Source organism: Coturnix japonica, chromosome 3 (assembly GCF_001577835.2).
Source record: "Coturnix japonica isolate 7356 chromosome 3, Coturnix japonica 2.1, whole genome shotgun sequence".
NCBI lineage: Eukaryota > Metazoa > Chordata > Aves > Galliformes > Phasianidae > Coturnix > Coturnix japonica.
The window spans coordinates 16,167,917-16,312,095 of NC_029518.1; the positions used below are offsets into that span (position 1 = coordinate 16,167,917).

The following is a 144,179-nucleotide window of genomic DNA, read 5'->3' on the forward strand; positions in this document are numbered from 1 at the left end:
CATTCCTCTAGACACTTATCTCCCCAAAGTGATATTTCCTGGGAATCAGTGGGGAAGGAATGAAAACAGAAGAAATACAGCTAAGCCTGAGCACTTAAGACCTGAACGCTGAACGTTAATGCTGTGTAAATCAGGGTGAATTCCACTTTCATCAAGGGAGTCACGCCAGTGATGCGCTGTCAGTGAGAGGAGGCTCAGGTGCATGCCCTCTTAGTTTGATTTCCTTCATTCCCTTCTACAAAAAGGGGCCAGGTTCCTGCAAATAGCTACACTTGGCTTTTGGGATATCTCAGGTCTCAGAACAGAGACAAGAGGAGAAACACTTTGCCAAGTATACAAAAGTTTCAGAATTCAGACTTAGTCCCTTCAGATAGAAATTGCAGTCACTGGCAAATACTGACTCAGAACTACTTGAAAGAAACTTGGAAATCACGTGCTCTTGGATCCAATTAACTGTAATGCAGACCTCCTTTCTATTCACAGAATATTCCTTTACTCATGTACAAGTAAGTACAGTTCCTTTCTGAAACCCACTGCATCCAAAAAATAGTAAGACGGGCTATCTGTAGTAAGAAATAAGTGATGAGGAGTGAAGCTGGGGGAGGGAGTAACACAGGGCCACAGACACAGAACAAAATACCATGTTGGAGGAAGCCATCTCACAGTGAATACAACCAGCTGGGTGTCTGGATGCTTTGTAAAATTTTATTGTGTAATGCACAGATGATGAGCACAGCTGCAAAGCATCAGGAGTGTTTATCATGATCTCCCAGAGCGTTCTGGGTGTGTTCCCCTTTGACACTATTTATGTAGGCTTAACCTAAGCTGATTTCAATGGAGACATCAAAATTGTTTCAAGGTGCATCCTATTATACACAGGATAAGTTTGTGGCTTAAGGTTTCTCTCCACTGTCTTCTGTGGTATTTATCAGTATGAAGAGGACAACTGAATGAAGAAGTAGCTGATAGCATCTAGCTAACCGGCTGCTGTTGCTGGAGCAAATAAAAGACATTTTTGGCACTCACACAAGTATTAAAAGGGGGATTAAACAGATTTTTGGGATGGAATTCAGGCTGAACAATCTGTAATCCATCCTTCTGTGCCTCAACATTGCAATGGTCTTCAAGCAATGGGCCTGAATCTTCCCAGCATTACTTATTTTACCTGAATATGGGTCTTTTCCAGCACTGGGGCAGTGTAGGAATAGCACAGCTGAGAATCAATGTCCTCATGAAGGGTGCTTCATCTACTCGTGCTCCCAGTATTTCATACGTGATCACATGAGACCATAGCATAAGACCAGGCTCTGAGCAACCTCATCTAGCTTTAGGTGTGCCTGCTCACTGCAGAGGAGTTAGACCTGACTGACCTTCAAGGGTCCCTCCCAACTCAAATGACTCTGTGATTCTGTGATCACCCCCCAATGCAATCAGAACATTTACAGGCATCAACATCATCACAACTGTGCCACAGGACACTTACACTTAAATTTAGAGTAGTAGACAAAGGAATAACCTGTTCCCAACTCCATCAGATATCTGGTTGTAAGACATATTTTTGTAAAAAGAACTTTTTATCTTTAAGTAAGTTTTCTCTGCATTTTATACTTCCTGATTTTGACAGGCAGTGAAAGCATCAAAATACTCCCAAGGAAGCTGGTGTTGTAAGTTCCGGCTGGTGACAGGAGCAGAGAAAGAAAGCAAGAATGTTGGGCAAGAATGGGTACCAGCAGTTACTTGTCTGAATAACAGTTTAAAATTAGGGATTCGGTACGTTACTTAGGAAAGATCAAATTGAATGACACTATTATTAAAAAGCTAAAAAAAAAAAAACAAAAAAAAAACACAAAAGAGGTTATAAATTTAAGATACGTTTCTGAATTTAAAAAAAAATAAATAGATCATGGCATTAATCCATTCTTTCCCACACTAATACACTTGTGACAACTTTACATGTTCTGCATTATGCATTGCCAAGCAACTCTTTGCCAGTTGTGGCTGATAACTACAAAACCCCATAGCACTGTTAGAGCTGCAGCATCAGGCTTTAAAAATTAGGGAGCAGTGGGCGAGACACCAGTTGTAATCACCAGTCCAGCCTAACTACCATTCAGAAAGAACTGGCTAAACTGAGATTTGGTGAGAGAATTTCCCCTCTGAGATTCACAGAGCAGAAGCCTTTCCTACAAATAGTTTGTTAGTCAGATTTAAGTAATACCTTCTAGATGCAACTTCCCGCTTAGTCCTCAGAAGTGACCTCTCCCTGGGCTTAGAAATGGGAAGCTTCTTCCTCATCCTTCCAGGGCTGTCCACAGAAGGCATTTGGATTATCTTCCTCCTGAAAATGGCCCCATTTGAAGGAAAAACCCATATTGCCTTCCAAATATAATTCCAGCTCACTGCCACTGCTGCAAATCCAAGGGTGGCAATGGACTCCAGAGCAGATCATCACCTCTCATAGCTGTCTGCATTCAGTGCAATAAAAAGCTAATGAGAGTCCCTAGCTTTGCACAAGGCTGCACCTTGAGCACTGTGCTCAGTTTTGGGCCCCTCACTACAGGAAAGACATCAATATTGGTGATAGGTGGATGGTTGACGTCAATGATCTTAGAGATCTTCTCCAACCTTAGCGATTCTATACTGTGGTAACTATTATTTTATATTTCTCTCCTTGCAGAGTTGTTTTTACAAAAAGTCAGATATTCCCTGGACCTGAGCAATTCTTATCACAAATCAGATTCAGCATTTATTTGAATGTCTATCATTTGCAGTGAGGAGGTTTTATTCATAGTAGTCCTGACATTTGTATTTGGAAATCAGTTCTGCTCTGAGAAATGCCTGTGCCAACATTCAGCCAGGAGGGAACTTTATAGTCACGTTATCAGCTCTGCAAACAGGAGATTAAGCAAGAGCTGCTGAAGTGGTAACAGATCTTTAACTCCATTGGAATCAGTCGCTCTCACCTCTCTGCTGTTGCTCTGCAATATTTATCACTCAGATGAGCTGGCTCTCCCTGTATACCTGCCCATGGAGGAGAACAACCGCCTTGTATTATTTGTAAAACAGCTCTGTCTTGAAACATGATAGTGCATGAACCTGACCTGATAATTTATGAACTCACAGCTAAGCAAGAAACCGTTGCTCCGTAGCCTAGGGAAAATGTGCTGTAACACGTTAAATCTCTTTTTTTAAATGTAAAATCACATGGCCATCCAGGTTTGTGGCTTTCTTAAATGTGGTTGTGCTCAGAGACACGACTGTAAAAATGACACACTTTCACTCAATGGATCTGCTGTCTTCTGCAGGAAATTTGAGGCAGATATGTTTCATTTACAGACAAAAATAATACCTTGTTTTTGTATTTTCTACTCTGCTTGCAGCATAGAAGCTGTGCAGCCCTGAGAAAAGCAGCCAGCCCTCCTCTAGTTCACGCACCATCAACAGCACTGGTAATTAGCTCTAACCGCTGGGTTTTGATTGCCTGTGCAAAGAGATCAGTTCAACTGTTGTATCCGGGGCTAAATCCACAGACCAGCTGGCTAGAGAAACTGGGCCACATTTTCCACTGATATGCAATGTATTTAGCTGCAGCTGGGAACTCAAGCTCCTATCTCCAACTCTTGCACACCAGCCTCATTGAGCTGCAAATCAAGAACCAGCAGTATCTTTGAGATGGATCCGATGGGCACATGATGGGATGGACAACCTACCCAGGGCCCCAGGCAGTGCTGCCCAGCTGTGAGTACTCCCACATCTGCCCTGCATTCAACTATTTTTAGAAGGGTTTGGCCAACAGGTGGGCTGTGCTGCTGGTGCCATTCATCTGGTCCTGGGATGTTTTGTTTACAGGGAAAAAGCAAGTCCAAATGAAATTATCCCTTCAAACGATTTCCCCATGATGCGATCTCTCAGAGCCAAATAGATGCCATGTTGTCACCCAACAATCCAGCTGTTTGTGTGCAGGCCTGGAAATAAGCACACTGAAAGCAGACAGTAAAGCTTTCAAGCCCATCTGTTCTTCACTGCAAAAGATGATGAAGCTGCAATTGCCTCATATTTTCCAACTCAAACAAAGCAGGAAGTTTCTATCCTGATGGCCAGAATTGCAGGAAGGGCATTTCTGCGTGAAAATACATATTTGATGCAAGCAAATATATTCTGCACATGGTATTTTGCATAGAGAATGCTGCAAGCTGAATCCACACAGCTGAGAATCAGAATCCCTTCCACAAAGTCGAGAAGTGGTGTCAATGTTTGCCAAGTGCTTTTACAAACTATGAAAGATGTTGCAATTTCTGTGTAAGTCTACGCCTGCATGGATCAACTGGGCTTTGATCAATCCCTACATTGACATCCTCTACAAAGCGTTCAATCTGTAACAAAATTTTTCACTTTCTGGTGATTTTATGCAGCATTTAACATGGAAAGCAGCTGTCTGAGGTAGCTAGCTCCACTTGTCCCCAGTATTTCATGATGACAAATGGGATGTATTTCCATCACTTATCGTAAGATCAACAGTGCAGCTAAGCAAGCTTATTTATTGTCAGCCAGGGGATGGATGGTCTTAAGTGCCTTCCTTAATAGGGGCAATACCCTAACAAAGGCACTACCCACAGATCCAAGTATTCATCTTCAACTTTTGCCCGTGAGCAATTACATGTAAAATGAGTCTGTTCTCACTGATCCAGCAATATAATTATAACTATTTTTAATTTCTTTCTTAGCCAGCACAAGTTGGTGCTACTTTCCTCCCTCAAAGTGCAAACCTGGATAGGGATCCCATGGCCTTCCTTGTTGCACAGGATCTACACAACCAGCACAGCTCTTCCATACCCCATCTCTAAGCTTGTGTGCGAGGTGCATGCAGGGAGAGCCTCACCCCATGCCCCTTGCTAAGGGCTCCCTGGGTGCTTCCTGCCATATCCTACAAGCGCAGCATTAGCGGTGCTCACACTGATAAGCCGCGACCCAGCACTGTTTGTACTTCTCAGTCACCTTTATTTGTTTAAGAGGCCAGACAAGGCAAACACTTGTGATGCCTTGTTTATCCTGTGGCTTTCACTGGAGCATATTAAACTCATCATTACTTCATATAAGCTAGAGATAGGCATTTTTTTGCTGGCAAGTGTTGACAGTAAGTAACAGACACTCTGCCACAAGGTAACATGTTTATATACTGGTGCGAATGCCTGGTGGATTTTATCCCTGTAAAGCTATCACAGATAAAGAAGCTACTATCAGATAAGTGACTATAATAAATGGCCACAATTAGTGCTCTGCTGATGAGTCTACTCGGTGGTCTCTCTGCTGCATCTTGGACAAACCCCAGGCTAGCTTGCTTAACATAAATGGAGACCCTTTAAAATAACATCATCCCCATCCCCCACTTTGATTTCTGGGAGCATTTCACCATAATACTGCTGTTAACTGAAATGAAGTTTCCCAGTATTTATCTTCAGAGAACATAAGGACGGCAAAACCAAACCAGACATGAAATAAATGTACCCATTTCCCCCTCCATACACATATACGCCAAGCTCCCCAGCACTCAGAAATCTGTGACTTGCAGCTACCAGAGAACTGGGGAACTACAATAAGCAAGGGGGCCCAATCAGCACTGAGCTCCATGTCCTCCTGCTATCCTGTTGGTAAAGATGATCACATTTAGGCCACAGTCAGGGGTGCGGTGGCGAGAAAAGCCTCTGCATCAGCGGCAGTCTAATTCCCTTTCTCCTCATTAGCAGCCCTTGTTTGTAAGGCAAGCTTGTGTTGCTTCATGAAGTGTTATACTAGTCACTGCTTTCAAGGCATCTCTGTTGACCTCCAGCCAGATCTCATTAAAGCCAGGACTCAGAAATGAGAGCCAATGATTTAAGCCCTTCTGCTGAAAAGGTCTTTAAAAGACATTTATACCCACACAGTCTAGTCATTTATAGAATGACATGTATTTACAATGGGCGACTTTTACATATAAATATGTGTGTATATATACACATCCTCACATGTATATACATATGCGTATATATAGATCTATGAAAGCACTGAAAGATTTCTGACATACTTCCACAACCATTAAAATAACAATAATAGAAAAACTCAATAGGGCTGGGTGTAAAATACAGGATGTAATCCCCAAGTTATTTTTCATCTGGAACTACAAATTCTGTTTGCATAATGTCAGAATGGCACCATCCAGTATGGCTGAAGATGTCTCCCGATCCATCTTCTACACCCTCCCAAAACATGGTAACTTCTTCAGAACTGTAGTGGAAAAAGTTCTGGCATAAAAGCATGCTGCTACTGGCATTTACACTAATGCTGATTTAATATTTCCTAATTATAGTTTTAGGAGAAACCGCATTGAACAGTAGAGGACCCTCCCACATACACACTCCACCCCAGGAATGAGGTCCTTGTGTGAGGTAGGATTTATGATGGCCCTCTGCATTCCCATTGCCAGAATATCTCATAAACTCAGAATAGTCACACAGGCATCAGCCTGTTTACCTTTGCACGAGCTTAAAGCCGATTTATTTGACCTCTGGAAAATAGGATAATACTTTTTGTTGAAAATACCATGGAGTCCAGATTAAAGGAAGAGCACCAAGTAGTTTAAGCTCCAAGTTTGAGCTGCCTTTTATTGGTATAATTTGAAGCCAGTGTAATTTGGCCAAAAAGCAGTATGGAGCAGCTGCCCATTTATGCACGTGGTTGTGTCAAGTTGTGCAATGGTCTGCATGAACACTTGTGCAAATGTTAAACCTTGGTGTTCCTTTGAGGAAAAGAGACTATAGTGAGATAACATAATTAATAAGCTCTAGTTTGGGTGGTGTTTTACGACACCACAAATCTACATAAGACTTTGCACTGGAAGGCACAACTGTTTCAGTGTAACTCTACTGATAAGCACTTCCTTAGAGAGAGCAGAGACTTGGCATGTGCAGAACAAAGAATTCCCCACCACCAATTTGTCCATGTACGTCACCATTTCTTGTTTTGTATTTATGAGTGGGTTGTACCCACAAGAAAGATCTCCTTGCATTGTTCACAGATTTATTTTTTTTTTAAATGTTTCTTTAAGTCGTTGCTACACCAAGCTCATTGCATTGCTTCTGGTCAGCATAGAGTACGATTAATTCACTGTATCACAAGTCACAAACACAAAAATCCAGCTCCTCTGCCAAGAGTTTCCAAGTAATCCAGTTAAAAAAAATAAATAAATAAAAATCAATAGCTTTAGTGTTTCCCACAACCATTCACAAAAATCCACACATTCAAAAGCAAGTATATAGGAGAAAAAATAAATAAATAAATAAATTTCCTCCTCCCTGCATGGCCTAGAGGTGGGTTGTATTCCAATAGACATGGAAAGTTAATGGAAAGACCATTAGTTTCACTGTACCAATTTCAGCTGAGACAACCAAGTGACAGATACTTATCTAAGTTCACAAACACATTTAACTCCTTCAGTTCTATTGCCAGCCTGCAAGTGCTTTAAATAGATCTATTTATGTGAATGGATTGATTCTATTGCAGTGAGATTTTAAACACTAAAAAAGACTAATCTGTAGGGGAGTGATGTGCTGAGGGAAGGGAAGAAGGGTTACTCAGAGAAATAAAATGCAGGTAAGCCAAACAGATGCTGCATAGAAAATACCTTGAGGCAGAAGTGGCTGTTGAGTGCCACCACAGGATATTGTCAGCTATGGATTCACAATAGGAGTTTAATGCTTATGTGGGTCATTTCAAACCCTCATGCTTCCATGGAGAAAAACTACTTTTGTGGTCAGGAATATAGCTCACTCTTAAGTGAAGGCAGAAACCAAGGCTTAAGTGACCCATTTATGCCCTGCCATATCTTCCTCATCCACAAAAACTAAATACTTTGATGTACTCACACTATCTTCTACTCACCATTTCTACTGGCATTACTATATCCCATAGTTTCATAGGAGTCATTTGTTATAAAACATTTTCCTGAAAATCTGAAACCACAGCAACATCACTGAGTTTTAGATTGCAAAGATATGATTTCTAGCACTCCAGTGTTTTCTGTTTCCTCATTGATGGAAAACTGGATATTTATAGGAATTCAAGTGAGACAGTAATACAAGAAAAGAAAAAAAAGAACTTCTCAAGCAACAGCATGAAAAGCTTTACTTTTCACATCTCCTTCCCTTCTTTTTGTCATGCTACTTTGTATATGAGTATTTCTGAGTCAGCTTTCTGCAAAGCTATGTTTTAGTAAATTAAATGGCTATTAAATACAGCTTAAGAAATTAAAATAGCTATTGCATTCCTCCAAAATACCTCCTTAAATCACAGTTCAGGAAAACATTATTCACCTTAATGGAGAGCCACTGTAATGAAGCAAGAAGCAACTTGGAAGCAAGAACAGCTAAGACGGGAAGACATGGTTCAGGTTTCCCCTCATATTTTCTTAGGAAGCAAAACTATCTTTATACAAGAAACTCACACAGTTTCAGACCAGTCTACACAATTTTAGACTGAACTTGTTTCGACCTCTCTTCCTTTTATATTGCAAAAATAGGAAAAAAGTATGTTTGACAAAGGCGCATATCATAAAATTAAGACCACTAAGATCATCTAGGCCAACCATCAACCTATCACTACATAGAACCATATCATAAGGATCATAAAGGCAAGAAAAGACCATTAAAACACAAAGAATTATATTAATGCCAACAACTGGATTCACTTCTTAGCAGGCTCCCTGCACCCAGACCTATTTCATGGAGCTTATTGGAAATCACTGCAACCTTCTCAAAATTGTAGTCCAGGCTGATCCTTAAGCTGATTCACATACACCATAAAATTTGATGATATAACCTACTGCCTGAGTACAATGATGGTACTGCTTAATAGTTCACCATATTCTCACGCTTCATAAGTTGGCAGTTAGAGAACTCACTGCCATCATAGAACAGTTTGTGTTGGAAGGGACCTTTAAGACCATTTAGTTCCAACTCCCCTACTACAGGCAGGGTCACCTCCCTCTAGACTAGGCTGCTCACAGCCCCATCCAGCCTGGCCTTGGATGCCTCCAGGGAGGGGCATTCACAGTCTCTGTGTCTGACCACCCTCACAGTGAAGAATTTTATCCTGATGTCATAATGTCATCTCTTCCAGTCAAAAGCCATTCCCCTCATCCTGTCACTATATGCCCTTATAAAATGTCACTCTCCAGCTTTCCTTTGAGCCACCATCAGGCACTGGAAGGCAGCTATCAGGTCTCCCTGAAGCCTTCTCTTTTCTGGGCTGAAAATCCCCAGTTCTCTCAACCAGCCTGTTCTCATAAGAGAGGTGCTCCAGATCCGATCATCTTTGTGGCCCTCCTCTGGATCCTCTCCAACAACTTAGTGCCATTCTTGTGTTGGGAGCCCCAAAACTGAAGTTGAAAGAGATGTGTCCTTTCCACACACATGCCAGGCTAACAGCAGGAGATAGAGTGCCCATTTCTCAGAACCAGTCTGGGTTAATCTGTTCTGTCAGCCCTGATTCTCAGTTTTATACCCAGAAGTGTCTAAATTCAGCTAAAAATCCAAACAGATCACAAATACCACTGCATTTGCACAACAAGCATCTGCAATATTTTTTTTTTTGCTGTGCCCCAGAAGCTTCCCACATTAAAAAGAAATCCCAAAGATTGCCTTTCTAAGTCTGATGCTTGGTGGCTGATTTATTAGCTTTTCTGTTTTCATCAACATGTTCAAGTTGTTAAAACCCATCCTGTTAAGCCTAATGTGTCTGGTATTCATCTTCACCTCAGTACCATCTGCAATAACAAGCACCAGACCCCTGCTCTATGGCTGTAATGTCTCCCTAAGAATATCCTCCAGCAAAAAATAGAAAAAGGATGAGCCTGCCTCCAGCTCAGAGCAACCCTTCTGTCCTGTTTTCCTTGACAATCACAGTAAGCTGTTGCGTTGCCTGTGCTTTTGTTATCAAATAGAGAGGGTGAAGGAGTTCCTCTTTTTTAATGAGTTTGCAACATAGCAAGTAACAGAGGCTTTTCCTGTTCCTGTGGGAAGTATCTGTTTTCTTTATTGCTGCAATACCAAAGTTAAGCTGCAAACACAGGGTAAACAAAGCATTCTAAAAATATTCCCTCTGATGCAGTTTTGAATGTTCAATGACATTTCGTTGCATTTCAGACCTTTTTTCCATTTATTTCACCTCTCTCCTTGGAAACACCCCCATGCTGACAATGATCATACAGTCTGAGTGTCTTGAGTCAAAAAGCACCTAGAAGCCCACTCAGCCCAACCCCCAGCTGTTGGCAGGGCTGCCCCCTCACCAGCTGAGGCTGAAAAAGGCTCCATCCCACCTGGTCTTGAGTGCTCCCATGGGTAGGGAACCTACAGCTTCTCTAAGCAACCTGTGCCAGTGTTTCACTGACCTGTGAGTGAAGGATTTGCACTCTCCCAGCAACTGGCTGTCTCTCCTTGAACAAAGTTTTCTCCAGATATCTAGTACTTGCAAAAGCACTGCCCATCTCAACTTCCCATTTCACATGGGACCTGTAAGCATCTACTCATATCAAACACTATGCATATGTTCAGCTCAGTAGCAAGCTGAACAACCACTTTCAAATCAGAAAACTGAAGGCGCTTTTCCTATTTGTGGATATTCTGCCAAGAGAAAGAGGAACTCCAATCACAGAAAGTATTATGTTGTAAGTAGTTCTGCATACAGGTCCATTAGCAGCAAACACATTGAAGGAAGTAATAATTGTGGTAAATTTATTGACAGAGCAGGAAAATCCCTTCGTATCACTTCTCTCATTTGCTTCACTTTTTGCATTGTTCTACATATACACACAACCTTACTTTGGCTAACTTGGTGGTCTTCAGCTGCTTTAATACCTTTGTTGCCCTTTTCTATCTTTAATTACTCTGAGTGGGAAAAGTATGTTAATACTTAATAGATGACTGAAAGGCTTCAGGTGTGTGAGAAATCACGTGCTTACCTCAGTGGAGCTCCACAGCTGCTGAGAGCCTATAGGAGATTAGGGAAAGAAAGAGTGGAAATTACTACTTAACTGCCTTGGAAAGCTGTTTTTTTAAACACAGATTTCTGATCTCATCAGTGTGAAGTCTACACCTACTACAATGTAGTGTGGATAGATTCATTCCCTAAGAATCATTTGCAGTAAATATGAGTCTAAACAAACACAGGTGATTTGGCTGCTCTGTAATTTTAACACACTGGAGTGTAGCTAGAAGCATGCATTGCAGAGTGGGCTTGGCCACACAGAAAACTGGTTAAAATGCAACACAGAAGAGTTATAGACAATTAAGAACACATAAAATAGACTAGAACTCAGTGGGTAGAAGCCTGCTTCCCAAAAATGTTACTTTGGCATAGGAGTATTTCATCCCCAAAACAACAGGGGCCTAGGCTGTGCAGTCTGAATCAGGACAGACACGTTGATGGATGTATAGTTAACAAAATACAGTTGGAAAGAGTACAGTAGTGAGAAAGTAAAGGAACAGAGAAAGAATGCTCACCTGTATCCAGAGATATAGGTTCACAATCAAAAGCTCCACAAAGGAGGGATTTCCAGAAAGAGAGCCCTCCCTGCTGGCAGTCAGCCCTTAAATGGGGGTCTAGGAGAGGTGCAGCCAGGCTCCACCCCTTCTGGTTACACAGCTGAATTGCCTTCACCTGTGCTCCCATGGCTGATTCAGTGCTTGCCTCAGGTGATCAATCAGGGGTCCAGGCTGTGCCTCAACAGTTCCCACATAGTGGATAACATTGGTAACAGGACTGAGAGCAAAGCGGGCTTTTGAGCACTTTGAGATCCAATGAAGAATACAAGATGGAAGACAAACATATAATTATTATTGTTGTTATATGCAATATTACAACACCAGTGTCGTTGTGAGTGAATCGGCAGATGGCAAATGCCTTTTGGTGAAGGCAGAGGCAGAATAATCCAGCTGGTAGAAAGGAGTGAAGCTAATGATGATGTGCTAAATGAACCAGCCATTCAGCTAGCAGGTCAGGAAAAAACATTTGAGAGCCATTGTGGAAAAAACATGGAAAACATTAGCCCAATTCAGAATAGCAGCAAAAATAGAAGCTAAAGAAGTGGTGGTGTTCCTGTATGGAGATTTTGGTGGATCCCACCAGACACCATGCCAGCCATCTTCACTGGATGGGATTCTCTGTTCCCAAGCCCGGCCTACCCAAAGGGGTGGACTAGGTTTCCTCCATGAGCACATCTTGGGGGCAGCAGGACTTGGGGCTGAGGCTGTGAGGGAAGGTAACCATGAGGGGATCCAAAAGTTCATTCTAACAGCATGATGGGGATTAATTGTGCAGCATGCAAAGGGTGCGTGCCAGGGTTTCATTCATTATAGTGTGGTCACTCAGGCTCTAGCTGGCCACCTCATCTCCCCTCTCCACTTCCCAGTCAGCCTTTCTGACCAGGCCCAAACCATTAGCACAGAGCTGGTTGGCTTTTGTTTGCTTTTTTCCTGATCCCTTTTTTTTTCCAAGTAGGCTCCCCTGCTAAAGTGTAAGAGTGCTTTGCTCCTTTTAAAACAGAAAGGTCTAAGCCCAGTCATCCACTAGCGACTCCTTTGCAGCCAGTTAGCTCACAAAAATAAGCAAACCCAGGGAAGGAGTCAGAGCCTAAGCCCTTTACGTGAGATTGATTGCAAAGTTGGTGGCAACATGACAGGCTGATTTGTGGTGGCTCCTCATAGCTTGCTTGAACTGTAAACCTCAGGCCCATTTATTTATTGTACAGCGGCCAGCTCGTCCCTCATGCCCGGGAGCACTCAGCCCTGAGCAGGGATGCATTCATGCAGGGACAGTTGTGCCCTTCCCAGCCCCAGGCTGTGGTGTGGGGACCTGGAGCCCTCCATGAGGCCGGTTTCCCTCTGCTGTGCTCCTTCCCACTGATAGCCAGAGCAGCTGTTTCTTCCTCTTCGGTAGCTCAGAGATTGCCAGAAAGCCGGAGGGGCCCACCAGCTCCTTTCCGTGCTTGGATCTAGGTCTGGATCTGCGTTATATTTTCTTGAAACAGTAGTCGCATAGCGGGTCCCTCCACCTTCCACACAAATGTGATTTAATGTCTTCCTGGGGAGCGGTGAGCTCATCTGCTTTAACGCGAAATCGTAAGAAGGATTGGCTCCCTGCTTATTAATGTAATCACTTTAGACTACTTGATATGTCCTGTATACAGCTCATGGGGTAGAGTTTTATAGCACATTACTGCACCTCCATATAAGTCTAAACTGGTCATAAAACATAATCACTTACTGAAAAACATATATATGTTAATGCTGCTACAACTAGAGCATACAGTGATTTTCATAGCAACGAGTAAACAGGGCATTGGCAGAAGACTTATTTCTTTGCCCTGAAAAATACAGATCAAATGGAAAGCCATGTACCCATCCTCCATCTCTTTGTCACCTTCACCCCCAAAGCACCCACAGGCTGTGAGAGGAGATGTCGTGTTGGTGGTACCACAAGCTGCCAACTCAGTCCCTCAGCTCACGGCGGCATACTCATTGCACAACCCCAGCATCAGCCTTGGAAACACTTCTGCCATTCATCTTGGAAGCATTAGGCCTTGAAGAAAAAGAATGGCTCTGGGAAGGGGGACCACACCAGCCCCACCAACATTTTAGTTGTTCTCTCTGCATATAGTTGAGCAGCATCAAGGCAGACTGATGCTGAGTAAAGCTTATCTAGACACAAAATTAGATCAGGTTAAAAAGACTACTGTATTTCTGCTCTCTTCTGTTTATATGGCTCATATCAACACAGTATTTTAGTACGTGATGGCTATTTATGTATTTAACAGTTGTTGAACAGCTGTGCAAAGCACTGTCTGGATATTTTTATTTTAGTTTAAAAGTGAGTCAATATACAGTTATGTGTATTGTATGATTTAAGAGCAACCTAAATGACCCAAATTTAAACTGAAATAAGTACACATCCAAGCCTTTTGGTAAGGTTTATTTTTATTAGTTTAAAATCACACCTTAATTTAAACCATACCCGCATCCTGAGTCCAGTCTCCCCTGATATTTAAATAGCCCTTTTCTCCCACCGCACCTAATGGAAGGAAACTGAGGTTCAGGGCTGTGGGGCAGCTGGCTGTTCTGAGAGAAGGGTGTGAGCACCAGGTCTCTCTCAGATCCCAGTCCCTGCCCCAGCCCTTTCCTCCAGCATCAGCCCCAACCCCTCCATCTCAGTGCAGCTGTGCCACAAGTGGAAAACAGGGCTGAGTATGCACTGGTGGGAAAAATTAAGTGCTTTGCAGGTGGGGGGTGAGCACAGAGGCTGGGTGTCCTGAGCATCCTGGCCACAAGCCCATCACCCCCTGGCTAAAGGCAGCCAGCAGGTTTTTGAAGGGAGTTTGTCAGCTCCCAGTGAGGGAATTAAAAATTATCTGCCCAATGAAAATGACTTTGTCCTTCTCAAGTACTCTCACATGAGTGAATATAATATACCATGACATTCAGGGAAGGAAAGAGTATTCCTCCTCCACTTTCTGTTGGTTTAAACATCTGTTTTTGTTCGGGGTTTTGGTTGGTTATTTGGATTGTTGGGCTTTTTCAGGCTGAGGGTGGCCAAGTAAAAAAGCCACTGTTTTATTTCCAGTGTCAATTTTTAATAGTAAGCTCAGCATGACACAGATAATCAGGGAAAACAGGCAGCGAGACAGCTCTGGGTGAGGGATGTGGGGGGAAATGACCACCTGATAACACTGCAGTAAATTGTTGCTTAATATTAATTATACCATGTTGCTAGAAGACTCTCAGAGAGAGCATGATGACAGCAGCAGTGGGATTTTGTGGTGGGTGGGCAGTGAAGAGGGTGGTTATTTCATACTACAGTGAGCAATCAAATGTTGATTGGACCTGGCACTGGGGGAACTGTTTCCAAGTGAGAGCAGAGACTCTTTGGGCCTGTGGTAGATGGCTTACATAGCAAGAAACAAGCACATTCTCCTACCAAAGGGATATGACAGGTTTTCAGATGCAGAAGGTGGAAGCCCAGGACTTCTAACACCAACCCACATTGTTGGTAGCCTTGAGATGAGCTACTTTGCTGGTCTGCTTTCAGGTTCAGGGCTGCCCTGGGCCTACAGAGATGGCCAGAGCCTCCTCTCTAACACTGCTTTGTGTCTGTATGAGACGTTCCACAGATAAGCATTCTCTTTTCTTCTCCAACCTTCTAGGGCTTTCTGTTTCTCTGTGCCCTTGGAAAACACTCAAGAGTTGTGGTTTTCTTCTACTCAAACCTTACATTTTGGGTATGTTGTTGTTCATCGTGTTCATCACTTTCATCATTACATCCTCTTGGACATGCCCACAAACCTCTCCCCACCAGATCCAGGCAGCTAAAGACCTTCCTTCTTTGAAGCAGGCTCTTCACACCCACCTAAACCAGACAAGACTCCATCTCCCAGCTTCCATCCCTTGACCGTAGCAGATGACAGCAGGTGTTAAAATAAAGAGCTGCAGACTAGCAAGAGAGATCTGAAGGATTTTCATCAGTAAAAGACAAAACCCAAAACTACTTACATAGATCCACCTTGCTGATAGCCAGGAGGTCTTTCCTTCGTTTGAATACAGCATCCTACACAGAACCCTTAGCAGCAGGACAGCTTTATAAACACTAGCGGGATAATTTCCAGCAGGGCTAAAGTAGAAACAAGTTTGCCAGAGCTGGAAAAATGAATCTGTCATCACAAGACCAGTATTTGCAAGTGTTCAAGTTTAGCTTATGATATTGTTTGTCTTGGCTTCAAGTCTATCACGTCTAATGAATACTTCGTATTTCAGAGGCATAGAAGTGTAGGAGTGTGATCTTCCATTGAGATTTCAACAGCCACCTGTTTTGGAAGCTTCTCACACAGCCCATCTTGCTGTGCACATGTAAGAAATGGAATGATCTCCACTGTTTCAACAGGTGGCTTTGGGCTGCGATGTGCTCAGTGTGCTATTTTCTTGCCATCTTGGAGCAGGGAATCTCTGTGAGCAGTATGAGATAAGCCGTCGTGTGGTAACATCAACAGCTCAATCCAGAAATCAAAGTTATGAGAAGATGATATCAGGTGACAAGACTAAGTGCAAGGTGCTGTTGTATTTGGGTTGGGGCAACCCTAGGTATGTATACTGACTGGGAGAAGAACTCCATTAGAGTAGCCCTGCAGAGAAGGACTTGAGGATCTTGATGGATAAGAAAGTCAACAGTATCTTGGGATGCACCAGAAGAAAGGTAGCAGCAGGGTGAGGGAGGTTGTTCCCCTCTACTCTGTCCTCATGAGGTCCTAGCTGTAGTACTACATCCAGGCCTGGGGCCTCCAGCACAAAAAAAGACATGGAGTTGTTGGAGCAGGTCCAGAGGAGACTGCAAAGATGATCAAAGGGGGCTGGAGCACCTCTCATGCAAAGACAGGCTGAGGAGGCTTGGCTTGTTCAGCCTGGAGAAGAGAAGGCTCTGGGGAGACCTCATTGTGACCTTCCAGTACTTGAGGGGAGCTTATAAACAGGAGGGATAACAAGTTTTAACATGGGCAGGTAGTGACAGGACAAGAGGGACAGCTGGGGGTTGGAGCTGAGTGGGCTCCAAGGTCCCCTCCAACCCAGAACATTCTATGATTCTATGATTCTCTGATTCTACAAAATTCTATGAAACCCACTCTGAAAACAAAACAAAACTAAACAAGCACTCAAGCATGGAATATATACGCATTTTTAAGCTGTGTTTCCTGGTAGTTAGAAAAAGTTTGCCCTAAAATTTACAATAAAAGGTGAGTACATGCTACTTTACCATCCCTAAATTTCTCAGCTAACACTGAGGAATATGAAGTTGAGGTTGTTACCTTCAATCAACCCCCACTATCCTCTTAGGTGTATCATATAGATCTTCACATTTCAAGGGACAAAACAAAGCTGAAAATAATAATAATAGATCCTAGAAATATTTGTTTCCTGCAGGTGCTTTGTACCTTTTAGCAGAGCAGCCCCGTAATTGTCACTGAGTAGCACCAAGCACCGAGCCCCTGGAGCCTGTTGTTGCACACAGCTGGTCAGCACCGAGGCAAAAGCTTTTGCTACACTAGGGACAAGCTTAGGAGAGCCAGAGCTGAAAATAATTCCACATTCCAGTGCAATAGCAGATTAAATAATTGCTCCAGAAAAAGTGTAACAAGATACCTCAAAGAATATTTTAGGAAGCTGCTTTAAGTAACAAAATAAAAAGGCAACCATGGGTGAAAAATGCCCATTTGGCCTTTCTTTCCTACAGGGAGAAATGGAGGCTCTCTTTGCCTCATTTTTCTGATTACTATTCCACACCAACCTTTTACACGGTGTCATTCAAGGAATCTCACCTACTGTGTCTTGTGTAAATTGCCTTTAAAATAATTTATCATGCCAAACTTTATAAAAAATAAAAATTGATTAAGCCAAAACAGTGTTTTCCCCAGTGAGCTCAGTGCTATTGCTTTTACTTTTTTTTGCTCTGTTTCTTCTTCTACCAGCTGCATATTGCTGCAGCCCACCCCCAGCCCGGGTCTGAGATGGCAAAGCAGGGCCTAGCCTAAGATGGTGGACCAGGTCTTGGAATAAGATGGTGGTGTGGGGCCTGGGCTAAGATGGTAGACCAGGTCTTGGACTAAGATGGTGGACCAGGGCCTGGGCTAAGATGGTGGAGCAGTACCTGGGACTGTGTTGGAGTCTGGCACTGAGAGCTATGTGCAGAAGTCCATGGGCACTTACTGAGCCCCAGGCTGGGCTCACAGCTTCAGCAGCAATGCTCCAGTCAGCACAGGGAGCCCCCTACTCACCCTGACCCAAATGTTCATGGATGGATGAACATTTCATATCATGGATGAACAATCCATGATACTTATCCATGTGTTGCCAGCTGTGGCCCAGCAGAGGGTCCTCTGAGCTGCACCCAGTAAGACATGGAAAACCCTAAACCAGCACCCTGCAAATGTGAATGGGGTCAGTGTGAGGGGACAGGCTGCAGAGTTCTCTCTCTCCCCTTGCTTATCCCTGGGCCAGGCCTGAGCAGTCAGAGCGCTGCAGTAAAACACACTGAGTAAACACACAGAGCCGGCATCGCTAACCACTGCTCCAGGAGGAAATCCATGCAATGAAAAAGTCATCAGCATGGCTTTTTTTATTTTTTACTTTTTTTTTTTTATCCATTCCTCTCATTCCTCAGATTGAATTTCTTTCCGTGCCTTTCTTTCAGCCCCCCCTCACAAGGCTGTTTCCTTTAGAGCTGCAATATTGGCCACCAGCAAGGAAGAAAGAGCTGATAAATGATGATGCACCGCTCTCATTATTCTGTAGTTTTCTCTGGGTGGGTTTGGACAGGTCCCGAATGCAAAGAATTAGCTGAGCAGGTAGAGGGAAGGATACAAAGTGAAATTCAAGAGGCTAGAGAGCTGCATTTCTTTGGAGGTCCAGCTCTCCCTTCCACCCAAAGGCAGGAAGAAGTGCTGCTCCTGCAGCAGAGAGAGCTTCAGGGAGTCTGGGGGGGGAGTTCCATCAAAGGAGTTATTTTCCCATAGACCAGGGCTGAGCAAACCTTAATGGCTTTGTCCCGATTGAAGAATAAATCAGCTATTCATTTATGAGCCAAAGTGCATCTAGCAACTTCCAGTGTTCTGTGAGGAGCAGCGTTTGTGCCCTTTTTGCTTGGTTCTGACCAAAGACTTTTGCAGATGAGCTGAATATTCCTTACAAAACCTCACTGGCTGAGGCTTAATCAATATATATATAAAAAGGCTGGCCATGTGTTTCCAGCACATACGTACACGCAGAGATCCACATGTACTGGAGATAAAGTTAAGTGTAAGCACATGGCGCTTGCGTGGAGGAGCCAAGGAACCATGTGAAGATTGTTAGTGCTGGGGGAGCCTGCATGGGGCGAGCAGAGGGGCTGGAGCATGGGGTTGATGTGTGGGAATGGTGTATGGGGTGGGGATGGTATTTGGGACTGGTGTATGGGGATCTGCACGCAGCACTGGCACATCCCATTAGCTGGACCTCTTCTGAGCAGCTCCGGGTCACCCTGTTTGTTTCAATAGCAGCCAGCCTTGTAAAAGCAGGCTGAGTTATTTGCCTGTGCAGCTCTCCAGGCGCTGAAATATATGGGCTGCATTTAAGAAGCTGAACCCCGCTGTGCCTTAGGCTGTGTGTGCACCGTTTGGGCAGAAGGTATAAATTGTAAAATAAGATGACAATATTAGCATCTTCCCTCAGCTTCCCCTCGCCGAAAGAAAATCACAGAGGGAACACTATTCAAGCATTTCCTTTATGCTCGTAAGTTAATCAAGGAGCATCGGGGAATGAGACAGTTTTATGGCTTTCCAGGAAAATGCGATGCAACTCTCAGCCTCTGAGTGGTTTTACAGTTACCTCCGCAAAGCGAGGCAAACAGAACGAAACAACAAGTAACTAAAAATCCGCTCTCGGAGGCTGGTGGGAGGGAAATAACGTGCTCGGGACCTCCGAGCTGGCCGCCTGGAGACGGATGGAACGAGAATGAAAGCTCGGAGCGGTGTGCGAGGGGAAAGTGCTCAACGTGTTGAGCCCGGAATGTACGGAAACGGAATGAAAATAGAATACAAACTGGAGAAAGTGGAATAAAAACGAAATGTAAAAAGAATCGTTTCAAAAACAAAAGTAAAAGAAATTAGAAAATAAACAAATAATAATCGTAATAAGTCCCGGCTGTTTCGAAGCCGGCCAGCTCTGGACACTGTGCCCCTGGCAGACGCTGCCCTGTGCATCCCTCATGCAGGCAGGGCTTTGTCGATCCCCGAGCATCCCGGGAGGGTCCCGCGGTGCCCCCTCTGTGTCTCCGTGCCCCGGGGAGGAGCGGGGGCTCTGGGCTCTGCAGCTCCTCGCTCCGCTCCCCGCCTGCTCCGAGGTTTTAGGGCCGAACGAGTTCACAGTTTACTCGCAGTAAAACGTCAATATCGCGCTAATGGCCGCGGAGAAAGGGCTCTTCGCAGGGATCCTCATAAAAGCCCTTTATTTGGTATCCAGCGTTTTCTCGCAATCAATAAAGTCGACCGTTATCTCCCGGCACATTTCGCGGGGAGGTTTATTGCCTGCGGGGCGGCTTAGGGCTGAGACAGGAGTGCACCATACAAGGAAGGGACTCCCGATCGCCTCGAATCCGAGGCTCGGATTCATAAAATAGAGCCATCCATTACGCTGCCGATATCTGGAGCCAGCAAACGTACACAGACCGTAAATCGCCGCCGGCGGGGAGCGGGCCGGGCGCGGGGCTCCGCCCGCCGCATTCCTCCCCGCTTCGGGCGGGGGGCGCGGGGGTCCCGGCCCATCCGTCAGCGCCGCGATGACTCCGCGATGCGGCAAATGGGTCCTGTAACGAGGCGGCGGCTGACAAGGCGGCGCGGTTATCCTGTCCGGATGATGCATAATATTAGGATTAGGGCTTAGATCATCGCATGCTTTTAAAATCATCACCGCTAACTGGAGGGGAATTGAGAGGGGGGGACGAGGGGGGGCGGAAGGGGGAAAGTCCTGGGGGCTGCAGGGGGCAAAAGTTTCCGTGTGGATAATGGTTATAGATGGAGGGATTTACGGCGAAGGGTGTGCACACAAATAAACGCATCTGCTGCGGCCAGCATGGGGGGAGACGAGCCACCCGTACTTCCCATTCGCATCCCATCACTGCTATCCCATCACCCCTCCACTACCCCATCTCATCATCTTCACTTTATGACCTCCATCCCACCAACCCCATCCCACCACTCTCATTTCATCTACACTCTCCACCATCTCCATCCCTTCATCCCCAAACCATTGCCTCAATTCCATCACCCCCATCCCATCACCTCATCCCATCCCATAACTTCCACCCCCATCCCCACTCTCATCCATCAGCCCCATCATGCCCATCCCATCACTCCCTCTACCGTCCCATCCCATCACGTCCACCTCCTGACCCCCACCCCACTATCCTCATCCCATCACCACCACCGATTCTCCACCACTCCCATCCCATCACCCCCAAATCAACATCCCCATCCCACCATCCCCAGACTTACTTCCATACCATCCCCGCACAATCCTCACTCCATCACCCTCACACCCATCCCATCGCTTCCATCCCCTTCCCACCACTCTCATCCCATCAGTCCCATCACCCCCTCCACGATCCCCTGTATCATCCCATCAGTCCCATCACTCCCAATCCAGCACCCCATCCCCACCCCGGGTAACCTCTTCCCCGCAGTGCCCGTCCCATCTCGGGCTGCCCCCTCGGTTCCGGCCGCCGGGAGCCGCTATGGACAGCGTGGGCCGGGAGAGACAGCCATGGGAGTGGGAACGGCGATGGCTGAAACCCTTGATTTGGGGTTTGCCCGGAGGCTGGGGGTGGAGGAGGGTGGCCCGGGTTTTTTAAGGCAAGCAGAAATTTGATTATAGCGTACGGCAGCGCTCTGTGATTTGAGGCTAGCGGATTTCATTAACTGCTGTCGTTTGAGTCCCGGAAAACCCGGGCAGGGCCGCAGGGCCGGGGACGAAGGTGACCCCGAGGGCGGACAGCGAACGGGGGCTCCGGGCGTGGCGCCGGCGGCTCCAGGCTGCGGCGGTTGCGGAGCGGTGCGGCTCCGGGCACGGCTCGGACTGGCCGCGCTGCGGAGGCTCCGCCGGGACCCGGCACCCCTCGCTCGGCCCACGCCCGGCCCCTCCACCTGCTCCGGCGGAGAGCTGAGGAGGTTCCCAGTTCGGCTGTCGGTTCGGTCCGAGTTTGGGGTCCGGCTGCCGGGCGAGCGCCGGGGCCGAAGCACAGCCCGCCCCGTCGGGGCTCCTAGCTCGGCTGCGGGAGCGGTACCGGCTCTAATTGCAGCCAACGAATGTCACCGGCAGAAGGAAAAACAAAAACTGTCTCCAAAGATCTCGGAGCAGATTTTGGCAAGGGTCCTAAAGACACCAATTAGCAAAGGCTAAACCCATTAATGAAGTGGCGGCTCTCTGGTTTCAGCCAGGTGGCGCGGATCAGAGCGGCCGTATCTGCCGAGCAGAGCTGCGCTCCCCTCCAGCCGAGACCTCACAGCGAACCTCCACATCAATAACGCTCTTAATGGAGCTCATTAGGGCCTGGGCCGAGAGAGCGGGGGGCAGCGCACGGGGTGTTCAGGGGGACCCTCACCGCCGTCTCTGAGCGGAGTGGAACTTGGGGCTCCCACCTCTGCGAAGGGACTGGGGAGGGGGGAGTATCTCCTCCTCGTCAGGGAAAAGGGGAAGATAAAATAAGAAAAGGAAAAAGGAAAAGGAAAGCTCGGGCCGAGGTCCTCGCGGATGTTGTGCCGGTGGAGGTGGGCTGTGACGGGAGCCCTCGGATTTTTCCCCTCGGAGGCTCTCCGGGTCCGCAGCCGGGAATGCGCACAGCCAGCGCCGCGCCTGAGTTATAGCCGAGGGTTCGCTTTATTTGAGTTCGCTGCTGTTTATTTAAGAAAGTGAATAAAGGTTTTGTGTAAACAGCCATTATTCCCGATGAGCGCCCCGCAGCCGTGAGGAGGGGGCGGTTTTGCAGCGGGGCTGCGGCAGGAGCTGACATTTGGGGCTCGCAGTTTGTCTCGCCGACGCCAGGCAGTCCCGAGGCGAGGGCTGCAGCAAAAGCGCCGCGTGTGAGCGCGAAGAGGCGATGCCGAGAGGAGCAGGGCCTGAAAACAATTATTTTTTAAGACATCAGGAGAAGACCGACCTTAAATAAAACGCAAATATTTTCCTAAGGAGTGCGGAGGGAGGAGAACGAGGGGTTCGATGCCTCTGGGCCGGGGGGCCGCGGGCGGGGACCCCTCTCGCCCTTCCACTAAATTGCTTGTTCTAAACATTGCATCTCTTTCTCTCTCTCCCTCTTTTGTTTTTGTTTTTGTTTTTTTTCTCTCGTTAACGTGCCCATTCCCATTCCCGAAGCTTCCTCAAAGCCTTTTCGGAGCAGAGAGAGCTTTCAGGGAAGAAATCGGGAGAGAAGAACAGAATCTCGTTGCGCATCGTAATGGGGGTGGAATGAGAGCTCATTGCAAAGCTGCTCCCGAGCCGCAGCCAGAGGGACTCGAAGCGCCGAACGCGGCCGCGCATCAGAAGCTGTGCCCAGGGGTCGAGCGGCCCAAAGCCGCCCGCGGTCCCGTCGTTCTTCGGTTCCCCTCCACGAAGGACGACGACCCTCCGTTCAACCATCCCTGCTCTGCCCCACGGCCCGAAATCACAGAATCAGTCACAGAATCATAGAATATCCCCACCTTACAGAGCCCTCCCGGCCGACCTTGGCCCTAACCATTGTATGCTCCGAATTTGGGGTGGGTCGTGGAAGGGTGCTGGGAGAAAACCCGCCTCGAGCCCGAGTGCTGGGGACGTTGGAGAGCAGGATCCGCGGGGCGATGCTCGGCGCTCCGCCTTTAGAGGCGACCACCACCTCCCGAATCCGCTCGTGTTGGCTCAGCTGCGAGAAATAAAGCAAACAAAAAGAGACCCCCGGGATTGCTGGGACCTTTCTCCGGCTGGGTGCAGCACTGCATTACGGATGTCTCACGGGCTGTCACACTCCCGACGCTCCCCTCACCGTTATCCCAGCAACTGAGCTCCCTCCCCACTTAGGATGGCCGCAGTCGCCCTGCTTTCCCCAGCTCCGCTCGTGGCTTTGTCCACCTGCCCGAGGTCGCGCACAGCCGGGCCACGCGGAGTTTGATGTTTTAATTTCTTCCTTTCTCCTCTGGAGAGGAACATCGTTATTCTCCCGGCGGCCGCCCCAAAACCGGAGCGATGAGGGGAGATTATTGGCCCGTCCGTTTGGATACGGGCATCGCACGGCGCCGCTTTCCTGAGGCCGGAGGCGAAGAGCAGCTGTCCCCTACGAACCCCCCGTAAAGCCATCAGGGACACCCTATGCACAACCCCTTCCCTGACGCACAGAGATCCGATGGGAACGTCACCGCAGGCGCTGCGCGCATCCACGGGCGCAGCGGCACGGTTGAAAGTAGCTTTGCGCACCGTAGCTCTGCGCTCTCGTTTGCGCCTTGTTACCTCTCCCCTCCCATCCCGTCCCACCGCAGCCCCCTCGGCTCGCACTTTGCCCTGCCTCAGTTTTCCCTAAAATGAATTTTGCCGACGGACACTCGGAAGTTGCGCTGCCTCCTCTGCGCGCTCTGCTCCCGTGACGTCATACCGCGCTTCCAGGGCCACGCAGCGGCAGCGTGACGTCACAGGGCGCTGCCACCTCAACCCCCCTCTAAGGCAGCTCCCCCCCCAACTCCCAGATGCGGTTCGTCTGTCTGGACGATCCTGTACCGAAACCCAAATCGTCCCCACGATATCCACGTCCGTAGGTGCGCGCCGTCGGAGCTGCGAACGGAATCGGAGACTTTCTCGCCCGAGAGCAATTTTGCGTAATGAAATCCGGTTGTTGTCACCACCTCCGCTCGCGGAGGAAGGGGAAAAGAAGGCTTAAAAAAGGCGAAGATGGGGAGTTGAAGGCGAGGAGCAGCCCCGCGGCCTCAGCCCGGCCAACAGACGTGGACGTGGTTACAAACCATAGCAAACATTTTATTTACAGGAGATAGATAGATAGATTTCTATATTTTGTCAGTGCAGTATTTCTCGGTCGGATTATTCGAAGCAACACGTTGCAACCCAGGAGGACGTCGGCGAAAATACTTCACATTGTAAATTGTTCGGGGGGGGGGGGGGGGGGGGGGGGATTTCGGAGCTCAGTCCCTCGCTCGGATTTTCCCAGAGAAGGCGGGGGCGGGATAATAAAATTAAGAAATAATAATAATTAAAACAACAACAAAAAGACCTCAGGGGGGAAAAAAAAAGACAACGAGAAGTCCCGCTCTCTGTCCCGCGGCCGGGCCGCGTTCTCTCCTCCCGGGGCAGCATTGGAGCTGCAGCTCCCCCCCCCCTACGGCCGCTCCCCTCCGTGCCGAGCCGTGCCGTGCCGGCCCGCGGCGGGGAGAAGGCGTTCAGTCGGCGCGGAGCTCTGACGGCGTCGGGGCCGCCCCGTCTATAGCCCCTCGGGGCTGGCGGCTGCGGGCGGCGGGGAGGGGAGGCCGGGGCTGGAGGAGGGCCTGCAGCCCCCGGCCTGGGGCTGGCTCTGCTCGGCGCCCTCAGTCCTTTCCGTGTCGCTGGGAGCCATGTCGAGAGAGTCGGGGTCGCTGCTGTCGCTGTCGCCGTCGCCGTCGGAGCGGCTGGGGCTGCGTTCGGGCTCCCCCGCGGCGGCGGGCGGCTGGACGGCCCTGGGGGCCGAGGGTTCGGGTTCGGGAGGCGGCTCCTTGTCCTTCTGGGCCTGGGCTTCCTTGGAGTGCCGCCACTTCATCCGGCGGTTCTGGAACCACACCTTCACCTGCGGCCGCGCCGCCCTCAGACGGGCTCACGGGACCGCGCAACACACGCGCAAAAACCGCGCAAAAACCGCAACGTGGGGACGTATGGGGAACTATGCTCATCTTCCTCATCCTCATCCCCAGCCTTATCCTCATCTGCCCCCACCTTTACATCACGAGGATGATTTTGTTATTATTTATGGCTTTCTTTTTCCATTACTGTTTGCACGTTTTAATAACCACTGCCGGGTTTGGATATATATATATTTCCCAGCCTTTTCCTTTTGTTTCGTTTGTTTGCCTTTTGTTTTGTTGTGGGTTTTTGTTATTGGTGTTCGGGGGGGTTGTTTTTTATTTTTTTCCTCTCCTTCTCCTCCTTCTTCCTGGAAACTCAGGCCCTTGCTCAACAAACCGCAGCGTTATACAACACCGCGGGCCCTTAACAGCGAAATCATCTCTGAGAGGCATTTAATGGCTCCGTTTGAGGCAGAGCTTTCGCTTCCCTTCACTCAAGGATTTCACAACGAGGGGGAGGAAGAGATTTAGAGGGGAAATAACAAAGAAAAAACGGGGAAGGGGCATTAAAGTCACTACTCTTCCTCGGAGCTAAGTGCTCGGCTCGGCAAAACGTGCGGGGCCTCAGAGGAGAAGCGAAGGGAAAACGCTCTTCGGTTCCCTCCCCGCCCTTGCTACCACCCCCCTCACCCCCCCGAGCGCAGCAGGGAGCCGTCACCCCGTACCTGGGCGTCCGTGAGCCCCAGCATCGCGGCCAGCTGCTTGCGGTCCGGTTTGGTGACGTACTTCTGGATTTCAAAGCGCTTCTCCAACCCTTTCCTCTGCAGGTTGGAAAAAACGGCCCTGGACCACGAGCGCTTCCTCTTGTAGGTCTGAGGCAGCGTGTCCTTGGTCAGCACCGCGTACGGCCCTGTGGGGACAGACGTACGGACACGGGGCGGCCCCGTTAGGGTTCGCGCAGGGACGGAGCCCGCAGCCCGCAGCCCACAGCCCGGCGCAAAATGGCCCTGGCTGCCGTTGGGGGTTTCCTGCTGCCGTCGGGGGGCTGCCCCAAGCGCTTTCCACTCCCCCCCCACCCCATCTCTCCGGGCTCTCCCTACGGGACGGGGCGAAGCTGGATCGGGCCCTAAGGCGCTCGTCCTCCCCCCATGGGGCATCCCAAACCCGAGCCTCGCAAAGAAAAGAATCAAATAATCACTATATAATTATTGAAAAAATAATAATGACCATCTCCAGCGTTTACAAACGCGAGTCCCTGCGGGCCCGGTGCCACGGGGGGAGCGAGATGTACCTGGAAAAGTGTCCTGAAACTGGTGCTGAACTGAGCTCCTTGGGGCCGTGTTTAGGGGCCCCAGAAGGGCAGAGGCCTCGTTAATGGGCTCTAGAGACGCGAAGAACTGGCCGGCGGACGGCTGCAAGGCGGGGAGGTGAACCCCGGCCTGGCGGCTGGTACTTAATAGCGAGGTGAGATCTGCGAGCACAGAACAAGGAGAGCGCGGTTACGGCGCGGTCGGGCCCCGACGGAGCGAACGGAGCCCCGCGGCCCCGCCGTGCGCTCCCTCCTTCGGGCTGCGGGGGAGAGGCCGCGGCCCTGCCCGCTTCAGCTTCGCTACATTGAGGCTATCGCTATTTCCAAGGGGGGGTGCCGCCGCGCGGGGTGCCTGGGGAGAGCCCTCGTTCTCCGCTTTTCTTAGTGTAAAGCCGCGGGGACGGGGAAAACAACGCAGCGCCGAGCACGCAAAGAGGACGCGGCGATTTCTCTACCTCTCAGCGTGTTGCCTTCCTTCACTTTGGGGTCAAACTCCGCCGACAAAATGCGGTCGATGCCGAATTTCAGGTCCTTGCTGGCGGGCGCCGGCGCTGAGCCGCCCGTGTGGCCCCCGGGTCCCCGCGCCGGGGTTCCCCCTCCTCCGCCCGGTGCCGCCGCCGCCGCCGCCGCCGCGTGGTTGCGGTGCTGCGGGGTGCGGTGGTGGTGCGGGGGGTGGAAGGCGGCGGAGAGCGGCGAGAGGCGAGGAGGGAACGCGGCGGCGGCGGCCCCGGAGGGAGCGTCGGGGGCCACGACGGGCGTCGGCCGCAGCGGGGAGGCGGCGGCGTGGAAGGGGCCGCCGGGGAGGATGGAGCCGAGCGCGGCCGCGGCGGCAGCGGGCAGCCCGGGAGCGGCGTCGGCGGGTCCGGCCGCCGCCTCTCCGCCGGCGTGCAGGATGTCGGCGATGCAGAAGGACGGCTTCTTGGCCGCCTCCAGCGGGAAGCAGCCGCCGGCCGCCGGCCCCGCCGCCGAGCAGTACGCCGCTGACCAGAGGCTGAAGTTGGAGGCGTAGAAGGGGGCCAGGCCGGCCGTGTACATCCTGCCGGCGGCGGCGGGGCTGCGAGCCCGGGGAGCGGCTCAGCTGCCGGGAGAGCGGAGCGGGGCTGCCCGCCGGCCCGCGGGCATGGGGAAGGATGGCGGGGGGCTTGCCGGAGGGACAGGGGGAAATAAAGTAAAATTTAAAGGGAAAAAAAAGAAAAAAAAAAAAGAAAAAAAAAAAGGGAAGAAGTCCCCAAAAGTCGCGGCGAGAGGCAGAGAGCGAGCGGCGAGAGCGGGACAGCAGCGGCGCAAAGAAAACAAAACAAACCCCCTTCCTCGCGCCGGGGAAAAAATGCACCCCTCCCTCCCCAAACTTTCTCTGGCAGCGGTTCCCGGCCCCGCCGCAGCCCTCGATCCCGCCGCCCCCCGCCCGCCCGCGCCCAATCCGCTCTCCGCGGGGCCGGGACGCACCGCCCGCCGACACGCCCCGCGCTGCCGGGCCGGGATGGGCCGCTCCGGGCCGCGCTGAGCCGCGCTGGGCCGTGCTGGGCCACGCAAGGTGTGTCCCGAGCCCCCACCCGCGGTAACACGCGGCACGGTGGTGCCCGGTGACAGCCGCAGCCTCACAGTGACACACGGACCGGGACCGTGCGGGAGGCAGGGGCTGCGCCTCGCTGGCATCTCCGTGTGTAGGACTTGAGGGGGCACTCGGCTGCTGCTCGGGCACCGTTTCCACCTCGAGCCCCATTCGTAATTAAGGAAAAATTGGCAGCCGAACGGCGCCTGTTTTGTTCTTTTAGGACATTGCCGCAAAATTCACTCGCTGGAATATTGGGAAGGCAAAGCCGTCAGTGTGTGCCGTGCTGATATACAGCGTCCACATCTATCCCGAGCTGGTGCTGGGGAGACAATAGAAATAAAAATAGAAATAGAAACGGGCATAAAAATAGAATTGACAACAATAACAATACGACTAAAAATAGAAATAGAGATAGACATTTAAACACAAATAGCGATGAAAATACAAATGGGATACATTAAAAGAGCACTTTTTTTGTCGTCGTTTCCACAAACGGAGACGCTGTGAGCAGGTCTGGAGTCGAACGGTTGCGGATTTGCTTTGGTTTTGTTTCGAAAACATTATTATTAGTTTTGAAAATAGCATTCGAAATTCGGCTCCTTCCCCAGGGCCTGACGGCAGAACGGTCCCGTCGCGCAGGTACGGGGCTGCAGCGCTTTGTGCTCGAGGCCGAGTGCGCTCCCGGAGCGGGTGACATCGCTCCCACGGGTACGGCTTTGGTTTGCGCTGCTTTTATGAGCGCCGTTGAAATGAAAACGATAATAACCACTGCCGAGCCGCGTCCGAAAGCGAGGGGAAAGCAAGACCGGCTCGGCTCTGAGCTTCTTCCATATCCCCCTTCCCCGCATCCCCCCGCGATGTCGACCCCGTGGCGGCTCCGCCGCTGTCGCTCCGGCCCAAACGAGTCTGCGCCCAGCCTTGGGTCCAGCGCCCCGCTCGGGCCGTGCCCCCCACCGCTGTGCCCGGCGGCAACGAACACCGCCACCCCCACCCCGTCCCCTCGCGGAGGGGGGGGGGGGATATTCAGTCATCGCGGCACCGACACCGGGACCGCGTTTGTATCGGCAGCAAAGGCGGATGGCTGCTGCTGGTCGGTTGTTTTCCCACTTTTAATCCCGGATCCCGCAGCAGTGCCCGCTGCCCCCGGGGCGAGCAGCTTTGCGCGGCCGCGCAGCCCGTGCGCAGCGGTGCCCGAAGGCTGCAGGAAGCGCGGGGCTCGGCTGCAGCCCGGGTCATCTCCTGTTTTTTTCGAGAGGTTCCAACTCGGACTAAATGAGCGGATGTGCCTGCGAGATTTGTCCTAAAATAGAAGCGGCTTCAGTATTTTAGGATACAGCAGAAATCCTTATTTCTTCCGGAGAAAAACTTCATAATGAGCGCGAGCACTTCCCTTTTCAATATTTGTGCAACTTTATCTCGACCAGCAAGTTGCTTTGGTGACGCAAATCCGCCCTTGTGTATTGCAACTACAAAAATAAATGCGAGGAAATCAATTCCCTTCTAGCAATGAAAACACAAATATACAGCTGCGACTTTCCCCTTTAATCTCGCTTTCCGAGGGACTCGAGAAGGAGGCGAATGGACTGGAGATGATGTGCTTTTTTTTTTTCTCTTTTTTTTTTTTTTTTTTTTTTCCCCTGTCGGAATGGAGTCCCGAAGGACTTTCCTTATTGCTATTATTTTTTATTATTATTATTTTTTCCCTCGATGCCGAGCGAGGAGGAGGTGGAGAAGAACCTCCCGAACTCCTCTCGCCTACAGCCGGGCGCACCCCGCACCACCGCCGCTGCTCCTCGGTTCCTCTCCCTACTCGGAGCAGCCAGCGATGGGCCGAGCCCCCCGCACCCCCTCCCCAAACAGCTGCCCGGGGCCGGGCCTCTCTCCTCCGCCCCGCGTCCCACACCGGCTCTCCCTCTCTTTTTTAGACTTAAACACATCTTTTTCTGTTCTGTCCATACCTACGGACAGAAACGCAGAGATGCTGCTATACGGCAAACCCGCTTTCTCTAGGGGAGTTCATTTTGCGATCGTTTCGCACGGCCCCTCGGATCTCCGTGGTGCAGAGCAGCCCGAGCACCCCCGGCCCCCCCAGCCCACGGCCGCGCTCTGCCGCCACCTGCCGAGAGCACAGCGCTGGGGCTGCGCGCTGCTCCGCCACGGCACCGAGTATTTCTTTCTACCTTCTTCTCTTTCTGTCTTTCTTTTTCCTTCTTTCTTTCTTCCTTGCTCTCTTTCCCTCTTCCTTTCCTCATTCGTTTCTTTATTTTCTTTCTTCCTTTGCTTTTTCCTTCCGTAATTCCTTCCTCCCTCCCTCCCTTTTTTATTCTTTTCTTCTTTCCTTTCTTCATTTCTTTCCCTTCCCTTCCCTTCCCTTCCCTTCCCTTCCCTTCCCTTCCCTTCCTTCCCCCTTTTTTTCTATCTATCTTCCCTTTCATTCTCCATTCTTTATTTTTCATGAAATCCTGCAGCTACATCAATCCTATTATTAAAAAACATCAGGGTTATAACTAGGCTCCCCACAGCCCTGGGAAAGGAAGCTGAGTGCTGCAGGACAGCTGGGTCAAGATGGTCCCTTCCTCAGGGTTTCCTTGCAGTTGGATCAGGCAGTTCTGCTCTGCGTGCTGGCCTTCACAAAGCCCATTTTCAGCCATTTGGAGCTGTGATCCCGTGGTGCTGCAGGGTTTGCATTTAAGCTGCTCCAAATCGAACCATCAGCCTCCCAGATTTTCTCCAACCCTGCCTGCTGCCTCCCCCAGGGGTGTCAACATGGAGAGGATTAACTCCACCTGGAAGAAACACTTTTCTACCATCATTCCCCGAACTCTCTGCTTTGGCATTGCAGACTCCATGGGTTACCCCACCTGTGTACCGCCTGAAGATTGTCCCTGGGATTTTCCAGGCCACACAAGCTGAGAGGCCTGCAGAGAGCCCCTGCAATTAGCCCCGGCAGCTGATGAGAGCTGACATGGCAGCAGTGCTGCCCTGTTGTGCTGTGCTCCTGCACAGCTGCTGGGATGCACACACCCAGCTTGCTTTAATGGAGCAATTACCTCTCCTAGAGCAGGGGATTTTCCAATGGTTTCATTGGGATAACTCCACCTATATCCCCCATACTCATCTGGTTTACACAGTAATGCCTCCTAATGTGGCCCCTGCAGTAGCAGCACCTTAAAGGTGCGATGCTTAAAGGGCATCCAGGATTGAAGGAGGAGACACTAAGGGGTGTGTAAGAGAACACTGAGTGAGAAACAATCTACAGCTTCTTGCCAGCAGCAGTCAGAAATGAAGGAACACTGGAAATAGAGCTATCAGAATGCAGGTGTATCTTTAGCACAGGCAGCCCATACGTGAATCCAAGATTCTGGAAGAAAATCACCTTGTAAAACTAATTTTATCTGAGAGTAATTACTGGTTTTCTTCCAGTCCTCCTTCCATGCTCTGAGTGGACTTAAACACAGCAAACTCCAGCCTGGTGGGCTATGAAACCTTCAGCTTAAAAGCTTCCTTGTTAGGAGCACATCTCTGCAGAATGGTGCCATCGCAGCCCTTAAAGAACCCTAATAGGACCCAACTGCCCAGAGAAGATGTGTCCTCTCCCTGGGCACTGCCCACTTGCTCAGTGCCTTGTGTGATGCAAACATGGTCAGTGGGCATGGCCATGCATGGGGAGGTCATTTCCCACAGTCTTTTGCATCTAGGTATCAGGGGGCTGGATGCCCTTCACTTTACATCTAAACAGTTATAAAAGGGCACTTTGATTTTACTCGTGCCAGAGCACATCACCACAAGTTGTTGGCTATCTGTCCTGCAGCAGTGAATTCCAAAGGTTCAGTAATGGCAGCGTCTGCACTCAGTCTTCTTCTCACTGTGCTGTCCCATTCCTCAGCTCCCCAAGGCACTCATTCATCCTGAAACTGCAAAACAGAGAGGAAAATAGAAGAGGCATCCAGTTTTCCCTCTCATTTGTCACCATTACTAACCCACATGTTTTTACCCTTGACCCTAGATGTATAGAACTTTTCCACGCCAAGAAGTTCTTCTTTCCCAGCTCAGCAGCTCTCCTTCACCCCAGCCCTGCCTGAGCACTCTGTGAGCACCAACACGCATCCCTTCAGCCCAACCCCACACAACACAGCAGTGAAAGCAACACTGTGCTGCAAGCGTTTCCGAATGCTAACGGAGCAGCACCCTCTAGTGCAAAAAACCCATAAAATCTGCAAAAGCAGCAAAGCTCAGGGTCAGCTGCTGGGCTGGGATCAGCCACAGGGCTTTCCCCTTCCATACTCTGAAGCTGCCTCAGGTTTCCTCATCTTGGAGCACCTCACTGTGCTTTGCACACCCATTGGATGCTGGATGTTACCCAGCTCCCTGGCTTCTCTTTCATTCATAGCCATTTCTATGGGTTCTACCACTTTTTGGTTGAACATTAGGAGAAATTTGTTCTCAGGAAGAGCGGTGAAGCTGCCCAGGGAGGTGATGTAGTCACCATCCCTGAAGAGGTTCAAGAACCATGGAGGTGTGGCACTGATGGACGTGGCCTAGAGAGGTCACAGGCATGGGCTGGCAGTTGGGCTAGATGATCTTATTTGTCTTTCAAACCTTGATGATTAGATGATTTTCAGGTCAGGGAACAAGAAGGACCTCATGGGCCCACCCCATTGCACAGAGTGGGTGTGAAGGGTGCTGGGTGCAGATGAAGAATTGAGGCAGTGGGGCTGTTCCATACCCCACATCCCAGTGACCCAATACGCAAGGCAGGAGTTCATGCAAATGTGGAGCTCCCTTCTCACACTCTAAAAATAACACTGAGTAAGCAGCGGGCTGAGATTTCCTAAGAATTAAAAATAAACATACCTGCTTAACCAGAGGTGGAAAAGTTGCCTAAAGTTTCAAGGCCGGAGCATCCTTTCCTTGAGAGCTGGGACTGCGGGAAAGGGAACTAATCCCCATGGGCAATGCAGAGGCCGGGGGCCAACACATGCCCATGGTCCCACTCCTTGGACTGGAACATCTGGATGTCCACCTCTTTTCCATACCACATCTGGATACAGCTTCTGGGAGGGGTGGGGAAGGCGGTGGCTCATGATAGTTGTGTCAAAACCCAAAACTTGCAGTGCTGGAGAGAAGGAACAGCTCTCAGACTCCTCAGTCCCTGTGCTGTATTTTACCATTCTCTTCAAATGAAGCAAACATTGTTATTTCCCCTCAGGTGCTTCTGGTGCAAGAGTCTTTCATTGAAAAACTGCTCTTCAATGCTAATGGGAATTATGCTCCTAGCATGATTTATATTAATAAGGCATGTGCAGTTCCTTCGTACACACAGACCCAGATGGGAAATGGGATTTTTTTTGGGTTCTTCCACACGGCATGTGATGAAGTGCTCTGAGCACACAATTTAACAAGCCATTCTCCTCCAGCCTTACAGATGAAAAATAGTCCGTTGTGTCAACTCCTCAGATGCCTATTTTTACACCTTCTGTTTGTTCTTGGTTTGACGTTGTTAATCACAGTCCCACCAAAGCCCTATTGTTCAGCTCTTCAAGAAGAATGTTGTTATATTGACTGTTTGTGCGTCAGCCCAGCTCTCTCTGGAGCTGCACTTGGATGAAATTAGATAATTTCCATTAGCAGAACATGCATTATTGGTCCCCAATGCCAAATTGAAAAGAGAGCCAAGATTACTATTTCTGGCCATGTTCACCTCAGGAAGGAACCTTCTCAGCTTTAATGGGATTTTGCTATTGTTGGTTGCCTTCTGTTTGACACCGTGCCAGCAGGGTTAAAAATTGTTTAGAAAGCTGCATGAAATATAATAGAGCCCGAGCCATTTGCTGCAGCACATTCCAGCGTGATGTTTATTTGGGGGAAAAAAAAAAAAAAAAAAAAAAAAAAAAAAAAAAAAATTTAAAAAAAAAAGGAAAAAAAAAATATTATTGTCCTTGGCAGAAAAAAAATCCCAGTAAGGTGGCTCTCAGAACGTACGCTTCTCGTTGCCGCTGTGTTTTCAAATGTCTCTGCCAGCGTTGGCACGTTACGTACAGCGGTGATAAATCTAATGGTATTTATAATGACCGACACGACTTGTGGAAGGGGACTGCAGGCACAGGCGGCATCATCGTGACAGGAAAATAAGCCAAGGGATCCCAGAGAAAAAGGTCGAGACCCACATTTGTCAGTACAATGTGTGTCTCCATCCCCCGCCGCTCAGCCTTCCCATCTGTAAAATGGGCCCAAGCGCACATTACCACCACCCAAAGGAATCTGGCGCTGCTGGGGTCTCTGCACCGCCAAGGGAGTGGCCTTCATCCCTGTGCTCCTCCCTGCACCTGGGAGGTACTTCTTGGGCGTCAAGCCTGAGAGTGGAGCTGGTGGAGCAAATTCTTGCCCCTGAGCTCCCCCAGGCCTACTACTGCTCCATATAGTACCGTTTTGTTCCACAAATGCTGTCTTAAAACAATTATTAATGAAAGCAGAGTTGACTTTGGAGCGAAAGTTTCCGGTTATTTGGCATTTCCAAAGCGTGAGCTATCTAGGGGTAGTGAAATGCGGTACATTTTTTGGATGAGGTCAGGATCCAAAACACATTTTCCTTTCAGGCTCCCTTGGAGTTCAGAGCCAGACCCACCTTTACTGGACCCTTGTCTATTCAAGCCCATAAGAAGCTGAGCAAATAGAAAAGACACCCATCTTTAGGAAAATAAATACAGCCAGAGATCTTCAAAGCCTTCGGACAAGGATCTTCCCACTATGCAGGCGCTATCATCGGGCTGTAAGCTGGAGCACTCTTTGTTTAAATTATCCCATTGTTTGTTTCTATTTTAACCCACAAACATTGACTGACTGCAGATCCTTGGCTTCAACCAGCTGCCCAATAACTGGATATATGACAGACGCCAGCCCACATGCTTCCTCTGCATGAAGCTGCTACCTGCCCTGCCTGAAGACACTCCACCACCAACAGCAGCCCACAGAAGCACATGTGTCCCCTAGCTCCTACGCTTACTGCCCCATGCTCACTACCAGCCTCACAGACAGCCTCTCAGGTCACATCAGGGTGAGCTCATTGGGTTCAGATGGCTCTCAGGTCCCTCTTTTGCCCGCTGCTCCAATAGTACCCAGCCCACAACAAGCTCCGGAGCTGACTCAACACGGGAAACATTCTGAAACCGGAGGTGGGACAGAAAATAATCAGTGTTTACAAGGCTGGGGGAGCTCATCTGCACCCGGCCCGTCTCCTCACATGAAGCATTTGTCTTCCCCGCGACCTTTCTCCATTTTTTTTTTTTTCCCTTTTCATGCTGTGAAACGTTCATTGTCTCCCGCTAAGGAGAGTTTGATAAGGATCTTGCTGAGAGAGGCTTTTAGGAAAACCCATTGCTCCAAAGAGGAACAAACCATTGTGGAGACAGCACTTCAAAGTCAGAGCAGTATCTTGTTTTTCTGCAGCAAATAAATAAATAAAATGAAGATGAACAATGTGTTTCCATTTACGCGGGAGTGTGGGAAAATCCAGGTCTCATTGGACTGGAGGCAGAGCAGCAGATGCTGACTAAGAGACTGGAAATTGTGGACAGCAATTGAAGGAATTTGGGGTGAATGATGCCATGGAGTGGGGCAGTGCTGTTGGCCTCAGACCTGCTCCTTTGGGCTCAGCTGGATTCACATGAGCAGACACGTGGCCTCAGTCAGACACATCAGTCTGACGGCAGCGAGGGTTGGTCCAGCAAAAGCCCCATCCATCAGTGATGATGGTGGGATGCTGATGCTGATGCTGCAGCCCCATCCAGTGCCCTGAGCTCAGCCCAGCCACCAGCTGCTCAGGGTGGGACACCCCAGCAAGCCTTTAACACTTTGATTTATGGATAATTACCCTGTGGCTTATTTCTCAGCTGGTGAGGAAGGGAGAAAAGATCAGGAGAGATCCCATCCTTTGGTGCTGTGGGACTTGGTGCTGTTTTAATAACAACAACAAAATACTGAAGGGGAAAAAAAAAAAAACCCACACACAAAAAAAATCTGCAGTGTGTCAGCATGTTTTTAAGCCTGGTGGGAAAAAAAAGACCTTCTGGTCCCAGTGGTATCAGCAAAGACTGCATCCATTGGGCTCTAGTTCTTAAAAAGAAAATCAGAGTCACACAGTGAGCGCTCAGCTCAGCTCACGGTTGGGGGTGGGGGGGAAGGCAGCCCAGCCCCTTGCCTCATTACAGTCCCTCCAAAATTAATACCTCTGCAGAGCTGCGTTCTCTAATGAGGCACGCGCTACTGGCCCAGGAGGAGAGAGGAGAGGAAGAGACATTTAGCTTCTGTCTCATTCCAAAACTGCTAAATTCAGCCCTGCACTTGCTACAGAGAAGAACGAGACATCAGACTCCACCTGGCAAGATAATTGTTCCCCTAGTCATCAAAGGCTGGAAAATGGGTGTCTACACTTCAGGAATTTCTCTAAATAGGTGATGACAGTTACAGCTTTATTCACTTTTCCACTATTTTAGGATTTAAGTGAGCCTCTCAGTCCACACTGCACTACCCAAAGAAAGGCTGTGGTGCAAAGGGGGGAGCAGGCAGAGCCCTCCACACCTGGTGGGAAGGGGTGCTGGGTGCACACACATATGTACGTACATTGGATGGGGCCCTGGGCAGCCTGAGCAAGTGGGCAGCCCTGTCCATGGCAGGGAGCTGGGACTGGCTGGGCTTTAAGGTCCCTTCCAACAGAAACCATTCTACAGTTCTATGATTCTATGATATCTACACAGGGAGAAAAAGAGCCCCTGGCCTTTCCAGGCAACACTCACTCACCTCTTCCCAGACCACACTCATAAGACTTAGGATCAGCTGTAATGCTGCCTTCAGTTGGATGACTCAGATTCCCCTGACACGGTACAATTTAGAGGCTCATTCCTTAAGTTCAGCCTCACTGCTGGTGTGTTGATTCAGCCCAGGCACAAGCAAGGATTCCTCCCGCTTATCCACCACAAGCACTTACCCTGAGAACATCACATTTTTCAGGAAAACTGGAAGGTGTCCATATTCAGTGTTGCTGAGAGCAAAACCTTGCACCTTTACAAGCAGTTCCCAAGGTCAGACATTTCCACAGCATCTCTGTGGGTGAGAAAGAGATGGCTTTAATCACTGCCCCTCACAACTGGGCCAGGCTAAAGGACTGTTTTGTGGCTGAGATGAAGGCCTCATTTCCAACAGAAATCAGCGATATTTGCTGTGAACTACATCGTTCAGTGGGGTCCCATCCTAAAGAGATCTCAGTGGGACCCTCAACGGTCCCTCAAATTTTCTGAAGCATCAGCCCCTTTGAGAGTCACAATACGAACAGCACAAAAAGGAACCAGACAGAACGATGGATACTTAAAAATAAGGGAATAAAACAAAGACCGGTAGAGATCTTGCATTTGTTTTTGCTTTGCATATCACCCGCACTCACAGACATAGGATGGAGTCCCCTAGAGCTGGGATCCAGAGCAACACACCCAGGAATGAGCCTGATGAGAACTCACTTAAGATCCATCTCAACAGGCACACTACAATCCTTCTATTCACAACCAGTCCTCCAAAGTTAAACACACATTTAAAAATAAATAGGGTCTGGGTCATGCACAGGAACAACTTGCTGCTTCTCTCTTTTTTTTCTTTATTTCTTAAATTATTATTATTATTTTAAATCAGTGAAACATCCTTAAAGAGGCCCCACTGAACAAGCACAGTTCATTTATTTTTCTTGGAAGCTTTCAGTGTCCTTAACTCCTTTTAGACACATGAGAGGTGAATGATAAAGTCAAAGCCATTATCTCTGTACAGAATATCTCTGCTGGCTGTGAGCCACGCAGAGAGGAAAAGCAAAATGCAATAAAACCCACAGGAGCCATTGTGTGCAAGCAGGCCTGCGGTGAGCTGCTGGGAAGCCTGGCTGGGTTGAGGAGAGGTCTCTGGTTGGGGATGGGAGGTGAGGCAGGGTGCAGAATGGAGCATCCAGAAATAAAGGCATATAAATGTGAGAAATCCAGCCCTCATATGGAAAGGTGCCACAAATTCAACTCTACTTGCCCCGTGCCAGCAAGCTTTCCCCTCCTGTCCACCATTCCTCAGAGAGCAGGAAATCCACACTGCCATTTGCTCATCGTAGAACTCACGGGTTTGAAATAAAAATCTATTTACTAAGAAAGAAAAAGGAAATAGAAACAAAAATGTGGTGATAGAGGCTGTGTGATACACCCACTCAATGTTGTGTCCTTCAGCCCAGGTGTCTATAAGGTTATATTTCAGAAATGAGTCCCGTTATCTGGCTCAATTCTTTCTGGGGTGCCATGTCACTGCAAGACTTGCTTTTCAAGGCCCAGGACAGTGTTTTGGGCAGCAATATCGGGTATGTTTCCAGCCATCTGGTGTCTACTTCCACTCACATAAACACACGGCATTTGCCATGGCAAGCTTGTGGGTTACTGATATAAACACACTGCCCACCGACCAAAAGCCCACCAACAACACAACATCTCACCACTCATCCACCAGTGGCCGCCCCAGTCAACTCCCCACACCTTCATGGCCTTGGGTTCTTGGTTTCCCTGGGTACCATTGCAGCCATTGCAGCTGGCTCAGCCATCCCACTGACAGCTGGCACAAAGCAGGACCAAACACATGGCAACTTGCTGGCCCCATCCTTACAGAACACCAGGCAAAGATACACCTGGGAAGGTCATATTTTGTTATCATTGCATCAGCAGAAATTACTCAGTGTCCTGAAAACGAAGTGATTTACAGGCCTAAATGATTTAATTCAACTGTGGAATTAATTTGTCTGCAAGAGAAATATGAGATACAGACTACTGAGCTACCACTACATATCGCTCCTCCATCTTCCTCAGGACAGACACCAGTAAGGCAGCTAATGGGACAGCGGGAATCACCCAGGGTTATACAGGATACACCTACAGAAGCTTCTACCAAAAAAACCGCCTTACTTGCTCATTTCCTTTTAAAAAGCGACTTGTGCAGTGCAGCAAATTGTCTCTACACCTGATTCCATCAGAGAAAGGTTTGAAATTGCCACTGTGAACCCATATAGCCCATATATCTCACATACCAGCTGACTGAGGCTTTGGAATCACCCTGCTGGACTTACTAAAACAAAACAAAAAAGCCAGCAAAAGAAGCCAGAAAGAACATTTACGTCACAAGTCACATCTGCTCCTGTAATTGCTTTCCTGCTGGCTCTTTGCAGTGCAGAAGAAAGCCTGCCAGAGCTGGTATCCAACAATGCAGCACGACTCACCTCCCTGAAAGCTTTGAGCTTTCTGCAAGGGGAAAACGTGGTGCACAGCTGAGCCACGGTGTGCTGCTGCAAGGACAGAGAAAATCAAGCACTTGGCTTGCAGCGTGTGCTTACAGATGGCTTCCAGTGGAGGAATGCTTGGAAACCTCACCGGTCAGCTCCCTGTGTGTGTGCACAGCCATGTATGCAGAGCACCCAGGCCACTGCCAGGCATTGCAGGAGAGGGATGCTCCTGTGACTCTTGCACTGCTGGCTTCTGGAGGCTTAACAATGAGACACACATCACCAAAATGTGAACTGCCCAACAGCGACGGCAATACCACGTGCCTGCAGGACAACAGCATGGCTGCCAGGACTTGTTTAAATGTAGGTCACTTGGAAGGCACATAAAGTCCATCAGGAGGCAGAAAAAAGGAATAAAAGTGGAACGTTCAAGTCATCTCAGAAGAAAATTCACAGTATACAAAAACTGGGCAAGAAGGGGTGGTGCTTCTTTTCACCTACAAGTGCCAAAATCTTGGATGACACAAAGCTACTTTGTGCTACAAACCCCAGGTTGGCTCATTCCTTTGCCTTCTCCAGCACAGAAGGAACACAATGCAGGGTCTATTCACTGCCTCACCAGAGCAGAAACGTACCTACAAGTGCAGCAATTTTTTTTCTCCTTCCCTACTCAGCAGGCACTACTCATGTTCCATATATATATATTCCTTTGGGTAGCATTTGGTCACAGTGGTGGTGGGCTTCCATTGCCTTTGCCAACTTCCATCATCGCAGCAGTGCACTGGATCCACATTCCAAGCCTTTCCCAGTGCTGGATGGAGTGGTGGCATTGCTGCTGTGTCTCCTGCGGGGAGAAGGTTTTGGCCACGTCTCCACATCAGCTGTTGGGAGCGGGCGGCGGTGACTTTCCCAAGCAGCTGGAAAAAGCATCTGCCAGGAGCACTGCATCCAAGCATTCAGAGTGACTTTTAGCACCAGGTCTTCAGGGAGCGATTTCTGTCAAGCCCAGAGCATCGGTCCCATTTCATTCATCTTAATTTTCTGCCTTTACTTCAAGCAAATCTAAAAATTATTCCAGAACTATTGTTGAACGGACATATGATAAATCAGATGCTGAGAGGGGAGAGCACTGCTGTTCCCTGAGCCAAACACATTCAGTATATCCTGGATGAAGCTGGTGATCATCAGGACAAGCGTTACTTTTCAGCTTTACTCAGGCCTGAAGGCAGTGGATGGTGAGAGGGCCTCCATCTGGAGTCGCTTTATGGCACTGGGACAGTTCTACTCCAGCAACAGTCACTGCCTGCTAATATAAAAATACTTAGGAGAAAAAGCAGTACATTTTATTAGGTTGGTAGAAGGAAAAAAAAGGGGGAGGGGAAAAAAAAGCTCTATTCAAGACATCCATTAAATTTTATGAATATCTCCAAAGAGATTTATTTTTACAACAACACTGAAGCAGTGGAATAAAACCCAAATTTCTTGACACTCACAATTATGATTTGTCACCAATGTCTGCAGCCAAGCTCTGCTCACTTTGTCCCATGAATGGCCCCTTTGAAGGCCAGAGCCGCGTTCTATGTAGTGGGATGTCCCCATGGATGACATGTGGGACACCTGGGTTCAAGTTTTGGTGCTGCCGATGGCTCCCTGCATCATCCTCTCTGTCATTGTCCATGCTTCTTTGTATTGCTAACATAATAAGCCTTTTTTTCTCAGTGTTAGTAAGCTGACCACCTGAATGCCCATCTTTTTAAAACCCTGCTCAATTCTCAGCCTTTACTATCACCTCAGCCCAAGCACATGTTGGACAAAAGTGCTTCCTCTAACCTGTTTCAAATTTGCCACTCTTTAATTTGGTTGAATGCCCCTTTGTTCCAATCCATTTTCCCTGGGTTATTTATTAATTTGGTTCCTCTCTTAAAAACCTAAATGTTAAAGAAGAAAAAACAAATAAAAGAAAAGCTCCCCAGGAAATTGTTCTAATAATAATAATAGATTATTATACTTCATGGTGTGGCCTTGTTGCAAAGACAAAATAACATGAAACGACTTGAGCACCACTGAGCCACCAGGACTGTGGTTGAAGCAGAGCCCTGTGTGGTGTGGGCATCCCAGAGGTGGCACAAACAAGGCAATCCTCAGGGCTGCAGCTCCCTGCTGGGTTTTACAGACAAAGAAGGGTGAGTGACACCCACTGCAGAAGGAACAGGGTACTGAATGACTCAGATGTACCACAACAGTGTCCCCTGGAACAGGGGCACAGCGGGGATGGCAGGAACTCATCCTTGCTGAGGCAGATGGCTGGGCTCCCAGCACTGCTCCCAGAGCCAGCAACCCAAGTCCCCAGGGATGCCACGTGCTGTGCGTGGGAACTTGGGGACATTCATATTTAAGGGAGGACGATTTTTCATCTGGCTGTTGCATCTCTCTGCTTCCATCTCCAAAGAGAAGCTCCACATGCAATCAGCAAAACCACCACAGCCCTAGGAATCGTCTCTTCCAAACTGCCCACGGATGCTTCCAGCTCCAGAGGCATGGAGCACCCAGGTGCCATGACTCCACATCCCCTTCTCCCAGATGAACAAGGATTCCTTAGAGGTAGGCTTGCAAGCGGGAGCAGGCTGAGCCCATCCCCTGTGTCTGACTGCCCTCTATCCGACAGAGCAGGACGTACAGCAGCAGCTCGCTGCTGCCAAACTCATCCCTGCCCTCAGAAACCAATGCCTTCTATTATGAAAATAAATAAATAAAATGAAAAGAAACGTGTCCAGCCCTTAGGACATACCCTGTCTAGTTTCTCAAGACTCATGCCACAGTGCCCTAAGTAAGGAAAATGTGTCATTGTGAATGTTTATAACATCTGATTTCATGTTATGCAGCTTCTCTCAGCCATAAACCAGAACAAATACTCCAAGATTTATTACATCCTTCCCTCCAGGGCTTTAAGCAATTGTGCTTGATTAACTCCATAGCTAAACAGCACCAAGCAGAAGCACGGCAGTTTTGCATCCAGGATTCCTAAGAAGCAGACTGTTTTCTATGAGGATTTAGGCCTAAAACCAGAGAGACGAGCCTTTAAATATGTTGGCTGCTCCAAACGTAGTGCATCCTATTTATTTCCATGGAAACTACAACAGATACAAAAAGCACAATAACACTGTTTGATAGAGCAAATTCTTGGCTACAAAACACTAGTTTTCAACATAATCACCACCATTAGCTATGCATTTTTACTAGTGATGAGCAAAAGCTTGCATGCTGTGTTTGTAAAACCTGCATCAGCTGATGCGACCAGTGTCACTGTCAAAAGGCACCACCCACTTTTTATGTTTACACATTCAGCAGGTGTCAATGAATGTCAATGGGAGTCATTTTTTCCATATGCAGGAATCTAATTCTACTGCTTTGCTTCATATTCACTTCCATGTCAGACGCCATTGTGTCAGACTGCCTCTGTGCTGACATCTGTTCCACAGCAACAACACATAATGGAATATTGGTGGGAAAGTTCAGCCTCTCCTGTTGTAACACCAATATCCACCTCTCACATTGCGGGCTAACACAGTAAAATAGGAGGCATTACTTTTGGAGCAGCCCTCATACTTAGCACTCTTTATAGAAGTAAATACCTGTTTCTCTTTATCAGCTCATATCCCAGACAGGACAAACATTCCTAAAGTTGCCTTACTGGGGGGTCATTTTAAGTGACAGAGACATTTCTTCAGTACCATTTTTAACCAAAGTGAGACCCTCTGGGGTGTTTCTCCTGTGAGCATCTCTTTGGTCAGCACAGTATCTCCTACAAGCAGAGTGAAGGAACTCTGCTCAAGCTCCACATAAGAACAGCCAGATTTGACCCAGTTCTGCTGCCTTTCCAGTTGCACAAAAGACTTCTGAAAGAATACAATGAAAGGTGCAAGGCAGGAGGCAAAGCTGTCTGTGGCACAGGGTTCATGAATTCACAGGAGCAAAAGCAGAAAGGAGCGCTTCCACACATCAGCTTTGAAGAGCAATCAGAAACTGCAAGCCTACTTCATGTCATCTCCGCAGGGGCTGCCTCATCAGCTAACTACAATGCACAGAATTTATTGCAAATTAAACTGTTTGCTGTACGAGCCAATTTGCAAGGACTGTCATTCTCACAGTGCTTTTTTTTTTTTTTTTTACTGCTTATATATTTTTTAAAGTATTAAAAACCCATCAAAACAATATTAATTGAATGCTCCCTTTGCCCTTCTGTATCCTCAAAGACATTTACACATCTTTGAGTAATAGAGAAAAACGACCGGGATTGTTTGCATCTGAGGGGTCATTACAGCTCCGCAATACCCTCTGGAAAACACACATTAACAGTGTTTTGACAATAATGTATTTGAAGCCTCGCTAGAAAAAACCACGCCAGGGTATAGACTAGCGCCTCAATTGGTTTGAAATATAGTCCAGCATTTGTCTTGGCTGCATTAACAAGGTCTGTTTTACCAATACATTTATATTTATGATGAGTTAGGGCAGATTATAGCTGTTAAAATTTGTCCTCCTGACATGAAAACACTACTTTGTCATTAATACATTTTGGAGTATAAACTATGATGTCAGGTCAATGTAAAGGGTAAAAACTTTCCTAAAGTATGCACACATCATTTTTTTAAATTTTTTTTTTAAAGCTATTGAGCCTAATGGAATAACAAAGGTCATAATAACAAACCATTACAGCTTTGGTCTTGGCAACTAAGTCCACAGAAGAATCCTCCAAGAAACAATCATCATTTCTCCAATGTTATGGCATTAGGACGACAGGAATGGTTCACAAATGAGTCATGTGAGCCCAGAAACGCAGTAGCTATGTGAAAGCTGAGCAATCAATTATTCATTTGTTTACCAAGAGCTTTCTCAGCTGACATTAACCAGAACTTCTTAAAAAGAACTTTACAGCTGTCCTTGGATGTCCCATGAGGCTGTGCTCAGGGGCAGATTGCTTAATTTCTCAGTAAACAATCTGGTATTTTTATTGAAATAACCAACAACGTATGAACTAATTAACTGGGTTCAACTCGAGACCCGACAGGTGTCAAAATAGCAGAGACCCGGGGCTGGAGTGGTGATAAGATGGGACACGGGGCGGGGAAAGGGCATCCAAGCAGTAAAAAACAGCTCTTGCTCAGAGCTCAGTACATGACATCCCGAAAGCCCAGTAAGCTTTTCTGCACACGGCTTACTGAGGATACACATACACATTTAGTCATGTTAATATATTAATACATTCAAATACTCAGCTCTAATGGATTAAACTACACTTTTTCTTATATTGTAGTGATTGGCTACCCCAGGTCCTAATGAAGCATTGAGCCAAAATCTTCTTTAACCACAAATTAATGACTTAACAAGGCGCTAAGTATCACATCATCTCCTTTTAATCTATGCTCTTTTAGCTTTTTTTATGTTTGAAAGATTCATCCAAATGAGGGAAAAACACCGTGCAAAAGGGACAGAGAAAACCTGGATGTAAATACAGTATCAAAATAAGTAATTGTGGAGATGAAGAGATTTTGGTTTTTCCACAACTACTGAGCAAGCCAAAGTCCCTAAAGTAATGTTTTGATGTTGATTTAGCACTTCTTAACAGACTTTATCTATGTGCTCTGAGCATGTTTATTAAACCTATTGTCCCTCCTCCATGGCTTATAAAAACAGTGGATGAATGTCAGCAAACCCAGCACTTGGTGGGAGAAGAGTTGGGCTTGCACTGGTGCCAGGGAATGGCTTGGAAGGGACTGGGGGCTCCTCCTTCACTTCTGCAGCTGATTATATCTAACAGTCCTGACAGTTCAGAAAGTTTATTGCTACATGCAGTTCCATCTCCTTCACAAGGAAAGCACAGAGCAACTCACCATGTCACAGGTGAAACACAAGAGGGCTGCACGGGGTCACCTCTAAACAGAAGTCTCATTCATTTGACCCCACTGCTCACCTCCAAACAACTATGCTAATCCCATAATCTGAAGATTGCCTACCCCTGTGCTCCTGCTATCCCACCTATGTACTTCCACTAACAGACCAAGAAATAACCATTAACACAGCAAAATGCAACTGCATCAACTTTCCTGCACTGGCTGCTGCAAAGAGAGAATTATGGAGAACAGGGAAATCCTGATTGCCATCACTCAGATACCACCATAGCATACACAGACAAAACACATTAACCACCTTCCCACTACATTTTGTTCTATTAGCATGGGTCTTTCTCAAGATACTCAACCATTTGACAAAAAAGCCTGTGAAGAAGGCATCTAGTCAACGGAGGTCTGGATAGACTTACCTCTAAAAGCCACCATCTCTTCTTCCAAGTGTGTGAATTTGCCATCTGATAATTTTCTTTCGGTGGCTACGTTTATGAGTTTAGGGATGGAGGTGCACAAAATACATAAAACAAAGTCCAGGAGCTGATCATAACCAAACCCCATAACATAGAGTCACATACATCTAGGCTCCTTAAAAATAAACAAATAAACCCGATCTAAGCAAAGTCTTTAGCACTTCAGTTGATTTGAACTCTTCAGTATGAATTGTGCTGTAAATAAACACACTCATTGGAAGCACTGCTCGTTTGCTCAAGTTCCGAGTGCTTGTTCTGATGACAGAATGAAGCAGCCACGAGCATGAAGGGCTATTGCTCACAGCAGCTGGAACTGTCCCAAGCTCATGTGTCCCCAAACACGCCTGCTGCTTTTGTTATCCAAAAAACAGTCCCATCTGAGACAGACAGTAGGACACTGGATAGAAAATTGACCATACATATTCATTCTTTACAGTAATAATGACTGGACAAAATTATTTCTAATACACTTCTGATATGTTAATGGAACCCAGTTGTACTACACTAACATAACTATAGCAGCATGAAAAGTTGCTGACTCCACTTTCTATTGCCCAAAAACTCTGACTGGGAAAAATGAAAATCCAATTTTTATTTCTTTCACCTTCCAACACCCAGCATTAAACTTTCATACTTTCAAAGTGCTCTTCTCCATCAGCTTGTGTTTTAGTCACATTGGTCTGCTTGACAAAATACAGTACCAAAGAGCTGCCCTGCACGTCATATTCTGTCAACTTCCCCACTCTGCTGGTCAGATAAAACACATGCTCTAAAATAACTTTATATTCATTTCATGACCATTTTTCTAGTAGGAAGAGTAAACTCATGCTGTAAACACAGCTAGCAAAGCTTCAAGACTGAACATCAGTCACCTGGTGACAAGAGAGGAAAGAATAAATAAAACTTGGCAAGTCATTAAGATCTGGGTAGGGATAATACTTTTCCAGAGGTTCATGCAACACAACTCTAATCAGAAGGGAATGTGGCAGTTGTTTCAGAAATGCTCTGAAATAAGGGAAGTACATGAATTAAACCCCTGAAGGCCTGGTTTTCTTTCTATTGGAAACAATGACAACTTCCATTGATATACGGGTCAGCCAGTTCCACAGTAAAGCAATTTCCCTGCAGACATCAAGAAAGATCCCACCCAAAATCCCTATTGAAAGAGCTGGGCTTCCACCTACCCAGCAAGGGTGGCAACGCTACCCAAAACATCCATCCAAGAGGGATCTGAGCTCCAGTCATAGCCATAAAGTCCTAACAGGTGAGCAACAGTGACTCTATTCCAACGTAGTTTTAAAGAGTATTTATATTTTATCACTGATTTAAGATCTTAAGACTTGTATTTATTTAAAAAAGCAGAAGCATTGTCAAACAGCCGACAATAAGAATAAAATGTGGCTTTACTTCATTGAACATCTGGAAAAACATAAGGGTAGGAGAACAGTTTGCTGACAACTGTAGAGCTAGCACAGATTTAGGACACAGTGTTGCCAAATGCAAAGCCTCTCCAGGCAAGAGTGAAAGATGCTCAGCTGGATCTGTCCTCAGGGATGCAGCAAAGGACACCGGTCCCGCAAATTAATGATTCCCTTTCCTGGAAACCCAGGCTTTGTTACATTTATGGTGACTTAAACATCATACAGAGTTTTAAGATCAGATAGAGAGTTCAAGCTGAATTCATTCACCCGGGAAAAGTTTATGAGTTCTGCAAGACGGTTGAAAGCAGGTAGAATTCAGCTGGTTTGCAACAAAACCCTTTACAGACACATCCAAGTCCCCCACAGCAGACCATGCTGGCATTTTGTGGATGTTGGCTTCAGCAAAACAGGCCTTACAGCAAAATCTCTACTTTGCCAGCACTGCATTTGTACATAAACAGCATATTAACAAAAGCAGAGATGTTCCTTTGTGGAAAGTTAATCACTAAAACTTTAAACAGCTCACAGTAAAAAAAAAAACAAACAGCTCTGAAGAGTAAGCAGTCAGGCTTAAGGTCACAAATCTCTGCAGTGGTGTTCAAATAAATGATATCAAAGAAAGGAGAAAGGCAAAGAACATGCACAGCACACTGAGATCACAAGCGAAATCCTACCCACCTTATTCAAGTGAAATGCTTCAGTTTCAGGTCTGGCTCTTGGGTACGTGAGATAATGGATGGACTTCCTAGGGTTAACACACCTTTCAATGTAACAGTTTGAAGACATTACCTAGATCCCAGTGACTAAGGCACAGAGCAGACAAAAGCAGAGCTACTGAAACGTGGAATGTCTCTGGAACCATAGAAAACACAAACAAATGAGTCACTCTAAAAGCAACTTCCAGCAAAAACAGAGGGTGAAAATGTACCATATTGTGCTGTGAGTTCTGACAAGTATAAATGAAAGCAGCAATGAAACCACACATTTGCTGTGCTCTCTAAAGATGTTAGACTAATTCAGTTTTCCATCGTGTCAACAGATAACATATGCCTTAGTATTACGGTTCCTTTTGCTTTTGGTTCTGTCTTTTTTCCAGAAGCAGGAAGAAGAGTTGTGATGTGATCAGACTGACAGCACCAACAGTTTCAAGCAGCTCACCTGTGTGAAACCTTCAGGTGCTTGTTGTCACTTCTCCTGGCATGGCTTTGGTCCGCACTCAACTGCATACACCCCAAAGCACAGGCTGCTGTTAGCAATGCTGCTGGCAGGGCCCAGACTGGTTCTGGCCATAGATGCAACCAAATTGAAAATAACCATGTACAACACTTCATTTGGGACAGATTAGTAAAGAGGATTTTGGTCAGTTATTTATGTTTTTGGCACTGCTGAATGCCAAGGTTTTAACTTCAATCTAAGTACAGCCAGCCATGTCACCCCACTGCCTGAGAGCCAAACGATCCACTGGATGGAGAGCCAATGCAAGTCTAGGAAAGATGTTCAACCTAAAGAAAAGATGACTGAATACCCAGAAACTCTAAGGGACATGCCATTGTATGACAAAGTGCACTTAAAATGTAATGGGAGGATGGAGGCGCAACATGTAGAGAAAGCTTCCTATAAGGTCCCTTATAAACCAAATTGTTTTCCAGTTACTAAGACAGAAGAATGAACGACAAAAATAAGCAAAGAAAAATAAAGTGAAGAAAAATAAAAGCTTTGTTCTGAAGCTTCAAAAGCTAATTATCACAAGGAGACAACTTCATCCAGGACTGGGACAAGCTGTACTAATGTCACATCTTGCTGTACTTTACTGATGCCAGTAAGTTTTCAGTCCCAGAGATGTATCAAAAGTGATGCCTTCATCTTCAGTGGAGATCTGCCAGGGGAGGAAAAAAAATCCTTGCAGGCATCTATAATAGGTTGTGGTGAGAATGAAACAAGAATAGCAAGCCAGGGAACCTTCACATTTTTGCAGGAATGAAGCTTCCAGTCCCTTACAGAAGTTAAATGTCATTCAAAAGCATTTTCTCATGGGAAAAAGTAAGCAATCAGGGATGGAAATAAAATGGAAATTATTGCTATCTTGCCAGCTTGAGATGCCTTCAGATATTTGTTTGGGGCAGGGAAACCTGGCAAAAGCAAAGTATGCAAACCATGCTACTTGGATATTGAAGTTTCCTTTACACATTCAATGATAAACGTGTATACATAGAAGCATATACACGCTGACACACACACTGTGAACAGCTGAATACATGAAGGGTTTAAGAATGAAGGAAATGCAATGTCCATATTATATTGTCCCCCAAAGAAAGTGAGAAAGGATTTTCTGGGGGAGGAGGGAGAGGAAATAAACCCAAACCAAACCAGTTCTCTGATGCCTATTAGGAATACTGTATCAGCTTTTTTAGAATACAATGAGTACAACTGCAGTTGCATCCAGACTCACCTGGGCCTGCTTCCCCCTGTTTTCATTTCATGCATCTTGAGGTCTTCCAATCCAGTCTGAAATGCAATCTGACAGCTCCCTCTAGCTAATTAGATAAAATACACCGGCCTCTCCTGCTTGGATTAATGGTAGATATATTAAACAGTAACTGTGGGAAGACCCTTCGGAAAGGGCATGCCAGATACATTTACTTTATCCAAATGTACACCACTTAAAAAGGCCAAACAATCCCAAGGGGATGAGGGAGGGCAGAAATTATGTGATATTAGTGAATAGGTTTAAATATAGTCTTTCTTCAAAACTAGCTGGCATCAACTGTATTTATTTACATAGAAAGTTCACTGGGGTAGGATCAGCTATTTTTGAGTTGCAGAAAGGTCAGAGGAATGCAAGACAAGCATTGGCATTCAAAGGACCACGGAAGATGATCATGTAAGTACACTCACCTTGACAGAACATCTTAGGAAAACACAATTTCAGTAAAAAGATGCTGGTATCTGTCTCTGTTACAGTTACATGTAGTGAATAAACAAATCCATTTGTTGATCAGTAATACAACTTTTCTGTGACTCGGAGCTGAGGCACTGGAAGGTTTTTTTTCACAATAAACAAATGAAAGAACTGCTCCTCCAGAACAGATCCTCCCTGATGGGAAAGCACTGGCATCCTGCTGAGCAGATGGAGGGACCCTGCAACTCCTCTGGCTGAAGAAAAGACTGATACAAGTGTGTTGGTGGTGAGCTTTTCTTTCCTGTTGGTTGTTTCCCCAGTGGAATGACTGGAAGTTTTTGTTGCTGTTGGTTGTTTTGGGGAGGACAGGGAGACACTTTTGGTCTGCAAGAAAGAAAGTATGTAGACGTAGTAGCCCTCAGCTCTGCATCTGCCCAGGGCAGGGAATTTCTTAAAGACCTTAAAATGAGAATGAGACAATGTAAGTTTCTAGTAGAAACTAGAATTGAACACTGTGGCAATCCTTTCTTCACACACCTTTGCTACTTGGGAGTAGCAAATGCCAAGAATCTCTTTCCTTCTCATACAAAGTGAAGCAGTGCCTCTGGAGGGCTTTTTCCCCCTCCTTAAGATGCAAAAACATAGCTCTTTCTGTTTTTCAGGGCAAGTTTTGACTTACAATGCACCCCCCTCAAATCCTAAGCAACTAGGATATTTCTGCCAGCAAGGACTGTTCTTCACACTCACAGTTGCACAAGAACTACACTGGCCCAAGAAATGATTTAAAACAAGACTTGGCTTCCTATTTAGGGCATTTCCTATTTCACATCTCATGTATTCACATCACTGTACTACACTTTCCTACTTTCAGAATTTTCCCTGCTTTTTATGTCTGTGGAGAAAAGATGGTGGACTGTTAAGTATCTTTTTTCATCATCTTGATCATAAGAGCTGTGAAGTTGAGGTAAAGGACCACTTACGCCCAATGATTCTGCTCTCTTATATGTATGGCTTCCTCTGGTTAACTGGATACTTTCCCAAACTTAAGCAGGAAAATAAACAAAAAAATTAAACAAACTCTCCTTAATTACATGCAAAGTTGAGTAAACAGCAGCAGAAGTTAAATGTCAAAAAGGAAAACAAAGAAAAACGATTAACAAGTTTTAATCCTTAAAACAGTCAGGATTCAATAGAATTTTGTACTACAGCTCTTTTCTTTATCGTTAGAAAAACCATTAACATCTTAAAGTGCACAATTACAAAAATATCATCATGTTTTGCAGTCAATTTCCAAAACAGCTCTTGTGAATTCAAATACAATTCCTAAAGTTACAGCAGTTCAGCATTTACAAGAACATATTTATATTACAACGTTCATTAGTCACCCTCTTCAGCTCCCCACATAACAGATTTAAACATCATTTGTCAAATCTGTAATACTCAGGGCACACTCAGTTTAGCATTCTAACCAAACTCTCTAAGGGGCTTTGAGAGGGATAAATCAGGTTTTTAGATCTATAGCATTTTCCTAACAGGAACAGAGATGCAGTTTTTCATTGGGAAGACTATCTCACTTGAAAACTAGTCTAATCAATGACAGCACAAAATGAAACACAATCTATGTCACTCCATGCGTGATGTAACTCCTAAAGTGGTGCTCAAATAACAACAAAAAAGTACACTTGGCCAAAGGCAAAATTTCAGCTCGTTCATTCCACTTCTTTGACTTAATGAACAAACACACTTCACTAATTGCTTTGGCAGGCCAGCAGGCAGCCTCTGCTTAATAGCACTAACAGGAATTCCATTACGCTTCAGCCTCTAATATTCAGGATTTTTAACAAACACTATTTTAAAGTGATCCTCAGGACTATCCTGCATTTAAAAGCAGACACTTCTCCATCACTTCCTCCTACTAGTTGCCGCGTTAGGCATAACTACGTACCAATACATGATGTGCAGACCTAGCTGAGTACTTGTCCATCACAGGAAAACCAAGTACTGATGCAACACTCAGCCAATAAAGGCTACTTGGAGCAATTCGGAGCTCACAAATAACAGAAGACTACCTTCCCCATATGCTTGCCAGGTACATTCATTTGAATTTACTCAAAGGCATGAGGGTTCTTCATCTTAGAGGTCTGAGCTGTGAACACGCAACAAAATTCCAGTTTCATATTCACAGCAGAATACAAAGAATCCAAACACAAAACTGAATCATTACTTGTCCTTCATATTTAATTACTCCTCTTTTTGGCTAGTTCAACAGCCCTTCCAGATCTAGCAATTCATAACAAAGCATCGGACAGCCAAGCATTCAAAAGATGACAGGCTTGGATTTTTTCACAATGACCTGGATTTTCTCATTTTCACGACTAAGTTACATTTAAAGAAAAAAAAAAAATTACTGATACCATCCAGAGTTCATTCCCTCTGCATCACATCCCTGTCAGTTCTGTGCAGTATAAAACATAAAAGATTGTACGGTTATCAGCTTCACACAAATTCCTGGCATTTGTCTAGAGCAGGGAGGTAAGAACTAAATGAATAACGGATAAGGGTAGAAGTTCTTCATAGGCACTGAATGTATCTACTACATGAAGCAAAGTCCTTGAAAATTAGTTTGGATACCGATGCTAGGCTCCACATAAAACTTCAGGAGGTGTGATACCCACAGTAGTGCTGCGAAGTTTATCCTGTCATAGACTTCCTTCTACAACACCCTTCAGAAAACTAAAGACTTGGTTGCTACACGCACGCTGTTTGATAATAAGATCTAAAATGATTGACAGTTTATAGCTTCAAAAGAAACCCTTCACCTTACAAAGAAGTATAGCATTGAAAACATTGCAAGGAATAAGAAAAAACGTATGAATTTGCATCAGTGACTGTGTTTACAGATAAGCAACTTATGTATCCAAGTGAAAAGTCATCTTCTGATAAAAATGCTTGCCATTACTCGATCATCTTGTACACAGGGTCTCCAACCTGAATGGTTCCAATTTTGTCAACAGCAAATAATCTTCCAAGGAGAGGGCTGGATTTGTATATGTGTCGCTCTGATGGATCACACAGGCGGTAACTGCAAAGAGAGAACGCTTCCTTAGAAGCAGTGGAGAGGACATAGGATGCTTGGACCACCACACTAGACTACAAACTAAACAAGCACTATAAATAAGAGAACTAAGCACTTCAGACAGAGAGAGAGAACCTGACTGCACTCACACATTCTTACATATACCACATACGCAGAAGCTACATTAAAAAAGAAATGCTAAAGCTCCAAAATCAAACCTTTAAAATTCCTGAAGAATCTGCCATACCGAGCATTCATACTGGCACCAATGAAAGCAGCAGTGAATGTAAAGTTTGCAAGAAAGAAGAGAGAACTTCCTGAATTTTCTTACCACACAGTATTGCGTGAAGTGGAATGGAGGCCAATGAACACAGATCTTTGCATTGTGTTATTACATCCCACACATACTTAAAACCACTCTAAAAACAACAGCCTAGCACATGTTGGCATCTAGCCTAAATCTAATCACACAGCCTGAAACACATTGGTATTTTCACAACCTTTTCAATGTTTCCAGAGGCTCCTTCCTGTCCAGGACTCCAGTGTCTGGGTTAACAGTTGTTAAAATACACCTGCAATGACAAACAGCACCAAATTCATTAACATTTATTTATTTTTTACTATAAATCTTTATACATCTATGTAAAGTAACACTCTCAAATGTTTACCTTCCACAGCACACAGTCCCTTTCATCTCCACGTCACCAATAAGAATGTCCTCCCAGTTGTCCTAAGGAAAGGTTTATACACAGATTAGACACAACCAATCCCAGCAGTCACCCCTTGAACAGGCAGTTACCACTCCAGATGATCACCTTTAAAAGCACGCATCCCCATGACTGAAAGCACACAGATACATTTCAATATGTGAATATTCACCCTATTTCTACCAACTGCCATCTATTCCTGGGATTGCTGTACGTATTAAAGTCTAATATCACATATGCGCCATGTTAATTTGGGGCTGTGATATCGGGTCTTTGGTGGGTGTGCCCAGGCAAAAGGCTGTGTACTACATAAACCAGGTCCCATACACGGTCAAAAACCTATTTACAAAAAAAATATGGCTGTTGACTAAGTTTTTAATTGGTGCTTCGACCTTGTTATGGTGCCTATTATCAACCCTAGCAGGGTACAGTTTACCTCCTACTCAAAGCTGGTGGACTGTTGAATCTCCGCTTCTTAGGCTCCACATGACCTTTTATCCAGGAACATGAACTTTCCCAAGGGAACAGTTCTGCTGAGGCATTTGAATTAATTGCTGAAAGCCCTGAATTTACTGACAGGTACCAATTTCATCACTAGATACCTTCAGAAACAGTGCTTTTAGGACCACCAGAATGCAGTCAGAGATGTAGTGATGGTACTGCAGAATGACAAGGGCCAGTCTGACTTTTGTGCCAAAGGCTATAAAACACTGCATTCACAATTTTGCAAATTGTTAAGGTATATCAACAATCTGATCAATTACAGCATGCACAACTTTCTTTACTTCACACCTAAAGGCAAGCTTTAATAGTAAACTGTCACTTAAATACACTGATGTCATCCTTTGCTACGTTAATTAAGTGTTCACAGACCTGTCACCTCCCCTCAGTGTTTCACATGGATTCCAGTGCACAACGGCCGTATATCTCTGGAATACAGCTGTGCATCACAGAATAGCTGCTTTCCTCATCCATGTTGACACCACATCTCAAGGAAATTGAGTTTAAGAAACATTTAAGATCCATTTTACCTCCTCAAAAGCACCGCAATCTGACACAAAAATATTTGGTCTGAAGTTCTGTATCTTAACTTTCTTCTCCAATCTGGTATTTAAGTCATCCAGGGAAGCTTCTGAGATCATCAACACTGGGCTACAATCCTGATAGGCAACCTACAAGAACAAGCACAAATAAATTGTCAAGCTGCTGTAAGAGCATGGGAGTAAGTGGCAAAAGTAAGTTACACACTGATATGTTGCAATAGGAGGCCATGTATTCACCTGGCAGTATTAAGATGCTATATTCAGATTTTAGTTTTGGTGGAAGTTAGTTAGAAAATGGCGTGTTGCTTTACTTGCTATTTCAGAAACTGCTACAGCTTTCATTTGCTCAAACTGTAAAATTAAGCTTCTGTTAATAAAATTAAGCTGAAATTAGAGAAGCTGCCACAACTTCTGTGCAAGTATGGGTGGCTTAAGGAAGAAAAACAACATTCATTTACCTTGTCAGTGGCACGGAAAAGGTTTATTACATCCTTTGACTTTCGTGGCACCATGGAAGGCTCAAAGTGCACCAGCCGATATGGCTCTGAATTCAGGAATGTGGTGATCCACTGAGCCACTTCATCACCACAGTCCCTGCCTTGAATATCCGCTCCAAACACCCTAAAGGATCACAAGGCATATCAGCATGTTAGCTGGAAAGCCAAGGGCTCAAGCACTGTCACTGTTCACAAGTAAGAAAATCACTTTAACAGCAGTAACTAGATACAGGTAATAAACCACCTGAATTAACAAGGTGGAAGCTGATATCTCAATTTGGCATGAGGATCATATCCAGTGTGCAATCTTCTAGTAGGGAGCTATGTAACACAGACGTGGCTGGACAACACCAGCTGGTAAAAGGATGAGCCATAGAGACTTTAAGTGCCCAGGGCTAAGTGTCACACAGCAACCAGTAACAAACCTGTTTGTCTATTCTCAAGTGCAGAAAATAAGCATTTTCTTACAGTTACTTATGACTAACACCAAAAGATCCCTACCCAGAAATTAACTGAAAGGCAATTAATATGATGAGTGGCGTTTTGAAGGATGTGGTTAGAAACTGGAATTTGCAGATATCGTCTCTGACCGTTAAGGATGTTTTCCTTCATATCTTAGTGCTGTAAAATTTACCCAAAGCTGAGTAAAACTCTGCCCCCTATAGATCTCTTCCCACTGCATTGTGACATTAATAGATCTGCATACGCCATGTGTATTTGAACTATGAAACAGCTGGGGCTGCAAAATAATTTGTTAGAAGCTGGTATTTACACATTCCACCAAAAAAAAAAATCAGCAAAATCAAATCACACACTACATAGAGACCACCTGAGAATCAGCCTGTCAGCTCACTAAGTGGAGCAGGAAGTACAGCACAAACTTGAACCACTGTTTTCAACAAGACCCTTCCCCAAAAACTCTCTGTCTCCCAGGAAGTCTCTGGAAGATGGCTTTGCTCCCCTCACCTCATTAGGCACAACAACAAAAGGATACACGCCAGCTTTTCATGAGGCCGCTGGCATGATCTCGCCCCAGTGAGATCTGGCAACAGGCAACTAATTCAACAAGCAAAGCTCAAATTTAAGATACTGAGCTATTCCAGATGCTAGGAGAGGTTAAACATTTATAATGGAAGCAAAGTCCATGGGGCACAAAAAGCCACCAGCAGCAGAATTTAAAACAAATTTATGCAAGAAACACTTTCCTCACAGGACAAAGTAAACCTCAACTCAATACATAATCTCCAGCAATAGTCATTGTTTTACAAATGCTCTGCAGCTTCTTCTGTCCCTGCAACAACGTGCTACGTAGCTTTATGCATGCAGATGCCCAGGTAGCTCACCCAACCCTGCACCCAGCTCCTCGGAGCCCTCTCCTGCTGCCAGAGCCTCACAAACACCCATGGGAAGGCTCAGGGCTCCAGCTCCTTCTGCTGCCAAAAAAGATCAATTTATTCTTGCCCCCAGCAAAAGGAGCCACTGACAGATCACTCCTGCTTGCTTACTTTCTTTTCAGAAACACCCCAAATTTATTTGTGTGTGTTCAGTGTGCGTGTGCAGACCTACACAGCCTTTTGCAGCCAGATGCAATATTGCACTGCGTCAGCTCCCACCTACTACTGGGCATGAGCCAGCACCGACCTGAAGGCATCACGCTCTCCTTGCCCACAGGTTGTATGGTGCATCAAAGCAGCAACTCCCACTGACAGGCTGGAAGGGAATAATCTGGGATCAAATAAGAGTTCCCTTCTACCACTCTTAGTTTTAATTATACCAGGTGGCACATTCACCTTCTGCACTATCCAAACCAACAGCACTTAGCAGTATCCCTGCAGGAACTAACACAAAGTACAGATACAAGTAACTTTAGGCACGAATTGATATTCTACAAGGGAAGAGGTGTTTCCTCCTTCCACCTCCCCAGCGCAGATTTCAATAGGAGTGAAATAACCAGGGCAGGCCCATCCCTAGTATTGGTGGTAGGTGGATGGTTGGGCTTGATGATCTCAGAGGTCTTTTCCAGCCTTAAGGATTCTAAGAACGTGATGAGTGCCTGTAAGCAGTTCACCTGAAACAGCTTTGGGAGGGGACACAGAGCTGAACCCAAAACTGCTGCTGCACACAGTGGTAGAGACGAGGAAAGGCAGGACCGAGGTGCTGAGATACAGCTACTCACCCAAGTGAGAACAACTTGGCAAGCAAACGCAAACAAGTGAACACCACACGGTGTGAAGACTAAAGATCACAACTTACGGTCTTTGAACACCGTGTTATCTTCCCTGTGGAGATTTATCTCCACTACCGTTTATCACATCAGAGGTGGACCTTTTGCTGTGGCCACCAATCCCGGCCTTTTGCATATCATGTGGCAGAGAATTTCACCTGCCAGTTCTACTCACAATGCCAACCACCACCCGCTCCTGCAAAGCACATGATTGAGGGACGGCCCCAGCATGCAGTGAGCAGGGAGGGATACGTGGACCCCCGGCAGCGGCCCGCCGTCCCGTACCTGCAGTTCCGCACCGGGTTCTTGCTGGGCAGCTTCACGGGCAGACTCAGCTTCTTCATCCCCTCGGCGCTCAGGGTCAGGTAACCATTTTCACAGCCGGTAGAGATGAGGACGAGACGCGGCTCCTGCCGAGCCGTGACCATGTGCCCGTCCTCCCTGACCACAAGCCAAAACCTGAAGGACACGGAGCAAAGCTGAACACGCGAGGCCCGGCGCAGCGCTCCCCACCCCAGCAGCCCCGCGCAGGGCCGCCCTACCTGTCCCGTATGTCCCCGCACTGCAGCCCCATGGGCGTCACCTGCGCCCGCTGCACCGCCACCCCCTGGCACGACTTCACGGGGTACACGAACAGGCTGCACACCGTGCCCACCCGCTGCAGCCGGCCCGGGCGACGGCGGCGCCCCGCGGTTCTCCCGCGAGCCCAGCGCCAGGCCCCGAGCAGGACGCCCAGCGCCGCTGCCGCCGCCGCCCCATATAGCCAGCCCCGGGGAGCAGAAAGAACTAGACCCTGCAGCCCCGCCATGACGACACAGCGCCGCGCCGATCCGACGGCGGCCACACGGGGGCGGGACGGGACGGGACCGGCCCCTTCCGGCACGGGGAGGGCGGGCGCTGCGGGCTGGAGGTCAGGCTGGAGAGCTGGGGTCGGGTGAAGATAATGAGGTTCAACACGGCAAAGTGCAAGGTTTTGTACTTCGGCTGGAAGAACCCCAGGCACCTGTACAGGCTGGGAGGAGTGGTCCATGAGAGCAGCTCGGCTGAGAAGGACATGGGGGTCCTGATGGATGAAAGACTCAACGTGAGCCAGCAGTGCGCTCTGGCAGCCCGGAAAGCAAATGGGATCCTGGGCTCCATCAGGAGAGGGGTGGTCAGCAGGGATAGGGAGGTGATCGTCCCTCTCTACTCTGCTCTTGTGAGGCCCCATCTGTTGTACTGTGTCCAGGTGTGGAGCCCTCAGTACAAGACATGGAGATTTTGGAAAGGGTCCAGAGGAGGGCCACAAAGATGATCAGGGGGCTGGAGCACCTCCCCTATGAGGACAGGCTGAGGGAGCTGGGTTTGTTCAGCCTGGAGAAGAGAAGGTTGCAGGGTGATCTCATTGCAGCCTTTCAATACCTGAAGGGAACTTACTCCCAGGAGGGGAGTGAACTCTTCGAAAGGGCTGACAATAGCAGGACACGGGGAAATGGTTTTAAGTTAAAAGAGGGAAGATTTAGGTTGGATGTTAGGGGGAAGTTCTTCACTAGGAGAGTGGTTAGGCCCTGGAACAGGCTGCCCAGGGAGGTTGTGGATGCCCCGTCCTTGGAGGTGTTCAAGGCCAGGTTGGACGGGGCCCTGGGCAACCTGATCTAGTAAAGGTGTATGTTTGGTGGCCCTGCCAGGCAGGGGGGTTGGAACTACATGATCCTTGAGGTCCCTTCCAACCCAGGTCATTCTGTGATTCCATGTCACGGTGCGGGTGGTTGGGGCAGTGTAGGGAGCTAGGCGTAGTCGCACGGCAGGAACCGCGGCTCCAGCGGGGTTGTGGCAGTTCGGCGTGGTGGGATGCTGTATGAATCATAGAGTCGTAAAGGTTGGAAAGGACCGCTAAGATCATCAAGTGCTGCAAACGTCAGCCCATCCCCACCAAGCCCACGGAGCACATCCCTCAGGGCCACATCGCACAGTTCTCACACACCTCCAGGTCTGTGGAGGTCTTCTCCAGTCTGGAGAAGAGGATGCTCAGGGGAGACCAAGTGACTGCTTGGTGCCATTTTACCTTCATTTACCTGATGAACTTTGTGACCTCAGTAAGCTAACCCAGGGCATCCTGGAATCAGAGCTTCCTTCTTGGTGGGTACCTGATAAGAAAGCCTCATTAATGGCACTCTGTAGGGTCTTGCTGCTAGGCAGATGCAACATCGTAATACTGCTTGTGGCTGCTAACATTGTGGAACTTTCTGTCAGCTTCCAGGGTCTCTGCTGAGGGCAAAGTGGGAGCCTGCTACATTGGTTCCTCTGGCTTCCCTGCTTAGGATCACAAACCAACATTTTTAGGATCAGCTTGCCAAGACCAAGGCAAGACCAGAAAAGCAAGGAGGGGCAGTGCTTCATATTTCTGAGAGATTTATGCAGCCTTGCCACAATGAACTGCTGTAAGTATTACATTGACTACATCCTGGACAATGAGATCGTTGATGATGTGGCCATTGTGGGCCACTCCGATAACATGAGTTAGGGCCAAGCCAGGAGGGCTGCTGTCAGCTGTCTCACCTCATGAAGTAAACTTGATCACAGGCCAGGACAGGGAAACGTTCCTGATGACTGGAATCACAATTGCAGGGAAGAAGTGCAGTGTGATTCGTGACAGCCTGCTGGTGGAAGGAGACAACGTGATGGACATCATACGCAAAGGTAGTGACAGCAGATCCATCTGTGTAGGCTGGACCCCCAAAGCCCTGATCTTCCTCATGGGCAACAGAGGAGTCCGTGGAGGAGTCCTCAATATGAAGATCTGTGATATGATTGCCAGCCTGACAGTGTGGCAAATGGCACTAGAGCAACAGGAATCTTCCACCTGAATATGGTGACACCATCATAGCTTTAGCAGAGAAAGGAAATAAACCTGGTTTTCTAGCATATGCCTTTACCTGCTTCTTTCAGGTAGGGGGATGCTGGATGAGCAGCAGTACGGGGGGTGCCCACGCTGCCTGAGCAGCTTCAGGAGTGCCACTCCTCCATCCCCATCACCTTCAAATCATTACATATAATATAACAAATCTAATAAAGCCCTTTCTGCAGGGCTTTGCAGTCATCCCACTTTGATTTCAGATGGATATGGTCAAAACATATTTTACATCACACCCCCGCACCAATTGCATCCTCCTTCTAGAGTCATCACCACAACAAATAAAGTCAAAAGGTTCCTTCCTGAGAAGAGAAGAGAAGAGAAGAGAAGAGAAGAGAAGAGAAGAGAAGAGAAGAGAAGAGAAGAGAAGAGAAGAGAAGAGAGGAGAGAAGAGGAGAGAAAGAGAGAGAACGAAGAGGAAAGAAGAGGAAAGAAGAGGAAAGAAGAGAAGAGAAGAGAAGAGAAGAGAGAAGAGAAGAGAAGAGAAGAGAAGAGAAGAGAAGAGAAGAGAGAAGAGAAGAAGAAGAGAAGAGAAGAGAAGAGAGAAGAGAAGGAGAAGAGGAATAAAAGTACTGCTGCTTTCTTCTTATAACCTTCAAGGGAAACCAGAGTTCAATGAGTGGGGCACTAGAAAGGAGCTGAGTGAAATTAGCATAGGGAAAAATCTCAAGTGAATAATTGACAACAATAGAATTAAAGCAATGAAGCAATGTGGGCTACTTACACACGAATGCTGCAGTACAATACATTCTTGGGTGTAGAAGGGAAACAAGTAAATACACACCAGCAACAAAACCACCCACGCCAACAACAACAGCAAAAAAGAGAACAGTGTTCCATGTCTTTACATTTGGAACAATTGCAAACAGGACACGGAGTTTCAAAACACCGGGCTCAACATCCTGTAGTTACGTCTTGGCAAAGTAACTGAGGGGAGGGCAGGAAACTCAGCAGGAGGAGGTGAAACAGAACAAGAAGCGAGGCTAACAAGGGTGGAAATGTGACTTTTTCCCAGGAGATGGCACTAAAGGACAATTGCCTTTCAGGCAGCATCGCTCAGCTCAGAGGAAACATCACCGAGGGCCGAACTTGTTGGCGCAGTTTGCCCTGAGATCTCTGCAGGTCCCTCCCTGTTTCATTCTGTGGTTTCAGCAAGGGATGGCGAGGGATGAAAGCAGCTTCCTTCTCCACCTCCGTGCAGGAGGTAAACATAAAGTGGGAGAGATGCCAGGCGGTCTCTAGTCCAACCTCCTGCTCACAGCAGTGCCAGCGCTGCATTTGGACTGGGTTGCTCTGCTCTAGACCCCTGGGATGGAGACCCAAGTCTGCTAGGGCAGCTTGTTCTTGCACTGAACTATTGTATTAGTGAACTTCTCTTGTATCTGTCTGGAAACTCCCCCATTTCAACAGATGACCACGGTCTATGCTGTCTGCTGGTACCTCAGATGCCTGGCTGCCTTTTGTTGGCACCCTCTTCTTCAGCACTGAAGAATGTCATTAGGTCCCTCTTGTCCTGCTCTCCTCCAGCTAAACAAAGCCCAGGGCCCCGAGCCTCTCTTCATTGGTGGCGCAGGATCCAGGAAGGAGCACCACCCTTGCTGAGCTCAGCCTGGACTTCACCCCAAAACCACCCTGGCAGCCTGATACCTCCTCCTGCAATGACAAGGGTGAGAGAATTTACTTCCATTATCTTCATTATTCTACATGCTCTTTAGGGTCTCTACTGCTCCTTGAAGAAGAATGATTTCCAAAGCTCTCTGAATGCAGTTTTTAGGACCTGTTTCATCTCAGAAGAGGACAAGGGATGCAAAGAAAGGAGAAGTCTGACCAGATCTGCCCCCGTGCCCATCACAAGAGGGATGAACCTCGGCCTGTGGCTGGCAAAGTCCCTTGAGCACTGTGTGATGTGGTGTGGTGTGGTGTGGTTTCCCCCGGTCTCAGCACTTCACAGGCAGCGGTGCCAGAGCGCTTCCTCACAGGACAAAGGACAATAGCTGTGAGGCCACTGCCATTTCCTCGGGGCTGGGAGGCTGAAGCAGCAATTAAATGCTCTGGCAACAAAAACAGCAGGAATGGGCTTCATTTTGCTCCATGACTCACTGCTAGGACCAGCCAGGGATTCTGTTCATAGAGCGACTTGCTGGGCTGTTGGGGGACTGGAGTTGTCTCCTTCTTACCCCTCCTCACATACCCAGCTTCCCGGACTTATTCACACTGCCATGTGTCATAAATCATGGTGAAAGATGGGTGGAAGTGTGAAGGCAACCAGACACACTGCAGCACAGCACTGAAAAGCAACACCTGCTCGGCGCCATGGCAGGCAGAGGTGCAAAGCAACTGCTTGCCTGCATTCAGGCCTTGAAATCAAACCTTCCCCAGCAGCAACATCCACTACAACCCTCATGTTTCCAAGAGAAGGGCTGGCATCCATCTGAGAGGCAAAAAGGAGCTTGGAGAATAGGGCTGAAGAGAAGACACTGGTAACAGAACAGCCTGTGCCCACAGCTGTGTTGGACATAACTGCAGCCCATGACTGGCTGCTGCTGTTGGAGCTGGGCTGGGGAAGGGAGCAGCAAGGCCTCAGCCCACAGCTTGGCCTCACAAATGCACTGTGCCATCTGAGGAGTGGATTACTGGCTAAGGAGCACTGATTAGCTTACTGTAATTGGTAACCTCAGAGAGAGAGAGAGTTCATTTGGAGGAAAAATATTGTCCTCCATCAATCACTGTCTGTTTTATAGCAACAGCACCCATTACTTGCTTACTTTTTCTTTCTCTCTTTCTTTGTTACTGGTCTATTTTAGAGACAGTTTGTTCAGCGGTTGCTCACCAACATGCAGCAACCAGCTTTTCTTTTCTCTCACTAAGAAAGGCTGTTTACAAATCATTCTAAGTCCACGCAGATGGCAATAAGGTTATTATTCCTTTAACGTTGCACCATACAACCAGAGGGCATAGGTCAGCAGACAAAAGTCAGCGGCAAGTGCTGTGCCAAGCAGTTTGCAAACTAAAGTTCATGTTTACCTTTGTGGAAAGTACTTGCACTGAATGGGCTGGAACATGTGGTGCAATGAGGGAGCAACCGTTCTGATCTGGAGACACGTGGAGGTGCAATGCACAGAGAAAAGGGTTGGGACTGGATGATCTTTTAGGTCTTTTCCAACCACGGTGACTCTATGATTCTATGAGAACAGAGACGTGTCCTGGATTGATGGTGGGAACCAGAGCATTTTGGTTGGGCCATGGCTGAGAAGCTCCTCGCTGACATACATGGATAGTCCCAGCACATGGATCACATACTTTTATTTACTGTTCGGACAGAAAAGAGCATGAAATAAAACCCATCTTTGTTCCATTCGCTACATTCAGAAGAAATACAGTGGTGTGCTATTGGATGTGTGCTGCCCCTCCGTTCAGAAGAGGCAAAGAGCACAAATGGACAGCATTTGTTTCCAGAACACGCCAGTTCCTTGATAACAAAAACACTATCAAAACTAGGAAGATCTACAGTACAGAGAAAGTGCTGGCGGGGAAATCATTTACTGTTACCATGAAAGACTGAGGGGGAAAAAAAAAGCCAAATCAATTCACAGAGTTTTGAAGGCCCATAAGAGCAGCTGTTCCTGTGCCATCAACAGGAGATTGATGGCCCTCGAGGTGTGACACGGAAGCGGCTCCATCCGCACTACTGAGCTGAGCCATCCAGCACTGACACTGCTGAGCTGCAGCTTCAACACGCGGGAATGGGGGTGGAACCAGCAAGTTAGAGTTGTAGCTCCAGCTTCTGCAGCCAGATATGCCAGATAAAAACTGTGTCTAAAAACCAGCAGGTGCGTTTTACAGCAGTAGAGGAAAGCTTTAGCATTTTAATTGCAGCGAACATTTAATGCCCCCAGATCAGAAGACAAGCACCTCATTTCCTTCCTGGGTTTTTAACTAGCACTAAGACCAAAGGGCTCGTGATTTGCAGTGTTTGAGATGAACAACAGTGATGCAGCACAGCCCATCGTGTCTCCCCGGTCAATTCATATGCACAAGTTTAAGATAATTCCTAACTTTAACCATCTCAGAAAGAAAAAAAGGACGTAGGACACCAAAGGCTGCCTTGTCCCATCTCTCGTTACCCATTTCCTCCAACAACTTTGACTATTTCCTTCCCATCTGACTCCAGTCACCTCCACCTCCCATCCACCACCTTCACCCTCTACTTCTCTTCACCTCTCTCCCTCATCTACCTGCTTTCCCATCTGTCCATGGCTCCCCTCCAGACGTAGCTTTAGAAAACCAACGCGTGCCTGACTCCAAACTTCAGCTCTGTTAATCCACCATCACTTCCTCGTCCTTGCGTTCCTCTGACCCAGTCTGATTTGAAAGGTTGGAAGGCGCCAGAGTATTTTGCAGAAGAGAATACAGTGCTTGGGTGCTGCATGGGGTTGGGGCTGTCCGTGTCCAAGAGGTTTCTCAGACGCAGTCTTGGATGATGATTTAATGATAAGAGAGCCGAGATCGCTGCAGTCTTCTGGGAAAGGCTCACGCTCACCCCGTGCTCTAGCGGACGAGCGATGCCATCTGTGCTGCCACCCCAAAGGGAGCGGTGTAGGCTGCTGCCAGTCCTTGCAAGCCGACCACCAAGTAGCGGCATCCTTTCTGCAGGGCTTTGCCGACGTTCTGCAGGGAAAGGTGAGGGGATGGGGGGAAAAAGAAGGACGGGTAATGGCAAAGAGCTTCCCAGGAGGCTGTTCTGACAGCTACCTTAACACACAGCGTTCACAGCCCACAGAATGGGCTTCTCCCACAGCTGATGAGGGCTTCAGCACAGAGCTGTTTTACAGTCTATTTTTACATAAAAATACACACCCACGGAGCACAGTCGCACCGAGCGGACGCAGCCTCTGCAGGAAGTGAGGCTTTATTTGGATTTTTATTCAGGAATAAAAGCTAGCTCAGTTCACATCCAGTATGTGTGTCCCCCAAAAACACGCCCTAAGTATGTTAGTAACTGAAAAGCACACACGTTTTGTGTCAAAACATGATCTTATTTAGTCAAAGCAGAACGCTTTGATCCACGTTGATCCCTACATGCCCCACAAACCTGCCCCACTCACCAGTGCCTTCACGGGCTGTACCCTATGGCAGTGTTATGGAGTCCATGCAGTGCCAATGGGGGAGGCACGCAGGGTCCCAGGGGCTGCTATCAGCATTTGCACAGCAGCAGCAGCAGCAATGGGCAAGAACAATCCCCTGCAATGCAACCACGCTCACAAACTGCTCCATGGGCAGCACAGCGAGCTCTCCTGCTTTGAGGCCGCTGCTTGAGGTGCCTGCAACTTGGGAAGTAATGCTGGAAACTCCCAGTACCAAACTCATCACGGGACACTGAAATAAGTGGTCCCTATTCATCTCTCCTTTATGGAACAGAAATACCCGTGGGGCAGCTCGTGACTGTGCTTTCAATCTCAAAGTCTTATGAGTTTCAATAGGGAGTGCCTTTGCCCAGCTAACTGGCGTTGTCTGGGTGCTGGACTTGAAGAAAACCACCATGTTTGTTAGGAATGCACCAGGACGCCCATTCTCATAGTGATATCTGTACTCTCAGGTAGAATCCAGACAGGATCCTCCTGCTGGCACAGCGACTATTCCTTGCTATGAGTGCCCAGACGCGTGTAAGCAAACAGAAGAGCAGTAACCTGGTTCCCTTGGCAGCACTGACCGGCTGCTGCCCTGCCCCAGGCCCGGCCATGGCCGGCTGTGTTTTCTTCCCGTCATTTACTGCCCAACAGCACTCCGGGCTAATGAGCTGGAAGCTCTAACGAACGGTGTCGAACTAATGTCGCCGAAAGTAACGCAGAGCGAAGGCACGTCGGGCGCTCGTCCCGCGGCTGGGCTCGGCGCCGCTCCGGGGCTGTGAACGCCCCCCGCCCCCCGGCTCCTCACCTTGCCGTACTTCTTCAGCCTCTTGCCGTAGGGCCGCTTGCCGGCGGGGGGCGGCGGCCGCAGGGGCTGGTAGGAGTCGGGCAGGATGGCGAAGCGCACCTTCCTGCCGCCCGCTCCCTCCTCGCTCTCCTGCTCCGGCCGCGGGGCTCCGGCCGCCGGCTCCTCGTCCTCCCCGTGCAGGATGCACACCTGGTCGTCGCCGGGTCCCCGCCGCGAGAAGCGGCTCCGCGCTTTGGCCCCCAGCCGCGGTCCCACCGTCATGGTGCCGTCCCGGTGCCGTCCCGAGCCGCCGCTCGCCGCTCCCTCGGCCGTCGCCGCCTCACAGGTGTGGCCGGAGGCGGCCGCTGTCCCGCACCGGGCCGGCCCTCTGCCGGGCATTTCCTCAGCCACCAGCGGAGCCTTCAGCTCCTGGGCTGGTTGTCCGTGCTCCCTGTGGGGCAGAACAGTTCCCTTACCCGCCCGGCCCTCCCCCGACACAGCTCCACGCCGACCCGTTTACAGGGTTCGGCTCCGAGGGCAGCGGTGTGTGCCGTGCCCAGCCCAATGCACTGAGCCGTCCGAGGGGCTGCCACATCCCCCCCCTCTCCTACAACTGCAGCACGAGGTAGCACTGAACCGTCTCCCAGACTCCGCAAACTAAAGCCATGCCAAGGATTCAATACGCAGCGTCCTACAGACTCCCATGCTTAAACAGGTGCCGCTCTGAAAGCCCATTTTGTGGCCATTGCCATCTTATCCCTGCCAGTAAAAGGCCTGTCTCTCTGCAAACTTAAGGCCGTGTTGGGGTGCAGCACGACTCCGGCTCTGGCACATCAGATTGTGCCCACACGGCAGCATGTTTCATGGCTTTGCTGCAGGGAGCACAGCTTGGCTCACAGCTCAGCCGTTCTGTTCCAACAGGGAACAAAAAAGGTCACATTCAATGGGATTTGGGAACCAGCACCATTTCACCCTGCTGGCAGTTACAGGCAATAGCGTCATTTGCAAACCAGCTGCTCCCCCTTTGGAAACATTAAATGGGCGTTTTGGGGTGCTGTGTTTCTTTGGGAGGGCTGAACTAAGAGTTATAACCTCGGTCCTATTGAAACATCATCTGTGAAGGTTGGAGCACCAACACAGCTCCTGTTACATGAAACAGTAACAATCTGGGGCAAAGCCAGCGCTGTGAAAGCACAGTGTGTAAAGCAGGAAGCCATCCTAAGCACTTAATCTACCGACCCAGAGCATGACCTACATTTTTTACACCGAACCTTTCAAGAAGGCGAAGGGTTTTGTTTCATTACAGAGTTCAGATGCGACGCTGGATTCGTTCCACGGCTGCATCCTAGCGGTGTATTTCTGAGGATAAACGAACCTTCATGGTTCATTTACGGGCACACTGAGCAGACACACAATCCATCCCTTACCCAGATTTGTCATTAACTCCCGGACAGCTCGTGGCCACCCATTCATTCCCAAGAAGCGCTGTGCCAGGAGCCTGTAGGAAACAGCCCATAGGACGCAAAGGCTTCACTCTACAACACCCAGACACAACGCACACCCGCCATCAGAGACCTCTAGACTGCGCTGCTACCTGCAGTAGTTACTGCGCTTGCATAAAGGGCCAACGACAAGTGTTTTAGTATGGAACTGTTCAAGTAAGTTTTTAATAGAGTGCACCAGTGAATCAAGATGACTTGCATCAGATTTTGTTTCAATGAACATCAGATTTAAAAAGAAAAAAGAAAAATAAAGGGGCTACAGTTCTTTCTTTCCAGACACCACCCTTTTGCTAAGGCAACAATACACGTCCATTTCAGAACATAACTGTTACAGAGGAAAGCTACATCACAGTACAGTATGTCAAGTCCATCTCCGGCAAGAAGCCATTCCCAAATGGCACATTTACTACACTTACAGCCTTCTAAACGTAGGGTTACAGAGTTTACCACAGCTTTTTTTTTTTAATTATTTTTTATTTTATTTTTTAAAGTGACAATTTCTTAATGAACTTCTCTATTCTTCACAATAAGTGTGCGGATGGGGCCCATATGTTGATATTACAGTAATTACGACATTAAATAACATTGCACAACCAACCTCTATGGTTAATTCCGTACAAAATAACAAGTATTAAAATGTACCAGTACTAGTGGTTTTACATACTTTATAATCATTAATTATGAAGGGGGTTGTTTGTTTGTTTTCCTCTCTTCCGTAGGCAAATGCCTAATTACAAAGCTGCACATTACAGGCATAATGATGTGGAATAAATACAAGAAACCTGGTAAAAACCTTAAACACAAACAGGTTACGTGGGAACAAACTGTACAACCACAAAAAGCATAACTCAACAATTCATCGTTATAAACAACGTATGTTCAGCTGTAAAATATGACGTGGAATTTGCATGTACTCTTTGGGGACACGTATTCCAAAAGCCAAGCTAATTCCTGAGGTGGTATTAATTAACTTATACAATTGGTCAACACTTCAGATCATCTTGTGCTATTAAACAGTCCCGATCTATTTCCATAGAATGGAATTGACAGCATTCAGAAGGCAGCCAATGAGTGATACTTCACACCGTGATACTCAAAGGAAAGAACTACTGTTCTCCATTTTGGTGCTACATTTCTTAATAGGCCACGGGAGCAAGCGCTATATCATCAGCAGACAAAACCCCACTTACGCCTGGTTTCTGTTCCCCCACAGCTCTGTGCAAGCTCCAGGCAAAACAAAGGTTTTCAACTATAAGTGCCGACACTGTAAACATGTTCACATCTTTCAACTCAGCGCTGTCCAATAACAAGAGCCAAAGACCAGCAGGAACAGTCTTGTGTGGAACTAAAGCCAATTCATCCGTCGACTTTGGGTTCAAATCACGAGCAACCTTTAAATAAAAATGGTCATGCTACAGTTGTGAAAACTACGTTTGTGCATTGGACTCAGGACACAAGTCTTCTGTTTCTCTATTTTTCTTTAAAAAACGCATGATAGAGGTAAGACTTATAAAAACCACCAAAAATGTAAATGATAGGGAAGAACTCCTCCAACTCAAAGCATCAAACATACATTTCTGTGCAGAAATCTAGACAACTATACAAGATCTGAATTTAAGCAGTCATCTTTTTATTATACAACCCTATGAACATAAAATGAACAGAACGCTCTATATACTTACCTGTACATGTGAACATAACTTCTTTAGCTACAGTTATTTAATATAGGTCATACTGGATTTAACTTTACAATTCTGAATAACTATGTATAACCTTATTGCAATAAGGGCAATTTCTACATGGGAGTTTCACAGGCCAATCACATTAGGCGTAACCAGTACATTCAAAGTGTAGATCGTGTATGAATCTTCCCTGATCCCAAAAGAATTTAGTTTCTCTTTACAGCTTCAGCTCGTTTGCTATCTTGGATGCAATGTTCTTAAACGCAATAGAAGTTCCAGATATTCTCTTGAAACGAACTCCATTGAGTGACAACCGCGGCAGTTTGCAGACCTCCATCTCCCACTGAACAAGGCTATCTTGTCGCGCATCACCGTGAACGCAGAAGAGCAAAAACCTCTCTTTTTGTTCATAATCACAGTTATTGGCGTCTAGCACTTTCCGAATCTCTCTCATCATATCGTTTGGGTCCATAGAACTAGTGGTCTTCATACTCCACGTGAACCGCAAGGAGCGAGGCTTCGAATCTTTGCTATCCTCCTTCTCTCTGTCTTTCGGCTCCCCAGAAACACTCCTGGAAGAAGCGACATACAGAACAGTCAGAAGCAAAAGCAGTACAACCAAGAGAGAGAAGAGAAACACAGGTTCTGAACAAGGGTTTCTAAACTGCGGCTGACATGCAATTAGTCATGTCCAAGTTAACCTGAAGCATTAAACGGTCACCGGTTGAACAGCTGTGCATTCACGTGCACTATGGCACTGCACTGGGAGCTGCTACCAGAGCTGGTGCAGCTGCCAGTGGTGGCACATGAGCAAACACAGTTTGGAAACCCCTGTTCTAAAACCTTCTGATGACAACACATGTAATGGTAACTGCAGACACATGTTACTCCATACTGCTCCAAAGGAGGTGGGAGCTATGTAAAAGCATGACTGAAGTTCTGCTGGTTTCATGATCTGCAGCATGCCATACACCAACAAAACTGAAGTTGAGGGACACAATCCTGAAGCATAAACCATACTGTAGAAGCAGCAGAGGAAGTAACCCCATCCTGCAATTCACAAGTCTTCAGTTAATTTCCCCTCTACCTTTTCCAACCCTCACTTCCCTCCTCCCCCCGTTAGCCTATTTTTGACCTCTCTCTGTGCAGAGACCTTATAATGACATGCTCTATTTCAACTGATGAAGCAGAATTTTGTGCTTCGTCACAAGCGCATCTTGTTTGTACATTTCCAAAGTACTCGGCCAACGCTGTGAAACAGCACTCGTGACATTAGATACGTTTCACAGCCGACAATTTCTGTTCATGTCCCAGGTCTGAAAGATGCCTGATGCCTCCTCCATCCATCACCGGTTGAAAGTGAGGGGAGGAAGGTGCTATTCTCAATTTAATAGTCTATAATTTATTGCCACTCAGAGAGAAGCCAAAGCAAACACTTTAAATTAACATTCATTGTGATCTCCCAAGAACCACATCAATACTACAGGATAGAGCATGACAGGGATAACATCTGAAACAACTTTTAGCCCGAAACAGACAATGTAGGATGACAAAAAGTAGAGGAAGCTAGAGAATGAAAGCAAGAGCTGAAAGCAACTTCACACTTCGTTTCATTTGAACGTTTAATGTCTTTTCTTTCATTGTGTCATGAATTCTAGCTATGACAAACTTCAATGAAGGTAAAACGTGCTGTGTGCTAAACAGTGTATCCAGCTCAGAAATTTACTATTTATTTTATTATTATTATTAGGTTTGTTGTTTTTTTGTTTAGATAAGGGTCTACTGTCTCTTTTTGGAAACTAAAACTTTCTGTACTTGACCAGCTTAGAATGCAAACTGCAAAGCCTGTCCTTCAGACAGCAGAAAAAAGTTACGCACTATGCTAAGCATGCTGAAAATGCAGAATTAAATGCTGAGAGATGGCAAAAGAGCAGATATGCTGGAAAAGGAGCAAATGAAGGAATGCTTTGCTACTAGAACATCACCTACAGATTTGTGCATGGCAGCTGCCATATGAGTTCAGTGTTTAGCAGTCACCACCCTTTTTGTCTGAATGTCACTTACTTTTCTTGCTCAGTGCAAAGTGGCATTCATTTAAGCAGGCACAGTAGGGTGTTTACTTCTGGCAAACAGTAGCTTCGGTAATTAACATGGTTAATTTAGTGTATAGATCTATACACACAGACACACACAAAGCACGCTACATTTTCTACTGAAACCAAAAGTAAACACTGTGAAATACTGAGAAGCCAAAGCATGATTTTAGATGTCTAAATGACTGGTTTACTCCTATTGGGACATAATTATTCAAAGGAATAGAGGTTTATATAAGTATTTTGCAAAAGAAAAAAAAAATAAGCAAGAATGATTGGCAAAGGACCTCACCATAACCTCCCCCCCCCCCCCCCCCCAAATCCACAACATTACTTAAGCACTATTCTATTTTACACCCTGATTTAAAGTCTTTAAGAAATCACTTAAACCGTGATGCAGAAGACCTAGGAGCGAAGTATTAATAGTGGCTCCTCACCTTGAGGTGTCAGTTCTGCCACTGGCTTCGCCTTCACTTGGATCCCTCAAAACAAAGTTAAGGTTGAGATTCAATGATAAAGGTGAAAAATAAAAGTTAAGAATAACCTGCATCTAGTACAATGTTAAATAGCTACTGAAGGATAAAAAAATTCAGTGTAATAATGTCAATCTAGTACTGTTTAATAGTATTTCTTCACATCTGTGATGTTTATTTCCCTTTATGATACGTTCCCTTCTTTCAGCTCTGAGGTGTAATTTTTACTCTTTTTTTTTTTTAAACCTCATGGTAAAATGAACACGTTGTTCTCAGCCTACTGCAGACAGAGCAGATGCCACACGTAACTCCAGCAAGCACGGAACAGCAGCGGTCAGTTGAGGTGGGAGCACCCCTATGGGCCAGGCCTTGCGGTGCTGACAGCACTTCAGTGCGTGCCCACCCTTAGTGGACTCACGGCAATAAGGACAAGATATACCTAAGAATCTGCACGGTCACATGTTTGGGGCCCAGCTCAGAAAGGCTCCTTCAACATCTGCTCAACTTTAAGCATGTCAGCTGTTACACTGACTTCAGTAAGGTCACTGGTGAGCTGGAAGTTAACTGTTTCTTTTCCCCACCTTGTTGAATTAGAATTGAACTTCATTAAGGAGATATTTTGTAGTCTGAAGCAGCTGGCAAATACATTCACAGGCCATATGAGCCACCTTGTTTATTACAGTGCTGCAGTGCAAACATTTAAAGGACACAATCTTAATTAACTAATTGTAATACCTTCAAAACAAACACTTTAGGAACCACTACCAGAGAAGTATCGTTTGTTATAAATCACCGATAGAAAATACTTTGATATCCTACACATAAAACATTCTCGTTATACATTTATTTAATATACTTACCAAAATGGACATTTACATTTGCCAAGAGATAAAAAAAAAAGATAAAATCTTTTGTGATACCTTCTGATCAAAGTATGCTTTAAACCAATATTTCCTCAACAGCATAGAAGTTGAAGGCATGCAACTTACATGATGCCAACTGAAAGAACTGGAGAAAAACAAACCCATCTATGTAATCCCAGCCACCGTAAGTCTCAAACAGCCCAAAATATAAAAACAAAGGTCTTCACTACAAGCAAATGTATTTTTCATCTTCATTTTTCACAGAATAAACAATAGTAAATTATATTAAAAGTGCTATAGAAGAAGGTTTGTTTCAAAAGACAACACTGTTTATAATATGTTAATTCTAACCATGTGTTTTATGACAATATTATTGTAGCTTAACATAACAAAAATAAAGCTTCCATCTCTCTCTTTAAAATGAGGAAATTCAAGGTACTATTCCTCATAAGAAAACCCTGAGCTACAACATAAACCAGCCTGCGCTCAAGAAATTGATCAGTTACTTATCAGAAAATACCCTTCCTTCCATTTGGTAATCTACACTAACACAGTTGAGTAACTTTACTGTAACTCTCACAAAGAGAGCAGCCTCTCTCCCCCAACTCCTCGAGTGCCGGAGACAGCAATAATGGGGGATTTTTCAGCTTCAGGTTTCTGAAACAAGAAAATGATTAGTTTCCAAAGTGTAATTCTACCGTGATACTGATAGTAGCGCGGTGAGAACACATCCCTAAACAGGCTAAGCAGGTAAATGCCTGTTAAACAGAGGAAAACTGGAAAGTCTCCTTTTGAGAAAGCTATTGTGACCGCTATGTAAACAGCCACACGAGACTGGAGTAATTGAGCATCTTCCCCAGCTCCATTCCTCACAGCCATATTGATGTTAGCATCACCACAGGGGCTAATGCAGTTCCAGGAAATACCACTGCACGTGTCCTTTCTCTTCTTTCAGAATCCTGAACTTAATTTCGAAGGCTTTTTATTACACCATAACAGCATGACATGAGAGGCTGCACAACACTGAAATCATTAATAACGACTCATTTAAGCCATCGTTTAAGCTCATTTGATTTTAACTTAGAAGTAGCACCTTTATCTTTCTGCTATAAAACACAAACAAGAAAACTGAGAAGCATTCTCTTGCTCTTTCACAATGAAGGAACAGGAGAATAGCTGGTCAAACAGGAACATTACTGCATACACAAGTAAAACAAGGCAGTTTCTGAAAGGAACACACAAAACAGCATTCTAACTCAATTTACATACATTGCAGGCTGTTGAACTGGAAATTCTCAATGACTTTGCAATTACGGCCCTACTTATAGACTGGGCACTTTTCTTAGAAATTGAGGTACTAACCTGCGAACAAACTTGGAAGTTATCTTGCTTATTATACCAGTTGATGTCCCTCTTCTAGCATGTGCAAAAGCACCGGTTTCGTGTGATGGTGAGGCAGGTGGTCCATTGTAAGTGGCATTACGCCGCTCCCTTAGCTGCTCACCATGGAAAGTGCTTCGACTTGAACTCCCCCGAGGAAAGCGGGTTCGGTCTGGAGTGGTAGTGCTAATACTATGAGCAGACGGGGAAGCAGCAGGCACTCTTTGAGTTGCACTGCTGGGAAAACAGAAGCATAAATAAAGAGCAAGAGTGTGCTAAAAACCCTCCTACATGACAACCATTTCTCAACGATAGGAAAAACCTCCACTCAAGTTTTCTTTTCTTTTTAAAAACAAACTTGAATCTGCTATTGATTTGAGTTTCAATGATTTACGCTCGCAAACAAATCAAGAGATTTGCAGTGTAGAATCAACTATCTCAGGCATTAAGAGCAGTTTAAAATAAAAACATATGCAGATAATAGGTCAAAGGAGAGAGATAAAAGTCTTAGTGAGATTTGAAAGTGTTTCCCAGCCTGAAAAAAAACCATTAACCAGAACCTTCAACATCGAAGTACTCCAAGAGCTTCAATATTTCTCAAATAGCCAGATGTCACAAATGTATAAAGTTATTTGGGCAATTAATAGTGGGAACCTTATGGTGCTTTCAGACAGGAATAAGCTCAGTAATCTCCAAAACACTCCAGTATTTCAGTTGAACTCATGGTGGCCTGTGTTGTATGGCCCTGTCTAAATTAGTTACATTTAGACCTAGCAGTTTTCCAGAAGCTTCCAGAAGGAGGCAGTCAAGGAACTTCTTTAACTTTATGCAAAGGCATCACGAACAAAATCAGTTTTTAAGTCACCTCTAAGCACCCAAATTACTTGTGTGAGCTACTGTTTCGGAACAGAATGTAACGTGACAGTTTAAAATTGAGCACAAACATATCAAAGTACATAACGAACTGAAGAACATCATTTCTAAAGCATTAAAGAAATAACAAGCAATCTATTACCTTGGTCGGTAACCTTCAGTGCCATCTTTGATGGTTGGCAGTGTGACTTTTATAGGGTGACCAGAAGCAGACATAGACTTCTGATGTCGAGGCCGTGTTGACACAGCAGAAGCTACTGCAGAGCCTGCAGAAGATGTGCTACTTGCAGACATTTCTGTGAGGCTTTTGTCACAGCAGCAAGGCAGGAGGGACAGAGAAATGAAAAGGAAAAAGAACAGTTAAGTGTGAAACCCTGCAATATGGAATACAGTAAGCTGTGTTTTCTTTTAGGATGTAGTAAGTGCTGTTTAAACAGGAGACAGAGTGATGAGGCTGCCTACAAAACTATCTGGTCTCATGCCTGTAGTTCTATGACTTTAACTTCTATTGTGGCAACACCTCAGAGATCTGCCTATGCACATGAGGAACTGCTTGCACCTTATTGCGCAGCTACTTATCAAGCAACACAAGACTGTACTTGTTTCTGAAAATCATCTCTGATACCATAAAGAATGTCAACGTGCCATAAAACACTTCGGACAATGACAGCACTGAAATTTGGAAGATCTTCTGGTGATCAGCACCTGGAGCTGCCATGCCGGATGTTTCCCAATAGATAAAATCCCTACAGACCAAACTCATGGTAACCAAAACCCCACAGCCCACCTTTAAGTAAGTACTGAAAGCGAAATAAAACATAGGGAGCTAAAAAAGTACACTCAGGAGATGTGGGCAGGATTTAAACACCTTCTTATGACCAAAGTAAGAATGCAACATAGCCCTGTGGCTGCAGAGTCCTCCCAAGCCTCATAGAGCAGCACATCATCAGCTTTCTATGGAGAACAAAAGACTCTGCTTCAAGCAAAATATCTGCCTTCTGCATCAGCTCTCCCTCAAGCCAATGTGAGACTGACACAGTTCCTTCCACCTGTACTTTTTATTTCTGCTTCAAGTGAGTAGCAAGGAAGGCACGGTAGTAGAAGCAATGCTTAGGCTAAACTACAGCTTTGCCTCCACAAGTATAAGCAAAATTACATTAATGAAGTATGAGCAACAGCAGTCCCAAAGTGAAATAGTATCTGCAGCTAAGTAAAGATTCCAGAATCTGACTAATGGCATGAGATGTTCAGCTACACCAAACACAAACTGAACTGCAATGTTCTACTTCATTTTTCATGAAGAACTGAGCACACTTTGCACTCATAAAGAAGAGGAATCAAGAGCTGGCCCTTCTTCAGTACTACAGAAATCATCTACAATGAAATACACCACGAAAAACTTCAGAATAGTTATTTCTCATTAAAACGCCATTGAAATTACATCTATTGAAACGAAAATTAACACTTGTGAGATTAGGACATATATGAATACAGATTTTAGCTCTATATCTAAACAGGGTGTGTGTGTATATATATATATATATCTGCATACAGATATAAATTGGTTACAAACACCACCAGAATATTACTTGGGCCAAACAGGGATATCAAAAAGCACTGACACGTCTAAATTCTTCACTATTTGAGCAATTATGAAGGGAATTGAAAGGTTATCCAGAAGAAGAGGCAAAGGCAGATCTACAGCTTAGTATTTCATCACAAACATTGATGCTGCATTGGACGAGAAGATAAAAACACACAGTAAAACTTTACTTTTCATACCATGCTTCATAATTACACTGATTATTGCATAACACACTCCTATGCCTCCAGTCTGTGTACCCAAATTAACACACAGAAAAGCATACCTGTTGTCCTTCCCGTTCTGTATTGCAGAATAGCGATCTGAAGAACGTTCACAAACATAAGTGTTCCTTCTTGTCATTCCACTTCCAGAAAATACATTATTCTAGGAGAAAAATTAAAGTATTTCCTTTAATTTCAGTCTTATCTTCTACTGTGTTTTATGTTGTATGGAAAGCAAGCCTGGGATATCAAAACAGAATTTCCACCACTCCCAATGCCTTGAATGTACCAAGTTAATATGCTAACCCAAATCAGATACATTGCTGGCTACTTTTATCCCCTCCCAATACTTCATTCACCATCTCCTGACTGTACCATTCAAATTCACTAAGAGAAAGCATAGAGAAACTTAATTTTGCTGATATTTGCTTTACTAAATTTTACAACTCAATTTCTATATAATGCATTGCTGAATTATTTGACTCTGGGATCAAGAGCTGAAACAGAGAACTGGAAGCTCCCCAAGAACACATACATCTGGCTGGCTTAAAGGCTTCCCTGCACAGATTAAGTTGCTAACTAGGGCTCTGACTTTCAAGCTTGCTGCCTCCCTTGTCAAAAGGGTTTTGAAGAGAAAAATGAAAATACTGTCCATCTTTGTCAGTCAGACCTGAGATTAGGATGCAGAACAGAGAAGAATTTGACCATGAGAATTTATAGTAACATGTGGCAGAAGTGTCTTGTAGCAATGAACAGTGATGGGACCTTATCTCTTTCTGTTACTAATTTTAGTTCCAACACATTTAATTAAATACCTACAAACATTCTCATCCTCTCCTCCTGCCAATAACAGAATTGTATAATGAAAACTTGCTCCATTTCAAACACACTAAACTCAGCTCTGCAAGATCTACTGTCTATTTAAGCTTTCCTCATCTACAGCTCTTCAGCTTTAGTATCTAACTGCAAAAACTCCTGAATAAACTGTTTCAAAACAATTTTGCAAGGAAGATTAAAAACTACAATAAATATTTTTGAAATTAAACTCTTCCAAGTTTGACTAATATGACTGAAGATGGTAAATATGCTACAGTGTAAGAAGGACATAAGGTTTGGATTTTGGATGGTGCTGTGTGGACCCAATGGTTGGACTCGAGTGATCTTTATGGGTGCCTTCCAACTTGGGATGTTCTATGATATCAACAAGTACGCACAAGGGAACAAACGGGTTATTCCCCTTCACCTCATCCCATTTCTCAAGCCAAAAATAGAGCAGCTTCAGAAAGAGAAACAGGCAGAGAAATAGATAGACAGTTCATGAGGGATATTACAAAATAACATTCAGATGAATTCTCTGATTCAGGAAGACCTTTGACTTTCTTGTTGATAACACAAGCATCAGAAACCAGGGAAAGCATTAAAAACCAAGGACAGAGCACTCTGTATTAGCTCTGATCCTACATTCTTTCCTTAAGTGTTCATTATTTGCCTTGACACATCTTTGGTTTGCCCAAGTGCAGATATTCGCACGCTTACTACTACATCAGTGTTAGAAAACATAGTTAGGGAGGGAAGGGAAAGGTTTATTTTAAACAACATTCATTGTAGCCTATTTCTGTTTGCCAGAAGAGTATGTCAGAAAAAGGATCAGTAGCTTGTTTAGTAACCATTCTGCCTATAATAATGTTTAGAGAAAAATTAACAAACCAAAAGCACACACACACTCACACTGGGAACTGTAGTAGATTTCTTTCTTTCTGGACCCACAAGTGGACTTGCAGCCATCTCTCCTTTGGACCCCACTGTTGTGCTGCTAAGTTTGCGTGACACATCTTTGTCCCAGTCTTCTTTCTGTTCACTTTCCACACTGTTTGCCTGAGCCCTTTTTGTGTATGACACAGTAGGAGGAATTGATGGACCAACTGTCAAAGAAAAACATTATTAGCAATAACTAAAAATAATCTCTTGGTCAAAACAGGGTTGGTTCTTTCTGGTTTTTCTCTGGTTCTCTTTTCCTGACTCACGGGGATTACATTTGGACTTTCTGAAGAACTACAACTACAAACTCAGCACACACATCAAAGTATTAAACTGAGCTTTGACCGTCTAAGTCCTTCTTATATATGTCCTCTGTATTAACAACATGCAATTGAGAATTAGTTTCAAGATTCACGTACAGATATGAAATAGGACCAGTATAATTCACATTTGAACCAGTGAAATTTCTGCAGTATTATTATTTAAAAAGCTACAGGAAATGTCACATTTTTGACTTCTCTTTTTGATGCATTTTTGACGCATATATTTTCCTGAATCCAGTACGAAAGGTATTTTTCCCTCAAAAATGCTAAGGCTATTTTCTTTAAAAGCACACTTATACTTGGAAAATAAAAATCATTATGGGAGAAAGAACTGTTAAAGAGCTTTGGGCCAAATCCTTAATCAACAGGATTTTATGCTCTCATGAAATAGTCACATCAGTTAACGATGTTTCACAATATTGATGACTTTTTGTTTTTTTTTAAATGCCATGCTAACACACAGGGAGAACAACATTGGAAAAAAGGAAACTGGAAAGAACAACGTATATTAGAGAGAAGGGCAAAACAACTTAAAATTATTTGAGTCATTTGGGAGTTCTTTATAAGGAAGAAACCTTTCATTCAATATTTTACGTACACATTTAATTTTGATGCAACTAGTTGCACCTGAAGATGTTTCCTGAACACTTGGTAAAACTGCTGTTGCCTCTAGGAAAAGCAATTTGGTCCTAACTCCAAATGCAAAGCTAAATGGAATGGTCTGCATGTTCAAGTTTATTCAGATCAATATTTTGCTTCTACTTCCTAAACAGGAAACATCCTCAAGCTCTTATTTAGTGAGTCAACCAAGTAGCGAGACAAAAAAAATTAAATCTAACTCACATTGACCCGGATTTACCATAGAAAAGTTCATACAGATAAAAGCATCACAGCGGAGCAAGACGAGATACACAACAAATGCACAGAGTGGTGGACCGGCCAGGTTCACAAAACACTGCACATTCAGACTTAAATTGTGTATGTTACTTTACTTGTTGGAATGTCATCCCCACCATGATCACTGAACCGCCGTTGCTTCTGATTGGTAGATATACTCCGTTGGACCTTCAAGTGAGCAGGAGACTGAACAGAGCTGTTGTTGAGGTCACTGCTAGGACGAGACCTTTGACCCAAGTTGCTGCTGGACAGGGAGTCGCCTCCTTCAAACTACAAGAAAAACAATTTTGCAAAGTATAAACAGAATTCAACATTTCTGTGTCAATTATGGCATAAAGAAAGTGAAGAGTTCCAATGAAAGGCACTATCCTTCAGATACAACTAGTTTCAAAGCAGCCAAAACACTTCCTATCACAGACTTACTAATGGCTGTGATGAAATGATTATACAATATAATATATAACAACAACACAAGTCAGAAAGGATGAGTACGGTTCCGAGAAAACAAGGATGTCACAGCTTAGAAAAAAAAAATCCATTTAGTCAAATTCTTAACTAGTTCAGATTCTTAACTGTGAACACCTATCGCATGACAGGAAGAACACTATATATGAGTAAATAGGAAGATATACACTTAGTCTATTTCTTCACGTGGGAACTAACAAGATATCCAAGAAGATATAAAAAGACTGGGATACACATTACTGAAGTTACCAATTCTAAATTACTATTTTGATATGTTAATTTATATTTTTCATAAAATATTGACCATCAGAATATTCAAATCAACCAGACCTGAAGGCCTAGATAACATATGTAAATTAGGTATCACTTACCTCAGGTGGTTTTCTACCTAGAAGCAAATAAGTAGCCATGACTTCATCGTACTTTTGGTTTACTAAAGACTCATGGATTTCTTCTCTTGAAAAACCCATCGTGACCATAATGTCTAGAAATAAAGAGAGATAGATACATTAGCAGAATTAAGCATTTGGGATTACTCTCAATTTAGGAACACTGCAAACAAACAAAACACAACAATTTCACGATGCAAAAGGTAATTAGAATTCAAATCACTGAGTTCCACTGCTGTGCAAAATGGGAAAGATTGTAATTCCTTGTTTTCACCATTCTTTTCATCTTGAAAACTCTAACACTGAGTGTAATTCAACAAATTCAACACTGGCAAATAGAAGCTACGACTGCTACAGTGCCAACACAGCACCATTCTCTGACCACAGCTGATAAAGAAAATGTTACTAGCGTAACAAAGTCCCTTTCCTTTTACCTTTTGAATTCTGTAATCTGATTTGTCCTTTCCTGGGCATGCAGATTCATGTCAATTCTGTTGCAGTAGCAGTTACAAGGAAAGCATTGTAATGAAATTTCTCATTTAAATAAGAAAGCATTCTACGTGTATAAGTATCTTAAATTCTGTTAAAGAGTTTAGTTTGACTTACAAGAGAGAACTGCCTGTGTATGTAATACACAGCATTCTTCTAGAAGCCTTACCTATTCTCTTGGTGTCATTAAAGTCTGGTTCAGGCTCGGTATATGGCTTCAGTTCTTCCTCTTCGTGGCCAACATTCATCCACCGATCCTTCATAATTTGCTAAGAAAAGAAATTTATATTTACAGTACTTGACTAAATCTGTGCCAGCTGATTTGAGAAACAGAACAATATGCAATTCAAAATGATTGGAAGGTTGCTCTCTCTCCCCCACCTTTCCCCAACTCACATCTTATAGTATCTTCTTTTTTCTTTCACTTTTTTTTTTTCTCATTTCTTCATCCCCCCTGCTGCTTATTTACCCTCTACAATATAAGCAACCAGCTGAAGCATCAGAAATACTACTGGGACAAAAAGAATGCAGTTGGAACAAACTCAAATCTTTCATTTTGTACTCTTCACTTCCATCAGTCTCTTCATCCCGTTGGGCTGAAGGATTGACACACACACCCTAATCTTAGTTATGGTTCCTGGACACTACTACAAAGCAGATTATATCAAAATAAATAACTCCTTCAAATAATAGCAAAGCAAGAAACTAAGGAATAATACATAAGCATGTCTATACTTTCCAGAATCATCCAAAGCCTTGATCCAAACTATCACTTTCTTCCTATGGATCTTCCCACTGCAACGGAACTAAAGGAGCAACAGTTCAGCTGGAGGGGAAAATGCCTCTTAACTCTGTCCATGCCACACAGACATTAACTTTACAAACTTCTCCTGCATTCTTTGAAACTAATTTCCTTCTGCTGTGGCTTGGACCCCTTGTATGCCTGCAGCATTGATCAGCTGGAACGCCTAAACCATCACTGCAATTTCTGCTTAAGGACATACTCATCGTCTTTTTATAAAACAGCTAAATCCAATTTTCCTCCTACAGCTTGAGGCACACATGCCTCTTTTGGGGACAATACTAATATTGCTTACTAGATTGACAGAAGAGTGAAACAAGTGCCAATAAAGTCTAGTTTCCCACAGGCTCCAAATATGCCTTGCAAACATCAAATTAAGTTATCTCTAACATAGAGCAAAAGACTCAGTTTTCCACTGATATAACCAAATTCTTTGCATGCAGTGCTGCTGCCAAATTAAAGACACAAATAGCTGTATCCTTACAAATGCAATATAAAACTTCGTAGTGGAACCTGTTAACAATTTGCTGACAGTAAGACTTAAAGATTTATTCAAAGTTCTATCACATAACTGACTTTATTTTCTTTTGTGGGTGGCTGGGTGGGGGGAAGAATTGTCACCACATTGCTATATTGCATTTATGGCACACAAACCTTGAGCTTACTTAGTGATAGATTCTGGTTATTTATTTACAGCCTTGTAATATTATAATAGTATGATTGACTCTTGAAGGCATAGTGTACAGCATCTGCATTTGTGGGTTGTTTTTTTTTTTTTGTTGTTATCATTATAATACTGCTAATTAAATATTTTACTAAACAGAGGATCTCACAGACAGTCTCAACTACTGTATCACTCTTAAAACAGGTTCTTATAAACATTCTGAAATGACACAAACAATGTTATTCTAGGATCAACATTATATCTCTGAAAGTCAGCTGATTACAGAACAGCAGCCTAGGTCAGGGTATTTAAAGATCTGATTATCACCAACCCAAACTGCATTTCAACCAAATAAATATTATTAAAGTTTCTATTGAATTTCAAGGCTATATAATAAAAATCCTGCCTGGCCGAAGGTCTGTTTTGTCTCAAAACTATGTGCTTTATTACTGCTTGTAAACATAGATCTGCGCTGTGGGTATTTCAGCTTTGACTTGCAAAGAACTTGAGAACGGTGGTGAGGTGACGGATTTCTTGAAAACCTGACAGAGTTCCACACATCTTCCAAAACTGCTTCCCTTCTCCATCTCTTCCTGGAAGATTTATAGTTCTAGAGAAACATTCTCTTGCTTCTCAAGTGTTTCCTCTCTGTTGCCAATGAGTCTGCAACCAATACACACTAGCTGAGTAGAAGTTTACCTGATTCTTACCAGAGGAAGAGTGGTAAAGGTAGCATATGCAGCGCTGATACTGTATCAGCCTCAGCTCTGCTGCTAAGTCCCTGGCCAGCACACTATTGGATGCTCCGGGAAAAGTATGCATGGGAACCATGAGTGCATCTATGGCTGGGGCTGACCAAGTAATTTTAAGACAAAGCACAAAGAAAAAACACTTTCCCCCAAGACAACATTATCTTTCTGCCTTTTAAAAGCTCCTCCTAAGTAAGTACTTCTAATTCTAGTTATGTATTTTTAGAAGTGCTCGCACAAATGCAATGGCTGTTTATTTCCAGACCAACTACTAAATATATACTCCAAGTGTAATTTTAGGTCCGCACATTTAAAGTAAGTTTGTACTGCCTCTCCCACTTGCATTAGTGTACTGACTACTCCCCACATCATCACTGTTTTAGTACTGACTCAAAACACCCCTGTCCCATGTAACATTTACTTCCATGCAACCTGCTTACTATGCTGCTCCCTGTGAAGCTGCTATGCAACATCACTCTCCAAGGACAAAAAGGAATTTTAAAAGAACTAGAAAATGCCATGATATTAAAATGAGAGTAAAATTACATCTGAAGAGAAACTGCAATTGCTGAAAATACAGAGAAAAGTACTATAAAATGAAAACGTACTTCCTAAAACTGAATCGTGACATTGTGAGGAGAGAGGAGTAATCTCTCAATATCTCGTGGTGGTTAAGCTCTTATCACTATGTCCTCTAGATGAGGATGGATCCAACACAATTAATGAATACCCAAATGGAAGTCATCACTCACTATTCTCTTCTGTGCAGATTATACTCAAGTTAAAACTACTCATATTAAGTCACAAAACAGTAACAGCTTGAAAGAAGCAGACACAGCTCAGCAAATGCATGCTTCCTTGCACAGGTAGCATCCATGGCAGGAGGCAGAAGTCACACCAACACAAATATAAAGCTGCTTAAATGGGATTTCATCTCTGGAACTCTATCCACTGCTGCACAGCTATGCACAGAAAGATAAAGCAAAGGTCACTGGCGATTAACTCATGCAAATACTATTTTCAAAGCATGTATTTATCTTCTGTTCTACTTTCAACTATGGTAAGCAGGTGTTACTTATGCTTATGGTACTGCTTGCTGCTGTTATTCCTTCTTTTTTTCCCCAAAGAATTCCTCGAAGTTGAAGATATTTATGATCTTGTCCAGCTTTCTCCATGTTCTGAATTTATTATCTGATCCAAACGAGTGGGAGCACTTTGCACTTTGAAATGCTCTTAGATTATAGTCTTCAGTTAGTTGCAATTCACTAACATGTACTCAGGCTATGTTGTTTCTGGGATGCTTCCTATGGTTTTGTTTTGGGGAGTGGGGGGGAATGAGTTGTTTATTCATTTTCAGTAAGATTTCTGGTCCCCTAAAGTAGGATATAACTATCATGAAAGTTAAAAGAAGCCTTAAGCAGTGACTATATTTCATCCTTGATCTAAACCATAGAATGGCTTGGGTCAGAAGGGACCTCAAGGATCAAGGCTCCAAATCCCCCACCACAGGCAGGGCTGCCAACCTCCATATCTAATACTTGACCAGGTTGCCCAGGGCTCCATCCAACCTGGCCTTGAACACCTCCAGGGACAGGGCATCCACAACCTCTCTGGGCAGCTGTGCCAGCACCTCACTACTTTCCTGGTAAAGAGCTTCCCCGATATCTAGCCTAAATCTTCCCTCCTTCAACTTAATACCATTACCCCTTGTTCTGCCATTATCTACCCTTGTAAATAGTTGACCCCCCTCCTGTCTGTAAGCTCCCTTTAGGTACTGGAAGGCTGCAATGATGTCACCCCACAGACTTCTCCAGGCTGAGCAAGCCCAGCTCCCTCAGCTGGGATAACACTTGTAATTTATTTATTTATTTATTTGAATGAAAAAGGTTAAATTACTTACTTCCAAGCTGCCTCGTTTGATTGGATTCAGTACTAGTAGCTTCTTAAGTAGGTTTTCACAGTCTGTGGACATATAGAACGGAATACGATACTTCCCCCTCAGTACTCGCTCCCTCAGTTCCTTTAAAATAAATTTTTAAAAGATGAACCTACAAATGACACAGAAAACTTAAAAGAAGAAAAGCCTTATTTCATATTATAAGCCTACCTTTAGATTCTGACCATCAAATGGCAATGATCCGCTTACTAGTGTGTACAATATCACTCCAAGACTCCACACATCCACTTCAGGACCATCGTATTTCTTCCCTTGGAAAAGTTCAGGAGCAGCATAAGGTGGGCTTCCACAAAATGTGTCCAGTTTATTACCAACTGTAAATTCATTACTAAACCCAAAGTCTGCAATTTTAATGTTCATATCTGAATCAAGTAGAAGGTTTTCTGCCTAAGAGCAAAATAAAAGAGGAGAAAGACAAGCTATGTATAAGATCAATATATCGCAGCATATCATTTAACAAATGCAAAATTGCTTCCCCTTCTGTATCTTTCTTGCATTAAGAAAGGAACTAATCCTCCATCATACATAACTAAGGTTGAAAATGGACTACATTTACCCAGGAAAATGGAACTGATAAGTGTCATATTGAAGCACCCGGACTTCTCAAAACAGCAGGAGAAGAATAAAGTGAATTTCCTCAAGCGCATGGGTGCTATGCAGTGTCTGCAGGAGAACCACACAGTTTACTCATCTGTGGCCAGGCTCCTGATGGAGACATCAACAGCACAACTGCCCAGAAACTAAGAAGTGCAGGAATCTCTTTTTCAGCAGATCAGACATGAGCCAAAGTGCAGCATTCTCCTAATTACCACATGTCAGCTTTATCGCTAACACTGAATTCTCTCATCAAATACTGTGCTCATTTGAGTCCCCTTTCAAACAGATTATCTTTCCTTTCATTCAGAGAAGGAAACAATCAGAAAAACGACCAGCACAGATCTCCTGGCTTAGCATCTCTGAACTTGTTTACTTTACTAACAGTGGTAAATACGTGTTCTCCCCCCCTCATTGTTTGTTGTATTTTTAATAATTTCATCTAACTCAATGACTAGGAAAGAAGGCCATCAGTATATTCACCCAATAACTGGGAGACAGAATTTTGCCTTTATCAGAAATAAAATATAGCCCATTTTCACTAACTACCTTTCCTGGAAAATATTTTATTTTCCCGATTCATGACCTGTAATCTCAGCTGCTTCCAGCTGATGTGCCTGCAGACACAGCCTGAGATATTTTCCAGATTCGACAGCCTTCTACATTACTGCACAAAGACTTCATTTTCCTTGTGGTGAAAACATTACTGTCAGCGCAGCTGCTCAGTGATTACAATAGTCCTCCTAGTTGAACAGTACGTGGCTACTCAAAGATCCTGTACTTCCAGGTTTCTTTCTCAAACAAAACCACCAACAACAGCCCACCTATTCTCTTCTCCTCCTCTCTCCCCACCCCCCTCCACACACATACAGTTTTAATATGCCAAATAACAAGACTATACTCTTTTTGGCTAGATATTCAGACTGAAAAGCATTAACAGTCACTGAAAGGGTATGATAAGAGCTGTGCATCACATTGTGAGCAGAAAGCTGAATTCAGTTATAACCCTTTGTACTCAAGAGGTTTAGTTTCACAGAAGCAAATGAATGGGAGAAGAGTTTAAGTAGCAATGGGCCTTATACTCCCTCTCTTTTGCCAGAATGGACTAGACACACTTTCCCCTTTCATGCTTCTTCCTACTTGAGTCTGAGGTAACATATATCACAGACTTTATCCTTTATCCTCTTAAAAAAATTAAAAAGCTCATCAAATCTCCACTGTGGTACTACACCTCTGTTCTAAGGTGCTAACAAAGTAAATCGGTCAGCCATACCCGTAACTTGGAGAAAACCAATAGAAGCAGATGTGAACACAGACAATTTTAAAAGCTGTCTCTACTTCCTCTGTCTCACTTAAAACTCTTTGTGTGGAGCTGGGGAGATGACACACAACGTTTGGAAAGGAGAGAGGAAGTGAGAACACTTCCTTAAGACCATACATTTCGTCCTTTTTACTCTAGGTTATGCATTTTCCATTGGCTAGGCTGACTGGTTCTCCATCACACTTCATGCTGAACATTTCAAATGAATCTAGCATAACTCTATAAGAGACAGAGCAGAGAGAAAAGCAAACTAACACATGATTTTGGAACCTGCCTGCCTATCTTGAAACAAGGAAAAAGACCAGCAGCAGAGTACTTATGACAGATGTTAAAAGGGATACCATGCAAATGCCACAGAGCAGTTTTCCATAGTCCTCCGAGCTATGCAAAGAATCAAAAAGCCATTAAGGTTGGAAAAAGATCCCTAAGATCATTATGTTCAGCTGTCAACCCATGTTCATGAACCACATCCCTCAGTACCACATCCACATATTTCTTGAACACCTCCAGGAATGGGGACCCCACCACCTCACTGGGCAGCTTGAACCAGTGCCTTGCCACTCCATCTAATTTTTTTCTAAAATCCAACCTGAACCTCCCCTTGGCATAACTTAGGGCCACTACCACTTGTCCTATCACTGTTACCCAGAAGAAGAGGCTGATCCCACCTCACCACAACCTCCTTTAAGGCAGTTGTAGAGAGCAATAAGGTTACTCCTGAGCCTCCTCTTCTTCAGACAGAACAATCCAAGTTCCATCAGCCATCCCCTGTAAGCCCTGTGCTTCAGACCTTTCACCAGTTTCACTGTGCTAAGCAGCTAAGAAGGGAATTAAGGGTAGAGGCTGCAAATGGCTCTATGAGAAAGAGCAAGGTGCAGGATGCTAAATAAATACAGCAAGAGTCATCACGTAGCTGAGCAGATCAAGCAAGTGTTAGGTAAGGGTAAGGAGATGGGCAGCTCTCCTCTCCCACTCTCAGCCTCATGTTGTTAAGAAGGGACCAATGAAAGGAGCTGTGGTAGTCCAGCCAGCAGTACTGTAAGTCCAGCCTTCTAGAACGCCCTAAACAGTGGTAGGAGCAAGCTACTCCAGGGAGCTTGACAGAACATCAGAAGTGCCAAACCACCACCATATAAGAAGAAAAATAATTAAATTATTCTTAAATTGAGATTTTGTAAGATCAGCTTTTTCTGTCCGTTATGAATTAAGAGCACTGGCCATGCAGTAGCACCTTTGGCATCCAATGAAAACAGTTCTGGGAAAGAAGGACTCAGCAAAAAAAGACGGATTTTCTGGTACGTGCCCAGAGGTGGCACATAAACCATTATTAGGGAGCAGGTTTGTAACAATGAGGATGAAGGCATGCTGCTGCAATTACTCAAGTTCATCTTTTTATAAGTATTTAGATATATTAGCAATAAAGAACCCACACCAGTGTTTACCTTGCAAACACAGACATAAAAGCAAGAACACAAGCCAACTTTTAAATAGGTGAAGATCTTGTGTTCAAGTGCTATGACATCTAAACCTGGCACAGACTAAAGGCTTTGGTTGTGCATGCTATTGCAGAATTCTTTAATAGGGGCCTGGTATTTGTATACAGGGAAAAAAAGCACTAGAAAGCATTTAATAAAAATAAGAGGAAATTGGAGTAATTTATGTTTACCTTCAATGTATTTTTTTTTGCCTGAATTGTAGTTTAAACCAAAAATTCAGATGGATTAGAAACCTTAATTTTTCATTAATGAATCAGTAAGAAGAGAATGTTTTCTATATCCTGTAATAAATACATTTTTAACTGAAAAATTAATTTAATTAAGTGGCATTGACTGTTGTCATTGAACTTCTGCAGCTTCAGTACGTAGATATCTGTATGCCAGCAGGTATAATTCTTCAGAGAATGCATCTTTCTCTCAGAGCCAAAACTGAGATGAAAGTAGCACACAGTCTCACCCCAGTTCCAACAAGCAAGCCACTCTGTTCCTGTGCTTCAGAAAAATCAAGAATAAAACACAGAGATAGTTCCCACATTCATCTGTTCAGAGACTACAGCAAGGACAAATATATACAATGAAATTAAGTCTACCCTGTCAATCATTACAATGAAGAACGCATAATAGTTTACCTTGAGATCACGATGAACTATACATTTCTGATGACAGTACTGCACTGCAGATACAATCTGAAACACCAAGACAGTCAGAGAAATATTTTAGCTCAAATTCGATATTAATTTCTGATATTATTTAGTAATTTTAGCTCCTGACATGATACAGCAAAACAAGAAAGTTAATACATAAGGCTTTCCTTTTAGAAAATATTCATCTAAGTTTCACTTAATATCAAATACGAAAATTCTAAAATCCCTAAGAACAACTTGTTTTCTTATTAAAAAATTTAATACATTCTCCTGCAGACAGCAGATGAAGAGGAGCATCTGTTTTAAATACTGACTTCACAATAGGTATTAAAGAGAAATAATTCTTTTTTGAAGCATCAGTAGCTGAATGTTCCACTTCAGATTTTATCCTCTGAAATACCAGTAGCCCTCCTGCACATTTCATCACCAACAGAACAGCCCGTTACACATTTTCACATGCATCTTTTTCATTTTCAGAACAAAATGCCTGAATAAGTTTACAGTAGTTTCTTTATGTGTTAAGCATACACTTTAATTCCAAATTTTGCTCATCAATCTATTAAAGCTTTTCACAAAAAATAGTATAAGAAAAAGTTAGGACGAAAAGGTTTGTAAATATGATATAAAACCCTTCTACATAATATCCTCTGTAAAAAACGATGTGACAAGATATAGCAAGAGATAAGCAACAATATCAACAACTCTGGATAGAGTATCTGTTAAACTTTAAAGTACTCAGAAAAGGATGAAAACCTCAAGTGAGTCACAATAAAAAATGTGGCCCTTAGGAACACCCACTAAAAACATTAGAATGCAGCCTATTGCTATTTTTAGGTAGTATGTAGGAAACAGATATTTCTTCTATAGTGTTTTGTTCCACACCAGCTTTAATAAACATCAGGGCAACAATTAATTTTTTCTTTTTTGGAACAAAAATGCAAACAATGTTTGCACACACTCAAGTCTATCTGAAAATACCATACATAGAATCAAAGGACTGAATGTTAACTTCATACCTGCCTGAATTTTGCACGAGCTTCTTTCTCTTTCATTCTTCCATGTGCAACTAAGTAGTCAAACACTTCTCCTAAACACAAGTAGAAGGAAACATCAGACCTACTGACCACAGCTGTATTTTAAAGCTGGCTGTAAAGCACAACAGGGCAATGCTTGAAAACAGACCCTCCCCTTTTCAGAGCAGAGAGAAATCAAAGCAGACATGAAAAATTGCATTTTACTACTTGCATTCATTTTTTTCTTTAGACATTTAACAGTCAACAAATACAAACATTGTAATCCTTTGTACTAAGACTTTCTCAGTTCTCCAATGCAACTTGTAAAACAGAATAAAATGACTTGTTATGTTAAAAAAAATTATATTGCATATAAAATATACTGCTTAATCCTAGCCACCTCACTCAGGAGTGTATGCACTACTTGCTTCTCTTTCTTCCTAGTTGTTCTCCATGATAAAAGTTGCTATAATTCTTTGCAGACCATCCTAACTGGTAACCAGCCTCATGCTGGGTTCCCTTCCCACATTCAAACAATTCCATTCAGTCAATAAGCAGCTTTCCATAAAATCACACAGTATCCATTTTGCTCTTTTATGATCCTGCTGGTCCCGCTTCTTATTCCTTATTCACATCCCCTGGACTTGCCTCTCTAAGTGCTTTAGCACTCACTTGAAGACTGGTGTTTGCTTAAATATAGCAGATACTGAGTCAAGTTTTCACCCTGAATTGGCATCAGGTTTTCAGCAGTAAACCATATATCAGTATCTACCCTCAAGCACAAATCTAATAGGTTACTTTACAGAGCATTATGCAAGCAAGAAAGAGTATGACCTGGGATGTCTACTAGGATGGTTCTGAAGAGTGGGCTGGAATAACCCATTAAGCATAAAATCCGTAAGTTGTTCCTAGGCATGCAATGCATTTCAGTTCATCCTTAAAGCAGAATTTTCACTTACCCCCGCTGGCATATTCCATTACCAAATACAATGTCTTTTCAGTTTCAATGACTTCAAATAATTTTACTGCAAGAAAAATGAATAAGAGATTGCAGTGGGGAACAAAAGCACAATACAAACAGAAAAAAAACCAATAAACCCTTATTCATGAAGTGAGTATAATTCATTGCCAATGAGAACATTATGCTGTAAGGAAATCGTATATCCTTCAGGTTAGCACTCTTTTGAGGGTGGGGGGGGGAAGCAAAATTAATTTCAGGGTTGATAATAAAGCACATTAATTCATAATTTCTTCAGAAGTTTATGCATACTATACAAATAGGTTCATGCTAGAATTAGTGTTGAATTTGACAGATTTCTGTAAGACCATACAAACCTTCCCTGTTTCACCAGTAAACTGTTCTCAGTTAGAAAACTGGTATACTGACCAACTATAAGTTGCATAGCTATCAGAACTGTTACATCTGACAGACTTCCCTCAGATACCAATAGCCAGCACTCATTTAAAACAAACACACCACCACCACAGCCCTCGCCTCCCCCTCCCCCCCCCAAAAATAAAGATAACCCAACAAAAACCAGCAGAAGCTAAGAATGTTGGAAAAGCAACAAACGATTCAAGGGATGAAAAGGGAGTGCCTAGCATGTAGTAACTTGTATGCCTTGTCCATACCTTGTATGCAACAAGCCCTCTGGCCGATTCAGGAACATTAAGTGTCTCTGGAACAAGACTGTCCAGCCCTCCTCAGCCAGAAGAATTGTCATCACAAAGTAGGGCCCTGAAGCTGTGGGGTAGGTGAAAGAACTAAAGCAGAAAGGGAAAATTACATACTTGGCAAGTCTAATTTTCTGGAAATATCAGGTGGCAGGAGTCTTTCCTAGACTGAAACAATGGAGTTTTGCTCATTTCACCTAAGCAACTCATATCATTTCAGTGTAAAGAGGGAAATTTGGGCCCTTGGCTGACCAGAGTGCTCAGTGTTGATGCTTTTCATGACTAAACATTTTATCTCCTCACGTCAATAATCTTGTTTCAAGCAGGATCAATAAAGTGAGACACTAATATATTTACTCAATACTTACTGTCCTGTTATCTCAGAAGTTTAAGGAACAAAAGCATAACTGTGAAAGTACATTCAAAATAAAGCCCAGAGTGTAAACAGCATAATAAAAAGAAGTTTGCAGAAATGCAGGACTCCTACCAATATTGGGATGATTCAGTATCTTCATTATTCGTACTTCTCGAAACAACTGTTGGGAAGTAAGAAAACATTCTTAGAGCACGTTACTCAAGATAAATGATTTGATAAGGTGAAAAGGTACAGCATAAGCCATAGGAATTAACATTAGCAGAAAAAGTTATCTATGAGTAGCAGAAAGAAGACAGAGCTTTAAGAGGTCTTGCATTTTTGGTTTTACCAATTAAATAAGTGATGTTGCAAGACTGACCTAGGGGCTAGAAGGGAAGAAGACAAACAGAAGGAATCCAAAGTGACCACACGGTTTTGTTGAGCAGTATTTACAGCTTTTAGAACCATGTAAGTTTGCACTGTTTTACTTCACTAAGCAGCATATCCCCACTATCCAACCTGTTCACTGTGCTACACACACTCCAGTACCAGTAGGTCGATGCAATGCGGGGAAATGCTCACTGTCTTCAGTACGATGTTTAACTATTTTGGAAACATTCACTACATCCTTCCTTACATAAAAACCTGGCTCAATGATTGGGGCTGTTTTGCTCATCTGTTGTCTCAGAGGACGTCTCACCATGTTCAAAATTAGTCTTGAAGTGAAAGGCTACAAAAAGGTCCAATGATGGAAGTCGGAGACTGAATACCTCCTAAAAGAGTGGAGTAGTACTTGAGACAACAGAAATATTTCTCTGGGAAAACATGAGCAACACAAAGCAGCTCGTTTGTGTTCAGAATGGAACGCATGAGTGTGTAATACAATGCACTAGAACAAGCTTTTGCGAAATATTCTTGTTTGTTCACAAAGCCAGTTAAAAAACCATCACATGAAGTTGTAAACTAATTCATCAGACTCTAACAAATCAAAACCAATGGAATGCACAACAGGACTACTTGAGAAAGGCTACTAAGCAGATACGCATGCAAAAATGCCATTCCCACCAGAAGACTGAAACAGAATTTCACAACTTAACAGTATTAATATTGCTGTGAAAGTAATGGCCATGTACACAGGTCTTCATAAGCGGTATTTAATATTTTATTTCTATAAACAATTTCAAGTTCAGAAAAAACACTATCAAGAAACACAGTTTTATGTGCAACATGAAGCACGTCACTGTCAAAATATATGAGTGTTGTTCTATATTCTCAAAGGATTTGGAAGTTTACTAATTGGTTTAAGATTCAAATTGTCTTCCTAGCAACAAGAACTTTCATTCTACATATGGAATTTTCCTTCCAGAAAGGAAATGGACATAAAAATCAGTTCTGTATTGAGGACAACAGAACTGACCATTAGCCTCATCAACATACTTAGTTCTATGAAACATACTCTGTTCAGAGCCTGAGCAAGAAAACATCATTATGACTCAGAGTTGGGGCCTAGGTTTATTCCACACAAATGCCAATAGACTTCCATTTCTAAAGCATTTCTACTGCAGGCTGAAATGTGCACGCATGCTTAAAACAGTAACAGGGTAAGGCTGAAGCAGCACAATTTATCTTGGGTGATACTCATCCAAACAGATTATGTCAGACAGAAGCTGAATGGAAACTTGCTATTTTACCAGTGGGATGGTGTCTGCCTCCCTGTAAATGCAGGTAGCACCATAATATTGCTTACTCAAAAGGTGAAAGTGCTCTGCCTTCCCTTTTCCCTGCCTACCACTAATTTCTAAGACTGTTCCTCAGTCCTAAATGCGTTCCCATTCAGAAAGTTCTCAAACAATATTTCATTTTGCAAATGGGTAATAGCCTCAATAGCTTCACTTACAGTACAGGACAGCAAACACCAAACTCAATTTGTAGAGCTTTGTACCTGTGGACAAGGCAGAAGGCCTGAAAATTCAACTCCTGCTTTTACTGTTTCATTTTTTCAGGGCACATACTGTAGAAAATAGAGATCTGATTGCTGTCAGGTTGACATTTACAATTAGGATTTACTGTTTTAAGTCACTAAAAATCAAACTAAAAATCTTAGTTAAGTCAATCTAGTTTCTAAATCATTATGAGAAGGGATGCTGAAAAAATCAAACAAACAAACAAAAAGACAATAGCTACACAGAGGTAACACATGGAAGACGTGGAACAATTTCAACTACTTATTTTTGTTGTGTTATTAAGAAAACTTGAAAGAACCTAAGATGTAGCCTAAGATATGGTTAGTGAGTACAAGATCCAATGAACTACTGAAATGGGGAAATCTGGAAATGTCACTCACTAATGAAATCTACTCAGGGCAAAAGCACTTCCTTCTCTACAACAGTGTTACACCTAAGAGGACCAGAATGCTATTTCAGAAACATCACCAGCAAAGCCAATACAAGAAGATGCTCTCATGTAATTGACACGCAGAAAATAGAACAAGTATTGACATAAATTCAAGTTATGATGAAACCCAGATGCCTACATTTGGGAACATGTTACCGTCATGACAGTGGAAAGAGCCAGGTCAGAACAATACACTACTATCTGGACAAAAGTCCACAAAAAAAGTCAGTTTTGTCTCTTGCACAGGTGCTCACAATGAGAACCACACAGTGGAAAATTAGAAAGGCAAACAAAAGATAGTGCTCTTCATTCAATGCTGCTTACCTATTTAAAGAGATGGAGGTCCTGAAGCAAGAAGAACATTAGAACTTAAAGACAACTCACCACGCTGCACGCCAGAGAGTCCAACAGAAAATTCACAAGGACAGTTTGCTTCTGTCATCACTTAACACCTGATGTTTTTATTTGACTATGCCTGCAAAATTGCTTGTCCATTTAACACGGCACAAATAACATCAGGAAGTGGCTAAGGTCAAACTAGACTTTCACTGCTTGCATGACACTAACAGCAACAGCAGTATGTTCTCAAATTCTTCTGTTTACACATCAGAAGAGTATGTGTGAAATGAGGACGCTTCAGCTCATTCTACCCAATTAGGTCAGCAGCAAGTACTAAAGCAAAGCCTAATTGCCGTTTGTGCCCTTTATTCGGGAGTAATGGAGAGGGAAGGCACAGAGCCCATTCACAAAATCCATGATAACTATGCATTTGTCACATCTGGTTAATAACACACACCCAAAAGTTACTGAAGGCCTACACGTTTTGCTGACCTGCACACAACTTACCATTTCCATTAAGTGACAGCATTCTAGGCTATGCTGCCTAGATGATGAGCTCAAACTCAGGAGTGGCATTTCTGTGGTAGTAAATTGCTTTAGCATTCTGCTATAAATAATCACTAGAGAAGTATCTGTTCTTATTTAAATCACGGTACCATCTCCATTCCCTACTTCCAATGTTACATCTTAAAGAAAAGTTGACTGCTTAGCAGTCCCATGCACAACTTCAATGGATAAAATAATAAAAATTCAATAAAACACAAGGAAACAAAAGTTTCTGTTTTTCTTTCTGTACTTACCATTATAAAAGATTATGGTGAAACTTGGAGATTTCAGAGTAACTTCTACACATTTTTGTTATTTTTAATGCATAAATGACATTGAATACTAATGATTAGTAATTCTGACTCTAAATACTTGCATTAATTATAACTCACCTATCAATAACACAACTACTGATGAAATAAAACCTCCTGGAAAACTGAAATGGGAAGTCTCTATAGCTACAAAGGCACGCTGAGAGAGTTAAAATAAATAAGACCTAGCCTGTTAACATGTAAATTTCTGAAGTACATCAACCAAACAAAAAACTGAGAACTTTTAAAATAATTATATGTAAATTTAGAAGTAAAAAGATTAAAGCAACCCAAGCAGCATCACATCAACTTAATGGCTTCTTTTGACTTCTTCAGTCTAAGCAGGTGTTTGAAAGGTATCGTTTTTAGAAGATCTAAATCTTTCTTTCAGTGAGAACAAATCTTTCATTTTTCCTATCCTAATATACACATAGAACTCAAAAGTAATTAAACTCTACCGTATGCCATAATACATAGACTGAAGCATTTCTTATTTCATAACCTAACAGTGTTTAGAGCACAAAGTTCATTGAACGCTCATTCATCCTGTTTTTGTTTGCAATTTCTGCCTTGCGAATGTATCAATTTGAAAATCAGAAATCCTATACTTTTGAAGGATATGTTGATTATTTCCACAAAAATACTCCTCTTTTATGACAGAAACATGTTGAGCTTCACATCTCCATTAACAGCTCCTCCAGATTTTGTCCCAAACTGTCATTTCAAGACCTAAGAACTAAGTATTTTCTGTAGATTTGAGTGTTAATTTCTGTATTCTTGTAAAGTAGTGTTGAAAATAGCTGGAACAATTCACTTGGAGGCTGGAACTAAAAGGTGACTCAATTAAAATACACTGGCAAAACACATCTTTCACCTTCTTATTGCTCAGCCCTGCTCATCTGTTCCAAGTACAAATATTAAGCTAGGTAGGAAACAAGCTACAGGAGCAGGACAGGATTTCCCCTGAATCCTCTGTCAAGTACTGCTCTGATGGGTCCTTCTTCACCAACTTGCAAAGAGATTTGCTTCATACAGGACTGGCCTTAAGAGCAACAACACTTTTGCATGGACTCTGCTCAAAAGGTTGAATTAAAGAAAATCCTCGAGAACCTACACTCAGCAAAAATACTTCAGAGCAGAAATTAAACAAATTAAAAGAGCTAAAAGAAATTAAAGCTAAGTTATTCACTGCTCTCCATATACAAAGTTACACACAAAAAAAACCCAAAACAATGACAGCCAGAGATAAAGGAACAGTAATAACCCTCAGCTTCTTTCTCATTCTACAGCTACAACAGCAGTCAAGTACATATAAACAAAACCCATCCTTTTTCTTTTTAATGGGTAATCTCAAGTAGGACAAAACCTTTCTGTGCTTCATTCAAAACACAAATATATGCACAGTTAAATGGCACAAACAAACAGAAGACAAAGAACAAGAAAAAAAAACAACACAGCAATCCAGGGTTTTGGTAAGACGCTTATTACAGCATGGCAATGCCTATGAAGGGCTTCTCAATATTTATCCGCAGGTACTGACAGTGCAACAAACCAACCAGAATGTTCCAATTACCTCCACTCAATTCCATACACAAAAGTAATTGCCAAGGGTCACTTGAGTTTAACAAATGTTTTACTGAAGTTGAAAGAACAAAGGTAAAAAAAACCAAAACATTAAAGCCATAGAAACTGGCCCCTCTCACAACTCCACAAAAAAACAATTACTACATTAAAGAAAAATCCAAGAAAAACACTGTCCTTTATAGCATTTCATCTTGATTTAGTATGTAGACAAGTTATTTGTGTAACTAATTAGACACACATTTTCTTGTCAGCAAAAACTGAAGCCAGAGGAGGAAAAGCAAAGAAGTAGTGCTTAGTTAAGAACCATACAGAGTAACTGCTAGCAAACAAATTGCACACGCTCATCATAGCAAAGGCTGTAGGATACCAGTGTCTCCAAAGGTCACAGATACACAGAGATGTTTATTTAACCAGATAAAAAGACCAAATATTTTTGCAAAGGAAATAGAAGGTCAGAGTTCAACTGATGATAGTTTCAGATACCACGACATACTTACCTTTTGCAGACTAGTAGGATTTAGCTGGGTTTTATCTATTATTTTCACAGCAACCTTAGGGGAACAAAAAAAAACCAAAAACTCAGATTAAACTAAGAGAAATGTGTGAATGACAATATGTTGAGTATCTACGAGCAAAAGCACAGGTGTCTTTCACATGCATATGTATGCTTTTACACATTCCAGCAGGCAAAATTTCTCACCAAGCAGGCTCTACCAGCAGGATTTCAGGACTTTGCCACTGCACGGTGCTACAATGGCATCATTTTATACTTTCAGCAGTATTTGGACAGAACAATGTTATCCTGTTTGCTAGAAAACCACCCTCCCGAGCACCAAAACATACTCTATGAATAAGTTTTTATTTGGTTTTGAAAATGAGAGGATGAATGGAGCTCCTTCCCAAAACCCAAAATACCCTCTGAGGGACAACAAACTTCCTGGCCTTTTTTCCAAGAAGTTATATTTTCAAAAGAGGAAAGTTAGTAGGGAAAGCAAACTCAGGAACATCAAATAACCATTCATACAAAAAATGAGGCTCTTTTATTCAGAAGAGTAAGGTAAGAAAGAAGTGGAAATACTCATTATAAAGATAGCCAAAAAGTATATAAAATAACGTGATGGGTTTTTTTTCTTCTTCCTCCTATTGGAATGGCTTACCTCCCTCCCAGTAAGAACATGTCTCGCCAGCTTCACTTTGGCAAAATTTCCTTTTCCTATTGTTTTCAGTAAGCGGTAATTTCCAATGTGAGGGTGCTCCTCGTTGGTAGACGTAATTGAGTTCCTACATCGGGGGATGTTCTGTCTGCTACTGGATTTGATAGGCTGGACGTGGGGTTCAGTGTATCCATCCACAGAGGTATGCTGGAAGAAGATAAAATATTTGAGATTTACCAACTTGGATTTCAGATCGTTGCAGCTAAATAAACTAAAAGCCAAAAGAAAGCGTGGAGGGAAGGAATGAATTTACTTTTTTACAAGTATGTCTGATAACCAGATAGTAGCCTGAACAGAGCACAATGCTTTTGTGTACAGTTTAATACATGACTCAGGAAAAAGGTCTGAAGAAAGACTTTACCAACTCCAATAGTTAAACTAGAAACACATAGGCAGTAACCAATAAGCCATTACAGACCTCCTCTAATACAAAACTAGGCCAAACTATACACCGTGTTCCAAATGTACAATCTCAACCAAATTTAGTCTTAAAAAATACACAGTGCAGAAGTATTTGTATTTTTGGCACAGTTGATAACAAAGAATTGTTCCATTTTTTCCCCCAACTTCCTTCATCTCAAGTAACATTACAAGAAAATTGTATTTTTTAAACAAGATGTGTTCCCCAAACCTGCCTGCATCTTTCTGCAAACCACAGAAGTTCCTGAAGTAAGTAGTACTGAAGTAATGAACAATCTACATCTTTAGTTAAAAAGTCAGGAGAAAGAAAAATACCACGAGGGCCCATAAATACACTTCAAACCTCAAAAGCCTTAAGAAAAACAAGAATGCAATTTTTTAACGCAAGTCAATACGTTATCTCATGTTAAATGTCAGTAACTAAAACTTGCAATGCTTCTGTACTACCCAGTTTCCCATTATATAATGGGCAAGATGCGCAAAAGCTACAGGTTTGAAGTCAGGCAAATACTGTAGGTAGAAACAGGGAATGTTGAAATTCTGTAGCAGAAAGGCACACCTACTCATCCCAGGTCCCTCAGCTCTTAGTAAACCAACAAAACTCAAGATACTGTAGGACTTTTTATTCACTGATTCACTCAGCAAGTGGCTGTCTTGGTGCCTTGGTGCAGAGCACTGAGCCTGTTCACAGACCAAAGGTCTCTGGATCTTTCACCTTCAGCTTAGAGAACAGACAGAAGGCAGCACTAAGCTGTCCTGTAAGCTCTCCCACTCAGTCATTCACTAGGCAAAGTCCTTATTTTCTTGTACAAGACAGAATTTGAGGTGATGCTTCCACTTTTAGCACGTGGTTATTACAGACTGATGTCAGCCTGCTCCTGTAAACAGCGAGGCTTACAGACAGTCTCAAAACTGGGAGAGTTATTTCAGTACACGAGCATTAGTAGAACCGGGAAAACTAGCAAACAGCTGCAATGAAACTGGAAAAAAACAAGGAGTACACCACAGCCAAAATGTCCCTACCAAATGTAGCACAGCTCTCTTTACATCACCTCTATCATTATTCATTATGGCCGGGACAGCAGGCCTAAATATAATCTTCTGTTCAGCTTTTCATTATCTGAACATCTCTGCAAAACACCGCTTTACCCCCACCGCTTCATTTAGAGCTACAGCATTTTCCAAATTATTTCAGAACCGAGCAAGTCAGGCATGTTTAGATTCTGTATATCAGTCAAATTTATTCAGCCATAAAACAACACACTAACAATAGTATTTATCCTTCAGAAGCGCGTAATTAAATGCTTTGTGGACTCAGAGGATCAGAAGGACAGCCCCAGGCTAGCAGGCTGTGAAACATTCCTTTAACATAGGACTCCAGTCCTGCATGTGATAGACAGGGCCCAAATGAAAATCTGATTAAAGAAAACATCCTGCAAGATCATTATTTGTATAGCGCTGACCAGGAATATTCCAGTCAGACCAAGAACCCCCTCCAGAGCTCCAGCACGGCCTTACACAGATGAGTTTTAAGTCTCTGAGCTTATTTATGCACACAATTAAACCTTGTCATGAAGTATGATGCTTACCAGAAGCTTTGGCAATCCTAATATTAATTGCCACTTTCATACACATCATAGGATTAGCCTCCTTCCAGTAAGCACTTGAAAGGATCTTATAGATAAGCATTTGGATGGGCAACAAAACCAATGCCACAGGCAACAGGAAAGAGCTTCACTCAAGAGATCATTTTCATGCAGATTTAAGAGGGAAATCAGTTATCAGACAAGATAACACAGAACTTATATGAAGAGGAAAAAAAGCAAATGAGGTTCATGTTCGTGATAACTCTGGATTTTGGTCCTTTTGTGACAGAAAATGTTCCTTTCTAGCTCCTTAACTCACCCCCCTTAGACAGCATAAGTTCATAGAAAAGCCTTCTCCACCGCTATGGCTCAGGATATCAGAATACATGCATAAAAAAGGTTAAGTTTCTTAGTTTGTGAGCCACATACGTTCACTGCTCATTCAGAAATGACATGCATTTCTAATTACTTTTCTGAAGTTTTGAAATAAGCCTTTTCACACAAACTGCTCACTGTTGTTGGGGAATATAGAGGAATTTACAGATGAAACTCATTGGCTTCTGCAAATCAGCATTAAATGAAATACAAATACAACAACATTGAGACATCAAACAGGCAACAAGAAACAAAACCCACAACAAAACTTAGATCACGTAACAGCATATCAGAGATTTCTTCCAAACAACACTACAGCCGAATTCCACAGAAGCATACAATATCCACTGAGGAGTTTTAAGACATTTCTGGTCTGTTACAATACATTCATTCATTATGCATCAGCTACTGTGAGGCTATTTTAAAATGCCACTTCACAACAACCACCTCTAAACTGTGATAAATTGGTCAGGGTGCTGGAAACAAGTGGGCTGCTAATAAAAAATACAATTCCCTACTGTCTAATAACAATTTCTAGCTAACAACCTGCAATTCCTAGAGAGGGTTTTTTAGTAAGGGATTCTGATATTTCTCTAGATATCTTAATTTACCTTGACATCTATATGATGGGAAACAGCTGTCATGGTAGATACAAAGCCTGTGCTTCTCTACCACACTTACTCAGCATCCTTCCTTTGTCTGGCTACCACTGGGGTATATTCCCACTGATAGTATCCTTTAATTAAAGCTGCATCATAAATATATTACCCATTCTTATAGTCTTAAGAAGTCCCTAAAACTATTCTGGCCACCAAACCACATTCTCTTTCAATTAAACACATAGGGCCTGGACAGCCCTCTGGAGCTGCACCTAACTTCCATACATCAGTATGCCTAGCAGTATCCCTCATCAGGTTAAGCCAACTTCTTAGACCTGAATTTTCCCCTTCTTGAATTACCCAAGTCAAATTCCTCAGCGCAGTCACCCACAGAATTGAAGAAAGAACACATAGTGCTAGATAAGGCACAGCATCACATTTCTGCTCTCAATATTATCTCCTGCTCTGAACTTCACTTTCTTGCAGCCAATTTTCACGTTCATAACCCCAAGCATTTTCAAGCATGCGTCATACACACAAGCATTTGTAACAGCGGTCATATTTTGCAAGATTATCCAAAGAACCAGGGCAGAGAGAGGACTCCAAGTGGCTCAGAAACTTTCTCCTCTATAGCTCTGACTTGTAACAGCTTTGATGCAAAGGGGGCAGGGTGAAAAAGAGAAGGATGAGATGTCACATCCTGGATGTCTGCTTGTTTTTTTACTTTAACAGCTTGCTGTCTGTAGCTACTGATTCACTCCGTAAGAGATTCTCACAAACCACCTCTTTTCCCTTTTGCTTAAGTAACAACCAAACCAAACTAGTTGAGTTGAATTTTTTTTGAAAAGCCATAGCAAACCTCAGCGTGAAACCAGCAGATGTTCAGATCTGCTTCTTCAGCATCTCCCATGGAGAGCTTTAGGTGCAGTGGGAAGAGTGGTGCAACTCTGAGCTGCAGGTGACAGCATGTAATCCCTCAGTGGCTGCCAGAAGAGGATTCCCTGTTATTCCAGGTAAACCTCACACCTGCACAAACCCACGGCTTACTCTTGCCACAAGCACCCGTTGTGCCACACTCCAATTCCTAAAGCACTTCTGATCTTAATCAAAAGATTCTCAGAGCACGTTCCACCCTAACGTTCTGCATAGTACATAGAAGAAAGTACTCTGAATGGCATAATTAAAAAGACAGAAGTGTGTGTGTGCACAGAATTCTGTTCTTAATTCCTTATCAGCAGCTAAACTAGACTGTGAACGCGTGACAGGAACTTTGTTACTAAAAGAAATTAAACTATCAACCTATTCCACCAAAACAGGACAACATGCAGGACACAATTCAAATGCAAACAAGAAAGAACAACACAAAAATACTGTAAAGGAAACAGAACATACAGAGCATTTTAATTGGATACCAATGCATGGTGAAGAGAGAAGAGAAGGACACAAAACTGTGAAGAGCTTATCTTTGCCTTGTACCCATATGTTGGGCCTGTTCATACAGGCTTTCCAGCAGTGCTCACTGAAACTAATCAACCACACGCATGCGCATCTCTGTGTTTACATCTGATTTACATAACATGCAGGAATTCCAGGCATGAACTTCTGGAAGAGCTTGAAGCCATCAGATGCAAGAAACAATAAGTCCGAATAAAGCTGCTTGCAGTCAAGCAAGTGCAAGCATTTTATTAACTGACACCGTAACTCTGAAAAGCATTTTAGGCCTTGCAGACCAACAGTGCCTCTGCTTCTCAGCCTCCTTCAGGAAGCTTCCCCAGGCAGGCTGGCAGCAGGTGCAAAGAGCAGCACCTTCCTGTGCTTGTTTTATTGTGCTCAAAATTGGCATTGTTATTGCAACCTGGCGCTTTCGCTCCTGACTCATCTCAAACACACAAACAACATCTTCCAGGGCTAATTCAGGACAGCCAGCCCTTATCTTCTCCATTAATTGCTACTGCGAAACAACTGAGCTCACTGCTTCAAACCCAACAAAAGTTAAGGCAGGATAGCCAAAATCTGCTGCAATAAGCCACAGGTGCAGCCAAGGGGAAGAAAAAGAATTCTTCCTAACATCTTGTTGTGGTTACTGATTCTTAATTATTTATCATTCATTGTACCCCTAGAAGCTCCAGTCAAGCTGTACCAAGCAAAAGAGTCTCCTTTTTTCTTCCAACATAAAACGGTAAACATATGTCACAGGTGAAACCTAACATGAATCCTTTTAGTAGAGAAAAAGGGGGAAGGAAGGAGACAAGTCATTCCTTCTGCAGCCTCCTAGGCACGTTTAAACCACCCAGTGCTTCCTGCCAGCTGCTGCTCTTTTCTCAGGAGATGATCATTCAAGCTTTGCCAGTCTCTTCTGCCTTCTTCTGGGAGATCTTCTGCCAGCACCGAGCTGCAGACAGCATCCTCAGCTCCCCTGCCAGCACCCACAGGCACCGGGCACCCACAGTTTAGCTCCAAAATATTCCACAGTACAAAATGAAATGAAAAGCTAACGCTGATAGTTAATTGGAGCCAACCAAACACGAACAGGAACACAACCAGAAAGCAAAACTTCTGGCACGGGAAACTGGCAAGAGCTTTTATTGCTCTTATAAATGATGCAGCCAGGCCATTTTTCAGCTGGCCTGATGAAAGGCAGGAGGAGAAAGACATGAAACAACCTCAGGCTCAGGATCACATCAGGCACATGGAGTTTCTCAAAGTGTTTGCAAGAGTACAAGAAATGGAAAATGCTTTAATACCCAGCTTCAAAACCGACGGGAAAGGGCTGTTTCTGCAAACTACAATCTGCAAGCCTGAGGCTTGCATCCAGATGAGAAGAGCAGCAAGATCTTCACTGCAAGGCTCACTCACAAAAAAGCAACCAGTTAGCAACTAAGCCAAAGCAAAAAGTCAAAAGAACTGGGGGGAAGAGAAATTAACTAAAGCAGATTAAATGCGCCACAAAGAATCACAGAATGACCAGGGCTGGAAGGGACCTCAAGGATCATGTAGTTCCAACCCCCCTGCCTGGCAGGGCCACCAAACATACACCTTTACTAGATCAGGTTGCCCAGGGCCCCGTCCAACCTGGCCTTGAACACCTCCAAGGACGGGGCATCCACAACCTCCCTGGAGACTTGCTGATTTGTTTTGTTCATGAAGACAGAGATGGAAGAGCATACAATGCCTGCTTTGGAAGCTAACCTTTAGGAATGACACGCATCGGTAAAACACTTAACATTTCTATCACATGAAACAGAAAACGTATTCCTTACAAGCTAGACAGTATGCCTGAATCTTTACATTTCCATGAGTGTATTACTCCAGTGATGAATCCATCAAGACAGACTGCTGCCTCGTTCTGATAAAAACATTTCACCTCAAGGTTTTATTAACTTTCTGAAGTACGGCCTCCTGCTGAAAAGTGATGAGATGGCCAATTACAATATCTGATCTGATAGCAATACAATGTCCTATAAAAGAAATCATAGGGCAGCACAGGGCTGTGTGATTTCCATTAAACTGCGTCTCAATTGAAGATCTCCAATATTGAGAAGGATTTAGCAATATTCCTTTGTAAATTCTCGAAATACTAATTTAAAGGGCACGGAGACTCATCTAATTCCCTTTCATATAACACAAATATATCTAAAAGTAGTTGGGCAACCTGTTAATTTTGAGAATTAAAGAGGAAAAAATTGCATAGACATACAGCAGATGAATAGTCTTTTTTCTGCCTGTTCTCAGGAGCTACAGCCTTCATGGCAGAGGCAATGAATCCCTCCAGGTCAGGAGAGCATGTTCACAGAGCCCTGTGCTAGAGGACACCAGCTCAACTTCATCTGTCAGGCACATTAATATCCCCTGGCCCTCCTAACTCCTCCTGATGTTAATAGAGGACTCTGGAAGCCTTCAGCCAAGGAGTTGCAGTTCCAACTGTTAAGCCAGGATTCAATCAGGCCCTGCATAATACAGACACAATGTTTTCATGAGCATTGATACAAAGTTTGGCTATGTGAAGAGACTGAAGGATATGGAACCCAGCCCAGGAAAACCAACTTAAAAGGAAGAAGCAGGCCAGATGGTGTGGGACGCTTCTACCAACGAGCACTCAAGAGCACTCCATTATCAGAGAAGGAAAAAATGGCTTGGGCTGGAAGGGACCTTTTAAAGATCCTCTAGTTCCAACCCTCTGCCATGGACAAAGCCCCTTCTAGAAAATTACAACTGTTTTGGCCCAGTTGCAGTCTAGATGAGCCTGATCTGATGGCTGGAGATGGAGTTATTCCCTGTTGCAGTAAGGAATGCTGTAAAAATACTGCTAAAAATCATTGGTCTTCTCAAAGAATAAACAATGTTCTTTACAGCAATATAATCATGACGCAGTTGAAGTAGCAGGTGTAGTGAAACACTGAGAACTGAAAGAAAAGCCAAAGCAAAATGAAGGCAAGCTGTTGCCTGGTGCACTCTGCCCTGTTTCTAATGGAACTGTTAATTATCAGATCAAAAAGCACATAACCGGTTGGACTGTAGTAACTATTTGTCCCTATGTGGGTGATGCTACAACACACTTCAGCTTGACAAATATATTCCCAAACTTGCACGTGTTTATGCTTAACCTGAAGCAGCCCAAACACTGCCCTTTTGACCAGCTTCTATCTCACAATCAGTGTATGTGCTGAGCTGTGCTCAGATGACCAGCTCCTTGGAGCCCCTATTTCCTACACTCAGGCAACCATTTGTGATGAACTTTGGGCTTCAGTTATTTAGCATCACAAACTACCAAAATCCAGGGGGAGAGAAGAGGGGCAAGAAAGAAAAGCAACCAACAGCAACATTCCTCAAAGATTTTGCAAAGTATGTGACATGGCTAAAAATATTTCCTTACAGTTTTAAACAGGCTGATACAGTAGATTATGAATATTAACAGGCTGACACATACTGCAGACATCTGTCAATGTACTGAATTCAAGCCACAAACAGAAGTCATATGCAAGCATAGAAAAGAAATGCAAAAGCCAAACGCGAGAAAAAGAAGTAACATAACTAATGAAAGTCTGCATTAAAGCATGTCAGCAAAAAAAGTGAAGTGAAAAACATCACAAAAACAACAGGCGCTGAATTTACTGTCCATTAAAATAAAGAGATACGAAAAACTGGAAGAAATAATCTTATTTGAGTGTGTAACCAGAGTTTTCTCTCTCCAGCCAGTGGGTGAGGAATCACAGATCCTTAGCTATGGTCTTCCAACCTTCTCCCAGCCTGCAAGCTGTCAAAGTAAGGTACTTCCAGACTTCTCTATCTAGATGGTGAGGGACAGCAAGTAACCCCTGGCAGCAGTGGTGGCCTCTGACTCACCATTAGCAGCAACTCTTTCAGTGTTACAGAAAAGAACATCAGGAAAGAAGTTTAGCTTTTAGTTTAGCATCTTTGGGTTAGTAACTATTATATGATGGGAATGAGAACAAACAGATGGATATGGGTCTAGTTTGCATCTTCTTTGCTACTGCAGAAGTCCTGACACCACCCAGTTTGAAAATAATTCTATTTCAAGAAAACATTATACACTACCAGAATTCAATGAGCAATAGTGAAAAAGCTGACAGCGACACCAAAGCATGAAGTTCCCCAAAAGGTCACACAACCAACCAACCAAACACAAACACACAAACAACAACAGAAAAACACGTATCCTGTAATACTTGAAAAATACTTTGATTTTCGTTTCAGTACCACGTTTCTCATCAGAAAAAGAAGATCTTTATTAGGAAGGACCTTTAAATATCATTTATTTCACCAGAATATTTTTCTTTGCACAGGTTGAGTTATCAGATTTCTGCTCACAAACACCACAATACGCCATACGTTCTCCAATAACACCTCGCATCAACTCATTCCAGCACCTTTATTAGATCAACTCCAATTGCTCACGCCGACTTTCTGCAGATAAGATTTCTCTGTGCTATGCAGTAGATGGAGCAAGAGTTGCACTGTGAAGCGCTCTCACACATTTCCTTTGTTCATGTGCATCATCTGTCCATGGCTGGAAGAAAGACGTCTAAAAAGCAGCCAGCCTTGTTTGCTTCATACCGAACTGAGAGATGAAGATTTGAAAAGCTGTTACACACACGCCTGGTACAGGCTGCTCAAAGACAGCATTACTAATAATTTCTGTGCACATCTCATGGTGTGAAATGAGTACAATAGTTGCTCCTTTTGGAGTCTGACCTTAAGGAGAAAATACTATTGTAACTCGTCACTGAACAACAACATTTTCCTGATTCTTCTCTTGCAGCCGTAGGTATTCAGCCCCTGCTATGATAACTGCAAAGGTGAGAACATCTGACTCTTGTTGCAAGAAATTTATTAAACAAAAGCCGGAATGCTTTATAGAATTCTATTACCATCAATCGATAATACTACCTGGAATAGAGATGAATAAAACCGTTACACATACAATCCATTTGTGGGAAACTACTATATCCTCTGTAAAAACTCAATGTGGCATTTAACAGGGCAAGGTAATTTCCATAGCAAAACTCAGATTCTTCTTAATTGTGTAAGATTCTCTGAATTTCTGAGCTATGCTTGTGCTTATTTTAAGTAATGACGGCAACATCTAAGAATTAGATACTTATATACAACTGCAGCCAAGCAGGCACTCTCAAAAGGAATTTCAGATATTTACTGTTTAAGCACAAGTAATTTACACTGCTGCTATGCATACCGTGCTATCTCCTACACTCAGCTCCCCCAGCTCTGCAGTTCTCACAATAAATTCCTCATGTGTTAATGGAGATCACAAAAAACCCTCTACAGAGGGTAGCATGAAGTCGTTCATCCCTTCTGACTAATCATAACACCATTTTGGTTACTTTCAGCTGACATATGAGAGAAAAAAGCCCAGTAATGTTACTGGGGGGGGCAGAGAGGGAAGGAAGGAAATGCAGAGTGGGGCAGTCAAGTATGTAACTAGCAAATATTTCAAGCGGTTACAATCCTCTCTGCTTGTAACTCCAAAAAGAATCCCCAGAACAAAACCAACTCCCTTCAGCCCACACAGAGCAAAGCACTTTTTCGCTCCCTTGAAAAGGACAATTCAGGCCATTCCTATACAAACACGTTCCCTGGGATCCAAACAAAAGGATGTTACTTGAAGAATAAACAGGAGATACAACTACATAGCTTTAGTAAAGCTTTGTATTGATTCGGGTTATGTCATGAGCAAAGCTGGAAGTGGTCCCAGAAAGGGTGAGAAGCATAAGGAAGTTGGCAGTGGCTACGCAAGCCCAAGTACAAAAGCACTTCAGTAATCAAAATGTGGGAAAAACAAAGGGGGAGGGGAGGAAGGTGGCGGAATTGGAGCTTACAGGTAGTAACCATCCAGCAACTTAACGAATATGGGTTAATGGAATCTCAGACGGATATTGGGAAGCGTGTAAGAAAGCTGTTGCGGTAGCAGGTTTGAGATTATCACTAGGTTTAAAATGAATCTGACCGAGTACATAGATAATAACCATTAAGGTTGCAATCAAGAGGCTTTTTCCACTTGGAAAGGGTGGCTGCTTGAATACAAGCAAAAAATCATTTTCCTTACTTTTATTTCTATTTTTTTCTCAAGTATTTGCCTAAGATGGAAAAAGATGAGACCCACCAGCAGTGCAGGAAGGCAGGCAGGAGGCAAACCTCCGCTGAGCTGAAAATAGCAGCGGCTCAGGGTGACTCAGGCTGGCTCACCTGGAGGTGTGTGCCTTGCTGCACCAGCAGCCACCATGGGATCTCCCTGGGCAACTGAACAGAGGCACTGCAGGTTTTACCACCAGGTGAGCCTGGGGCACAGCCCTGCCAGCCAGCCCTGCTGGAGCCTGCTCCATCCAGAAGCTCGGTTATTTTTTCCAACCACATTCATCTAATAGAAGATAGCGCGTAAGAACCTCGTCTAATTTTGTCTCTGCTTGAGATTTTAGTTATCATGCACCGCTATTACTTTATAATATAATAACAATTAGACTTTGTCACCAGCATTATTTCCATTACCCGTTGCTGCCAAAGCGTGCCACGGGCTATCCAGCAGCTCTGTGTGTTCACTGGGCTGTGCCATCACGGATGCACTACAGCAGTGCTTTCCATCAAGGGGGAAAAGTACAGTTGGTTCATGCAATCCAAGCTGTCCACGTCACAGCTGCATTTGCTTAAAATACAGCGTTGTTGAATCTATTAACATTTATCACATTCTGGATATCATCCTCTGCTCTGATTAGCTTGTCTTATTTGCTACTTCTGTGAATTCCAAGGGCTCCATGTTTAAACATAAAACAAGACTGTTGTTCTAGAAAAACTCTTGTTTTTTTTCCCACAACACACTGGATTATTCCATTATGAACACAGGTTTCTATAACAATTTACACTACTATAAGATGTCCCAAATCTGCAACAGTTTGTACACAAAGAGCCAGGAGCCACAGGTATTAAGCACTTAAATCTCGAGCAGCTCAGCAGGAACCTTTACAGAAGTCATCTTCATCATAGCAGCACTGATGTTAAAAAGGCAGTGAAGCGCAGGTCACTTCTCACAGCTTCACCCACAGTCTGCACCTGACGTATCCCACAGATATAGGAACGGCAGGAGAAAAGAGCCAAAAAACTCTTGCTGAATCCATATTGAAAAACAAAAACCAGAATTAGGAAAATTTGAAGGCACACCAAGTACACATTTATTCTAGCAGAACAGAAAGTCTGTTTTCCACAATGATTTACAAGAACCTAATGGTGGCAGTCCCGGTAAGATGGAGAACTGTACAATAGCATAACAACCTTATTTTCTACACAGACACACCAAAAGCCCGTCCTTTTAGATTTTACATCAGGACACTCTATTGATTGAGCATTACAGTCCAAACCATGGCACTGCTCCATGAGCACATCCACTTCATTGCCTGAAAGGTTAATTGCAGCCCAGCTGAATGCAACTGTGCAGATGCCTTACTACGAACAGGAACATATGGCATTCAGCATAAGTTGGTGTTTTTACTTAGAGCATGTTCAGTTACTACTTGGGTAAAGTAAGATCAAACAAAATCATCTGAGCCACTTGGAATTTTTAAGCTCAGCTTTGCTAGGATGTCCATCAAAACTCCACCGAGCTGCATCCCTACTACTGAGTGTTAAACTGACTCAGATTTCAGCCGTGCTATATTCATTACACTAAAGGATATATATGTTTCAATGGAACTCTCCTGCTTGCTTAGTTGTTTTCGAAAGTATCCAACTGGAGCTCATTTGTTGTTAGCACACCACTACCTAGAGGGGAGCAATGCTCAAGAATGAAGACCCAGAAGAATAACTGAAGTCATAAAAAGAAGGGAAAAAAAAATAAAAATGGTGATTCTGAAATTCCAGACAAACACAAAAAGCACGCATTGTGTTTCCAACAACAACAAAATAATACATCATGTCACAGCCACAACACAAATAAGCCAAGTTTGAAACACACCATTGTCTACAGCAAATTAGATGTCATATACTTAACCCAGAGGGCAGCACGGGGCATAAACACACATGTATGTGAACAACAACAGCAAAATGGGGAAAAGAAGGAAAGGGGGAAACAAAAGTTGAAGCTACTAAAAGACAGTATCTGAACAGCATGGATACAATGCGAGCCCTGCAATGCTAACACTTGGAGGGCTCGCACAAGTTGTTAACAGGGCAGTTTGTAACAACTCTGTTTCAGGGCTTAATTTGCACCAGAGATTTTGAGTTCCACATTAACAGTACGACCACCTCTGTTCTAACTATACAGCAGTTCCTCAATGAATCTGCACTGAAGTTTGAAGTTTTCTCAGATGTCAGCAAGAGCTCAAGGATAGGTCTCCACTAAATTCTGGGACAAGAAAATAAGCCTGCATGTGCAAATACAGATCAAGAGCATAATTTTAGAGAAATCCCACTATTTGCAGTTGAAATACAAATGAAATATTACTTTGCTTAGCGTTGAAGCTGTTGATAGCAGAAATTAGCAGGAGTTCCCTCTGCTCAAGAGCAGCAACTGTCACAGCAGTAGCTTACCACAGTTATGGTGGAAACATTCATCTCCAATTATCATCAGGTACCAAGGAAAAAAACAAACCCTGCCTTTACTGAAGATGGAAACATTCTAAGTGCAGGGTTAGAAAACAAAAAGCCATACTAACACCAACAGCAATTCTGCAGGCTGAGGACAGGATGACGTAAAGACCCCCCCACCCCACCCGATGCTGGCTGCAACTTAATCTCATTGTTCTCATCATGCATTTAAATCCACTGACCACGTACGTACAGTTTTCAGAACAGCAGCCACAAACAATCTAATGGTACCTCCAAAAACCCACAGAGTGTGAAACGAAATAAGTAGTGCCATCAAACCACATTAACTCTTTCTAAACTCTGTCAATGTGGGTTTTTTATGACACCTAGAATAAACAGTGAAGCATGAAGCTTATTTGCTCTAAAATATTTCTCTCTACAAAAAGGGAGAAAAAGAAACTAAATGAGCGTTGCCTGCTCCACCTGTGATTCACCCAGAAGGTTAAATCCAACCGGTTAACGCATTCCATAATAAAATGGACCTTGCTCCCTCCTTTGTGCTCTATGCTGTAGCTAAACATGTGTTTTCCCCACAACTTAGGAGCTTGATCAAGACTTGAGCCAAAAGCTTAATAACAATCTGCACAAAGGAAACAGAAAACTTCAGGCTGGGAGAACATACCTTGTTTGTACCAATTGAACAAACATACGGCCTAATGGAGTTCATAAGACCAAGGAAACTCATCGTACACTGAAAAAAACACAGGCATTCTCCAGTTTGCGAAAGCCCTTCTCTTGTGGATAAGAAAGATACAGCTGTACTCTTGAACCCACAAGGCCTGGAAACTAGGCCATCCTTCTGCTTAAGGCACTGAAAGAAAGAATTCTTGTCAGATACTTTCTCCCACGCCCCCTCTGTCCAAATCAAAGCCATGTGTTCTTATTGTGCAAAAGCAAATCCAGGCTAAGAAAAAAAAAAAAAAAAGGAAATAAATTAAACATGGTATAATTATTATTATTATTATCCCGACCTTATCACTCCATTCCATCCTCTCCTCTCTTGCCCTGTTCAATTAGCTTCCTTCAGAAACACAGCTGCCTTCTAGGCTCTGCTATCAGACAGCACCCTTTGCCATATCTGCTTTTGATGCCACCTGAGATGCCCCCTTGCCTGACAAGCCTGAGATGAGTTGTGCATGTTGCTGCAATTACCTCCATGATGATGCAGATCTCATCACCTCATCTCACCACACTATCCTGCCCCAAGACTCCCCTCTGCCATGACATCTAGTAACGCTCATAAGGCAGTAGATAGGTAAGCCAAAGGACAGATGGTTCCTACATTCCTCCTCAGCCAGCACAACCACCCAGCACTCCTGCCTTGGTTGTTGCTTCTTCTGCAGCCAACACACAACCATGGCACAGAACAGTGCCCTAAACCTTCTCAGCAGTGATGATGCACCAATACAGTCACAGCACTACCTCCACAAACAACAGTAGTATCTTCAAAAGATCAAATCACTTTCACTACTAAATTCAGCAAAACTCTTATGCCAAACTTGGAGACGTTTATTCCAGAGGCAGCAAGCATCAGCACTCCCATTTTTATTAACCTTCCTGAAACAAGTGGTAGACAGCCCACTCCACGTGTCTTTTCTTACACACAACTCTCAAAACACACTGAAGAGAATATATTACCAACACTTTTCTTTTGCTTTAATTCAAGAAGACCATTCCCAAATGTAATCACTGTAGAGTACAATAGGAAGGGGAAAACACAAAAGCCCCCCTTAATCCCAACTCAGTGAAAACAAAGAGCTACAAGCTCACAAACTCGGATTCCCATCCCTCTCCTCCTGCAGCAGAGATAGGAAGCTCCGTTCACCCCAACTAACCCCAACTGCAACTGTCTGAATGCAGACACGCTACCTTCAGCAGCCTACACAGCGCTACCAAGAGCGAGCTGCAAATAGCTACATATACCAAATCAACACACGGAAGAACATTTATTTTCAACGTTACTATTACCCTTCACTTTAAACAAAACAAGAAGCTGATAATAGGTATAAAAATAATCTTTACTGCGCTGCCTCCACCCATCAACTTCCCTCAACTTTCCCAACCGACCATTCAATAAGAAAAATGTTTGACAACTGTATTTTGTTTCTTTAAACATAGTTTTGGTGAAAGAGTAGTAGAATTCCCAGCGAAAAACCCTTACGGACACAAGCATTAAATAAAATAAAGTATTGCACCAGGTGATAAAAGGAAGAGCGGAAAGGGGAAAAAATGGGTGTGAATTTATATAGCATGGGCCTATCAGTTACACACATACCCACTGTTCCACAACGACCGTTCCTCTCCACCTGTTGTTTGCCCATTGTCATCAGCCCTCTTACCTTTCACTCCATCTTGCTGATAAGAGCTTATCGGCTGATGTGCTGCACGACCCCATCCCATCTGGGCTACCTTCTGAGGGCGCTGTGGCACACAAGGCACTAACAGTTGTGGAAACCTGCCTGCTTTTCACACATCCAGCCAGGAGCTCCCATAACTCTCCAAGGCATGTATATTCTTATGACAGGTGCTATATCTGACTTTATTTTTCCAGTGTCAGAACACATGCTTGCATAGTCACTGAGAGAAAAGGGTACACTGGAATACATACACAAATATATATATACACACACACACATTGCTGGCAGCTGCCAAGAGAGCAGGGGTGGCAGTGGTCGGGTAGGCCCCAATGACTTCATGCAACGAACTCAGGCCATGTGCAGAGCACAGCTGGATGCGTCCAGTAGGTTTGTACTCAGAGCCATCAATCAGCTCCCTCCGGGATGCAGAGCTACAATCTGTCCCTTGAGAGCTGCACAATGGAGCAACACTTCTGAGAGGCAGCCGTGGCAGAGGGAAAGGAAGATCACTGTTAACTGCATGTCTTCTGAGAGCTTCGCTAATACAAGTGCTTGGGACTTGAAAATATGCACTACAAAGAGGGATTTAGTTCACCAAGCAATAAACACACCGCTCTGTAGCTCCTGCTTTCCCAGCCCTCCCTTTCTAGCGACTTCTCCCTTTAGTTGCAAGGTCTCACACCCAGTTACCAGTGCTTACTAGCTAACCTTTGTGCATCCAGACAGCACAAATGCTTCTCCAGTCCATTAGCGCTTATTAGTAGGAGGAAGCACATTAAGAGTAAATTAAGCGTCTCACCTCACCCTGAGAGAGTCCATTTTAAACCAAGGGATTTTGCTGCTCTGAAGCAACCAGCTCCTTCACCCCACATTCCTCACTTTAGCCCTGAGGCTGGGGAGCCCAGCAACAACACCCAAAGGGCTTCCCTGGATCCATGTTCTAGAACCCCACTCACTACAGCACCAGAACTACTTGGGGCAGATGTAGGAACTCGCCGCCGAGCAGCTCCTTACTGTTCATCGGACTAGAGGATTATATTCATTAGTATTAGGTTACAGACTTACACCAAGATTTGCAGCAGCAAATGTGCAATTCTGAAGACTTCAATATCCTGTATGAACCCAATTTTAGAAACCCAATGCCCTCTCTGAAAGAAGAGAATATATCCTTACCTATATCTGGCTGTCAGAACAGACCATTCAAAATTAGCACGTTTCCTAAATGAACTACTAACACTTGAAGTTCTCATTTCACAGAAGTTGATGACGTTTCAAAACCTTTCCATTTGCCTTGTGCAAATGCGCTTTGCAAGTCTTGTGTAGTGTGCTCCTGGGTTTATGCATAAATATTTCTTATCTCCTTCTGTCATCTACCGCTCCTCTACATTCCTATATACATTTGAAATAGAAACTCATAAGTAACACATATCACTCAAATAGGGATCTTGTCATTTAATTGAATCTAAACACTCATTTCATCTCAAGGACTTGCGTGCTTCCAGTCTGACACCAGCAGAGGAGAGACAGCGCATGAACAAATATTGAGGAGAGGCCAAGTGCACCTACTTGCTTTATGTTTCAACTGGGAACTACACTGATGTTGCCTCGTCAATTAAATTTCCACTTAGCAACTGAGATTAAAGCCTTCAGTTCTTTAACCACATTACCATATTTCTGTTACCTTCACCTTCTAAAGCCTCTTCATATAATTCAATAACCCATAGAGCAGACACAATTTCTTCGGCTTATACAGGCGAGGCCTAATGCTGGCCAGAGCCCCCAAACACCTCCTGCTGTTCCAACACACCTCACCACCTCCTTTCATTTCCTACCAATCGCCTTCTACCCATCTAGAAACTGGGCAGAACCACATGTGAGACACTTAATAGAACCATTCCTGCACCTTCTCTTTCCCAAAGGCAACCAGTGGTATCAAGCATGCATTCCAAACATAACTCTTCTAATCTTGCTTCCCTCACCTTCACACCTCCCATGCTGTACCCGCTTAAGTAATTCCCACCAGCGGAAAGGACCAGACAAAGTCCAGGCCTTTAGGACTGGTTGGGTACGCTGCCCACCATGACAAGAGATGGGTTATTTTCCACGGGAAGGTCATTACAATGGAGAACAACACGACGCTTCAACTGCATCGAGCCCGGGCGGAGCAGAGGAAGAGCGCAAAGATGTTTAAGCAGAACACAAAGGAAGATCCAAACAATCAACTCGGGAGGTACCGAGGCCGAGAACACAGACAAAACACAAAGCAAACCAGAGGAAGGAATACGGCAACAGGAAAGCGGGAGCCCATCTCCAAGGTGCAGCCCAAACAAAGAGCGGTACGGCCGGCAGCCCACACTCACGCAGGCCGGGCTGCACACGGGCAGGGCTCGAGGCCGCTCCCGGCGGAGCACCGAGGCCGGCGCTCAGTACATACATATAAGGGCAGGGCGGCCCGGCCCGGCCCGAACAATGCGTGCCAGCACAGCCGGCCGGAGCGGGAGGCCCGGCCGGGCAGCGCCGCGCGGAGCGTCCCGAGACGCGGGGCAGGCGGCGGGGCCGGGAAGGGGAAGCCGGGGAAGCCGGGGAGGCCGGCGCGACGCGGCACTCACGTTCTCCGTGTCCCGCTCGTTGACGGTGGGCAGCGGCGTGCGAGTGGACATCTTGTGGGCCGCGGCGCCGCGCCCGGCGCGCTCGGGAAGGCCGCCCGCTGTCGTAGGCCGCGACCGGGCGGTGGAGGCCGCCCGCTGTCCCCGCCGGCAGCGGGGCGCTCAGGGCGGGCCGCGGGCCTCCTGCCGCGCTGCCGGCCCCGCTAGGCGCCCGCCGCCATGGCCTCGCCCGCCGCGCTGCCGCCCGCCTCGCCGCCGCCGGGCTCCGCGCAGCTCGGCCGCCGGCTCCTCCTCCAACGCCCTCCTGCCCGCTCAGGTGAGCGGCCGGCAGCGCAGGGGGGCCGCGGCGCCTCCTCGCAGCATCCGGCGGCGGCGGCGGCGACTCCTCCCTCCTCCAGCGGCCGCTGCCCCGCGCTGCCTCGCCCGGCTCTCTCCTCCTCCTCCTCCTCCTCCCCGCCCCCGGCCCCGCAGCGCAGGGAGCGCCGGGCGGTGCGGGCGGGCCGTGCCGGCGGTGCCGTCCCCGAGGGGCGGTGAGCCCGGGGATGCGGCCGTGAGCTGCCTCGGCGGGGCCCCTCGGCCTGCCGGCGTTGGGGGCGACGGAGGAGGCGGAGAGGGGTGTGATGCCCGTCCGTGCCTTGCTTATTCCTAGGGAAAGTCCACGCTCAGACTTTGTGGAGACTTGTAAAAGCCTGCGTCAGCATCTGGGTGAAGCAAGTCGAGTGTGAGTGCCTCTGAGTCAGCCCGAGCCGAGCTGCAATCCGGTCGACAAGACCGGGCAGCGCATCCCTCTGCCCGACCCGCACAGCCCTTGAGCACTCCGCTGATGACCTCATGTGCTTAATATTAGAAACATGCACGCATTTTTTGTCTTTGAGTAGTTGCAAGTGTTTACGTGACAGCAGCTTTCACTATAAAACCAACCAACCTTCGCCAAACTCAGTCTGGAGAAGTAGAAAAGCTCACGACCAAAACCTACAGACCGATGTGCCTGTACTTCCCCTGTGGCATGTCGAGGCTTTTGTACCTGGGTTTGTAAACATGTTAATAAATTAAGCAAACAACCCTTGGTCTTCTCAGGGATGTTTCTTTGGAAAACCATTTTGGAGTGCTCTTAATGCACAGCACACCTATCACCAGGATGCCCTCATGCACTTGTGAAAGGAAGTACTTTGTTATTTATTACCTATAAAGATGCTCCGGTCTGGCTGGTTGTGTCATTTGGGAAGTGCCCCCAGAGCAGCTCAGAGGACACTGGAGCTTTCCAGATGTTTGGGAAAGCATCTTGGCCACTGACACACACACACAGAGCATTGCTGCATTAGCATAGCAGTGCGGTCGGGCCTTCTGAGCACTCAGCATCCCATTGCTCTGAGCATGCATGTTGTGTCTGTCTGGAGCCCAGCCAGTCCTCAGCCCAGAGCCTCCCAAATCCTTGCTTGCTACTGGCGCTGTGAGGGGACTTCTGGGGTTCTTCATTTTCCTGGGAACAACCATGGTCCCGTCAGCAAGCCAAAACAAGTTGTTGACAAACTGGCTATTAACCCAGTTTGGTTGCTTAGCTCATCAAAATGCGCTCACTTTAATTCCAAATAAGTACAAGGCTGTGTCTAGGGCTGCGCGTGGGGCCTGGCTCAGCAGCCTGCCTTGGTTGCCTCTCCCTGCTGCCAGCCCACCGCAGTATGGGTCTGTCTGTGCACTTGTGGTCAGGGAGGAGAGCAGTGCACTCAAACATCTTCTTAATGCAGTCACTGGCACCGCTGGCTGAGGGAAAGCTTAGGTAAACTTCCTGCCTTGCCATTTGAGTATGTGCTGGTCAGTAAGTTGTATGAGCGTGTTGGTTCAGAAGATATTAAAAGTATATAATAATTCTGGTTATCTGCAGACCTGCTCTGCAGTAGTTGTGGCTGGAGCTGTTACTGTCATCATCTGTAGCTTTCAAAGCAATAAGGTCACGCAGTGCTGCACGACCCCATCCCATCTGGGCTACCTTCTGAGGGTTTTCTGCACCGCTCCTGTTCTGCCATTGCTCGTTCTCTGTATATTTCCCAGAAATGTCACTTTCATTTATGACCGGACAACTTTGCTTAGTGAAGAAATGAAGATGTCAGTCAATTCTGCAAGCACTTGTCCCTCCCAAGGGAAACTCCAGCAGTGAGTCAGCTCCAGCTTCTTGGCACGCAGAGAGTATGGACTCATTGCCTTCTGCCTTGTGGAAACCAGGTCCAGGTGCTTTCTCCTTCAGGAAGCCAACTCTCTTCTCTTTATGTTAGCAGGGATGTGCTGGATGGGAGCTGAACACCCAGGTGAGCACAGAAACTGCAGTCTCCTCAGCTCCCATGTGGAACTTTTCCGGTGTGCATTGAGTGACTGGGTTGAAATTCAGGGCTGGAAGGTTTCCACCACCTTAACCCTAACAGAACTGCATCCACAGTTTTATGAGAGATTTTGGATACAAGTCAAATGAAATTTTCCCTACAATTTTTCTTTTTAAATTTGGTTCTCAGCAGCAAAAGAGGGAGGCTCAGAAATAACGCAAGAAAAGTTGGCCATTTAGATGTGGACAAAACAGGCCTCAATTATTGCCTTTAATTACGCCAGCACATCTACTATATTCTGAAAAACGAAATGAAAGACCCGAGAAAGGACAGTCCTGAGGGACTGGCGGATGAAGTTGCTAAGCCACAATCCATCCTGCTTGAGAAGTCGTGGCAGTCCAGTGATGTTCCCAGTGGCTGGGAAAGGGGAAACAACCTTTGCTTTTAAAAACACAAAAGAGAGAGACCCAACTCATTCTCAATTCTGTGCTCATTTCCAGCTCCCGAGGTCATTACAAACTACAGGTATGAGGCTTCATGGATTATTTACTTTCACACAAGAAGATTAAATTACATGCATGTCGACTTTTAAAATGCATTATTAGTTGTACTCAGGATTCTGATTTTGCTCTAGGAATCATGAGAAAGCACACTTTGGTGAAAAGCTTAACTTATCCCCAATGCTTTCTTATTGTTTTATATCTCTAGGGAGCCTACAACAGCATTAGCAAATCAGTCTTTCAGAAGGACAGCTACCTGAAAAAGAGCTGCATCCCTCAGGAGTCAGTGGTGTGATGCAGTTGGCAAGGAGGTTCTCCCTGTCCCTGGGCACACCTCTGATAGGCAGTAAAACAGAGGATATAAGTGGGTTGTACATCACTAAAGATCTCTGTGCTGGCCTTTAATAACCATTGCTAAAAATAACTAGTTTCGATTGTTTCCTGCAGCTTTGATACCTCATCTTTCTCATGACGCCTCCAGTCTCTACAGCTGCAACCAACTTCCCACATCTGAGGAGTTTCAGAAGGGAAGCAAGCAAGCCACCGTAGCGCTGAGGTAGAACCACAGTGAGACCTGGGGCAGCGGTCATTGCATGAACCTCAGTGCTTGCTTTCATTTGCTGCTGCCCTTTGGTGGGTTTCAATAGTGATTTCAAACTTGCTTTTTCAAAAGTTCCCTTTCTTTCTTTTGTGTAGCTTGGGTTTAGATTCAGTAAAATGGAAGAGGAGGTAAGGCTCAAATCATTTCCATGCATCAGCGCTGTCACCACGCCTTTTTGATAGGCATTTTTTGGAAACATAGACTTTCTTCTGAAAAACAACAATATATTTTGGCAAAAGATAACAGCATAAAATGGATATTTAGATCACAGTGTGTTTGAATGATCTGTAACGCCTTTTTTTGCTATGAAAGCAAAGAGTAAAGTAACGACTTAGAGCAGGTACTTGCACGACTCCTCTCAGAGCTGTGTCTGAGCCTACTGCAGGAGACATAATGTGCCACGACGTTAGTGTTGTGAAGCAGAGAAGCTTCCCTGGCTGTTGCTCTCCGGAGGAAGCCAGGGACAAAAGAGACAGCAGACTCTGTAAGCAGTCCTGTGGGACCCTCTGAAGGCAGACTTGAAACCAGATTTAGATAACCCCAGGAGATGGGGCAGGATGGCAGAATGCCTGCAACAAGATGCCTGGTGACCTGCCATTGATCTTCAGGGGGCCATCAGGGCCCAGAAGTGGGGGAAGAGTTGGGAAAGGCAATTAACCTAAGTGGTCACAGATGTTCTCACTCTGTATCTGCCCTCTGCGGAGTTCAGTGCTGTGGTTTTTGTGGAACGACAAACTCTGTGTCCTAAATGGAGCTGCTGTCCCTCACAGGAACTAATTTTTTCCAAAGGTCTGTGCTGCAGCCGTGCAATGGGAGATTTTAAATGCAGAAACATTCAGATCCAAACTAGAACCTGTTCTGACTGAGGAACAATTTGGGGTTTTGATATGAATTAATCCAATAAATTATTCTAAAAACAGGAAGATCTTTATCAATTGCAAAGGCCCTGTGTAACCCTCAGCAAATCTGGGGTCACTTCCAGCACTCCTTTCTCTCCCCCCCTTTAAGCTGACCAAAGAAGGTGAAATGAAGATGGAAGAAGATGTAGAGATTATTTTTTCCTTCAAGGTTTTAGCTAAACTTCTCATGGAGAGATTTAAATGTGTGTGCGTGTGTGTGTGAGTAAATTTATTTACTTATTACAGCTTTTATTTTACTGTTATTTCTTATTCGTTCACTATCTTGTTTGGTTAAGATTTGATTTACTTATTTGGATAAGATACCTTGCTGAGTGGATGGGGCTTCCTTTTTTACTGAGTCATTCAGCTATTTCCAAACATCTTGAGATTTTGGGAACTTTATTTTCCACTTCCCCCTGAAAAAAACTGCAGTATCCCAGCATTGTTTTCTGCTGACAGCATTAAATTGGCAGAAGAACTTTAAAGATAATTGACAAAATGACAGCATAGGGTAAAATGTTGGAAGGAAATATCTGACACAGGCATTCTTGGACTTTCTAACAGTTAAACCACAATGGCCTGTTGAAATGAATGAGTTCCTCCTGCAAGAGAAAGCAAATTTTATCCCTCTCAGAACTCGTATGTGGAACAAAATGGCAAAGAACCGTAAACAGCAATGAATTGTATGGGCTGCATCTCACAGCAGGATAAAGGCTGGGATGAAATTTGTGCAGCCTGCTCAGAGGTTATCAGGAGCAGAGAAAGGCCATCAGACATGCTGTAGTGGCAGCTGAGCCAGAGCTGGCAATAACCTTGCCTGTCACGGCTTCAGTGATGGATGTAAAAGGGGAAAGGTTCTAGAGGTCTCCTTCAAAAAGCTTATAGCATTTAGCAAGAAAACACATTTCTGCCCTCAGCCTTGTTGTCAATAAGGTCTGATCCTGGACATTTTCATGGCACCTAAGATTCATGTTGAAAGCAAATCTCACCGTGAGCTGTGAGAAGAGAACCTGCAGGGCCTTTGTCTGTTACCAGTGCCATTGTCCTGCACAAACACATCACCTTGCACATACACGTTGTCTTGCACAAATACATCATCCTGCACAAACTCCTTGTTTTGCACAAACACATTGTCTTGCACAAACAAATCACCTTGCTTGCCTAGCCCAGTAAAGGAGGCAGCATGGAAACAGATACACGGACACAGAAGGCAAAAAAAGAAGCACAGCGTCGGATTTAATGTTCTAAGTTAGCCAGAGAAGAAAGAAACAATGTCAACACAATTTCCAGAATGAGCTAAAAATATACCTCTTGGTTTATTTTTAGATGTGCCATGCTATCCAATAACAGTTCAGCTTTATGGCATGCAGAAATAGGATCCCAATTCTGATTTCGGTTGTATTGCTGGAAGTTTTCCATTGACTTCAAAGACACTTAATATTTTCACCAAAGTAATTTGATCAGAATCCGGCCACAGATGCTTTGTTCCTTCATGTGATGCACTTACATGTGAGCTTTGGTGAAAAAGTAATCTTTTAAAGAGCAACGTACTGATCTATCTCACAGCTTTTTGAGGTTCAAATGATATTATGTGTCCTGAAAATGAGCAGTGCTGTATATATGCTAAGCATTGTGACATATTATATAAATGCACAGTGTCAAGCATGCTATTTTCACCCTTGCCCACAGCACGGTCATTACATACCTGAAGTAGGCTGAAATGCAACGTTGCATTTGAGAAAGATAATGGATTATGTTTGTATATCGTGTTGTTAGGTGATCCGCTGCTTCTCACATATAGGTCACTACTCAGATCTGTCAGAGTTAAGCATGGCCACTCGTTGCTGCCTGACACCCAGCATGCTTCTGCTGCTGCAGAACTTGTTCCCCTCTGTAACTCATCAGCTCTGATCAGATCCAGGCAAAACTCTCTGTGGTGATCACATGGCAGGAGGAAAATGCCAGTCTTTGTTCTGGAATATCCTGTTCAAAGCACAGCTGAGCAGTTCTGGTGACAGGGGTGTAAATTGAATTAAGGACATACAGCTGAAATATCATCATGAGCACTGAAAAGCTAACTAAAATAGGAGAGAGTATGTTTAGTAAGCCAACGGTTATCTTAAAATAATAGTTACAAAGATCCAGCATGCTTGCCATGAAGCATGGAACGGAAGGTCCCATAAGAGATGCAAGCCCAACTAAGAGAACACAAATGTTCATTCCAGCTGCAAAAACACGTATACAAATTTTTCAGGTTACATTTATTTCTCATGCCCAATGTTTGGCATTGTTCCTGCATTGCTGATATTTGCCCCACAGAAGCACATTAAAAATCCACCCAACCAAATCTGAAGGCCTTCCGGTCCGTTTTTATGGAGCTCTTTCAGGGAACAAAGCTTATGGTTGTTCCAACCAGATGGATAAAAAGCAGCTGAGCACGCACCCTTCCCTCTGATTTCCATGGCAGATGCTGCTGAGTAAGGGCTGGCCAGGCTGCTGACACGGCCATGTGGGTGGAAGATGAAGGTGCAGGAGGATGGACAGGCTCCGGGAGCGAATCCCTTTCACACGCATGGTGCTTCCCCACAGCAGCAGCCTCTGCGGATCCTTGCACAACTCGGCCTTCTTTAAGCTTTTAACAAGGGTGTAGGAGTTCAGAAAAAAAACAAAAATACCTCCCTTCCCCCTAGAAAAAAGTAATTGCGAAGATTTGTTTTGATGTAGCATGTGCAATAAACTTGAATCGCCGAAAGTGAACCGCGCGGTTGTGCAAGTATCTCTCTTTTTTTTTGCCCTAATTTTCATTCCTGGTTAGCTATTCATTTTGTTTTGCTCTCAGAGAAGGCACGCTGCACGCTGGATCCCAGTCCCAGCAAGGCCGATGGCAGAGTCCCTGGGGCCACTATCACCCCAGGGCTGAGACAGCTCCTCTCTGTTGACCCCGCTGGGGCTGCCCCATTACACACCATCAAACAAACTGCTCCCTGTCATGTCCAATCCAGACAGCCCTCGCTGTGATTCATTTGTCAGGCCAAGGCAAGCATTAATGCTGAGTAATAATGCTTAAATAGTGTGTGGAGATAGGTTCTACTCTGCTTGTAACTGTGTTACTAATTATGAGCACTGCTTATTTCTTATAACACTCATTTATTTTAATACTCTTTGAAAGACCAGGAGTCCAGGGTTTCTAGGTCTCCATACAAACAAGGCCTTGATGTTACAGCAAGCTCTGTGCTGGGAGCCCATGTGCATTCACAGCTTCAGTGTCAACATCATGGTCCTTGTGAGCTGTGCAGACCTTGGCTGAACCCAACACAGATGCTTCAGATTTATTTTTCTCTTAACAAGCTCAGAATCTGAATCTTGGTTATTATTACACAGCATGCCAAGATGTGAAGGACAGAAGAAAGGACGGTCTAAAATGCAAATGATGCAATAAGTGGGCTCAGAAAATAGCAGGAAAAGAATGTAATCCAAAGGGACAAGGCCAAGAAAATGGTTGTTCAATTTAGGAAGAGTCGTCCAATGAAACTTACTAGTATTTAACAGTCACGTACTCACAGTAGAGTCATTTGCTGTGGCCAGCAATCAAGAAAACATTAATGACTGACCCTTCCATTCCCTTCCCTGCCCTTCTTTCCCCTGCCCTTCCATCTCATTCCACCCCATCTTGTCCTATCTCATCCCATCCCATCCCATCCCATCCCATCCCATCCCATCCCATCCCATCCCATCCCATCCCATCCCATCCCATCCCAACCTTCATCTTTGTTCTTAGCTTTCCTTCAGCAAGATAAAGACCTGATCTCAGCTTTGTTCCCCCTATTACTGGTAGCATGGTAGGCATAGGTAGGGATTGCTGGTTGTCAGGGGAAGGGAGAAAGCTTCTGCTTTAGGAGTGATGGAAAAGGAAGCAAACTCTTATCCTTCCTGTCCCCATCCACATATCACTCACAGTAACAGCCGTCCTCCCTTCAGAGCTGCCTACAAAATTTACTTAGAATTCATGGGAAATCTTACGCCATTTGTATTAATGGAAACTGAAGTGTGGAAAACACCAGTGAAGTTGTCCAGAGAGTCTACAGAAGAGAGAGAACCAAATAAATAAATATACAAATAAATACATCTTTCCACACACAGGATGTTACCCCATCTACCAAGCATTCCTTTTTTTCTGAGCTATATTTTCTATATATAGTCTTCTATGTTTTTTCCACACATTTTTGAGGTCTGCATTTCTTAATAGAGAAAAAGCTTTGCAAAAAATTTGTGCCAGTGTTCAGACCATCCATAAGCTGTGTGACATGATCACCTCAAAACCTTCCAATGGACTGGCCAGTTGTGCAGACAGGGGTTACAAACAGTGCCATGTGACAAATCAAGCCAAAGGACATGCAGCTGATGTGCTAAGCAGTAGTCCTAATGTATAGCTCATGAGAAAGCCATTGGCTGAAATTGCCTTGTCAGTCATTTGTTAAACAGTTTTTAGCACTGAAGGCTATGTCCTGGATGAAGATGGCTGATTCTCACACCAAGGAAGAGTAATGTGTCTTGAGGCTTGTGTTTATGGAGCTACATATTTGTTCACTGATCTCTTACCGATGGAAGAAGGCTTAAGGAATGCCATTTTGTTGTTAATATTTTGCTCAGTGTTGTGACAAAGGATGACAGTATCCTATAGCTTCCCTGTCAGTCTGAGTAGGCATGTCATATACATCAAATGACAAAACCAGTAATTAACATAAAACTCTCCAAGTCCTGCAGCCAAGTCCCAGCATCCTTCTTTACCTTTTCTTCTTCTTTTCCTTCTTCTTTCTGGGGGAGGTGGATTTAATCTTCTTTCTACAAGTCTGAAAAAATCCATTTATGGAAACAATGGCATTGATATAATCCATTAAAATATGCCTAATTATTTGCAAAGTTAAATATTGTTTCCAAAACTGTTATAAATCTGCACATAAATCCTTCCAGTGAGAAGTTTTGTCCTTTTACTGCAGCATTAGCATGTAGAGCATTTTTAAAGGAGCAATACTGCCACATGTTCAAAGCAATTCCAAATTCCAATTAAAGACATCTTCCATTATGGATGTTTGTCAGTGGGAAGGAACAAGGTCTTTCATAACAAGGAAGTTATTGTTTATTTTTTCCTTGACATTCTGTGGCAGGAATTAGACATTTCGTGTCTCTTATTACCATGCGGTAATTACTCCTTGTGTGCTGAAGGCACAAGTAAAGCAGAGTGTTTCCTAATTCCCAGAAGGCATGTATTATCTCATGGTGGCACACACACAGCGTGGGGTGACATTTCTTCCCAATACAGGTAAATTGGCTAATGCCATATTTGAGATACAGCTTTGCTGGAACTTTTCCATTAAAACCACACTTGTGTTTCCCTGGTTCCAATATTCTCAGTCATGAAAGAGACCAGGATGCATCCCAGCTTCCAGCTGACAATTCTGTGCCATGATGAGCCCCCACATCCATCATTACATTCTGGTTGTAATGTATTTTTCTCAGTTCCCCACAGCAAGGTGTCAATCCACTACTCTGCCCTTCGCTTGAGATTAAACTCCAAGATCAATGTACACTGAGTTTGGCCATATGAGAACAGATTCATGATGAGATAGAGGGAGGACAGAGAAAAGACCCTTCTGATGATTGCATTTGGGAAGCTCCTCCAGGTCCCTCTCGGTTCCTTCTAGAAAGGAATCTCAGCCATGGGGCATGTATTCTTGGTGTAAATAAGATATTACTTTCCTCCAGTGAGGTGATACAACCCTTCCTTTATGTACAACTAGCTATTATACTTTCAAATATATTCATGCATATATATTATAAGTACATATGATCTCTATAACCCAAGCTCTTCTGTATTATGGAATCCTCATCAGAGGAATCTCTTTTATTAAATGAGGACTTGGACATGGGAAGGTTCTCCAAGGGGAATTCCCATCTACCATGAAAAAATCTTGAACCTGGCTGTCTTCCAAATATGGTCATAAGTCTTTTTATCTTTTCTCTTTATAAAAATCACCCCTGTTAGTCTGAGATATTAACAGGTGGATTTTTGGCAATAGCTTTTCATGCTTTACGTGCTTTCCATCAAGCAAAAGGGGGGAAACACATCTGGATTGGAGAGAAATGGAGGCAAACACTTGACTCCAATACAGTTAGTGGCAATAATGAGATCAAGATGAAAAACGTATTTTTGATTGTGATTTTCTATTTTTTCCCAAAGTTGTCTCTGAGACAAAGTCCTCTATGGATGCATTTCTCAAGATGACAGCCTCTGCTTTGCATCTGTCCTACAAAACTGAATATGAGCTCTGAAGTTCAAAACTGGATATCAAGTCAGACAAAGTTCAAGGCAGACTTGGGATTTTGGCTTGGTTTCACAGCTAAATGCGTAGGGTAAACTCCTGGTCATCTCAAGTCAGTGACACAAACCCCTCTTGTTTCAGTGGGCCAAGAATGTCACCACAGGCAGTTTAGCAGTCAGTTACCAAAAGAAATAAAAACTCTGATTTTGACCAGACTGTCATTACAGCATCTTTATTCATGCCCACATCAGTCATACCTATACTATGCTGGATCTGTGCTTCCTTCCCTTTATATTTGTCAAGGTTTCCTGCCTGTCTTGTGCTGGAAGTCTTGTGTCAAAGGTTGCAATCTTCAGATCTAAGAGACAAAATATTTGCTAGGCAGTACCGCAGCTTGAGATAAAACTCTGACAGCATTTTGGTGCTTACAGTCCAAATCCCAATGGAGTCACAGGGCAGATCCCACTTATATTGATTGTCTCTAGATCAGTTCTTTTTAAAGCTCTAGAAGCACTGAACGCCATCATATGAGATAAGCCAGAAGTGTTTGTCGGAACAAATTGGCAATAATTCTGAGCAGCTATTATCTTCAATTTTTTTTTATCATCATGTCATCCTCAAATATTCATGACCATAAATGGTATGAACTTTTTGCCTTTATTCAGGAATTTCCTTTTCGATCTCTCTTTTTCCTGAAGGCAGCCTGTGCTCAGATGACACAAAAAACATCTGGAGCGTGATGCAGCCCCTCGCATCCCCATCCGGCAAACAGATGTCTATGCACGCCTTGGGCAGCACAGGAATATTGCCCCACTCAGAGAGTTTTAATGATAACTCAGCTAGTTGCTCCAAAACATCGTATGTTACACCAACATTTTGCACAAACTGAGTAATGCGAAATGTTCTGCCAAGCCTCCTCGGTGCGCTCCTCCCCAGCTGTCAGCCCCAGGACAATGCTGGCAGTGAGGAGCCCAGTGCTCCCACAGGCGCTCAGCTGGCCTGAGCCTGGCCTGAGGCCAAATGGCTCCTCAAACGCTTTCCATGGGTTACAGCTGAATGTCTATTGCCTGCTGCATTCATGCAATTCCTTCTAGTGGGAGGAAGGCTTTCATGAAAGCTGCTGGAGTGCTTGTACTCTACTCTGGAAGTGGGTGAGGGAGAGGCATTCCCTGTAGAGCTCACATTGCAGTGTTTTCAGTGACGATGATGAATTTACACATAGATACTGTGCCGCCAGATTTTGTTTGCTCAAGCCTCATTAAACTTTGTGGAGTTTAAATATAGCCAAGCCACAATGCTGGCTTATAGTACCCTACTTGTTGACCAGTGTTGACGTAGTTGTGGCCTTGTTGGAATGGCCAGAGTGATGTTCTAGGAAGGCAGGCTCTGCTGGGATGATGCACTGCTTCATCCTCACTCAATGATTTCTCTCACTATGGGGTGTCCAACACAAAGCATAGCAGTTGAGAGACTTTGTTTCTTCCCTAGGTGTTGGTCTTGATCAAACTGAGCATATACTTCAGTGGAGAGTTCATCTGTAGCCACTTCTGGAGCAGCAGCGAGTAGAGCAGAGCATGGACACAAAAGCTCCTTTCCATTCATCACTCTGGGTTGCTAATAGCTTTTGCAATTCAGTTTTATAAAAGAGGGGGGTTGTTATATAGACACCAGTGGTGTTGTTAGAAGGTTGCTGCTGCATCAACTTAGTAAGGCATTGCACAGGCCATGAAGATGATGAGAGCTGCTCCTGTCAAAAAAGGCTGGGCTTGTTCAGCTGACTGAACTGATTGTTGGTTACTGCACATCTGTCAGTGGAAGAGAAACATTTTGAAGAACTGAAAGAGGTCAAGAGATCCTCTGGACATAAGTCAAAAAGACTGCACTGGCAAGCTGCCTCTTGTGGTCAAGGAAACAGGATCCTGTGCCCACTTTCAGCAATGAGAAAATAGTTGGAAGGAATGTCTTTTAACCAAGAATATGTGTTTGCATTTACTCATATTTGGAGCTAACGGCATAGAAGGATATTGTGCTATTTATAGTTTGCATAGCAATGAAATTTTGCAACTGAGGGGTATCAGGCTAGATTGCTTCAGGCTGAAGGGTAAGAAAAAATATATGCAAAAATACATTCACTGTTTTTTGAACAACAAGCCTTTGATGAATTCACATTCTGACAGTTATGTAGGTAAGTAATGAAGTAAGCAGAGAGTTCAAGTGAATTGTGTATGAATTGAGACCTCCACTGGAAAAGTGTTAGAGGTGTGCAAGCCAAACAGGTTCAAAACCACTGATGCATTTGTTGTTCTCCATCTTCCAGGGGTGGAACTGCCCATTGCCTGCAGCGGGAGGGATCTGATTTACCCCAGGCTTGTATATCTTCCCCAGAGTGTGGTCATCTGTGCTGCAATCATTAGCTCTGATCACAAAAGAAGCTAATCCCTGATGTTCTTCCCCTGCAGGGTCTGTGTCAGAGCTTTTTCCAGGGCAATGATCTCCATTTTGGTCCTCTGAGGGTTCTCCGGGAAATGCTTGAGGGCCTTCTGTTGGGTTAGATCCAGTAGTTCCTGGAACAGATCCTCTCTTGCCTCTTTCTCTTTTGAACTACACGTTGGCTAATCTCTGTGCACTGCCTACTGCTCTGTGGGAGCTATGGCAGCAAACAGCCCAAAGCAATGTTTAAAAAAAGGAAGAAGGGGGTTAAGGATATACTGTCTTATCATCAGTTCCCATGCCAAATGCAATAAAATGTTTCTGCTCCCTTAGCACCACCCCATCTTCATGTCACACTTGAGTCCTGACGAGGTGGTGAGATGTAATACAGATTGCTTTCGCTTGCTCCGGGGCTTCATGTCACAAAGATGAGATGCTTTGGAACGTGGCAAGACAAGGGGTAATGAATGTGAGGGCATTGTGGTGTTTCAAGTAAATAGATAACACCGGTCAGCAGATGAGTCACTCCATAATGCCCCAGGTTCTCTTAGTATAGGAGGACAGTCTTAGTGAGGGAAAGTCTCAGAAATCATGAAAAGCTTTGCAAAGGCCTTGTGCAAGAGATGTGCCTTGTCACAGTGGTGGCCTAGGAGCTTCAGCATCCCTCTCTGTGCTGTGCTCTTGTGCAACATTCAGCCCTGCTGGTTTGTGCAGTGTTGGCTGCTCTAATGAGTCTCCTGACTGAATCCCAATGCATACACCAGATCAAAAGAGATTTCCTTGGGTTTTATACTGTTTGTTTTGCTGCCTTCGGTGCCTGCACTGCAGCCTGGGTGCTTTGTGAATGGATAACCACCTCATAATGTTCAGAGTCTCTGCATGCAGTACTTGAAGAAAGGCGGTCCAGCTTGTCTGTTTGCGTCACACGGAGCTCTCTGGCTTTGCCCTGGCACAGAGGCCAGCACAGTGTCTTCTTTATTCCATCTTTATCTTGGCAATGTTCCCTAAAGGACTCCACATTCTGGTGGTTCCTTGAGAGAGGTAGCGATCCACTTTCAGACCCTACAACATCACAAGGCAGTTCAACTTCATTCCTTAGCACCGCTACAGGACAGTAGTTTATCCTTTCATATCAGTGTTTATGGAGGTCACTAGCCATACCCTGCAACCTCAGAATAAGCACTTCTGTTACCAGAGCAGTTAGCTCTGATTTCTTCAGACTGAATTTTCTTTTTTTTTCATGTTTATGGCAGATTGCAACCTGCCTCTCTGAGAGAAAATACAAGTTCTGTAATCTACTCGCACGTGGGGTGTTACTGGAGACCTAAAGCTACATGACCAATGCAATCACCTACTGCTCTGAACTTGGTTGTTTTGTTAAAATCATGGATGAAACATCAACACTGATCTTGCCCTTCAAGCCTCTCCTACAAGTTCCTAACAAGGCTTTGGCCACCATGTCAGCTAACTTTGCAACACCAGGCAAAACAGCGACCAACTCCGCAATTTCAAGGTGGAAATGACTGTGTTCTATGTAGTAGTGCTGGATTTCATTTTAGTGTTCTGAAATGGGACATTTTGATCTCTTCTGGGAAACAAACAAATAAATAAATAAATAAAATCTTTGATTACCATTTGACAAAATGTTGTAACAGACATGGAGCTGGGGAGCAAAAATACTAGAGCCATTCTCTTTTGCCAGATGAGTAATAAGGTGGAAGGAAGAGTGATCATTAGGATGTTGAACAAATAGTTGCAGCAACATATACTGAAGAAAAATAATTTACAACTGCTGTAGATGTCTTCCAACAGAATTGTGTAGGCAGTTTTAATAGGAGAAATGGAGGCAAACACAAGCAGCTATTGCTGGAGGCGAGAAAGGTGACGGTTACTTAAAAATGCCACTGACTGACCTCACTTTGCAGAGACTCTTCATAGATCGTTAACTGGATCATGTCATAAATCATTTGCCAGTCCCAATGCTTTGTTCTGACAACAGTGGTACGAGTCATCTGATTTGTCAGACAATAAGATGATGTCAGAGCTCTGCTCCATGTCTCACTTTGTGCCCCAAGGCTGAGAAAAAGGATTTAGCTGCAGCAGTGAAGAGCAGGTAGAACTATGGCTATTTCCTGGTACTTTTACCTTCAATATAGTTATACAACATTACTCTGATTTATTGCCTGGAGAAAGAATAAATCCACAGGACTGATTTTAAAATGGAACCAATTGTGCCAAATTTCATGAGGACTTCAAATGCATTCTCACACACTGTCATGACTAATGCCTTCTAAGGTTCTGAGAACATGCCAGTGGCTTGCACGTTCTCCTTCGGTTGAGAAAGAAAGAGCCTCCATTCATAGAGAAATCTTTCAAGTAACTTCATATAAATCAATCACTCACAACTGCATAGTCAGTTTTCTTCATCTTGTCAGTTTTTAATTAAAAAGTTACGCCAACAAGCGATGACAGACTTGAGCAGTATAGCCTTCTTTAGAATGGGCAGATTCATCTGAGGGTGAGAACACAGGACAAATCTCTGTGCTGCCCACAGACTATGAGCTGAAAACGACCTGCGACACAGAAGAAAAAGCACTGGAAGACAGATGTTTTAAAAAATTCTCTGTGACCATTAATTCTTTGGTCCAAATCCAGGCCTACACGTAGATGCAGAATAAATGAGGCAACTGTATGTTGCATCACTTGACTGCATGACATCAGCATTCATTTAATGGTGATGATAGCTTACAAGGAGTGAGGGAAAGATGGTCCTGTTTTCTTTCCATGTATTCTCCTGTGCATTTCATTGTCTTGGTTTTGAATTAAGGAACATATTAGAGGATGGAAATCCTTGTTATGAAGCTATCCAGCACTGACTATATCCTCTTTGCATTGTATTCTCCTGGTGGATTTAACTGCTGTGAGAAGTATTGACACATAACCTGACCAGATTCCAACAGATTTCCATGCAAGTCTTGTGAAAACCTAGAACTGACAATCCAATTTGAGGAGAAAGGAAAACAAGACAATATGATTCAGAGGTTCAACCATTTCAGGCCTCCTTTCAACATCATGGAGTGGGAGAGATAAAGGACAACTCCATTAAAAATGATTTCTTTCAAGGCAGATAACCTCAAAAATAGAGAAGAGAAACCTACAGATCTGGGCGTTGTGAAATCTGTCCATAGTCTTGTAACTCAGGAATTAGAGATTAAGGAACTTAGATCAGATTCCAAGAAAAGCTGAGGACTTTGGGGACTTTTTTATCTTTGACCCCAAATATAAAGGCTTACATTTTTATCTTTCAGTTAGTTAGCTCAGGATTACCTAAGATATAGGGACTTACTGAGGATTTGTAGAAGTCTTTTCAAAGTGCTTTTGTTTCTACATTGTCAAGCAGTTTAGGATTGCAACTTCAGGATTCCTTGCCAACTTCATTTTTGTTCTGCTTATTTAAAGAGGTGTTCCATACAACATCAGTGTTGTGACTTTTTCTTTCCATTAATAATTGAATGTCTTAAGTAAATGCCATGATTTAATTTATTTTTAGCCTTCCATTCTCTGTAGCAATGTCTGATGATAATGTAGCTGAAAAAGAATGGAAAAAACCCAACAGAAATAGAGGATAGAAAAGGTGAAAGATCAAAGCAATGCTGGAGAACTTACCCTGTAGTTAGCAGCTCTATAATGATCAATAATAGCCTGCACTTCTCAGAGGTAGGCAGCACAACCACAAGATATTTTACAGGAAAAAAATCAACAGCTGCACATCAAGAAACTCCCATGCTTACTCACTACTGTGTCGTGATGAACAAGCAGTTTATTTGTACAAAGAAGACAAAAACATTTCCCTCCGCTCAGTAAATTTTTTGCCCCTTTTAAAATGGTCAGTAACTTTCCAGCCAGAAAAATATGTTATCATGCCTACCATACACTCTTCTTCTGAGGTTTGTGTTATTGGGTAAAAAAATAAATGAAACAGTTTGGCTTCACCTTTATCTTCCAGACTTTTATGTACCTTCTCTCAATACAAGCAAAGGGCAGTATTGTGTTTAAGATGTATCATCTGGGTTCAGAACGGAGGGGAGTAATTTCTATTTATCCCACACCTCATCTGACAGAGCACTGGAGGGTTTGTTTTCAAAAGCAGCTTCTGATTTTGCTGTATTTGATTGCATGTGCCCAGTTTGATCAGCCTGAGGCCAGATGTTTAATGCCTCCAGCTCCAGCTGAGGTCCATGAGATCTACCGTTCTTCCTACACGCAAGTCAAGGTCAAGATGCTCCAAGAGCAATCAGAAATGTCATTTCCCCAAATCAGAAGCCATGTTTGAGAGTCAAGGTTTTAATCTCTCTGTGATTATTCAAAATATTTAATTTAGGTGCCTCGAGATTTAACTGACTGTAAGAAGTCTAGGGCTCCCGTGGGCCAAGTGAGAAGCTTAATGGCTGGCAGTGTGGATTTGTAATCTCCCGTAGAACAGGATATCATCCCAGCACACAAATCCACCATGAGGCTGAAGTCTGGTGTGCTTTGGAAGTGCTCAGGTTTACACTGAAACAAATTTATAGAAAAAGCAGAAATGAATTTTGCTGATCCTTCAGTTATGCCAGCAACATATACAGAGTGGTATGTGAGTAATTTCCCAACAGAAAATTTCATTGACTAGATACCTATCTAAATAGAGCAAGAAATCACATTTGAATCAATGTCTTCATGATACGGATAAGGAGCCAATCAGAAGATTAATATATTAACATTAGGAACCTGATTTTTGTTCTTTTAAATTAGTTCCAGCCAGGAGCACCTCTCTTGAAACTGGTGGACTTGCTGTCATGAAATTCTTTCAGTGGAAATGAAATCAGACTCTCCAAGAGAGAGCAGTCTTCTCTGTTTCCGATGCAAGTATGTGGGCAATAGATATTGACATCTGGAAAGAGCTTAAGTTCAGTTTAATCCTTTTATTGACTTGACTTATTACATGTTACAGTGAGCTTGATGTCATTGTGGGATATTATCCAAGACTAATAATAATTATGATACTATCACAGGAAGGTTGGCTTTTATCCTTACTGCAGCCAAGTGCAGCAGCCAGGAGAAGAAAGAAGAGAGAGGAGACCCTTCATGGCTTTCTCCCTGACCACGCTGTGCAGAGACATTCAGCAAGAAGTCGATCTTCTGAAACAAAGAGGTGCTTTGGTTGAGGGTCAAAGAAAGAAAAATGGTAACACTGGTGGCTAAAACTCTCTTCCTGATGTGGGATTTACAAAGGTTATCATGGATCTTGTAATAATTTCAAAGGGTTTTGTTACTGCTATAACCTGGGGTCAGGAGAATAAGCCTTCTGGAATAGAGGAGGATTCCCTTAGCCCTAAGCTATTCATTCTAGCTGTGAAAGCTGAACAGAATGTGACCTACCAATCTCTCCCTTCCAGAGAATCCTGAAGTCTCTTGCAGCATCTGAAGAAAATCAGTGGCTTGTGGGGATAAAAAAGACGACAGATGAATTTACCACTGGTAAGCCCCAGCTTTCGTTTTTTAAAATGGTGTGTATTTCCCAGCAGATGGTCTTTACCTTCTCTAAGTCGGACATAATCTAAAGCTCTGGCTAGGCAAGATTTGGGTGCTTCAGAGTAAGCACAAATGTACAGACTCATAACTCAGTCAATGGGGAAACAAAGTCCACCCTCAGGCCATTATTTCCTGCCTTCCGATCAGCTAATTCAGATCTACTTGTGGGTGATGCTGAGTATACCTAAACCCCCAGGTAACTCACAGGAGCTAAGGTCAAGCTTTTCAAGCACCGAGCACAAAAAGATTACAAGCAAAGTCAGGCTGCAATACAGTGCAGTGCAATATGCCCTCTTTTCTGCTGTACCTTTAAAATGTTAATCCCTTCACCTACCCCTGACCAGATCTCTCTGCTCAATTGGTTTCCTCATTACACAGCCTGCGAGCAGATCGTATTCTTGTCCTGAATGGTAAGACTGATGCAGAAAAGGTTTTCTGCTGCTGGTTCCAGTCTGAGCAGCTCCTTTTTGGAATCGCTTCTGAAAATGTATTCACAGCTTCAAGACTACACCTGCACAGGAGATGCCTGTGGCAGTCAGTAGGGAATGTGACTAATTAAATAGGAACAGATTTTAAAAGATTACTTCATCCAAGAAGCAAAAGCTAATAATTATATGGAACAAGATGATTACCTGGAACAAGATGATAAAACTGCTAATGTTCCTGTTTATAATATGACTGCGAAACTTCTCTGTTAAAACGGGGCTGCAGTGCATTACAGTTTACTGTCCGATAATACAAAAATTAATGCTGCCAGTATTCTTTCAGAATCATGCTTTTCTTCAAATGAAATCCCACAAGGAATTGCCCTGTCCAAATAACTCCTACAGCTTTCTGGATGATTATCCTCACCTGGGAAGGAGGAAGGCTTTGGCATAGGTCTGCTTTTGCCTCGTGTCAAATGTATCTGAGAGCTCTAATAGACGTAGAAGAATTGGTCCCTTCTTCCCAGGAGGAAATGAGGTAACATCTCTGTGAGATGGCAAGCCATGGTAATGGGTAGGTCTGTGCTTCTGTGAGTTTGGTTTGAAAGGAGGGTTCCACCACTGCACGCACACCTTCTAAAACTGCCAGAGCTCTTTTGTTCCCTGTCAGCTTGGGCTGTGATTGCAGGGTGTGCCTGCTCCATGCACACAGCCATTACACAAGCAAATACAGCAGTTAAAATGTTGATATTTCATCTATCTCTGCAGAGCTGACTCCTCTGACCTCCCCGTGGCAATGTCCCAAGAGCTGTGCAGGTTCAGCCCTGCTCTCCACCCAGCCTCCATGCCTTTTTATTGATATACACATTTCTCCTATCTTTCTGTATTTCTTTTAAAGAAGCCTGAGTTTCTGGACAAATAAACAGCAGGTTACAGAAGGTGCCAATGTGTTGAACCACAAGTACAGTTCCATGCAAGTGCTGTCTAGACTCAACCGCTATATTATTGATGGCCCTCTACAGCACATCAAATTACTGGTTGTCTCAAAACAAACTCTTCCTCCTGCTTTAGTCTCCCACATCTTCCCAGAAGCAATTTATAATGACCTTTAGAGGTTTGCTTCAAAAATATGAGCTCTTGTTGGCATCTGAAGGCCAATGTGGCCTTGATGACTCCAGATCCATGTGAAACACCTGACCTGAACTGGGGTCAGCATCACCAGGGCTGCCACACACCACCCAGGCCCTTGGAAATACTTTGATTCTTTCAGTTCCTGTGAGACAATTCACATCCATAGAGCTACATATGACTTGAAAAGGCTTGTTGGATCAGGACTTAATTTTACCTGAGACAGGCTGGGACATTCCTAGATGGCCTGCAGTGTGCTTCTGTGAGCTGAGCGAGCTATTTCTATTTTCACAAACTTCAATAAGTAACGGGTCCATCTTAATTGCTGCTTGTTTTTAACTATTTGTGCAATACCTCCAGCTAATTGGCAGGATTAATAGGTTAGCAATGCTATATTAATTAAAATCATGAAATTGCTCTGAAGGAAGGAAGAGCTAATTAACTATGGAGCATTAATACTCTAACCAAGAGAGAACTCAAGGGAAAAAGTCTCCAGCATAATTAAGAGCGAAGACATTTTTCTTTGCTCTACTGTCTCCCCATTGTCACAGTCACTAATGAATTCTGTGTGGCTTTCTGAAACATTTTCTGATCTATGCATAAAAATAGCTAGAGGTAATTTGTATTGTTTTTTTTTCTTTCCCAACTTTATTTTTCTGGCAATACTTTCAACGCAAGAAGTAAACTTTCCACTTACCTTTACTATTCTGAAATGCTGGTGAAGCAGCTTATATCTTACATGCTGGTTAAGCCCCAAGCCCAGCCAACAGCAATACTGACATGGCATGGCACGAGAATGGGGCATGCCACAGCAACCCATGGTGCACTTTCCCTTCCTACTGTACATCCCACATTTTTCCTCTGAATGACAGCTGAGTCACTGACTTATTACAGTCTTTTTTTTTTTTTTCCTGTAGTTGGCAGTCAGTCTGCTTTGAACCACACTGCATTTTCTTCATTTGCCATTCTCTAGTGATAATCCTCAAGAAACCACTGTCCCGAGATTCGGTTTGAAGTGATTTCTGCCGTGCTTTATGTGTTGGAATCTCAACCTGTTCCGTGCAGCAAGCGTTTGTGAATGTGTCCAGAAGTGAGTATTTCAAAGAATCATACAATGGTTTGGGTTGGAGGGGAGAAGACCACTCAGACTGTCCAGGGCCCCATCCAACCAGGCCTTGGGCACCCACAGCTTCTCTGCACAGCTGTGCCAGGGCCTCACCGCCCTCTGAGTAAAGAATTTCTTCCAATCTAAATCTCCCCTCTTTTAGTTTAAAGCCATTCCTCCCTGTCCTATCACTATCAGACCATGTAAAAAGTCAATCCCCTTCCTGCTTGTAAGCTCCCTTCAAGTACTGGAAGGTTGCAATGAGGTCTCCACAGAGCCTTCTCTTTCTCTCCTCTGTCTTTATGAGGAGAGATTACACCAAGCACTCCAATCTCTGGATGAATAATCTCATTATTTTCCTGAGAAAAGTTTTTGCCACACTTATGCAGCCGAGCCTTGCCCAGACATGTTTTCAGTAGATGTGAGCTGATAGCGCGTAGATGAGGGTGTGGGATGGCCCTTCTCCATGCAGCTTCTCTACATTAATCACTGAATCCACAACAAAAAGTGTTGATGGAATAGGTTTCGACAGGCTTTTGGGTTAGAACAAACCCAGTGTCACACCAGCTCAGCCAGCACTGTTTCCTGTTGGTGGTTGCCTGCTGTGACGCAATGGAAAGCTGCTAAAAGTGTTCTGGTGCCATCAGCTCCCAGTGCCATCAAGCCTGTGGACAGGAGGGTAAGACAGGCAGGGCAGCTCCCAGCCACACACACCTCCCTGGGATGGGACAGCAGGAAGACTGAGATTGCTGTCCCTGGCCACCATCTGATGCTGCTCCCCGCCACTCAGGATCCTTCAAGCTATTTGCTCCCCTTCCTCTCCTCACATTATTCCCAGCCATGCCATGCAGGTGACCTGAAATATGGCTTCCCCAGTCACTGGACAGGCTGAAGGTTCTCTTTCCTGGTCAAAGGACTTAAGTTCTTTTTGGAGAAACTTGCTTTTCTGTGAGTCAAGAAACTCCAAATCATCCCTGTTCCAGGCCTGATGTACTCACCAATTTTCCGTGGGATCTGATGATTTTTCAGCCCCATTGGCAGATCATCTACAGCATCCTGGGCAGAGAAGTTGACTAGGCTTGGAACCAGCACCAGTTTTGCTTGGTTGGGTCAGAGAGGTAGCCCACTTGCTGAAGTATTAAAGCAGGAGCTGAGGGTTCCCCATCTGGCTGAGCAAGTATACATGCAAAATGAAGAAATAACCTACAGCTCACTGGGATGTTTGCACCTCCTACCTTGAGCTGCCTTGACACAAAGCTCACAAGAAATTGCTCTGCAGCTGAGGAAGGCAGCTCTTGGAAATACCTTTGCAGTGTAAATCTGAAGGGTTGCAAGCTCAAAAATAAGACCTTAGACAAATCCTTTGGTTATATTTTCTTACAATAGTGCAAGACTGTCAGCAAGTTAATTTACTGGAGTGCTTAGAAAATGTGTAGAAATCCATTTGAAGCAGGCCAGGGGCTAGCACAGCTCATATAAACCTTTGGTGTTGGAAGTGAAACAGACTGCACTCAGCTGTGAGCAGTACAAACCCTACTGCTCATTCTCTTTCTTCACAAGTTACCTCCTGGGCTTCTCTAGCTTGTCAACTCCACTGCAGTTGCATACTTAACAGCTGCACCTGAAGCGTGATAATTTAAACACTCAAGCTGGCAAGTATCTATGCAAAAGCCTCTCACAATATTCACCCAATTCTAGGGTGAAAAACAGCTCAATTTCCTACAGTTATAACAGCAAATTTGTATTTGTAGCATGGTCTTATTATGGGTTTCATTCGAAAAACAGAGCAGATTTACCCGGGGAGGAAAGACAACAAAAGAAGTAAAAATCATAGCATCTAGAAATTCACTTAATGGTCCATCTAATAAGAATGGCTGCTTTCCTGTATGTTAAGATACATAGATAAGGTAGAAACATGCGCCATATTAAATGTTCAATACAGTTCTATTAGTATGGACTAGTACTGGTTTTGAGCCTAAGGAAGCAAGTGGCATTTTCTGCTTCTCTCACATTTCTGCAAGATCTGCATGATCCGAGTCTGACTGTATGGCCAGAAAATCATCCATACTTGTGAGCCAAAAGCTAATATCCCTGACTTATTGGCACAAAGCACCTTTCCCTGCAGACACTCCACACTGCTTCATCATTTGGCTCTTATTTTTAGCAGCTTCCAAAACTGATAAAATATATATTGTTACAAACGTTTTGGATGTACATTTTCAAGGCCTCGTGACCATGAAGTCATTCTTGTGTGTGTCATTCTTTCCATTAGGGATGAGCCTGAGGTGCTGAGTTTATTTCTGAGTCCAGATGGGTATTTGGAGCCTGATTTTTCATCTCAGCGAATGATCAGATGCATTTTACTGGCTAAAAACAAATCAGGATCTGTATTTTTGAGTACTCAGTGAAAAAAAAAATTCATTCAGCTTTATGTTACTCCTGAATTAGGCAATCGCTCTTTCTTCCTGTGCAGAAGACATAAGGTACGACTATAATAAGCAATCACGAAAAGCAGAATCCCCATGGCCTTCTGAAATTTTTAGCCTGTTCCACATCAGCAAAAGTTCAGCACCTTTTCACACTTCTTTATTTTTAGCTTCAGGATGAAAGAGAAAGTGTTGTCTAGACTGCATCCTTACAACCAATTAACTGTTCGGGGGAAATACACAGCAGGGAGAAGTACAAAGATTTGGCTGGGATTCCTCTTATGTATTTGCACACCATGTCCTGAAGGATAACTCATTCCATCGGGCATAGCACAGACTGCTGTGTTGTGCTACAAAGTTATGGCAATGTTGGGGTATTTCAATGTGTTAATACTGCCCAAGCTCTGGAGCAAGAAGATGCATTTGGGTCTTGTCCTTGAACCAGAAGATGCAGATCCTGAAAACATGAAAATGAATGCATGTGGTATTTCTGTGTATGTTGTACACATGCCAGCTAAGATCCTTTTGCCCACAGCTCCAGCTGAAGATTTATTACTTGCTGCAGAGTGCTAGTTCCAGCTGCTATTCGGATCAGTCTTCTCACTGGTTCAGAGCTAGTTTGGAACCCTAAACAGCACAAAGGTTTTAAAACACTTTACCAGCAGGCTGAAAATTGGTCTTCTGTAAATGTGGCAACATGCATCTGTAAAATGGGCAGAATATTACTTGCCTACCACCAGCATCAGAAGCTTAAAAGCAATTTTAAACAGTTTCAATACTCTCAGAGGGATGTTGCTAAAACAGAGGGTAAGTTGTCAAAAACATCACACCTCAAACCCTGTAGATGTGTTAGGGAAAATAGAGAAACGTGTCCAAATCCTATGGACACACACAGTTCCAGGATTGCCCAAAGGATTTAGCAGAAGAGAGCCATACACCTTCTGTGTTCAGGCTTTATTATAGCCCATACTGATACATCAGCAGCCTACAACTCTTCAGCCCTATAGACAAAGACATCCGCAACCACGGGCTTTCTGGCATCACAGAGCTACACCTACAGTCCAAAACATTTCAGGAACCCTAAGGGATGCAGTCACAGCCACAGCTTACTGGCAGCACACAAAAGAGATGTCTGTAGTGTGCAGACTTTCTGGCAACACAGCTGCATCCCCAGAGCCTGGCTTCCTACAAGCAGTGATATACCAATCAGACCACATCCCTTCAGGCAGAGAGATGATACAGCAACACCTCACACTGCAGAGGCACACGCCTCTGAAAAGGAAAATACTTTCTTTTTTTTTTTCTTCTTCCAAATATACTGCATAACAGGGGCTCTCTTATTTATGTGCCAACAGTGTTAAAAGCTATCTATGCATGAAATGACTGCTCAATTGTTAATAAAATACATTTCAACTACACAGCCTGTGCATTCTGCTGAGCTGTACAAACCATGAGAGCTCTCTGCTGTGATGGTTTATGCTTCCATCAAGAACCCATAATAATGAAAGCACTGGCCTAGCAATCATCATTGGGAATGCAGGCCTTCCAATTGCTCAGCTGGCTGTAGTTTCTTTCTTGAGAAGACAGCATGTAACAAATCCGGTGAGTGGCACACTGCACGTAAAGGGTCCTGACTGTTGGTGCTCCTGATGCTCTCGGAGACAGGGAAGCACAAGTCTTATGAGGAGCAGCTCAGGGAGTTGGGATTGTTTAGCCTGGAGAAGAGGAGGCTCAGGGGAGACCTCACTGCACTCTACAAATTCCTGAAGGGAGGTTGTGATGAGGAGGGGCTTGGCCTCTTCTCCCAGGCAACAAACAGGACCCGAGGAAATGGCCACAGGTTGTATCAGATGAGGTTTAGACTAGACATAAGGAGGAACTTTTTCTCTCAGACAGTGGTCAGGCACTGGAATGGCTGCCCAGGGAGGTGGTGGAGTCACCATCCCTCCTCTAGCTCCTCCAGTGGTGCCTCTCTCAGGTCTCCCAGCAATGAATGGGGCAGGGTATCTCTAACACTTTCACACCACCAAATTATTAGAATTCACTATTAGTGGCTTGCCAAGTAATCAACCCAAGTCAGTTAAATTTTGCCTATTATACTGCAGTTAAAGATGACTATTAACATGTATGATGTTCATCCACAAGGACTCTGAAGAAATCCGGGTTAGGATCTGGAGTTTCTTGCTCAGGCTTGTTTCCAAAAGACATAACTCAGCAAGAACTCCTTCTCTGGAGATCTTCAAAGCCCGCCTGGACATGTTCCTGTGCAACCTGCTCTAGGTATCCCTGCTTGGTTAGATCAGATGGACCCAGAGGTCCTGCCAAGCTCAGTCAGTCTGTTATTCTACATGTGAAGAATGATTCTGCCTTCTTGCTAGCTCATTGCTATAGCCCAGTGGTCGACTAGCTGTATTACACACGCCAGCGAGAAGACATTTTGGCAGGATACCTTTGGGTGTGATTGTGCAGCAGCACACTCTTGAGAGTAGATGAGGGAAGGTGATTTTGCAGCTGATGTTCATAAATTGTCTTTGGTGGAATGAAATCGTGGAGAGAAGGCCCCATCTGTATGCACAGGGGTGCAGAAATGACAGAAAAATTGCCCTACAGAGCCTCCAACATTGGGATGGACAATTGTGGAGACTTGTGTGGTTACAGATGAAGGGTGTTGTTTCCCTTATAAGCCTGCAGAGACATACGAGGCTGCAACTATGACCTAAGTCTTTATTAAGTACATGGGACAGGTCTGGAAAAGAGGACTCTGCATGGCTGGTTCCAGCACTGCAGTGTTTATGAGAGGTTTACATGAAGATGAAAATCAGATGAATGAAAGGATACTGCTAAATGTATGAATAAACATACATGCTGCCCCATTCTTCTGGGCCTTTATTATACTCCTCATTGTCTGCATGGTGTTTTTGTGATGGCACAGACTTCATTTGTCCTCTGCTAGTGGGGCTGGTAAGCTGCACTGGTCTGCTGCACAGTAAAATGCAATCAAGAGTGATGAAAAAAAAGAAAATAGAGTCCATATCTTTACAGAAAGCTTGTAAAATAAGTTGCCAGCATAGCTCCTATTTAATGACAGTAAAAAAAAAAAAAACACAAAAACAAAAAACAAAAAAACTAACAAAAATATAATAATGATAATAATAAAGTCAGGCTTAAGGCT

The 144,179-nt window shown here is 44.4% G+C and overlaps 5 protein-coding genes across 15 annotated transcripts; 1 reads left to right on the forward strand and 4 right to left on the reverse strand.

Moving 5' to 3' along the window:
* Positions 1-24,572: 24,572 nt before the first annotated feature.
* HLX (H2.0 like homeobox) lies at positions 24,573-28,076 on the reverse strand. 2 transcript variants are annotated; one of them, XM_015857283.1, is made up of 4 exons: positions 27,152-28,073; positions 26,679-26,858; positions 26,113-26,297; positions 24,573-25,392 (listed from the first exon to the last, which is right to left on the reverse strand). In XM_015857283.1, the coding sequence occupies exons 1-4, from the start codon at positions 27,729-27,731 to the stop codon at positions 25,054-25,056; spliced, it is 1,284 nt and encodes a 427-aa protein (XP_015712769.1). In that variant the 5' UTR covers positions 27,732-28,073; the 3' UTR covers positions 24,573-25,053. The 2 variants fall into 2 exon arrangements, with proteins under 2 accessions (XP_015712769.1, XP_015712770.1); XM_015857284.1 differs by lacking the exon at positions 26,679-26,858 and having other exon boundaries at positions 27,152-28,076.
* Positions 28,077-51,379: 23,303 nt separating this feature from the next.
* Positions 51,380-58,601, reverse strand: MTARC1 (mitochondrial amidoxime reducing component 2). Its single transcript, XM_015857272.1, has 7 exons — positions 58,321-58,601; positions 58,064-58,237; positions 55,516-55,678; positions 55,046-55,186; positions 53,976-54,037; positions 53,808-53,879; positions 51,380-53,313 (listed from the first exon to the last, which is right to left on the reverse strand). Exons 1-7 carry the CDS (start codon positions 58,584-58,586, stop codon positions 53,187-53,189), a joined length of 1,005 nt encoding a protein of 334 aa, XP_015712758.1. The 5' UTR covers positions 58,587-58,601; the 3' UTR covers positions 51,380-53,186.
* An 840-nt stretch (positions 58,602-59,441) lies between these two features.
* PFN3 (profilin 3) lies at positions 59,442-61,039 on the forward strand. Its single transcript, XM_015857160.2, is given in 2 exon segments — positions 59,442-60,277; positions 60,279-61,039. Coding segments are annotated over 2 exon segments (435 nt in total). The 5' UTR covers positions 59,442-60,188; the 3' UTR covers positions 60,625-61,039.
* Positions 61,040-63,949: 2,910 nt separating this feature from the next.
* On the reverse strand, positions 63,950-67,043 carry C3H1orf115 (chromosome 3 C1orf115 homolog). The gene is made up of 2 exons (XM_015857210.2): positions 66,606-67,043; positions 63,950-65,339 (listed from the first exon to the last, which is right to left on the reverse strand). The coding sequence occupies exons 1-2, from the start codon at positions 66,981-66,983 to the stop codon at positions 65,220-65,222; spliced, it is 498 nt and encodes a 165-aa protein (XP_015712696.1). The 5' UTR covers positions 66,984-67,043; the 3' UTR covers positions 63,950-65,219.
* A 1,178-nt stretch (positions 67,044-68,221) lies between these two features.
* On the reverse strand, positions 68,222-117,459 carry MARK1 (microtubule affinity regulating kinase 1). 10 transcript variants are annotated; one of them, XR_001553834.1, is made up of 19 exons: positions 103,607-103,726; positions 99,178-99,381; positions 98,518-98,571; positions 92,979-93,027; positions 91,777-91,842; positions 90,821-90,891; positions 89,790-89,846; positions 85,900-86,136; positions 85,693-85,812; positions 81,747-81,846; positions 81,071-81,183; positions 80,330-80,504; positions 78,985-79,178; positions 77,319-77,419; positions 75,593-75,754; positions 74,560-74,814; positions 72,299-72,343; positions 69,769-70,340; positions 68,222-69,477 (listed from the first exon to the last, which is right to left on the reverse strand). XR_001553834.1 is itself a non-coding variant. In XM_015857204.2 (18 exons), exons 1-18 carry the CDS (start codon positions 117,339-117,341, stop codon positions 69,986-69,988), a joined length of 2,409 nt encoding a protein of 802 aa, XP_015712690.1. In that variant the 5' UTR covers positions 117,342-117,459; the 3' UTR covers positions 68,222-69,985. The 10 variants fall into 10 exon arrangements, 9 of the variants coding, with proteins under 9 accessions (XP_015712690.1, XP_015712693.1, XP_015712688.1 ...); XM_015857204.2 differs by lacking the exon at positions 103,607-103,726 and adding an exon at positions 117,291-117,459 and having other exon boundaries at positions 68,222-70,340; XM_015857207.2 differs by lacking the exon at positions 103,607-103,726 and adding an exon at positions 117,291-117,457 and having other exon boundaries at positions 68,222-70,340; positions 74,560-74,811; positions 80,351-80,504.
* Positions 117,460-144,179: the final 26,720 nt, after the last annotated feature.

Coding starts and splice junctions, on each gene's coding strand:
- MTARC1 (XM_015857272.1), bottom strand. CDS start 58,586: ATGGCGGGGCTGCAGGGTCTAGTTCTTTCTGCTCCCCGGGGCTGGCTA. Junction 58,238..58,320: donor TGCGGGGACATACGGGACAG/GTAGGGCGGCCC, acceptor CGTGTCCTTCAG/GTTTTGGCTTGTGGTCAGGG. Junction 55,679..58,063: donor AACCCGGTGCGGAACTGCAG/GTACGGGACGGC, acceptor GTGATCCTTTAG/GGTGTTTGGAGCGGATATTC.
- HLX (XM_015857283.1), bottom strand. CDS start 27,731: ATGTACACGGCCGGCCTGGCCCCCTTCTACGCCTCCAACTTCAGCCTC. Junction 26,859..27,151: donor GGAAGGCAACACGCTGAGAG/GTAGAGAAATCG, acceptor CTGTGCTCGCAG/ATCTCACCTCGCTATTAAGT. Junction 25,393..26,112: donor TGGGGCTCACGGACGCCCAG/GTACGGGGTGAC, acceptor GCGCGGCCGCAG/GTGAAGGTGTGGTTCCAGAA.
- MARK1 (XM_015857199.1), bottom strand. CDS start 103,711: ATGAACAGGCCCAACATATGGGTACAAGGCAAAGATAAGCTCTTCACA. Junction 99,382..103,606: donor GTATCCAATTAAAATGCTCT/GTATGTTCTGTT, acceptor ATCTTCTTCCAG/CATACCTCTGTGGATGGATA. Junction 80,505..81,070: donor TAGGTAGAAAACCACCTGAG/GTAAGTGATACC, acceptor TTTTTCTTGTAG/TTTGAAGGAGGCGACTCCCT.
- C3H1orf115 (XM_015857210.2), bottom strand. CDS start 66,983: ATGCCCGGCAGAGGGCCGGCCCGGTGCGGGACAGCGGCCGCCTCCGGC. Junction 65,340..66,605: donor GGCTGAAGAAGTACGGCAAG/GTGAGGAGCCGG, acceptor CTTTCCCTGCAG/AACGTCGGCAAAGCCCTGCA.